Genomic DNA, 113,357 nt, shown 5'->3' with positions numbered 1-113,357 from the left:
AGTTTTAAAGCTGTGCCTTTTTCTGGTCTGAAGACTGCTCCAGCCTGGGGATGCTCTGTTCTGAGACAGGGCAGAGGAGCAATGCTGAGAACATCTCAGAGCCTTCCAGAGATTCACAGAATGGTTGGGGTTGGGAGGGACCTCTGGGGATCACCCAGTCCAGCTCACCTGGAGCAGGGGACAAGGGGATGCATCCAGGTGGGTTTGGAACATCCAGAGAAGGAGACTCCACACACCCTCCCTGAGCAGCTGTTCCAGTGCTCTGCCACCTCCATGGAAAGCTCCATGTTGAGGTGAAAATTCCTGAGTTTTAGTGTATGGCTGTTGCTCCTTCTTGCTGGGCACCATAAAAAGAGTCTGGCACCCCTTGGAGTTTTTATGTGCATTGATGAGATCCCCTCTGAGCCTTCTCCAGACTAACCAGGCCCAGCTGTGTCTCTTCATCAGAGATGCTCCAGGCCCTTCATCATCTCCGTGGCCCCTGCTGGATCCTCTCCAGTAGCTCCTTGTCTTTCTTGCACAGAGGGGAAAACTTGCTGAGGGTTTTTCTCCCCCGTCACCCAGGACAGTCCATTCCTTTGGCCAGGGAACTCCATTTCTTCATCTCTTACCCTTCAGCAGAGGGATTGCATTGCTGAAGAGCTTTGCAGTCACTGCCCTTGACCAGCTGAGCCCTCCAGACAAGCTCTGAAACACTCCAGTGTCCCACCAGTGTCCCAGTGCTTTGGTTTGGGGTGGGTTTGGGTTTGCTGCTGGTTTCTGGTGCACTGGGAATTGCACTGCAGTGGATCTGGGAATCAATCCCTGCTGTTGGTGGCTGGGGCAGGACAGATGGATGCTAATGGGTCCTGGAGATGGGAGAACTGGATGAGCTTTGGGTCCCTCTCAACCCAAACCCTGTTTTGATCCCATGAGACCTTGAAGAAGAGGATCCCCAGCAGTCAGGACTGTTCTGTCATCTGAAAACTTGTTGAATTTACAGGAATGAAAGACTGGGGCAGTTAATTAATTATAAAGAACAGAAAGCGAGAAAACTATTTCAGAAAAATCTGTATTGCTTTAGGTGCTTCTTGGAATTTATGCAAATAATTTATTGGTTGGGGGGACAAAAACCTATCCTGGACACTCCTTGCTGATTTTCAGAAGCAAATGACACATGGCTTACAGATCATGAAGGAAGTAGATACTAACTTTGTGATTGCCCTTGCCTTGCAGTGCTATGACTAGACCTGGAACATTGTAGTGTGTCATTGAACAAACCTTTCCTGCTGGTTTCTTCTCCCGCCAAAAAACTGAGAGGACTCACAAAAGAGATCAAAATCAGCAAAGCAAAATGTTTCATCAGGAAATAGATGAGTCCTGTCTCTGGCTGGCAAAGTGGTTACTGAGGGGGCAAGGGATTTCTTTGATTAACAGAATTTTCTCTGAGTATAACAAGAAACTTTATTTTGCAAGAGTAGTTTCAGAAGGTGGTGCTGCTGGATGGCCTGGAGTGTGAAACGATGCCCTGTATGGAGAAGTGAAGGAAGAGCCATGGCAATAGGATGCTGAATTCCATTTCCATGCTACCTCCTCTGGTCAGAGTCAGTAGTGAGTTGTGTTGCTGCTTTCTGATATCAGGCAGTGACCCATAAACCCATTCTGGTAGGTTTGTTGGACCAACAGAAGAACAGAAAAAGATTAATCAAAGGTCATTGCTCCACCAGACTGTTGGAGTGTGGGGAAGTTGTCTGGGGAAGCCCTTTCTGTCCCATTAATGTGGTGTTTTCCTCTCTAGGAGCATCCATCTGACACATTTTTGTCATTATCCAATTTACAACAAAAATAATTGTTGATGAGGCATCGCAGTGCAGCGAGGAGCTCGGAGTTTCCCGGTGCATTGTGTCCATCCCAGCAGGGCATGGCTGGGACACAGGGACTGCCAGCAGTGCCATTCAGGATGTAACCACCTGCTATTGTTCCATACACCTTGTGGGTTCCGTGTGAAATCCGCAGAAAACTGAAATTGTGTTTCTGTCTGTGGAGGAGGAAACGCTCTGCGGCTCCTGGGTGGTCAAGCCTCAGGCAGAGGGATCCCACTGAAACTCCCCAGCTGGGTGGGCCCAGAGCAGGGCTCTCTATTGGATCCAGTCTAGTGGTTTCACCCAAAAAAAACATCCAGGGACTGTGCCTCAGGGCTGGGGCAGGGCTGGGAGATTAGCTGTTTAATTACTGAGCTGATGCACACTGACAAAGCGAAATCCCGGCAGTCCTTGGCTCAGGGATTATGTCAAAATGAGTTACAAACCGTCAGGATTACTTTGGACAGCTACAGGGGATCCAGATAAACAAGCAGTAAAACAAAAAACCACTTCAGAGCGGCCTGTGTAAATCAACCCATCGCCTGTTCTGTGTAAAGTGCAAATAAACACAGCCCAGACCCTGCTGCTGGATTGTGGCACTGACCCTCCCTTGGCTCCTGTTGGAGTCAGAGGATTTTCTTTAACCAAGGTGGGTAGAAACTGACCCTACTGGAAGGAGCTTTGGATTCTTTTTGACCATTGCGGTTTCCTTCTCTTTCTGGGTGGTGGAGAAGTGGATTTGATTTTCTTGGTGAATCATGTGTTTAGCTCCTGTAGGTCTGAACTTTAAGAGTCTACAGAGTAAAGCCCATGAGATTCTCCATCTGCAGCCCCAGTGGCTGAGAGCTGGGTGAGAGAGGCAGATGCAGAATTGTTCATTCTCTGCAGTGATCTGCAGGAGGAGCTGGCTGCTGGCTCCTGAGGAGAAAAACCTCTATACCCTCTCAGGTCCTCACTGTGGTTCCCTCATCCTTGCAGAGACTTGCATTTGCTTTTTGAGCATTTGCTCTGGTTTTCACTGTTCAGCAATGTCTGTTCAGAAGGAATCTGGCAAGACAGAGCAGGACAAAGTGCAGGAGTCTCATGTCTTGAAGCAGACACTGGAACACATGTTCTGCCAAGGCTGTACCTGCAAGGCTGAATTCAGTTTTCATTTGAATCCTTGGGCTCCAAGACTTGGGGCCCAGTCACCTGTAAGGGATTTAAATGCTGACCTCCTCAGCTGCGGGATGTTGTGCCACAAAAGGTGCCCGTGTTTGGTGTTACAGCGGGAGGTGTCACCCTGGGCACTCCTGGAAGGAGAGGTTTGAAGCTCGGAGCCGGCTTTAGGAATGCAGTGCCCAAGCACGGGCGATCGGGGCTGTTTTGGGGTCGGTGCCCTCGCAGGAGGAGCGGGATGGGGTCTGGTCCCGGAGCCCGGGCAGAGCCGAGCGATGCTTCCCACAGCGCCGGTTTCAGTGCCCGGAACCGGAGCCAGAAGCGGCCCCTCGGGGCTGCCTTTGACGGGGCGAACACCCAGGGGGAGGCAGCTGCTCTTACTGGGAAGTTCTTTGGCGCTTCCAGCCGGGGAACAGAACGTTCACAGGGGAATTTCCCTGCCTTTCCCCTTGCCAGAAAACGAGTTCTCACCAACCCCTGTAAAACTTCAAGAGGTTTGAACAACTGTGCGAATGCCGCTCGCCTCCTTCCTCCACACAGGTACACACGAACTTCATTGCTCTGAAAGCCTCACTTTTAGAGGCAAGTGCAGAAACGAGAGCGAAAGCGGCTCTCGGGTGAGGGAGGGAACCGGGACGCGAAGGCGGAGCCGGTACCGCCGCCGCGGGGAACCGGGAAGGGCTCGGGGCCGGGACGGACCGGGGGGGGAGCGGGATGGAGCGGCGCTGTCACCTCCCCACCCCAAGAGGGGTCTTTCCCAGGGGCCGGTCTATAAAGGCGCTGCGGGCCCGGGGAGCGGCGCGGAGCGGAGGGGCGAGGCGGAGCTGCGGTGAGCGGAGCCGGTCCCCAGGGATGGGATGGGATTAGGGAGGAAAGGGAGCCCTTGGCTGCTTCCCCACCAGCTGTTGCTCCCTCTCGGTGCCGTGGGCTGGGGGTGGTTTCCGTCCCACGTGCCTGGCTCTGCGTGGGTGCGAGGGTGCCCAGAGCCTCTCGCAGCGCTATAAGGCTCTGCCCCGTCCCTGCGCTGGGGAGAGCCGGCATCTCCCTCGGAGGAAGGGCTGACTGGGAAGAGAGCAGGCGAGGAAACCCATTCTTTCCCAACAGCCCTTCCCTATCAGCCTTTACCTACCGGCCCTTCCCCATCTCCCTCTGTTCTTACGCTGGCCGGTCGGATTGAGCCTGCCGCTGCAGAGAGCAGCCCCGCCGCAGGCAGCGGCAGCCTCTGAGAACCCTCTCTGTCCCTCCAGGTTTGTGATCCCGGCGCTCGGAAGCCCTCGGTGCGATGCCATCCTGCCATGTGCCCAGTTTGAGGCATCTGTCCAAGGTAAGGGATCTTCTGCTTGTCAGGCTGGGCACGTGGGCTTTGGAAAGGGAGGGTCAACAAGCTCTGGCATTCCGTTCTATCCTGAGCATCTGCGTTTCCGAAAGGTGTTAAAGGTCCTAGGGAGCATGCTTTGTATCTGCTAGTCTGGAAAACTTCCCTTCTGCTTCTTGGGTTGCAAAGGTATCGCTTCCTGCAGTGATGGGGAACTGACTGGGGTGAAACAGGGAAATGTGCTGGAACTGCTCCAAGTTCTGAGCGAGGGAAACTGGGCTCTGAATGCATCACAAATGGGTTTGGGAAGGATGCTCTGTCACCTGGCATGGCAAAGGAGGGCAGCACCTGGTGCTTGGGCTGGGACCAGCATAGGGAGGGAGATCAATTTCTTGTCTCTACAACAATAACAAGCTCTGTAACTGCAGCAACCGCGTTTGCTGCTCCCGCCTCTGCTCGAGGATGAGCTCAGGGCTCTTTGCGCTGTCTTTGCCGTAGTGGATGCTCCCCCCTCTCCTCCTTTTGCTGGCTGAGCTCGCCTGCGATGCCCAGCCCACGTACCAGTGGAAGGATGCTGCGACGGGCGAGAGGATCACTTGCCAGCAGTGCCCGCCGGGGACCTTCGTGGCTCAGCACTGCTCCAGGGACAGAGCCACTCTGTGCCAGCCCTGCCCGGATTTGCACTACACTCGGTACTGGAACTACCTGGAGAAGTGCCGCTACTGCAACGTGATCTGCGGGGAGAAGCAGGTGGAGGTGCAGCAGTGCAATGCCACGCACAACCGCGCCTGCCAGTGCCAGCAGGGCTACTACTCCAACATGGAGCTGTGCATCCGCCACTCCGAGTGCCCGCCCGGCACCGGGGCTCTGAGGCCGGGTAAGTAACTCGGGCACTGCTCATCCTCACATGGCGCCTGTCACGCCCCGAAATCTCCGCGGGAGATAAAAATCAAGGATAAATACAGCAGCCAAACGCAGCAGCCAAATGCAGCAGCCAGTGCTTGCCCATAGCCTGACCGGCTCCCTTTTAGCTCTGCTGCTGGCACAGTGCCGTCCCTGCCAGCTGTTCCTGCTTCTTTTCCAAGGAGGAATTTGGTTGGGTTTTTCCGCAGCTATCAATTTGAAATCTTTTGAAATCCCCAGCAGCGCACTCCGATGGGATGTGTCAGTCCCAGCTCCCTGCCTCACCTGCCGCAGCAGGCAGAGCCAGGCTGTGACTTGGCCATGACTGGAGCAGCCCCTGGCCCTGTGCCACAGGCAGGTTGGATGGTCCAAGCTGCTCCCGAGCATTCATCAGCTCCCTGCTCCTTGCACAGGCAGCCCAGGAGCTGGGAATGCTGATTATCTGGGCTGAAGAAGGTGGCTGATGATGTAAGGGCAGGGCTGAGGAATGTGTGTAGCTCTGGGGCTGGTTTTGTGGTTTTTCAATGAGCACTTTGGAGAGGCTGTGTTGAAAACACACAGTGGACACACAGCCAGGTCACAAATCCACAAAACCAGCTGTGTTTTGACTCCTGAGTCTGAGACTCCATCTCCTTGTGTGATCTAAGTCCCAAGGTATTTTAGGGGATTTATTCTCCTGTTGTTTCCCCTGTACAGATTTCTCTGGTCCTTTAATGGCTCCAAATGTGTGTAAACTCACCAGTGAGGACCAGGAAATCACAGCAGGGGATCGCAAACCAGGGTGGGCAGCACCAGCAAACCCAGCAGCATCTTGCTGCACATTTTGAAGTAGGGAGGCTTTTGAAGCATGGAGTCTTTTGAAGTCCTTCCATGAGTGGCATGGAAGAGCTCCAGGCTCACCAGCAACAGGGAAAATATCTGTTGCCTTCAGCTGATGTTTATGATTGAGATTTGGGGTTTAATTTTCTATAGAACGTGACAAAATTCAGTAACACAGCAAAGGGGGAAGACCTCCAGGTGGGTTGGCTTTAGGACTGAGGAGCCATGCAAGTGAGTTGGGTATTTGAAGAGAAGCTGGTTTTTTGGAGTTTTTTATTATTATTATTATTATTTATTTTTTGCAAATGGTTTCTTGTGTGGGGAGGATTGCCCCCCAGCCCAGCTGCCTGAACACCACAGCAAGGACTGAGTGTCCAGTGTGGGGGCAGAGCCCTGGCCCAGCCAGTGCTGGTACTGGGTGGGGAAGGTACCCTGGGGGCTGTAGGCAGAGTTTGCTGCTGTTTGGGGTGGATCAGGGCTTTGATCCTTGTGCAATCCCCCTGGGCAACCAAACTTATTTGGGATTTCCCATTTGTAGACAGTGGCTCAGATGTTGGGGGTTATGGCTGGGCCTTTTGGGTGGTCTGGGTTGGAAGGGATCTGAAAGGTGGGAAAGCCTAAAGGCAGTGGCAACAGCACAGAAACTGCTTGTAACTTGATTTGTGAAATTAGTGGGAAATCTCCTGCCCCAGAGCCCTTCCCTCTGCTCCCAGGGAGCAGGAATGCTCTCGGTGCAGCCCTGTCCCTGTGGCACCAGCCCTGTGACACAGTGACACACGGGAGGCGCTGGCCCGGAGCCAGGGCAGCAGCGACAGCGTGGCCAAGGCCAGCTCAGCTTTCACCTCCTCTCAGACTTTTACTTTCACTTGCTCTGGGAGCCAGGGCTGCTCTGGCAGCTCAGCACCAGCCTGGCTGCTGGCTCCTGCCTAGGACGTGGCCCTTTCATAGTGAGATGTCCTCTTGCTGTCCTCTCATGTCTGCGGGCTGCTGACAATTTATCAGCACTGCTGTTTGCCCTGTGTGAGGACACACAGTTCCCAGGGGAAATGCTGGCAGTGATCATTTCCAAAACATCACCCTCATGCTCAGATGGTGTCTGGCATCATCCCCAGCTGCTGCCTCTGCTCCTGTGCCAGCCTGTCACCTGACAGTCCCCTTGTGTCCCCATGCACAGGTACCCCCTTTGAGGACACCCAGTGCCATGACTGCCCCCATGGCTTCTTCTCCTCCAACTCCAGCACCAACCCATGCCAGCCACACCAGAACTGTGAGCAGCAGGGGAAGGTGACCAACGTGAAGGGCAACAGGTACCACGACACCCTGTGCACGTCCTGCAGACCTGGGGGAGGCAACAGCACACAGGGAGCAGGTGAGCCACAGGCACAGTGCCAGGACTGATGCTGCCAGGGTGAGAGCAAACTTCCTCATGACTTTCTCCTAGTTAGATGCAAATGAGGTGAAATGGCTTGTAAAAGCATGGAGTGATCCATAATTAGTAATAATTATGGATGAAATAATCTGTCTTCCTTCATCTCCTTCCAGTGTCAGTCCCATAGAGCAAGGACAGGGTGCTGGGCTTAAGCAACAGTCACTGCACAGTGAGAACAAAGAGCTGACAGTGAAATCCTGCTGGATGTTACCAGGGACAACTGGGAGTGCTGGAACAGGGGATTTTGGCAGCTGAGATACAGCTTGGCACAGCTCCTGCACTCTGTTTTCCTGGCTGCACCTGTTTCCTGGAAACTTTTATGGCAGCCTGGTCTTGTGCAGGTTGAGTGGAGCAGAGCCCAAGGTTTATTGGAGCTGGTGTGGGATGGATTTTAACCTGTCAGGTGTAAAAGTGGAGACGTGGTGTCAGTCACAAAGCCATGGAAGAGCTCAGGTGGGAGGAACTTGGAAAATTTATCTGGTCCAACCTTTAATGGGAAAGTGAGCCTGGATGAGATTATCCATTGCCATGTCCTGAAAATCTGAAAAGCAATGGGGACCTCATCACATCCAGGGGAGGTTTTTCTGGAGTGAAAAATGTCATTCTTTTATCAGGATGAAGGTTGGTAGAAAAGCTTTAATGAAACCCACCCACAGGGTGGTCAGGCACTGGAACAGGCTCCCCAGGGAAGTGGTCATGGCCAAAGCTGTCAGGGGTGTTGTAGGGGTTTTGGGTGGTCTGTGCAGAGGCAGGACTTGGACTCAATGAACCTTGTGGGTCCCTTCCAGCTCAGGACATCCTGTGCCTCTAAAATATTTTCCTGTGTGGTGAGGGAACGTGGAGGCTTCTCCCCGCCCCAGGCAGCTCTCACTTTTCCACACTCTCCTGGCACCACCAGCACGGAGATTTCTCCTTACAAAGCCTGACTCACACCATGAGCTCCCTGCCAGGAGTGTGATCCTGACACAGAGACTGGAAATCTCCGTCAGCAGTGGGATGCAGTCCCGGGGTGGGCATGGCCGGGTCAGAGCAGTGTCAGCAGCACGTGCGTCAGGCACCGGCCCCCGCAGCCGCACCAGCCCTTTGCAGATATTTATAGAGGGAGGAAGCCCCAGCAATGGCAGCTGGAGGCTTTTTTAATTCCAGTTTGTTATGATTGCTTCAGGAGGCACACAGGGATCTTCTCATCATCAAGCCGAGCCTGCCGGGGAGGCAGAGCCAGAGCAGTGGAGCTCAACCCACCCCACTAAAACCAGTGAAACCATTCCCAGTCTGCAGTGGCATGAAACTGGGCTAATCTCTCCCTGACTGAGTAATCCTTTGGCCTTGACCTCTTGAAAATTCTTTCTGTTTTCATTCCTGATGCTGGATGCACTCCAGCAGCTTTCACCAGCCAGGGCTGGATCTGTCCCATCCCAGTGCCCTGATTGGGGCTGTGCTTAGGGCTGGTCCTGTGACAAATCTGTTACAAAGGGTTACAAGTCTGCAGGGGAAAAGAGAAACTCTCAGATAAAAGAATGTGTAAATACTCACGGCAATTGCATCAGATTTGTCTGGGCTTTTCATCTATTCCCTGATGGGGAGGAGCATGGAATAGGTACATTGACTTTCTACAGAATTTGTACACCTTGTTTTCCAACTGCCCCGTGTAGGTTGCATCACTGATAGGAATTCAGCCTTCCACTAGAGCAGGTTGTTCCAACACCCATCCAACCTGGCCTTGAACACTTCCAGGCCTGGGGCACTCACCAGCCCTGTGGGCAGATGTCCCACAGAGAGCCGTGGCAGGGCTGTGCCCTGCTGTCCCGTGTCCCTTTAACCCCGGGCTGCTTTCCCCCACCAGCTGCAGATGATGACGACTGCGACCAGGCCATGATAGACTTTGTGGTGTACCAGAACATCCCCGTCAAGAAGCTGAAGCGCCTGCAGCAGATCCTGGAGCGCTCCCCAAAGAAGCAGGCAGCATGGACCAGGGCAGCCATCCAGGAGAAAATCCGGGCTTTCCTCACCCACAAGAAGGAGGAGGACTCTGAAGTCACCAAGGAGCTGCTGGATGCGCTGCGCATGGTCAAGCTCCACTCCATTGAGGAGAAAGTCCGTGAGCGCTTCCTGCGGCGCTGAGAGCAAGGACTGGACTTTTTGGGTGCTCTTTGTTTTGGTTTTTATCTTCTGAGGCTTCATTAATTTATTCATCTTTCCAAACATAACTTGAAAAGCAGCATGAGAGATGAGTGATGGAGTGGCATCGTGCTGTGGCAGCTGTGTCACTGCTGATGGATGGGATGGGATGGGATGGGATGGGATGGGATGGGATGGGATGGGACGGGATGGGATAGGATGTGTGAGCAGCAGCACCCCCTTGCCAGCTGCTGGGGCAGCTCCTAGGAGCTCACCAGGTGTTGGCCACGGATTGTCCAGCCCTCAGCAAGAGTCAATATTTTATCATGAGAAAAACCTGCATCCAAGGTCATTATTTCTGGGGAAGAACAAGGTTCCCTTTGTAGAAAAGGGTTTGGCTTTGTTTTAAACTGTGTAAGTTTGGGCTTGTTGGGAGTTTTAGTCATTTAACAGTATTTCCCATGGAGGATTTGCTTGTGATTTTTATCATGCTTTTGTTTGAGAAGAGAGTTTGCTGCTGAGGCACAGGAAGGGGGAGGATGCCCCAAACTCAGTGGCACAGCTAGTTTGAAATTTATTTCTCAACTACCTGTTTTTATACCATGTATGAAAGATGTTTTCTAAAGAAAGAAACCAAAGAAGTTATTTTATCATACACCTCTCTGTCACCCAAGTCCTTTCCTAAGTCTCACCTGGAGGTGGTGCTGGGAGACCCAGACCATCATATCTGACCCTGGATATTGTCTGTTTTCCCCACATGTTGGCATCTCTGCCCATGGCAGGGCATTGGAACAAGGTGATCTTGGAGATCCCTTCCAACCTAAACCATTCTGGGATTCTGTGATCACCCAGCCCCAGCCCTGAGCCACGGTGAGGCTGTGTGCCAGCAGGATTCCGACAGTTTGCACTGGGATTTGTGGCCAGGGTGTCTCACAGCCCAGCTGTGTCCCCCTGAGCCCCAGCTCTGTCCCCAAACCTGGCTGTGTGCTCAGTGAGCTGGGCTTGGGACAGTTCTGCTGACTGCAGGAAGTTTTTATAAACAGATGTTGCTTAGGGAAGTCAACAAGACTGACCCTCTCTGGCATTTTCCAGCCTGTAGCAATGATGACGCAGAGCTACATTTTATGCTGTGAATGAGTTTGACTTTTTATAGCTCTTTTCCTGTGGAGCAGATGCCAGGAATAGTTTGTGGTTCAGAAAATGATGTTTTCCCCCAGTTTAAAGCTCTCTGAAGCGAGTGCTACCTGGAAGTGCCCCCACACTTCCTCTGTGCCAGGAAGCTGAGGGGGAAGAAGGGAATTTTACCCTCCCCTCACTGCCCACAGACACATCCCAGGCTCTTCCTGCTGCAGTGACAAGTTAATCCACGGCAGTCTGGATGACAGGGAATGATCTCAAGGGGCAGTGCTTGCCTCTTCACTGCTCCAGAGCTTGGGAGTCCCTGGATGTGTGCTCACACCTGCCTGGCACCACAGGCTTGAACTGAGGATCCCAGGCTTGAACTGGGATCCCAAACTTGCAATGTCTCACCCCATTTTTGGGCTCTGAGGATGAAGCAGCTCAGTGACCCTGGCATTGTCCTGGGTTGGTTCAGCCAGGGAAGAAGAGAAGCAAATGGCTGAAAAGCAGCTGAGGGGAGCCCTCACCCCTCTGTATTGAGCCTGGTCTGACCCTGGGAATCCCCTCAGTCCTGGCAATCTCCTTGAAGCTTCACCAAGCCTGGCCTTGAAATCCTGCCAAGGAGCTTACAGGGGACCAGAACTCCCCTTCCCAATGCTCAGTTTTTACCCCTTCTGATTTCTGCCCTCCCAAGCTGCTTTATCCCAGTGGGATACAGCTCAGTCTCTGAGCATCACTTTCTCTGAGTCCCTTGGCAGGAGCCAAGTGCCTCTGCAGGGTCTGAGAGCAGCGGGGGCAGGACATGAGGAGGGTTTCCACCAGAGCACAGTGAGAACTGGAGCTCAGCTGCAGCACTTTGCTCCAAGGCAGAGTGCAAGGCAGGACAGCCAGTGCTGATGGGTTGAAGGCTGGAGCAGCCGAGCGTTGGCTGCAGCTCCTTGAGGGATTCCCAGCCTGCTGCATTGCAGTTATCCTGACTCAGCACAAAGCATTTGGAGCCCTTGGTCTGAAGGGGAACAGGAATGGAGAGCTCTTAGTGCAGGAACTGCCTCCCACACTGAATGAGGGTCCACCATGTCCAGCCCTCCTTAGGGCACCATGTCTGGCTCCCTTGTGCCTTGGCAGGCTGCAGTGGGGACCACAGAGCTCAGCTCAGTGAAGCAGGAGAGGGGGATTAAATAATGAGATGGGCCAGCCTGTGTGAGAGAGCTCTGCACACACTGCCAGCTTCCCCTGCCACCAGGCACTGCAGCACCAAGGAACAGGCAGGGGATGATGCCCTGTGCCACCAGCTCGGTGCCACGAGCCTATTGCTCTGCCAGGGTATCTCCTGAACACCCACACATTGTTGTCATGTTCTGTTCTGGGGATTTGGAGCCTCTCCTCAGTCTCCTCCCAATCCTGTTCCCCTCATTGCCAAGTTAGCTGGAATTTCTGCACAGGGAATTTTCTTCTCACATGGGCTCGTAGGCAGGGTGACTGAGGAAGATCTTTCTGATAAATATTAACCTTTATAAGTGTGGCCAAACAGCCTGGCATGTGAGTCCTGCTGGGCTTTCAGGAACTAGGCTTTGCTGAAAAACCCAGGATGGGTACTGCACAGAGAGCCCTCTCAAACCACCTGTGGCTTCATCACAAGGTATTTCACCTTTTCAGCTAATTAACATTAAGAGGATGAAAATCCCTTTTGGTTTCCCCTGAAGTTTCCAAAGCACAGAGAGAGAAGAGGAAGAGTTGGCAGCGTGAGCTTTTTCCTGATGGTTTAAGACTCTTTCCTCATAAACTGTGGCAGAGGAGAGCACATAGTAAGATCTAAAAGTAGATGCAGTGATATCCCAGGATGACTCAGATATTTAGTACATAGAAGATAATTTTCCAAATGCTACAAGCACTATATAAAAAGCCAAGCCCGTGCTGCTCTCCACGTCAGGATTCCCCCTGCTGTTAGATGCTTAAACCCAGATAAAATCCCACAAAACCACTGGCTGGTTTAAAGTGCTGAGGTGGGTTAGGTCATTGCCATGGGCTCCTTGGCCACCTGTAACCACAGCCAGGTGTGGCAATGACTCAGGCTGGTGGTGGTGATGCCTCAAACCCTGGAGGATTGGCAGCAGGAGCTGACATGCTCCCAACCTGCTCGGTGCAGGAGCAGTTGGGACATGTCTCTCCTCATCCCAGGAGAGCTGGGCCAGCTGTAAAGCTTGGGATGAGGTCAGGGAATTACTAACGTGAATGGAAGGAGTCAGAGGGAGTTTTTCTGGTGAGTTCACACATAGCTGGCTCATGCCAGGGGTGGAGATCCAGGATTGATAGAGGAAACAAAGCAGGGGAAATTCTGAGGTGTGCAGAGAGCTGTGAGGGGATGAAACCAGGGCAAGTGCACAATTCATCTTGTTGATACAGCCTGCAGCCCTCTTGGCCTGAGGCTGCCAACTTGTCACGCACAAGACAGGTAAATTCAATCTTCTGCCTGCAAATTTTGCCACCCTCCCATGTTGTTCAGTAGCTGACAAAGGGCTGAGACCTCCAGGCTCTGTGGGAGTGTGCTCAGGGACTGCTAATGCACACACAACTTGTTTGCATTCTCCCATCATTATCCAGAGGTGCAAATTTTATCTTATTTTGAAGCACACTTCTGTTTTCCTCCTGATGGTAACATTTTCCTTTCCGGCTGTAAATCTGTGTGATGTGTCCAGGCTGTCCCTGCTGGGACTCATCCCTCACAGCAGTCACTCAACAGAGGGACCAAATTTCCTGGTGCCAGGGCCAGAGGGGGACAGTGCCAGCCCTGTTGGAGAAGCAGAGGTGAGCCTGAGGAAGTCAATCCTGCCCTAGAGCAGAAGCAGAGGGGGCTGAGATGTGCAGGGCAGAGAACAGAGATGTTGGGACATCTTTTCCCACAGGGTCTCACCTGATTCCCTGCCCTCATTTCTACCCCTCCTCAATTTATAATTTTTATTCCTTTCTGTGTTCAAGGAGCTTCCTAAGAATGGAAAGTCTACAAAAGCAAGAGAAGGCACAGCAGGTGACCTGTCCCAGATGGAGCCAGGGGGACACAGGGGAACTGAGGAGCCCCAGGATGAGTTGGTGTCACTTTGGCCAGGTGAGGAGATGGGTCGGGTGCTCTTGGGCTGAGTGGCACTCACACCATGGATCTGCATCCAGAGCTGGGTGAAACTCTGCCTGCTGAGCACATACCATGTATTTTTTAATGGAAAGAGAATTTTTGCCTCACATTGAGCAAAACTAGAATCTGACTGATAAACCCTTCCAATGAAACTATGAAAACCTCCATGAAAAACACCAATAAAAAGAAACAGTTTGGTTTGTCAGTATAGTCCTCTTAAAGAAGCTCAAACATATTTTGGTGGCCTGATGACCTTACAAGTGTTGCTGGAGGGTCACCAGTTTAAAGCTGTGTCTGGCCTTGGGGTGCAGGAGGGGCTGGGGGGTGACTCCCCACCCTCACCTCACTGTCCAGCTGCCTGTGTTGGTCCCCAAAGGGCCTTTTTGTCCCCCTTGCAAAACAGCAGAAGTGGAACTGTGGTTAAGTCCAGATTTATGGTTCTCTCCCTGACTCAGGATCTGTTCCCAGACTCAGGATCCAGTCCCTGACTCTGCTGGTGGTGGAGAAAATCCTGTCAAATCCAGGTAATGGCACCAAACCCCTCTGGGACAGCTGGAAACCAGCACTGGAAATGGGAACGATGGAAATTGTGGCCAGGGAGGGTGGGGAGGGTGATCCTGGGGTGGAAATTCAGTTGCTGTCTGTTTTTAGGAGGAGAACGAGAGTGGGAGATGGTTTGGACTCTGCTGAGGAGAAAGTTGAAATCTCTTAGGTTACAGCAATGCTGGCAAAGCAGTCCCTGGGTGGGGGTTTATATGGAATTAATAGGATTTTGATGATGCTTGCAAAGTTTCTTGAGGCTTAGATGCAAAACCAGATTAAAGATGAACAATTGGCATTGTGAGCGTCACAAACCTGTAATTGAGTATAACTCAAATAAAAGTTACTGTTCAGGCCTAACCTAACAGTCCCTTCCAGCTCAAACTGTTCTGTGTTTCTAAGAAAGGGGATGATTTTCCCAGCTTCCACAATACCAAAGGTGTTGAGATGTCTTTGGAGTAATCACCTTCTAAAAAAAGCAAATTATTGCCACCTGTGCTGAGTAAGCTGAGAACAGATGACAGTACCTTTTATCACCATCTCCCAGAGTAAATTCAATTATTCAAGAATAATTAGTGCTCAACAGGCTAGTTCATACAATACTGTAGTGCTGAATCAACCATTTCAAAGGCAGCTAAAGAAGTACTAACATGTAATTGTCTTTTTTAAGAAAAACTTGGACTTGGTTTCTTGTGGTAGTTACAGGGCACAGTGGTAGTACAGAGGTAGTTACAGAGCACAATGCTGGAGTTTTCACTTCTTCCTAGAGTTTGCTTCCAAGCAAGTGTTGGGACACCACTTGCCCTTCATGGGACAGCTTGGTTTTGCCCTGGGAGGTTTAAAGGGTCACTTACAGGGGCAGCACTGGCCTTTGCTCTCTGGTGACCAGTGACAGGAGCTGAGGGAATGGCTGGAGCTGTGTCAAGGGAGGTTTAGGCTGGATTTTAGGAAAAGATCTTTCTCCCAGAGGGTGGTTGGGCATTAGAACCGGCTCCCCAGGCAGCAGTCACAGCCCAAAGCCTGAACCAGAGCTCAAAGACCATTTGGACAATGCTCTCAGGCACAGGGTGGGGTTTTGGTATGTCCTGTGTGCGGCCAGGAGTTGGACTGATGACCCTTGTGGGTCCCTCCCAACTCAGGATGTTCTGTGATTCTGTTTGGTCAGACATTGCTTGGCTCCCCTGACCTAGCTCACAAGGTACTTGGGCTCTAGTGATCAGGTCTGGGCACTGCCTGCTCTGAGCTCAATAAAATTTGAATTTATTAATAAAGGTGTCCTTTAACTTAAGGGTTTTCTCAGTAACAAAGCCATGGCTACAACTACCATACCCATGCACAACACTCTCCCTGTCTAGAACCAGGAGCCTTTGACGTGTTATTATCTGAGTCAACAGGAGTCTTCCCTCAGCAACTCTTTGTTTACTTGGAAAACAATTATAATTGCACAATGTTTAGGGAAAAAGGGCAGAAAACCCCCTGTGTCCAAGTGACTAAGCAGCATTGGGGATCCCAGACCTCACAGTGCCATGTGGGGGTGGGGAGAACTGAGGTTGGTGTCCTTTGTCATTGTTCATCCAAGCATCATCCTGGGCCACCCAGTGCCCCAGGATCCTGTGGCATGGAAATGAGCTGTCAAAATTTCCATCATGCTGAGGGTGTGGGGACAGCCCTAGGAAAGCTTAATTCTTGCCATGTGGGATTGGTTGGTTTTGGGGTTTGTCCTTTCCAGGAGGCTACAGCTGCCTTTGCCCCCAGTGTTGTCTCTGCTGGTGGTCAGGACTGGGGGTTTCATGTGTAATGCCAATATCTTGGTTAAAAATCAGTCTTGTTTTTGTCAGAGGAGCAAAATCTTTCAATAGGGCAGGATACACCCCAGTATGCCCCAGGTCCTCTGGCAGAAGAGCCCATCTGAAAGCCCTTGGTCACCAAACCCAGCAAAAGCCCAGCATGGAGCTGAACTCGATGATCCCTGTTGGCCTCTCCCAACTCAGGATATTTAATAATTCTCTGAAACACTGAGCTGCCCATACATTCCTCTGCCTGTTACTGTTACAGGCAGTGAGGAGGTGCTGCGCCTTACACCAGCTTCTGGGAACAGCAAATTGCTTATTCCTCCTTATGACTGCCTTATAGAATGCTTTTATTCTTTGTGAGAATCTGACTCAAGAAGGAAAAAAATTCTAATGAAAATCTCTAATGAAATAGTATCAGGTTTTCTGACTTCTGAGAATTGGCAGAGGAGTTCCTGGCTATGAACTGAACTGCAATGCAACAGAAACAACTCCAGAGGTTCCTGTTTCAGGAAAACACTTAAGAATACACTTAATTTTCAAGTCAATTTAGTTTGGCCTCAGAGTAGTGCTGCTGGTATGTGCTGAATACAGATGGCTTAAGGCTGCATAGTTCCTCCAAATGTTTAGCATGAAACGCATTCAGCTGAAGGATATATTCTGCAAATGATGAAGAATCACAAAATCCCAGAATTCCAGCTTGGGACTGACCTCAAGGATCATCCAATCCAACCTTTCTTGGCAAAAGCATAGCCTAGACAAGTGGGCCAAGCACAAAAAGAAGTTACTAGTCATGAATTAGCAGTGTTAGTGAGAATACTACATATTGGTGCAGAAGGGTTTTGTTTCAAGAAAAGGATCCTGTGTGTTCTGAAGTGAATGTATCCACTGCCTCAGCTTCAAAGCTACCTTGGGTAACACGTGGGAAAGGTGGGACTGCACAGAGCCTCAAGAGAGATGTGAGGAATGTGATACTCAAGAGGACTCTCTTAACAACACAGGAATTTTGAAACTTCATTTGGCATCAGCAGCTGGAAGGAAAAGAAGGAATGAGGATTCCTGCCCCCTGATTTTGTGTTTAAAAAAAAAGTCAGGCAGAATTCCAGCACTGTGTAGTTGGAACTACCAATGTTCCTCCTCTCCTTTCTTCCGGCTGACGAGCATCTCATTTATGGAAAACCTTTAGGTAATTTTTTCCCCCAGTGCTAGTGCACACCGTGCTATCCATGTCTTCTGCACCTCATGTGTGTCATTTTCCATGAGGTCTGATTCTTTTTAGTACTAGTTTGTTGCTTTACCAGGAATTTTAGGCATCACTCCCTTCTGATGTAATGGATGAACGCTTGTGATCGGAAGTAATTTGTGCAGATGAAGTGATTTGAGAGCAGACACTGCTGAGAGCTGGGACTAGGTCATCATGAAGGCAGTCTGGGAATAAAAAAAGCTTGAGTGTGTGTAAAGAAATGAATGGAAAGCCCCCAGGAGTTGTCATGGAAGCTGGTTTTACCAGAGGAGCAGAGAAACAACTCCCTTAGGGATTGCAGAAGCACAAAGAACAAAACTCAAGGATAAAGTTTCAGGAAATGCCCAAGGTCAAGTAAACAGTAACGTGTTATCCACCAGGAATGTTTCACATGGGATTTCCAGGTGCTATAAAATTCCAGTGTAAAAAGCACCTGCTCCAGTTTTTTAGCATCCATTGTAAGAACTCAGAGGAGGGGAAAGGCTCTTGGCACCTCACCACTCCCCCTGATCTCTCAGGAGAGAAATTAGAGTAGAAAACTGCCAGGAGGGAATTATGAGAGGTCACCCAGCCTAGAACCTGTCTGCATGGCAGGGGAAATTCAGCTTGTTTTCATTAATTGTTCAAATTGGTCTTGGGAAATCTATAGACAAATAGTCAGGAGTCTGAAAACAGGCCCAAAGGTGAAGGCAAACTGAGCCTGTGGTCCTGCTTTGGGCAAAAGCTGAAGAGCAGCAGCAGAGCTGGACATGGAGGCAGGATTCACTGTCCTTGATGTGTGGACACTGCTGGTTGTGTGCCAGGAATTACCACCCACATTAAGCAGATTTTTTGATTTAAAGGGATATTTGTCAAGTGCACTGACAGCACCACTCAGTCTTTATAAGTTCTCTCCTTGACACCGTTTGCCAGGAGAGACAGATCCCAGGACAGTGTTAAAAATGCAGGGAAATACTAGATCAATTCAGAACCCTCCAAAAGTACTTTAAGGCAGTTTTTAGCTGAGCCTTACATTTCCAGATCTGTACTACCAGCTCAGAGTCAGTTAATCAAGAACACTTCTGGAAATCATGACTAATCCAACAACCTCATATACAGCTAAAACATCACTGCTAGAGACACTCATAAAGATTGTGATCTGTCTTGTATCAGCAGATTCTCTAAAAAAAACTGCTGGATTTGCTGGCTGTGTCAGCAGTACACAAGCAGGATGGTAAGGAAGAAGAGACTAAACATAGCTCAGTTAGCAATAAAACCATCCTACAGCACTGGATATTAAGTCCACTTCATGATGATGGCTTGATTTCAGTTTGTCAGAGTAGGAAGGATGGCCAGGGCCTCTATTTGCTCCATTTTCTGAGAAAGATGTTAGCAGCCAGTGACTGGACTAAGATGCTGGACTTACTCTGAAGCTGGGTCTGATTTGTCTTGGCATTCTCCATGGTTCTGTGGAACAGAATGTTGTGGCAAGAGGGATGAGCTGTGACCTCAGCACCACTGCAACACACATGTCCCTGTGGGACAGGACAGGGTCAGACCAGCCAAAAGCAGTCACTCTGCATCCTTCCAGAACTCCACATGAAGATGGAATTGCCAGCACACAGGCAGCACTGGCACTCAAAGAAATGCTTCAGAAGTGGTTTTTCAGCTCTTGTCTCTTGCTGCTACCAGTTATTGAATGTTAGCATAGGAAATTCCAGATGGGTGAGAGAATTCCAAACGGGTGAGAGAAATGTAATCATCTGTCCATGCTCAAATAAGGCAAGTGGGATCCTCTGCTCAAGTTATTGAACTCTTACCTTTATCTCATGGACAGCATGCCAAAGGGAAGAGGGATTGCAAAGTTGTTCTGGTTTGATATTGGCACAAGGCCAAATGCCCACATGAAAATACACCTTCTCTGGTGTCTGCTGTGAGATTTTGACCAGGAATAAACAAAGCAGGCTCTCACTTGAAAAAAAAGAAAAGTTTATTAACTAAACTACAAAGACCATTACTAAACGACACACAAAAGGAAGAAAAAGGAAAAAAAAAAAAAAAACACAAGGAAAATGAAAACCTCACAAAAACACTCTCCTCCTCCTCCTCCCCCCCAAATTCCCAATACAATACAATCCAAAATCAATTCTGGGTCCAGCACCACCCTTTAGAATGCTCAGCTTCAGTTCCTCAAGAGGAAAGGGAGTCCTGCCATGTGTCGTGGTGGCCTTTTCCGTCCTTGTTCCGGTGCTCTCACCACCGGACCAGAATCAGGGCTGCTTCCAGGGTTGTCCTTTTAAGGAGGCTGTGTCCAGTTCCAGAAAAGCTCAGTCTCTCACCTCTGGGACATCTGTCCCCCCCATATTTTATATACCCCCTGGGGCTGAGGGGTACCCACACTGAATCTTCTTTGGCTCTGGGACATTTCTCCCCCTGGTCTCAGTCTCTGTATTCCAGAGGAACATAGCTCTGTCCATGGCTACACAAAAGAGTCCAGCATAAAATGCCACTCCCTCTTCTCCATCTTTCCAAAATATCGCACTCTCTCTCTCTGGGCCAGACTTTCATCACTCACTCATCTCCTTCGTCCTCCTACACTCTGATCTAGGAAGGGTTAGTGTTCTGTGAAATCTTCATTGTCCAAAGAAAGGCTTAAAAACTCCCCCAAGCGGCTGGACTCCTGGCTGCACCCCCCCCACCATCTCCTCAGCCGGGCTGCCTGCTGCCAGCACGTTTACTGCTTTCAAGGTAACGGCACACAAACACCGGCTGCACTCTCTCTGTCTGTCTCCAAGGTAGGGGGGGGGAACAGGCTGCCCATTGCTTCCCGGCATTTCTTTATTTTCTTCCTTCCACCCTTGGGGGGGGGGCCAGGCCTACCTCTCCCAGGCCGGGCCGCATGGCTTTTCCCCTCCCCCAGCCCAGCCAGCAACTGGGCCGGGGGAGAGACTCAACTCCTTCACCGCCGAAAATCCAAAGAGGAACTGCCAGGGGGAGAGCCCGGCTTTTACCCTGTGTTCTCGGAGGTGGATCCAGTGCCCAGTGGTTAGGCCAGATGGCAATATTCAAATCTGAGCACTCATTGGCCCCATCCACACAGCATCCCAGAAATCCTGTTTCCGGGTCAAACCATGACAAAAGTGCAGATGATCAGTCTGTATTCCTTTGGGAAGATAAAACAGCTCTTCAGGCAATTTCATTGCTGTGAACAGGCATGGGCAAAACAAGTCCAATGCAAACGTATCAAAAATCTGGACAACTGACTAAATGTGAACTTTGAATTCAGAAACATTTTTGCTTTGAGGTCTGGCAGAGGGGTCACTTGAAACAAACAAAAAAAAGCATTTCAAATAAGTCTGTGCTTCCTGTAAGTATAAAATGAGAAAAATCATTACATTTCCAATCAAAATATAAAAAACATCCCATCTGCTGGGATGCTGCTGTGGAAGGTCACTTTGAATTAGAATGAACTTTGGTGGTTTCAGAGAAATCCTCCCTGATTTCTTGTAGCCAGAGCACACTCATGCATACCTATCCCAGCGTGGGCAGGTCTCTAGGAAAATGACTCTCCCACGCCCGAGAACTTGGAATCCTGAGGTCAAAACATTGGCTTTAAGACACTCTGCAGATATGGACCACAAAGCAGTCTGTGTCTAGAAACTGTTTTGTCATTTCTGGTTTCCCAGGGAAAAAAGAGAGCAAGAGATCTGAAAACAGTATGTGGAAATCTTGGAAAATTCTTTGTGTCCTAAAGAATAGACATTTCAAGCTACTTGACTAAAGTGTTTTGACTCTCAGCAAGGTACCTTTGTTCATTAGTTACAGTTTTACATCTTCAGTTTCATTGTCAGTACCAACTCTGCCAACCAAAGCAGCCAGGGCCACAAAGTCACCCTGAAAACACTCAGGCCTTCCTGTTGCGGTGTGTTGCAATGTCCTGTTTTAAACTTCCGGGTCCCTTCCCAGGTGTGCCTATGCCTCTCTCCCTGCCCCCTCGCCCCCTTGCTGAGTGAGTCCTGTCAATCAGGTTTAACATTCCAGCAAGGCGTCGTGTGGTTGGTCCCTCAGGCCTGGGGGACATTGGATAGGTGTCCCTAGTCCCTTGAGACCCTGCCCCTTTCACCTGGTTGGTAGCTCACCTGTCCCCTCCCCTTCCCCTGTCCCGGAGCTTAAAAGGTTAATGAGACCATGCGGCCGCATTCTGTTGGCAGCAGTTGCCCCGGTTCAGACCTCTGTAACCATGGAATAAACATCTGGCAACCCTCCAGCAGAATCCTCTCCTTCATCTCTTCACCATCTCTCCTGAGGTAAACGGAGTTCCTGACAAGCCTGGACTTCCACCAGTGCCCTGCTGCAATCTCCAGCAGCCAAGGTATCTCTGGGGTAAAGCACCACAGAAGCCGCCTTTGGCTCAGCAGCGAGGGTCACACTGACCCAGGCACAATCTAACTGGTTATATTGGGATTCACATTCCAATACCTTCCAAGTGTTTTAAAAGAGCCCAGTGAGAGAGATGCTCCTAATAATCAAAGGCCATTGGTTCTCCAAAACTTTAGTACTCTTGAAAATCTCAGCCCTGCATCACCCAACAAAAGTGCCACTTCCTACAGTGGGTGAGTGATTTCCAAGGGATCCTCCACATTCACAGAACACACAAGAAAAATGATTGACTCCCTAGGTGTGAAGGAGCCTTACTTCTGCTGAGAAGCAAAGATTCTGCTCTTCAGTTTGCATTTTTTTCTGCTGACTTCATGAACTTAATGATACAGCCCAGCTGCCTTTGTGCTTTAACCGAAATGTGAGCAAATGATTGATGTTCTCTCTCAAAAAACATCTGAGAGTTCCGTGGAGGAAATTCAGCAGAAAGTTCTTTGACAGTTGCCAACTAAGAGACTAAACAAATACTATGGACTGGCTCAAGTACAGCTTGAATGATGGCCCCTTCCTTATGTCAGCAAACAGCACAGAACGTTCACCAGTGCCAGGAGTAAATAAAACAGCAGAAGAGCAAAACCCATTGCCAAACCACCATGAAATTCACCTAAAAACTCATATTCAGGGAAAAGATATTGATATATCAGCAGATCTAGCTGAGTAGGTGATGTAAGCACTGAGCACTGTCTTTTGAGTGCTGCCTTTCTGGTTTTTCCTACAATTAAAAAAAACCAAACCTAGGCTAAGTACTGCTATTCCCAAATACCACTGTTTCAGCCAGGGAAGTTCAAATAAGTAGGAAGCTTTATTGCATACTGATTTCTTCCTGTCTAGAGGTTGTTTTCAGCTTAGAAAGATCACAGAGAGGGCCTTGATTCACTCCAGTTACAGAAGATCTCAATTACTCTTAGGATTAAAGAGAGTGCACAAAGAGACTGGCAGTCAGAGCAAGGCAGTGCTTCTGCAATTGGGGTCCTGGTAGGAAAATCCATTTCAGCCAGCACAGCTGGATTTGATGAGGTCTTTTCCAACATTAACAATTCCACAATCCAATGACCACCGTGCAGTTGCTGATTTCCACATCTGCTTTTACCACAGGTCAAAGTTATGAATCAACACCCCGAGTGAAAATCAAGTTCTAATCAATGCTGTCTCTCCCCACTACACAAACAGCAGCATAACAGGGCCAGTAACACCCTGCAGGAACATGGGGCTGGAGCAGCAAGGATCTTGGCAGTTAGGAGGAACAGCCATTCCCCAGGCTGTTCCTCCCCTTCAACATTCACCTCTGCATCTCCTTCAGGAGTTCCTTCATGTCACCAGCCTCCAGCCTGCTAGATTCACAAATCAGGAATCACAAAGTAAGATAGTAGAAAAATTAAGTCTTTTGCATTGGCAACAATGTGTGGGTTGCTACATAGGATGCTCAGAGGCCAGTAACAATACTTAATGTAAGAGATTCCCACCCCCCACCCAGTTGGAATCCTTGGCTCAAGTGTTTTTTAGACACAGAAAGAGAATATTTGTCTCCAAATTTAGGAAAGAATCAGGTGTAATAGGAATCCAGTGGATCACCTTCTTTAAAGGGAACACAAAAGTGTGTGGAAAGAGACTGTCCATTGCTTGGCTGGCTCAGAGCTCTACGTGATGTCCTTCTTCCTTGGGGGGCGGTGGATGTTCCTCACCACACACTTCACCATCCACTCAATCCCTTCGTTCACCCCTTTGCTAAGGAAGGAAAACAGACAAGGTTTTAAAATAAAGCAACAACAAGAACACAAACATGGATCATACAGGCCCTAACTGAGCCCTTACATGAGGAAGGGAAGGGCTCTACACAGTTGTTTGCTGGCATTTCTGTGTTATTTTGCACGTAGGCAAACAATAGGGATCTGATTTCTTTTAGCTCAGCAATATATACCTCCATCCTTTATTTTTCTGGTGTCTGTGCAAGTCTATACTTAGTCACCAACTCTGTGGAAATCTTGGGATGAACAAGCATCAAACCCACCTGGCAGGTGGTTTGAGGTCATTTTGCCACAAACCTCACACTAGTTGTACAAGATCTTGCAATCTTGGTTCCAGCTTTGTGTAATCATCTGTGCTGGGACTGCCAAGCAAGTCAATGCCTTACTGGTCTGCACAGCTCCCCAGCCATGACTTCCATGAGTTATTCTTTTAGTGCAAGCTCAAACTGGAATTTTGAAAGGAAATTCCATAGAGATCAAAATTAGAAATGTTTGCACAAATAAGGTTATTATCTAACACTTCTCTTCCAGTCAGTGCTTGAACACTGTTCTTGTGGTCATCCACCTGCTCAATGGCATGTGATTTGTAGCAATGCAAACAACAGATTTTTTTTCATGGTTCAGGAAGTTTTTGTTATCCTTTGCAGTAGCTTGTATGATAACACAGAAAAAAATTCAAAGCTCTAAATTCAGCCCAGGCAGTAATTCAGCCAGGAGTGTTTCCATCAAATGGAACAAAACTTTTGACTTATGCCAAGTAGCACTTTTCACTTCAAGAACTGAAAGTACCAAGAACAAATGTAGCGCGAGCCTCGATACGCAACGATGATGCTGAGATCCCAAGAATCCAGTGGGCTGGTCACGGTTGTGGTGTGCAGCTGACTAAGCCCAAATTAGGGTCTGTTTTTAGTCATTAAATCTTAAACCACAGGCATCCCCATGTAAGAGGACTCCTGGAAACTGTGATATCATCCCCATCACGAAGCTCATCTGTGTGCCAAAGACTGCCAAAGACTATGAAAGCAGAAACATAATTATGGCAGCAGCAGTGAAGCACCACCCATTTCTCTGGTACAGGCATCAACAATGGCATTTTCAACTGACTTCTAACCTAAAAACCAGCAGCTGCAGCAAAGCAACATCTGCAGGGATTATTGTGTAAGGAGAAGGGACGATACAGGACAACAAATATGCCTCCAAGTCCCACTGCTCTCAGCCAGGAATACACTGTCATTGTGTTCTACAGGCAGGATTTACAGATGAAGTTACTGAGCTGGTGCAAGTCCAAGGAACTCGAACAAGCGTCTGTCAGTGCTGGAAGGAAGCACAGCTCCCTTTCAAGGCTTAATAACTCATGTGGTGCTGCTCTGTGTGTGACACCTCACACCTGCTCAGTCAACAAACTCTCAGTCTATCCCTTCTCATACTCACCCAGTAAGAGCTGAGCAGGCTTGTGTCAGGCAGTCTCTCTTCCCAATTTTGTTAATGCAGTCACTAAATGCTGTTTTGATATCGGGTATTGACAGACAACTCTGCAAAGGGAACCAAAGTAGAGCTTGTTTGTGCCACAAGAAACATGGTGACTTTCTTCCACAATGAATCCTCCCATTATTGCAGTCTTGTATCAGTCAGGATGCAATGCTATCAGAATAAACCCACTCACCCACCACACAGTAAATTCACCTGTTTAGGTTCCAAAGAAATGAGCATATTCTTTTTTCAGCAAAGAGAAGGCTGTTTGCTGACAGCACACACACTGCCTCACCTCCCTGATCCCTAATCTGTACAGTTCTAAGCAAACAGTCCTGAAAATGAGCACAACCTGTATCCTCTAACAATACCCCTTCCAAGCTGCTCAACAGTTTATATTTACCAGGACACTACAAGAGCTTTAATATTTACAAAGCCTTTTGAAACTGTCTGTGCCACAAGCCCAGCTGGCTCTTTGCCAGCATCCTGGGCACTCTCACAAAATTAGCTGTGATTCTTCCTCAGCTCTCAGCACACTCCTTGGCATTACCCATGTCCCACCAGCACTTCTCTGTTTGCACTCAGAGAAAACACTGGCAGCACTGAATGCAGCACATTTTCTGATGCCTGTAACTGTGTTCTTGATCTCCAGCAGGTCCTGAACTTCTGTGAGTCTGCCAGGAGGCTGCTGGGAACAACAACACAAATCAAAACCCCCCAGTAAATCAGTGGATTACCTTCCCCACATAAATCACAGCGTCACCACAAAAATCTTACAGTTACAACAAAAGCAAACCTGCTCAACTAAAGTCTGGACTTGCACCTCCCTGAGCACTCAGTGTTCATTTTTCCCTCAGAAGCCTTGGACAAGCAATTTAAGCACTTCAGCTGGCCACCAGCTCACCTTCCCTCCTCTCTGCAAAGACATTTGGGACCTTCAACAAGTCTCAAATATGTGTTTGGAACCTTCAGTCAGGCCCACATACATGTTTTGGACAAACGTTTACACAAATGCCAAACTGGACCCTCTGTGAGTCCTGAGGATTGGCCAAGTGAACGTGAACTCTGAGAGAACAGAAATATGAAAATTGTTACCAGCCATCCATTTGCAAAACACTGATTCTGGAGAAATTAAATACAGGACATTTTTGTGGACAACAGAGGTAGATTCCATTGGTTATACGTAGGAAGGGATCTTAAGAAATGGCTTGCAAGGAGTTTAAGAACACCCAATTCATCCAGGGCCCATGGCTCCATTAACTGTGCAGCTTTTGATGACTGTACTTTCTTATGACCTGGAAACTGTATCCAAAAACATTACTGACATCATTCTGCAGAACCCTCAACAATTTAGATCAGGATTTTTGACAAGAGAAAAATGTGCAGTTCATACAGATGAGCTGTCAGCCACAGGATACGCAGTTAATTAAAAAAAAAATGAACAACAACAATTACTAACTTTAGAGGGAGTCAGAATTCAAACCAGTAGGTCTGCAAGATGGGCAAGAAATTACAAGCAACCATTCTATACTGGTTTGTAAAAGCCTGGTATGGTGTCCACTTTCCAGTAAGAAAGGCAGGTCCAAATGCTCCTGGTTTAACCCAAAGCCCCAGACACGTCAATTACCCAACAAGTGGGAAGGAGAAGCATGTCAGTAATTTGAGCTATTTTTCACATCTTTGTTTTTTTCAGTCAATGAGACTTGGCAGCTGAAATTGAACAATTGTTTCTTGAAATATACTTGAAGCTTCTCAGAGTTGAATATCATTGTATAATTATATACTTTTGAGTATATGCTTTCTTCTTCTTCTTGAGTCTACCTTTCCTTCTTTTCTGAATGATGATACATTTAAAAATATTTTAAAATAAATCAGACAAAGTGTTCAAGGTACAAAGTAACACTAGAGAGCACAGTCATGCTGTCCTTGATTCAACTTCTACTTGCACAGGTAGCAAAGCAATCAGGCAATGGACTTCCCAACACCACCAGCAGACCAGGACACCTGCACATACCCAGCAGCACAGAGAACCCACATCCTTCACCTTGCCCATCCTTGAAGCCTTTAAGAGTCCACTTTTCCCAGAGCAGCTAACAATTACAGCCTTTTTTACCTCCCAGTATAAATAAACCATTGTTATAACTTCCCTTTCCCACCTTCTGGTAGAGCTGTGGCCTGCCCCACCTTCACAGAGCTGCCCAGTCATGGCTTTCCATGGAAATCTGCATCAGGAGGAGTTTTGCTTCTGAGGAGACTTTGCACCATTCACATTGTCACAGCAGGATGCCACTGCATCACCAATCCTATGTTGAGGAACATCATTTTATCATTTTCCCCTTGGGATGAAGCAGAGACAGGTGACACCAAAGTATCAATGCCTTGTTTTAGTGTTCAGGGAAAGCCATGAACTGGAATCTCATGTGACAGCAGGGGCTGGTTCTCCACCACTTCAGCAAGGGGCATCTGAGCTTCTCATGCTCAGGGGAAAATGTCAGCTGTGGCTTCCAAATTCCCCTTCTCTCCAGGCACATTCCAAAGTATTTGTTTACAGATGTGCTTTGTTTCTCAGCTGCAAACCCATAAGCCAAGGGCAAAGAAGGGGAGCTGGCTCTGTGATCCCATCAGGAGTGCTCCATTACAATAGCACAACCCACAGTGACCTCTCAGGAATGATGGTATCCCTCAGGCAGTTCACAGGAACCTCACACACAACACAGACAAACCAGATTTCCATCTCAGCCTCCCCAAAATAACACACTGGAAAACAGATTTTGATGAAGGCTCCTCCAGGCATAATTTAGCCAGGACTGAACCAAACTCCTCCTGTGAAGGGTTCAGAATAGCATTAACCAAAGTAAGACTCAGCAATGGCACACCTAAAAATCTATCAAGCAGCAGGGCAAGTTTTGGCCAAAAAAAGGTGGCATTGTAGAGCCTTTGCCCATTTTCCAAATCCACTGGAACAAAGACAGTGCTGCTGCCTGCTCTCCTGTCAGGATAAATCCAGAAGCATGCATAAAATCTCAAGTAGAAGCTCTTCAGTCATCTCAAGAGTAATCAACCATCAGAATGGAACTAAAAGAGAAACAAGAGCAAGGTGGATTGCCTAAATAAAATCTTATTTCACAAAAAGTCTGACTCACCTGACCTATGGTCTGGGACTACTTTTATATGAGTTTGTTTTAAATTAAAATTTAAGCTTCATTAAATTTAAAGAAGGAATAGTATAGCCTCAATTGAAACCACCTTATTTAAATGGAAACTAATTTTACAGGGAAGCTGTGGGAGGTCTTCAGTTGGAAACTAGAATGACTTTCATGCAGGTCTGTTCTCTAACAGCTGGGTGGAAGTGAGTACTCTGTTACTCACCATGACTTCTTAGGTTTTCCAGAGGCATGAGGAGGCTTTTCAACATTCTGGAGATTTCAAATTGAATTTTCAAAATTTATCATTAGATGAGGATGGCAAAACTTCCTCCCAGACATGGGTCATCATACAGCATCCAGTAATTTTCAGCTTGTTAAATTTCAGATGCTGTTTTTGACAGGTCATGCTTTTCCAGTATTCTCAATAGTGTTGCATAATGAGACATTCTATCCTCAAATTGTAACAGTTCATTGTAAAGCACAGAAATATATACCTTGTGTGAACCTTTCAACAGCTGCATTCACATCAAAACAGCAATTATCAATTCTTATATTGCTGCTTTTTCTGCAATAAGCCATATTTTCAAAAGTGGCATTCTGAGCTGCAAGGGAGTTCACAGGAATTAGCAGATATTAGATAATTTATTTCTCCTACAAAGCAATAGTTCCTTTAAAAACCTAAACAAATTCCTTCCTCCAACACACATTTAACTCAGTTTTTAAATTATTTATAAAATAATCCAGTTTTGAAGCCCCTGCTGAACACAGAGCATTCTCCTGATACCATAAAATATCACATTCAGTATTATGAGAATTAGAATTGGTGTTTTGTAGCCAATGACCATATTTTATCTCCTGGAATGACCAAACACAACTCATGCCTGGCAGTGCTGAGAGGACACAATGTACCCTGGGGTTCACAGCAGAATTCTTAACACTTTATGCAATTTCAGGTTGCATCAATACTTTTATTATCTTGATAACAGAATGTACACTTTAAAAACAAACTATGTCAGATGTTCTACTTCTGATGAATTTGACCACAAGCTTTCTGCTGGCCTCTATAGATATCATCATCAAGAATTACCCTTAATCTCCAAATACCAGTGAGGTTAAGATACTCCTTATCCTCCTTTATCATGGTTCAGGACAGAGGGATGCTGGTGAGAATCTCCTACAGTTTTATATCTGGAGATCCAGAGCAGAAAAATCTCTATCAATGCTAATTATCAGTTTTATCCCAGAGGTCTTCAGTTCTGCTAAATCAGAAGAAGAGAAACAGGCTACTGAGTTTTCTCAATTTTGTTTAAGAGAACCTCAGTAATTACTGAAAAATAGGCTATAATCCCCTTAATGATTTGTTAATAACATTGAGGGCTCTTTGCTGGCTCCATAACCAAGATCATTCTGTAGGAGTGAACCTCTAAATATCCAGTGTAGGTATTTCTTACAAACAGGCAAACCTCCAGTGGGTTTAGCTTTGCCAATCTCTTCTTGTAGCTCTAAACTGCATGAAGGCACTAAGTCTGTGGGCTGGTCTTGGACCCTCCAGAGGGAGCAAGAAGCCAGATTTTCTTTTGAAAAGCTGTTCCAAATACCTCTTTCTAGCAATTTAAAAAAGCCCACTTGTTCAATTACTTGTCTTTAGTCTGGTCAGAGTGTCAGAAGAGCCAGCATCTGCAGCCTGTAAGAAAATATGTATACACAACCAAAAGAGAAACTGGAACAAATTTCCAGGTCACTGCTTGGATCTTATCCTCAACAGGTCAAGGCAAGAGTGCAGGCTGTTCCCTGCAGAAAAGCCATGGGGTTGTACAGAAATGAGTCAATATTCTGGTTTCCACAGAAAAAAGACAGACAATTTCCCCATATTCCAGAGACTACAGCAAAGTCAGGACCATAAATCAGGAGTTCAGTCCTGATCTCATGCTTTTACATGGAATTCCATTTCTCTTATTTCTAAGACTAGATAATCCAGATAAATTAGATCATCCAAAGACTAATCTGTGTTGCACTCAAGAAACCTTGCTTTAGAGCCAAGTGATTTCTATGGAAGCCTCACGTGTTTCCACAAGTGCAATCGCTCGGACAAGTGGAAAGTGCAGAGGAGGAACCTGAGGAGCATTTGCATCCTTTAGAACAGAGACTGAGCCCAGCTGCCAGGCCAGCTGCTCCAAACCCTACTGCAAACCTCTGGCTCCATCTACAGACCAGTCCCTGGAGCTGCAGTCCTGCAAATCCAGGCTCAATTCCCAGGAGGAAAACATGAAAACCACCACGTCCACCTTGGGCATTCTCTTCTTTTTTTTTCCATGCTGGGGGAGGTAAGGATGGCCCAGGATGTGTCACCTAAACACTGCACCACCCACGAACTGCCAAACCCAAACCAAGAGCTTTACAGCTCTGAATACACTGGAAAGAATTCAAATTATCAGAAAAGAGCATTCCTTGCCATTCAGTGCTGTCACTGATGGAATGCTCTACACCAAACAAATGTTTTATTGAACAGATCTTATCCAATTATGGGGAAAGGATGGTTTGCTTCACATACATCTGTTGTGCTATTCCTGAGCTTTCAAAGAGCAGCATAAACAAAGTGCACTAAACATTTTTTTTTCTGAATAAACAGGAAAAAACAGCATCAATAGAGCCAGTCACGGTACAAGAAAGACCCACCATAGCTATGCAGTTTGTTCTGTTTACATAAAGAATTCAGAACTATGTGCCTGTAGGAAGCTCATTCATGGCACTGAAAAAGGGCTGGAGGAGAGAGGAAAAAAATACAACTAAATTCAAAGTATTTCCAGTGGTGGGAAAGTACCATAGGATCAGCTCAGGACTGTGGAACAAATTTAATATGAATACAGAGTTTACCTTTCCAAGGCTTATTTGCTTATTTATGTAAATCCTCCATATTTTACCTCTACATCCTGCTTGTTGGCCAACACCAGAATGGGAACCCCTTCCAGAGCTTCACTGGTAATCATCTTCTCTACAAAGGACAGAAACAAAACCAGGTTTAGCCAGTTCTGGAAGTTGTACAAAACTTCCAATCTGGCACAGATTCTCTGGACAGAGGGATGAAGCCAGAAACTCCCTCTTGAATTACAGTTTCATTTGATACAACCTTCCAGGTCTATTTTGTTCACACTGTACTTACCAAAAGCTCTTTTGGACTCAGAGAGCCTCTCCTCATCAGTGGAGTCAATAACATAGATCACCCCATGAGATTCAGCATAGTACTGGAAGGAGAACACAGATATTGGTGTCAATGCACTAGGATCACTTGTTCCTCTTCCTGACTTGATTTTGGTACAGTTTTGGTACATGTGGAGATTAACCAGTTAGAGGCAGCTGCATCCACAGTGTGCCTGGACAGAATGGAGGCACACAGCCTGTGCTGCCTGTTCTGTTTGCAGGCCTGATCAACACACCAGGTGGAAAAGTTTTTGTCCCCCCAAAGCTTTTTTCTATGGCACAGCCCCTGATCTGGGTTGGTAATTGCTGTCTGCAAGCAATAATGCAAATATTAAGCACAGAAATAGTGGAATCCCTGAAAAGGTGTTAATGCTCAATACTGGGGTTATCAATAAATTACCAAGTGATTGTGGTGGTTCAGTTCTGAAGGAGACAAAACCACTTCTAAAAGAAATCACAGAATCACAGGATGGTTTGTGTTGGAAAGGGCCAACCATCTCATTCCAACTCATTCCACCTCCCACTAGATCACAGCTCCATCCACCCTGGCTTTGAACACTTCCAGGGATGGGGCAGCCACAGCTTCTCTGGGCAAAAAAAATCAATCAAACATTCATTCAAATAAATATCAAATATTTATAAATCAAACAAAACAAAACCACATCTCTAACCTTGTCCCAAAGTGACTGCAGCTCCTCCTGCCCACCAAGGTCCCAGAACATGAGCCGAGTTTTGCCAACATCAATAGTTCCAACTAGAAGGAAGGAATGAAGAAAGGGAAATCCACTGAAAACTATGGGTGCTGTAAAGCACAGACAGCTGCACACCCCACTCAGAAATCTGGGGTGGGACAGGCTTGTAGGGGAACCAATCACAGGCAGCAGCTGCTTGCAACAACACAGCAAAAGCTGCACTGAGTGATCACAAATATAGAGCAGCATCAGTGCAAATAATTCCAGAATTGGGCCAGGGAATGAACTCCAGGGAAATACAGTTTGAGGACAGCACTGAAATAGATACCTGGAGTTTTTATAGTTTTACTACTTCAAGAGTTTCTCCTCCTAAGCTAAGAAAGTCTATTTTATTCTCTACAAAAAGACCTGGACAGGTGGGAGATACAATCTCTGCACCCAGGAACTATTCAGCCCTTTTGAGTTCTTAAATATTTCAAATACAAAACAGCTATCTGTGTCTATCTGTGCAAGAAAGCTGAAAAAATTCCATGTGGATTTACTTACTGTTTAAGCCTACAGTGGTTGTGATTTTGGACAAACTCATCCCTTTGTAGTTCTTGTTAAATCGGGTTTTAGTTTGTTCAAGGAAGGTCTGAAAAATAAGAAAAGTATTTACTGTCAAACATTTTACTGGCTGGAGTAATCCTACCCCAAACCCTTTTCATTTCTGTACAATCCTGCTGGAGCAGATACTGCCCTACCTAATTTTGGACAAATCACTCTTCTTGCTCTCTATTTTAGCAAGGAAAGAAGGGATCAAATGTGATTATGGGATTACCCAAGCCTCAGCCACATCCCTGAGAGCTTGTACTAAATTTAAGCAATGAGGAAAAGTTGATTGCTTGGTGTGACATCACTAAAGCAACTCAGGTCACAGCTGAAGAGAGATTGACCCTTGTTGGAAGATTTATCCCTGGAGGATGTTTAGGATTGTGTGTGCCCCTCCACGGGGTGATAAACAGCACTTACAGTTTTACCAGCATTGTCCAAACCCAGGATCAGGACACAGTACTCATCCCTCTGGAACATGTATTTATAGAGCCCTGACAGCAGTGTATACATCCTGCTCCTGCAACAAATGCCAGGAAATCAATTAGCAAACAGCTCATTCCCAAAAGCCTCTCATGCCACGACGCCAAACAAATAAATGATGTTACTCTTTTATCAGTAAATCTCATATTTAGGTAATTCCAGGAAAAATCAGAGATCTAAGACAGATCATGAAAAAAGCTCAACATCAAATTTGGCGTTTAAAAGGGAACTGAGGAAGGACTTGAACACCTCTTGCAGCAAATGTAAGATACACAGAAAATGAAGTGAACTTCATACAAATACAGAGATCAGGTATTTTTTGCAAGAATCTGCAGAAGCTCCCAGCTGGATGTGCACACACAGGCCCAGCAGCTTTGCTGGGATGCAGGGAGCTCTGGCACCAAGCGCTGCAGCTGACTCAGAGCCATTGCAGCAACCCTTCTGCTCAAACCCAGATAAAGGGAACCCCAAGGCAGAGCCTTTGAGACGCAGCGCGTGGTTAAAGAACCACTTTGAAGTCAAATACCATTACCTAAAGGGAAATAAAAGCGTTCCAAAGCAGGAATCGGATCGGGGGTTTCACGGGACTTCAACCCCACAGGTACCGGGGCCACCCCTCGCTCCCAGCTGAGACCGGGGCGCTCCTGTTGCCCCCCCGGGACAGGGGGGAGAACCCCGGCCCGCTCCCCCTCGGGACAGCGACTGATCCCGACGCCGGCCTGCTCCTCCCCAAGCCCGGAGATCCTCCCGGACCCGGCAGATCCCTCCAGCCCCACAAGATCCGGGAGATCCGGCCCGGCCCTTCCTGCCCTGCGGCGGCAGTGACGGCTGAAGGCAAACACCGGCCCAGCGCCATTTCCCCCTCATGGCCCCGCGCCACGTCCCGGGCCAGCGACAGGTCCCGACCCAAGCTCCTGAGGGCAGTGGGCGAGGAAAAGACCCCGAGCCCGAGGCCCGCGGCCCCTCACCTGGTGCTGGTGCCGGTGTCAGCGCTGGAGCCAGAGTCGCCTCTCACGACTCCCCAGCGCCACCAGCCGCCGCCATTCCGCTCCCGGGACTCTGGGAAATGTAGTCCTGTCGCCGCTGCGATGGCGGTGAGAAGGGGGCCTGTGGACTACAACTCCCAGAATGCCCCGCTCCTCCCGGGTACTCCGAGTGCGGAGCGGCTGACGCGCTGCCAGCGCAGCCGGACGTGGAGACGCTGATGCCGGAAGTGAGGCTGTCATGGCGGCTGTCATGGAGGCGGCTCGCAGGGACTGAGGCGGCTGAGGGCGCGGTGGCGGCTCAGGGAGGCGCTTCAGCCCTGGGGCTGAGGGAGCGCCCAGGCTGCGGGAGGAGCGGTGCCGTGCGGGAGCCCGGTGGGCGAGAGTGGGGAGAGGGCAGGGCCAGGCCCGGCCTCTCCTCGGACTCTCCCGTCGCCTCCTGCCGCCTGTTTCCAGCAGGAGCATCGCCCTGGTCATTCCCGAGGGAAAGAGCGGGACGGCGGGGTAGATGTCGCTTCTGCGGGCGAGGACTTGTTATCCAGAAGTGCTTGAGTGAACTCTGAATGTGTTTTGAGTTCGCGGAGAGGACGCGGGCAGCAGCGCCTTTCCTGTGCTGAGGATGGATGAAGAGAGTCTGGAAGCGGCGATCCAGACCTACAACGCCCAGCTGGAGCAGGTGGAGCTGGCGCTGGGGGCGGGCCAGGACCCATCGCAGCACTCGGACCTGATCCAGCTGCAGGAGGATTTGAAGCAGCTCATAGAACTGACCGAGTCGAGCCTGGTGGCTGTGAAAAAGAGCAAACTTCTGGCCACTTTGGACACAGATGCCTCCTCCTCCTCCCCAGCAGCTGTCCCAGGGCAGGATCCCCACCTGGAGAGCTCTGCCCAAGATGAGGAATATGCTGCTTTTAAGGAAGCCATTGCTGGGCTTGGAACAGATGAGGAGCCTCCAGCTGATGACAACGGGATCTCCTCAGAGAGAGAGGGAGAAACGGGGGATAAATCCAAATCAAAGTGCAGTGAGGAGGAGGAGGAGTCTGAGAGAGAGGAGGAGGAGGAGGAGTTGAGTGGGATGAAGGTTAAAGCCCCCTACTACAGCTCCTGGGGGACCCTGGAGTACCACAATGCCATGATTGTGGGGACAGAGGAGCTGGAGGATGGCAGTGCAGGGGTCAGGGTGCTCTACCTGTACCCCACCCACAAGTCCCTGAAGCCTTGCCCCTTCTTCCTGGATGACAAGTGCAGATTTAAGGAGAACTGTCGGTAAAGAGAGAGGGGTGGGAGGGTTCAGAGGGACAAACCTCCTCCCCAAGTGCTCTGCGTGCCTTTCTCACCCAGAGAAATTGTGCCTTGGTGTTTTTGAAATGTGCTGTGGGGAGCAGTGGCATCACTTTGGCTGTTCTCCATAGCTGATCACAGGTGAAGTGGAAATTCCTGTGGGAAAGGTGCACAGGTGTTACATAACTGAGTGGCTGAATTAACAACTGATGGAGTGTTTTAAAACAAAACACCCAGGTCTGTGGGTGATGCACACATTCCAGTTGCACTGGGGGGGCTTGGATGTTTCTGGGGATCTATTTGGGGCTCTGTTTTTGGGGATCTTCCCCAGGATGAGCCTCAGTGGTGTGTGAAGGTGCTGGGCTGTGAGGCTCACCTCTGTGAAGGTGCTGGGCTGGAGCCCTGCCTGTCTCTGATCCCATTTATCCCCAAATCCATGAATTTTTTAATTGGATGTGTCACCAACAAGGAAGTTTAATTCTCTGGGGTGAGATGCATTCTTTGTCCCATGACATAAACAACATGTCTAAGGTGCAACATGAACAACTTCAGGGAAGTTTGACCACGTGCTGTTGTAATTATAATTGTGGTGAAGGTTCCTCAGCCCTGACACTCGTGTGCATTTCCTTTGAGGAAGGAAGGAATGGATTTTCATTTGACACCTCCTGTTCCTCCTTCCCTGCAGGTTTTCCCATGGCCAGGTGGTGTCCGTGGAGGAGCTGCAGCCCTTCCAGGAGCCCGACCTGAGCAGTCTGGGGGTGGGCTCAGCCTGCCTGGCCAAGCACACTGATGGCATCTGGTACACGGCCAAAATCACCGGTGAGGGGCCCAGGGGGAAGGGGGAGGCTGAGGTTTGTGTGGATCTAAAACTTGGCTGCTGTGGTTAATGACAGAAAACCAGAAACTGTGTGGCTGCTGCCCTGAACTCAAAGTCTTGGCCTAGCAGAGGAAACAGGCTGAGTTTTGTCAGGCTAAAAGAGAGAATTGACTGGGAAGTAGGAGATAAAGAGCAAGAATGTGGAAAGGAAATGACTGCGGGGTCATTAACTGCTCCAGGGAGGGGCTGCAGGAATTTACATGTCTAGTAGGTGAGAATGGCAATAATCTGGTCTTGTTTAAACAAAAACCTGGGGAGCTGGCCCTGCCCAGCAGCTGCTGATACAGGCTTCCTTCTGTCCTGGGAAGGGGAAGGGTTTATTCCCTCTTTCCATCTTTCTTTTAACTGTTATTAAATCAGAAGGGAACAAGTCTAACTTCTATTAATTCCATTTCTCAGCAGCCCATCTTTCTTGATTTGTAGAGATAAATTTCTGGGTATCAACACAGGCATTGTGGAAATAGCTTTTGGTTGCAGTGGGTGCTTCCCTCTCCCAGACAGAAATAAAAATCACAGATTAAACCCAGGATTTTCTAGAACTGTTCCTTGGGCCTCCCCCCATCCTGTGTTGTTCTGCTGGAGCTGACTCTGGTTTAGCTCCCTGTGTGCTGGAGCTCTGTCCTTGCTGTTCCCTCTGTAGATGTGGACAGTGGCTACTACACGGTGAAATTTGACTCCCTGCTCCTCAAGGAGGCCGTGGTGGAAGGGGACAGTGTCATCCCACCCCTGAGAAGTGAAGATGCTGCTGAATCTGGCGAGTCTGATGAGGACAGTGTGGATGATTCTGGTTATGCCAAAGGTAAGGGAGTGGGGAGAAAGTGAGCAAAAGTGACTTGGGATTTTGTTCTGCTTTTCTCTGGGACTGGCTGGCTGTCCTGGAGCTCTCACTCTGAGTGTCCCACCTCTGATGGAAGACCAGATCTCTTTATGTGTTCCTGAAAGATTGAGAACAGTAACTGGCTGTTCTGCCATAACTGCAAACTAAAATCTTTGTTTTGTGCAAATCCCTGGGCTAATGAAGGCTGGAGGTTTCCATGGGAACTCCCCACACAAGGAAGAAGAGGGTGTGATATTTTGGAATTCCAGGCTCTGAGCCTCATTCTTACATGTCTGGCTGAGCTGAGTTAATAAGTGAATCAGAATTTCTCATCCCTGGGAGCTCCATGACTCAGGAATGTGAGACCCAAGGAAATGTTGGGTCCTTCTGGTGCCTGGATGAGGCTGCAGGAACAGCCTTGCCCTGTTTTACTGCTGAAAGGTGACACAGAGAGCACCCAAGTGACTTCTTGGAAGGTGCACAGGCAGCACTGTCCCTCTGGTGGTGCCACAGCTGCATCACAGGGACAAAGTCGTGTCCTAGAGCTCTTCACATTTAACCTGACAGAGGTTATTGGATCCTAATAACACAAAATTAATGCTGTGGCCTGGAGGAGCCTCATACCAGAGACTGGAGGCACAGGATAAGTGTTAGGTGTCACTGTGTTAAATTCTACTCAGATGTGTACATTGTTCTGTATTACCATCCTGGAAGGAAGGAAAAGAATCATAAAACTCCTGGGTGATTCTGCCTGGATCTGGGAGGTGGTATGTGCATTAAATCAAGTGAAACCTCACATTTCAGCCACTCCTGTGCAGTGTTCATGGAAGGTGACAATCCAATTAGAACTGAGTAAAGCTGGAGCATGACCAAATGCTTTTAGGGTTGGAGAAGTGAATTGCACTGTCCTGTGAGGGATGCTGCACACAGCAGCTTTACTCACAATTCCTGTTTCACTGATTCTCCTCTTGTGTTCCACAGTGATAGACTCAGGGGTTCCAGAGAATGGGGAATGGACCCCAGCCTGCAGCTCCTCTTTTGGTGGCTGGGAGGCCCACACTCGTGGCATTGGCTCCAAGCTGCTTGTTCAGATGGGATATGAGTTTGGAAAAGGTAAGGGGAGAGGGTGCTCCTGGGGCTGGTAAGGAAAACCCAAGATTTTGGTTGAAACCAGAACTTTGCTGTGCTGAAAGGCCACGTGGCTGAGGCTCAGGCAATGTGGTAGATCCCAGCAGGGTTGGAGGGAAGAGGGATGAGTTATTTCATGGAAGTGCAGGCATGTGGGGCACCAACCCTGTATGGAAATGGCAAACAGTGGAGGCACCTGGGAGCACGGTGAGGCTGATGATCAAAGCTGTGAGAACCTTGTGGAATGTTCAAAGGCTGGAGGTGGAGGGGAGCTGATCTGCAAAGCTTCTGATGTCTGTGCTAATGCATCTCCTGGCCTGACACAGACTTCAAAGCCTGCTGAACTCGCTGCTCCCACCCAAATTGCATCGAGCCTTGGGGGCTCTGGGAGGGCCTCTGTGTCTCCGGTCCTCCCAGAGGAACCAAACCAGTTTGAAGCAGAACCTGGCTTGGGTTCTTCCAGAGGAACCAAACCAGTTTGAAGCAGAACCTGGCTTGAGAAGCTGAGGATGTGAGGCTGAACCTGGTTTCACAGAAACCAGCCTGACGGATGGCCTCGGGCTTGGAATCACAAATCTCCTGCTGTGAAAGGCTCCTGGCCTGGCCTTTTCTGGTCCCCTTGGCTCGGACAGAAGTTGTAACTTTTGGTACCTCAAAAGTTTTAAGCTTGTGACAATGTGAGCTTGTGGTGGGAGGTGCCTCAGAGGGAGGATGCTGTAATGACTCGGAGTCTCCCCTCAGGCCTAGGGAAGAATGGCGAGGGCAGAGTGGAGCCAGTGCAGGCTGTGGTGCTCCCTCGAGGGAAGTCTCTGGACCAGTGTGCTGAGGTGCTGCAGAAGAAGAAGCAGGGGAAGCTGGAGCCAGGGAAATCGAGGAAATGCCGGGCAAAGGGAGGCAGCTCTGGGCAGCCGGGCGGCCGCAAGGCCCCGCGCAACGTCTTTGACTTCCTGAACGAGAAACTGTGCGGGAAGAGCGCCGGGGACAGGGCTGGGGGCATGGCCCTGCCCCAGAGGAACAGCAAAGAGATCTACCATGCCAGCAAGAGCACCAAGAAGGCCCTGAGTGTCAGCCTCTTCCAGACCACGGAGAAGATTGAGCAGACGCAGAGGGATATCAGGGGAATCCAGCAGGCCCTGGCGCGCAACATCGGGAGGTAGGAAGATGTTCTTTGGGATGCAGTTTGTGGTGCTTCTGGGGAGGGGTGGGCTTGGAATGAGGTGTGGGAGGAACAAGTGAAATGTGTCTGGATGGGATTTAAGGGGAAGTGGAGGAGAGAGTTCAATGTGTGCTTCAGACCAGTGGACACTGCCAGATGTGTCTGGGGCAGATGTGTCTGAATTCAGGCTGTGGCAAAGAGAGGAGCTCTCTGAGGAAAGGTGCTGGAGTCCTTCTTGTGCCCACTCCTGCAGCATTGCTGTTGAGGGTCCCAGGAGGACATTCTCTAGCCCAGATAGTGCTGAGCATCAGGTTACTCCTGGCTTTCAGCAGATCCCTTGAGCTAATCCTGCAGGAAATGGCAAACTCTCTTGGGATGGAACAAGCCCTTGATCTTACCATGCAGGATGACATTGCCACTGTGCTTTTTGCTTTCAGGCACAGCATTGCTGCAGCTCAGCTGGAGGAGAAGCTGGCTAATGCCCACAAGCAGCTGGGGCAGCTGCAGGCCCAGGAAGCCAGGCTACAGCGGGAGCAGAAGAAAGCAGACACCCACAAGAAGATGACTGAGTTCTAGGTGCTGAGGAAGGTGTTGGACTGCAGGAGTTGTCCTTCTGGTGCTCCTGGCCTCAGAGTCTCAATGAGCTGTCCTGCTCTGCTGGGCCTCAGGCTGCTCAGCCTAAAACTGGGCAAAAAAGCAGCAGTTTCTGGATGCTTCTGAGCTCTTCTGGGAGGGGGAGTAGTGCACATCCGTCCAGCCCTGAAAGCATTCAGTGAGTTGGGCCTTGGATGAGGCCTAGCTACAAGGGATACAATTCTCTGCTCTCTTGCACACTTCTTTCCTTCATTTTCCCTGCAGCAGCAGCTCCATCCAGAGTCTGTGGCTGCTCAGGTGATAACACTGCTGGCTACAAACCAGCTGAGGGGGCTTGGACAGCCCCACATCCTGCCAGTAACTGTGGCTTCTGTCTGTGGCCACCTGCCAAGCACAGGTGCAGGCAGGGTCCCAACCATGGCTGGGTGAAAACATCAAAGGTCAAGTGCTTTAGCTGCTCTCTGCCTTCTGGTTTTTACTGTGGGATTGATCTGAGAACTCCATTTCTGGGGGGAGCAAGTTCTTTGTAGCCCTAGTGTAAGGAAGGGACAGAAAACGGACAGCTCAGAGGTGGAACCAGCAGCCTGGAGCATCAAATTTCAGCAGTTTGACTGTTGGGGTATCCCAGGCCATGCTGTAGCCAAACTCACTGGCTTGGCATGGAAAACTGCCTGGTTCCTCAAGTAGAGTGCCATAGCTGGGGGAATAAGCCAGCAGCATATCAGAATTCCCAAACCTATCCAGGAACAGCTCCACAGGGAACCTTGTGATTTTTGCCACCATCAGTTGGGGTTTTCTGCCCAAGGTGGCTCACTGAGCATGGGTCCTTTTACTAAAGAACCTCAGGACCCAGACCCAGGTTGGACTGGGCCCTAGGTGAGCACAAGGAGCAGGATCTGTATGAGCCCAGTGTGCAGCCCTGCAGTGGCAGAGCTTGGGCTGGGCTGGAAGCAGGCCAGGCAAGCAAATGCTCTTCCCTGCCATGTGGAAAGTGGACAGGAAGGATGTCCTCTCCCCTTGGTTACATTCTGTATTGGTGGTGGCCAGTCCTTGCCTCAGAGATGCTGGTTTCATCATCTGGTGGGATTTCTGCATTGCAAAGGCTTTTTTTTTGAAAACAAAAATAGTTTGCAATTCATGCCAGTATCTTAAGGACACCATTTTTTTTTAACTTAAGGAACCAATTTCCTTTTATTCTGTGAGTAATTTTTCTAATGAAAAGATTCCTTTAGTATTCTCTGTTTTATCTACCCTAAGAACAGATTAAAAACAAGCTGTCAGCCTGGGCAGGGCAGTGCCTGATCTGCAGGGTCAGGCTGCCAAATGAGCAAGAAAATCTGAGACTGAAGAAGATATGATCAGAGCTGTTCAGGTTGTGTGGGATTTCACATTGCTGCAGACACACCTCAGAAACACAGCGACACAGCAAAACCAAACAAGATGAACATCTTCAGGAAACCTGTGGGAGTGAGTCTGTGCTCCTGAAGAGCACCTGGATGGTGCTGTGATCCTGGTGGGTGTGGGATGTGTCATGGGCTGCCTCAGTTCCATCAGTTCCCATTGGAATTGGCTGTTCTGTCCTCATTGTTCTGAATTCGTGTTCTTCACACACCAGGCTCAACTCAAGGGTTTAACAATGGCCCTTCCCTCACAAATGACTGTTTGTTTCTCTCACTTGAGTGCTAAGTGGTGACAAGGATTAATGTGCCCAGCTTAGCATGGATGCTCGCTGAAGTGGCCCGTGACTGGAGAGCTGAGCTGGGCAGAGAAAACTTGGGGGTTTATTTTGTGCTCTGAGACTGTTTAACATCATCATAATCTCTTTAGGAACTGGGTGAATGAGCCCCGTGTCTTTGCTCAGTCCTGTTTTGACCCTTCCTTGGGATCTCCACAGCCTGTCACCTCCCACCCAGCGCAGTTCACATCCCCGATGAATAAAGTTGGTGTTTCTTTTTTCCTCCTCTCTCCTTGTAAGGCGTTGTTCATTTGCAAGGTAATGATGATCTGGTGCTCCCCGTTCTTGCCTTACATCGCCCTGAGCTCCGGGAGGAGCCGGGCGGGGCAGAGGCTGCTCGGTGTGCTGAGCTTCCCGCCCCGGCTGCGAGCACAGACCCAGCCTACCCCGGGCTGCAGCCGCCACCTCCGAGGCCAGGAAGCTGTGGTGGGTGTGCTCGGTGTCTGCTCACAGCCGGCTGCTCCTCAGGGAGAGCTCAGATCGGGATGTTGGAAATGTGCGGGAGGCTCTGACTGGGACTTGCTGTGGGATAAAATATGAAATTCTCCAGGCTGGCCAGCAGGGAAGAGAGCATGATTGGATCCCTGCGCTCCACACTCACCGGATTTTGAGTTTCTGCAAGTAAGTGGTGGTGGCTTTCCTGCCTGGGAAATGAGGAATCTGCAGCTAAACTGAGAGGGAAATATCTTAAACCCCCCAAAGTATAGAGAAGTCACAGCATTGTCAGAGATGCTCTTGGGGCTGGATAGACTGGACAGGCAGGATTCCAGCTCTGCTCTGCTCTGGGAAGCCTCAGCTGGTTCAGCTTTGTGAGCTGGGCTCCAAGCTGTGTCTTTCAATGTTTTGTGCTCTGTAGCTGGGCTTGAGAGGGAAGCAAAGGTGGTGGAGCTTGGCAATACTGCTGGGATTCCATGGCTGGGGTCTGGAGGCTGAGTGGGAGCCAATTATTTTGGGGTGAATGAATTCAGTTCAGAGGCGTGTGGCATTGTGGAAATTTCCAGTTGTTTTGTGGGGAGGGGGACAGGAGTTTTGGTGGTGTGTGCAATGGGAAAGTGCTGAGTGCCTGTCTCTGGGTGAGGAGGCTTGAGAACGGGACCCCTGAAATGCTGTCTTCTGAAAACCTAAGATGATGTAGAAGTAGTGCATGTGTGGCCAAGGAAACCTGGAGAAGACACATCTCCTTCACACAGCCATGCTCTAGTTTGGAATCTGGCTTCCCATAACAGCAACTCTGAGCTCTCTGTTGGTCTGCTGTGGCTGAGCTCTGCAGAAAACCTCTTGAGATTATTCTTGCCTTAAAAAAGCATTTTTCTGCCCAAGTGAGTGTTCAGCAACCAGGGAAGGGCAGGAAGAAAGAAAAGTGCTGAAATGGGGTCAGCCTCGAGCAGAGCCCTGTGGTGTGGGCTGACAGTCATTCACCTGAAACTTTTAAAGTTGTGTTTTCTCAAAAGCCACTCCAGCATGTGAGCAGCGATCAGAACTGCAGCTAGAAGTCTGCATCCAAGTTTTCAGGCATTTGGGTCTGGCATTTAGAAGTATGGGTGGCACTTTCTAAATGAAAAGCCCCCAGAGGTATTTGACCGTGAAATCTCATTACGGAGAATAAGCAAAGTGGGTGAGATCTCATGCCTGCTTTTTTGAAATAATCTTAAAATTCACTAATTGCACCCCATGGTCCAGGGCAGATTCAGTGTTGTGACTGACTGTAAACAGATCTTTCACTTTTTGTAATTGAAGAGAAAAAAAATCTGTCTACTTCTGCTTCTTGGGCCTTTTTTGAAGCACAACTCCCTGGGGTACCTGAGCAGAGTTTGCTGCAGCTGTGTGCACAGTTGCTGATGGAAATCAGCTCAAAATGTTCCTCTTGGTTTTGTGCAAATAGGCTTTGAGTAGCTGTGCAGACTTTTTTCTTGCCACCCTGCACTGAAGACCGTGTGGTTTTATCTGGGGAGATGAATCAGAGGCCAGGCAGAATCATCACCAGCAGCGCTTGGTTTTGCAGTGAATTTAATCTTGCTTTCAGGAAGCCCAGATGAAAAACTTGCACCTTTCATAGGACTCACAAAAAACTCCCACATCCTGGAGTAACAGCCCATCTGCCTTGAGGGTGCCTGTGCTGGGGTGTCACACACGGAGGGGAGAGATCCCTGCTCAGGGCTGTGGGTGCTGTCACACGTACGCAACGGCTGTGACCGCCCTCGCCTTCAAAGCCACCGGGGCTGGGCTGGGCTGGCAGAGCCGGCGCCTTTGAAACGCCTCTGCTGAGCCTCCAGCCCCGGGGAGCAGCCCCAGGGCAGGGAGATCGATAACTTCATCGGCAGGAAACCCAGGTGTTTGCCTTGCAAACCTGCCCAGTCCTACCTGTCGTTAGTCAGGGGTTCTGCTTGCAAATCTGTGGGTTTGGGAGACCCAAGGTGCTGTCCTTAAAAAGTGGCTTCTCCTGGTGGCTGCTGATCCTGAGCACTGAGGAGGATGCACTGCACAGTTTCACTGTTCAGAAATCCTGGAGCAACCATCAACCTGCTCTACAGAAAATAGGCCAGAAGAATTTTTCTGTGCTCATTCCTACTCAAGGAAGTCTCTCCTTCCAATCTTCAAAATTCAGGGATGGAAAATCCCCCTGCTGTGGGATAAGCTGCCCCGTGTGCGCCTGCCTCAGCATGCTGAAAGCTCCCACCTGGATTCCAACATCACACCAGCTCCTGGCCATCAAACCTCGCTAGAACTTTGCTCAACTCCAGAGCCTGCTCAGCTCTGCCCTGCTCCTGCAGCCCATGATCCCATCCCTCTAATGAGCTGAACGAGCCCAGCGAGGAGCTCCAGGCTCTGTCTAACACACCGGCCCTGTTGCAGGTAATCCCAATAATTAAAGTGTGCTCAGACAGAAAAGCTGTGTTGTCTAATTAAAACGTTGGAAAGGGAACAGCCTCCCCTTCCCAGCTCTGATCTAAGCCAGTCTGTCCAGCCTGGTTAGCCCTTAAAACCTCTCTGTCTCACTTTCTACCTTGAAATAATTGCTCTCCAGGGTTCATGCTTCAGTCAGGGCAGTTTCCAAAGGCATGGGAAGTTCTTAGATAAAAGGATGCTCGCAGATAAAAGGGTGCTGCAAATGGGCAGAGACCTTCTGGATATTGGGGTAAAAATGTGCCAGAGATGCTGTGTGACCCAGAGTGCAGGGGAGAGGGGAGCTCCTGTGGGTCTGCAGTAGCTTTTGAGATTTACACAAGGCAGGGTGGCTTCTCACCAGAGCTCATCTGGATGAAGATATGCAAGAGGGTGAGTGAGAGGCGCTCAGCACGTCCCTCTGGATCTCTGGGTTCCCATCTGTGCTGGTGGAAGCTGATCCTGCTCAGCTCTGCCCAGGGACCCTACTGCTGGCCCCTTCTGGATCAGCTACCGTGCCTTCTTGAAGCTGTGTTTTACTCCAGGAACTGCCTCCATCTCCTTTCAGATCAGGCATTTCTCGGGTGCTGGTGAGAGGCCAGGCTGTTTTTGTAGAGCAGGGTGCACAGAGCTGAGCTGTGCAGAGCTGGGAGCCGCAGACACCGGTGAAGGGCTGTCAGCTTTTGCTTTGGGTTTGCAGTGTGCTGGCAGCAGAGCAGGGATGGGGATGGTGGCAGGGAAATGATGGGACAGAGTCACCAAAAGCCTCCTGGGGAAGGAGGTGATCCTGACAGGCTGGGGAGCACCCGTGCTTTGTGTCAGGACACCCTCCTGCACTGCCGCCGTTTGCAGGGGATGATTTTTGCCCTGAGGAAAGCACAGGGACAAGGGCTGGGGTTGGGCAAGGCACAGCTTTAGGCACAGGAAAGGGGTGGAAAATGGGGAGTTTTCTGCTCTGTGTCACTGTAGAGAGTGGCTGCAGAGCTGGGGTTGTGGTGGCACAGGGAATGTGTGAATCCATTGCAGAGGGAGGGTGTCCTGGTGTGTTCTGCTGAGGCCAGGGCATGAGGAGGCAGAGGAAGGAGATGCTGAAGCTCCCCTTGTTTCCAGGAAATTGAGTCATACCGCCTGTCCTTACTGGCCTCCCCTATGCTCAGGAGCGGTGTCACCCCCATCCCACAGCCCAGATTGGTGTCCTGGTGTCCCCTGAAAGCACTCTGTCATTCCTAGGGTGTCTCCAGAGGGTTTTCACGGCTCCTGGACATCTCCTTTTCACCATTTCTGTGAGCTCGAATCCCGCTGGTTTTGTTGGATTGTTTTTTTCAAAAGGAACCAAAATCTAAACTTTTCCCTGGTGGTGACAGAGCACACAGTGCCAAGTGTCCACATGGGGCTGGGCACTGGAGGTGTTACGGTGACTCTGGGGACAGCAATTGCTGGCCAGAAAATGGGACACCCAGTGAAATGTCCCCATCCAGAGCATCCAGAGAGATGCCCTGCAGGGAGATGGTACTGCAGGGGTCCCTGGGGGTAACAGAGCACCATTCCAGCAGCTCCAGGCTGAACCCCAGCTCGTGTTCTCTCTCCTCAGAGCTCAGTGGTGCTGCCAGCGGCTCCCCCATGGCTGCAGCCAGCGGCGAGGGGACAGCAGGGACTCGGCTGCTGCCAGCTGGCACTGCCCTGGCCCTGCTCGGTGGCCTGGTCTACCTGGGCACCCTGTGTGCTGCCTGCAAACGGTACGTGCTGCCCATGGCTCCTCCACTTTCCCTCCTGGGGCTGGGTGGGGCTGGGGACCCCTCGGTGGCATTTGGTGGGGACTCTGTGTGCAGCCATCCTGAGCTGGGATCGTGGGATCTGCTGCTCTGCTCACCCCAAATCCTCACCTGCACCCCAGTGCAGCTCTGCCTGGCTTGATCCTGCATCTCTGTGTGTCACAGCCCCCTGGAACAGCCCCTATGCCCAAAAACCTCAGAGGAGCAGCCCAGAGAGGGCTGAGCTGCGAGCAGCAGGGGCAATGCCAAGGGTGGTGCCCTGCACAGCTCAGTGGGGTGCAGGATGCGATTGTGATGTCCCCAGGCAGCACAGAGCCTGCTGTGGGGCAGGGAAGGAGCAGGATGTGGGTTTGGGAGTGCCACACTGGGACCCCTGCTCCTCACCCCTGGCTCTGCCACCTGCCCTGGGCTCAGCCCCACCTCTCCCTGCAGGAAGGGCAGGAAGAAGGTCGCTCTGGACGGGGTGAAGCTCGTGGAGGAGGTAAGAGCACATCTGGGGGGCAGGATGAGCCCTGGGGGTGCTCTGGGCTCCCAGCCCAGCCTGAGGGTGTCTGTCCCCCCATCAGGCCCTGCTCTGCCAGACACAGCTGCGCTCACTCAGCAAGTCGGACACGAAGCTGCACGAGCTGTACCGGGTGAAGGTCAGGGATGGTGAGTGCCCTGGAGCAGGGGGAGCCCGAGGGGCTGGTGGCCCTTGGCAGCTCCCTGCAGTCCCCAAGCTGCCCATCATGCCCATCACAGACGTGCCACAGCGCTGGCACAGGGCTTGGTGCCTGCTGCATCCCCTCATTTCCTCTTCTCTCCCACAGTCCAGCGTCCGGCCAGCCTGGATCTCCCCGGTGCCGCGGCCCCTGGGGGTGAATCCCTGCACAGCTCTGGCCTCCTGCACCGTGAGCTGCCCCAGATCCCCGTCCCTGAGCCCCCGGCCACCTCCCCAGCCCCTGACCAGACCTACTCCAACCTGCTCTTCACCCCTCTGCGCAAACCGGCGCCAGACGCTGTCTATGAGTGCCTGGCAGTGGGGGACGAGGGCACCCCGGTGCCCCCCAGTGTCACCCCGGTGCCCCCCATGCCAGCTGGCACCCAGCTGTCCCCTCCACGGGCTGGGCACGGCGCAGCTGATTACGCCTGTGTCCATAAAGTGAAGAAGGTGGTGTCGGTGGAGGTGCAGGATGGGGCTGTGGCAGGACCCTCTGGAGCACAGCACGGCTGGGATGGCACAGGCAGTGCCCCTCATGCCAAGGTACACTCTGGGGGACAGCAGGGATGGGGCACATGGTGGGGGGGTTATTTAATTCCATCTCTCCTGGCTGTGCCCATGTGTGGGGCAGGGTATAAGTTAGGATGCACTGCCAGCATCCTCCTGGGGTGCTGTCAGAAGATGGGGGGAACAAAATCATGAGGGTACCCTGCAGTGGGCAGGGATTGGCCCCAAACCTCCACCCAAAAAAAAAATTTCCTTTTGCAGCTGGAGGAGATGTATTCAACAGTGTGCAAAGCCACCAAGAAGAAATCCCAGGTCCCTGCATCAACCCCAAGGGCTGTGAAGGACGGGGGATCTGGGGGGCCACCCCCGTGCCAGCAGGAGGGGGCCCCGGCAGCCCCAGGCCCCCCTGACCCCTGTTATGAGTCCATCAATGACAGAGCATGGACTGCCCAGGCCCGTGGCCCCGAGCCTGACTACGAGGCTGTGGACATTCACTGGAAGAAGGCAGCAAAAGGGGCCAAGCCAGGGAAGGGCTGTGTGCCTGAGAACCTCTATGAGAGTGTGGTGGATGTCTGGGCAGGGGGGTCCCAGAAAGGCTCTGCCCGCACAGCAGCCAACGGGCTGCAGGTTTACATCACCAACCTATAGCCCCCAGGAGCAGGGGCAGTGCCACAGGGGAGCCCACCTGGCTGGGCACCACTGGGTGCCAAAGTGACAGGTGCCAGCACCCCTGTGCCCACCCTGTGCCCTGCACTCACTCTCTGTACATATTTCCTGTTACTTTTCTATGAGTGTCTTTGTCCCATTCCAGCCCAGCTGGTGCCAGCAGTGGTGGGATGTCCCAGCATGGGCAGTTTGGGGGTGCTGGGTGGGACCCCAGTGAGAGAGGGCTGGCACTGGCACCAAGATGGGAACAGGGTGGGGACCAGTCACGTTTTGGGGCAGGGGGGTGACGGGGCTGCAGCCAGCCCCCTGCCTTGGGCTGCAGGATCAGATCCCCATCAGGAGGTTTCTGCCATGCCTGAGGGTCTCTGTGCTCCTCACACTGCCTGGGGGAGAGCAGGGCCTCCTCCAGCCCCCAGGAAACCCTGAGAAGCTTTGCCCCAAATCACAGAATATCCCTTGTTATGGGGAGATGGGGTCAGCCCTGTGCCTCCATGGAATCATAGGATATCCAGAGCTGGAAAGGACCCACAAGGGATCGAGTCCATCTTCTCACCCTGCACAGGACTACACAGAAATGTCACTGGTGTGGGCTGTGGGCTCTGCTCCATCCTCCATCCCCACCCTCTCAGACCCGTGCAAGGGTGTATCCATGGGTCACCATTAAAAGGCTGAGAGAAAGTTTACACTCCTAAACCGAGTCTAAATCCCTGATTCTGAGGGCTCTTTCTGCTGCTGGTGCAGCTGGTGCTGAGGGAGCAGCTTTGAGCACAACGTGTCAGTGAGTGCACCAGCCCTGCATGGGTGGTTTGGCACCTCTGAAATGGGGACACACAGCCATCAAGAGCTGCTCTTTGGGAGGATCTGTGCCACAGCAGAGCCTTGCACAGGGCTGTGGTACAAACCAGGCTCAGCATTTGCTTCCTTGCTCACCTCCCCATCACTGCTGTGGGTCCTGCAGCCTCCGTGTGCCAAAAAATCCTGGGTGAGCTGCATGTGTACCAGAGCTAAACCTCCCCTCCTCTCCTCCCCGGTGGAGCTGCATATCCGTGCCCCAAGGGACGCGGTGGCAATGACGGTGTGACAATGACGGTGTCGCTGTCACACGGCCAGCGGCTGCCTGGCCTCGTGGCACGACGGCCTGGTGTGGCTGGGGCGGGGTGGAGCCCCCGTGCCGTGCCGGGCCGTGCCGTGCCAGGCTGTGCGGCAGGAAGCGCCGCGCCTCCCCTCAGCATCTTTGCCCGTGCACCGCGGCGGGTGAAGAGATTAACACCGAAAACGCAGCGCTCAGCAAACCCCGCTGGAGGTGTCAGAGCCGGAGGCACCCCAGGCGCCGTGAGCCAAACCACAGCGGGCCCCGAGAGCTTCTCCCATCCCCCTGCGAGATGGGGGCGCCGATAGAGCGCGGCTGTGCCGCTGCTGCCGCGCTCCGCCTGCTGCCAGGCTGCCACAAGCACGCGTGGGCTCCCCCGCGCTGCCCCGGCCGCATCCTGCCCCTGTTCCCCTTCTCCATCACCCCAGCACTCACGGCTGGGGCCCGCCTGCACCTCCTGAACCCCCGGGAGCTGTTCTGGGCTCTGCTGCCAGGCACGGGAGCTTCATTTCCATGCGGAATCAGTGGGGCTTCGCTCCGGTCCCCGCGTTGCCCATGTGGGTGGGTGGCACAAGTGTGCGAGAGAGTGAGCGGGAGTGCATGAGTGTGAGGGGGTGTGCATGATGTGAGCGGGTGTGCAAGAGTGTGAGTGGTGCCGTTCCCACAAGAGGGAGCGAGCAGGAGCTCACAGAGCACCCGGAGAGGCTGAACGGGGCCGCACGTCCTGTAATCCTCACCCTGTGGGATGTAGCGAGGGGCAGCACACACTGCACGGTGTGACACCCGCACGGTGTGACTGACACCTGCACTGTGTGACACCTACACTGTGTGACACCAGCACTGTGACACCTGCATGGCGTGACACCTACACTGTGATACCTACACTGTGTGACACCCGCACTGTGTGACACCTACACTGTGTGACACCCGCACTGTGTGACACCCGCACGGTGTGACACCCGCACGGTGTGACACCTACACTGTGTGACACCAGCACTGTGACACCTGCATGGCGTGACACCTACACTGTGATACCTACACTGTGTGACACCCGTACTGTGTGACACCTACACTGTGATACCTACACTGTGTGACACCCGCACTGTGTGACACCTGCACTGTGTGACACCTGCACGGTGTGACACCCGCACTGTGTGACACCCGCACACTGTGACACCCGCACGGCGCTGTAGGGCACCCTGTGCCATCAGGACCCGCACCCCCATGTCCCTGCACCCCGCAGCCCGCGCAGCTCTGTGCCTGTCCGGCAGCACAGGGCTCTCCATCCCCCCAAACCTGCCCCACAGCCGAGCAGCTCCGCACCCCGCCAAGCCCCCCATCCCTGGAGCTGACCCTCGTGTGGCACCGTGCCCTGGCAGCCCCGCAGCCCCGGCGGGCAGCCAGGGGGACACGGGCAGCGCGGGCACGGCCGCGATCACTCTGCACGACCCCCTGGGCGAGGGGCATCAGCGCAGTCCGCAGCCAAACCCTGGCAAGGGCACCCGGGTACCACGGGGGTATCTCCCAGGGATGGTGATTTCTGGGGGCGTCCTGTGCAGGGCCAAGAGCAGGACTAAATGATCCTTGCACGGCCTTCCCAACTCAGAAGGTGCCATGACCACGTTTTAAATTTGGGATGTCCCCGTGCCGAGCCCCCCTGCCCGGGCCGGGGTCACCGTGTGCGAGGGTGGGCGATGCCCGTGGAGTTGCACAACACCAGCGGAGCTGCCGGAGCCTCCAGCTCTGCGCTTGGGCCGCCGTTAACCATTAAACCGGAGCGGGGGCGGCCGCGGAGCCTCCCCCGGGCCGCACGGGCTCCTGTGCCAACGGGGGCTGCGGGCTTGGACACCCCAGGCACGGGGCTGATGGGGAATAAACGCTGCTGCGGCTGTGCTCCCCCTGCCGTGCTGGTTTTGGGGCGCCAGGGGTGTCCTGGTTCCCGGTTAATTCCCGTTCCCGTGGCAGGGACACCCCGCGGGCGGCCGTGCCGGGGTGGCACCGGGCGCTTGGCCGGGCTCGGGGGGGTTTTCCCGGTTTGCTGCTTTTTTCGCTCCTAGGAAAACACCCGGGCTTGGCGCAGGGTGGAAGCGGCACCTCCAGCCCCACCTCCAGCAGAGCGGAGAGCGGGGGGTGGCCGAGCCCCCCAGGAGCCGGGCTAGGAACGTCCCCCCTCCCCAGGCAGGGGATCCTGGGGTGCCGCCTCTGCAACCCCAGAGCCCCCGAGCGGCGGGGATCGGCCGTGGGGACAGGCAGGGGGGGGACAGGCGGGGGCCACCATCCGGGGCAGCCGCACGGACTCTGTCCCGGCCTGCAGGGCTGCTCAATCCAGCAGCAGCAGGAGCTGCGGCCCCTCGGAGCCGCCCCGCGGGTTTTGGGGCAGTGAGGGGCAGAACGCGGGTGGGCGAGCCCCCCAAACACCCCGTGCACCCCAAAACCCCCCGCACGCCATGTGTCACGTGGATCCCACAGACCCCCTGCCCTACAGGTCCCTCCTGCCAGCCCAGGCACCCAGGGCACCCCATGCACCCCAGAACCCCCTGCGCCCCACGCACCCCAGGCATTCCATGTACCCATGACATTCCATGCATCCCACACTCACCATGGAGCCCACGCTCCCCATGGAGCCCGCGTACCCTGCGTGCCCCCCACGCCCCTCAGCACCCCAAGAACTTCCTGCATCCCCCGCAGCCCACCCACGCCCAGCCCCGCCATTCTGGGGGGGTTTTGGCACTGATTCCTCGTGGTGGGCAGGACTGACGGGGGAATCAGGGACTTCTTTCCTACTGGGAACGGCGCACACACCCCAAAAGTCCAGACCACACCCCCTTTTCAACAGAAGGTGACTGTAACTTTTGGGGAAGCCCTAGAGCTGATGGGGGAGCCCTACAGGCGAGTTATAGGGGATTTAAAACTTCGCAGAAAACTTTGGGGGGAACCTACAAGTTTTGGGGAGTATAACTTAGTGAGGAGCTCTGCAACGTTTGAAGAACCCCTCTAGCTTATTGGCAGCCCTATAATTTGGCGGGGATCATCGCTTTTGCGCGAATCCCCCAAATTTTAACGCTGCGTGTTTCACCCCGGTAAGTCCGCAGGAGCCGTCGGGAGTTTTGCGGGATGCTCCGCGGTGACGGCATCCCCGCGTTTATTCGAGCAGCACCCAGAATCCCGAGCCGTAACAACAAAACCGCAACTTTCGGGGGTCCTCTGCGACTTTTGGGGAGCCCCGCGAGTTTGGCGGGAAAAGGCGGGGGTGACTTCGCGGCGGGCCCGGGGGTGCCGGCGGAGACTCGGTGGTGAGCGGGGGGTGAGCGGGGCGGGCTGGCGGAGGAGGGGTGGGGTTGTTTTTGGGGGGTGTTTTGTTTTTTGGGGGGTCCCGCGGGCAGCGCGCGCGGCGGGAGGGCGGGGCGCGCGAAGATGGCCGCTGCCGGCGGGGGCGTGGCGCGGCGGGGCCGGGGGGGCGTGGCCGGTTCGCGAGGGCGGGGGCGTGGCCGCCGCTAGCGAAGTGGCAGCGGGCCTCGGCCAATCAGCGGCGCGGAAAGCGGCGGCCGCGTTCCAGCCCGCGCGCTCCGGCCAATGGCGCGGCGCTCGGGGGGCGTGGCCCGACCGGCGCCGACACCGGGGCCGCGCGCGGCGGAGCGCGCTCCCCCCGCCGGGCCGCGGCCGCTCCGCGCATGGACCCCCCGCGCCCGCCCGCGGTCCTAATGCCCGCCCGCCGCCGCCGCCGCCCGCCGCCGCCCACCGCGCCGCCCGCCGCCCGCGCCGACCCCGCCAAGGTACCGGGGGGGCGGCGGCGGAGAGCGGGGTGGGATCCGGGGGAGGCGGCGGGGGGGCGGTGACAGCTGACAGCGGCCCGCCCGAAACTTTCCCCGCCGGTAAAATGGCGCCGCGATGGGATAAACTTTGGGGGGCGGGAAGGGGGGGGGTTGTGGCGGCGGGGCGCGGAGGGAGGGGGTGGGTCACAGCGGCCGCGCCCCCGGCGGGATCGTCTCGCCTGGATCGCGGCGCTTTGGGATCTTGCCGGGATCTCCCGCCGCCGGGATCCGCCCGGCCCCGCCCCGGCGAGAGCGGCCGGGATCCGCTTGGAGCGGGATCCGCTTGGAGCGAGATCCGCTTGGTGCTGGATCCCGTGGGATCTCCCCGGAGCGGGATCCGCTCGGTGCCGAGCCCGGGCAGCGGGTGCCGGTGTCGGGCTGGCCTGGCGGGCACAAGTGCGCTCCCAGCGCTGGGATAGCCGCTGGATCCCGGCTGATCCGCTCAGAGCGGGAAAAACTTGGGGTGTGGATCCACAAGGTGTGGATCTACACCGGGGTGTGGGATGTGGATGCTGCCACCTGAGGGCTGCGTTGCCAGGAGGGTGTCAGATCCTGGCTCTGTGGAGATCCCTGCTGGATCCCCGCTGATGCTGAGCCAGTGGGTGATGGTGCTGGCAGCAGCATCAGAGGGGCATCTGGAGAGTGCTCAGGAACGCCTGGCTGGATCCCACTGCGACCTGGCGGGATCCAATTGGGATTTACCCCAGGGGGAGTGGCTGGCAGGGTCCCACCGCAGCCCTGCCTGGAGGCGCTCATCCAGCTGCCCAAACCCGGCTCCCCATCCCACCGAGGCCGTGGGGATCCCTGCGGAATCCACTGCTGGGGATCCCTATGGAATTCTCTGCTGCGGATCCCTGCGGACCACACTGCTTGGGGATCCATCCCTGTGGAATCCAGTGCTGGGGATCCCTATGGAATTCACTGCTGGGGATCCCCGCTGCCCGCTGCCGTGTCTCCCGCAGGCTCCGCTGGGACCCGAGGGCTGGCTGGGGGAGCCTCCATCGCGCCAGGACGAGGCCGTGCTGCGAGCGCTGGACGCGGGGCTGGAGCGCTGCCTGGCGCTGCACTCGGCCGTGCAGTGCATCCCGGTGCCCCGGCACAGGTAGGGACCCCGTGCAGTGCATCCCGGTGCCCCGGCACAGGTAGGGACACCGGCACGGCCCCCACCGGCACCGGCCTGGCTGCGGCAGCCGGGATTCTTTCTGCAGGAGGACTTTGGCCGCTGGTGGCCGTGCTGGGATCCCCGGTGGTGAGAGGCTGTCCCGCTGTGGCAGCTCTGGGGACTCCCAGCTGGAAGCATCACCAGGTTCTCCGTTTCCAAAACGTTTTTGGGTGCTCTTGACCTCTTGCTTATTTTTTAGCCTAAATTTTTAATATTTTTTTCCCACCTCAGGGAATTGTTTGGCCTTAGGGAAGCCATCCCTGTGTCTCTGGAGGATGCAGCTGCCTGTACCCTCTGGCACAGTGCTGCCTACGCTCATGGAGGGTTGCCCCTGCATGGCACAGGCAGTGGCATTTTGGCAGCTTGCCTGCTCTGGGAGTGCCTTGCCTAGGGGAGTTCCAGCCAGCTGCTGGGATGATCCCTGCAGGGATCAGCAGCAGCTCGGGATGCTGCAGAGTGTGGGGCACCTGTGGGTGCCTTTCCACCTGGTGATGCCACCAACATGGTGGGGCCCCTGAGACCTTGTGCCAGCCCTGTACCCCCACACAAACCACCCTGGGGTGGGTGCAGGTCACCGTGGGTGGGAGGTCTTGGCGCCTCAGTGGGGGAGGGAAAGCAGTAGAGGGTCCCATGGGGCCTGTCCATCCTGACGCAGCCCCTCTGCTCTCGCTGGCAGGAAGCTCTCGGGCAAGGCGGGCATTGATGAGGTGATGGCAGCTGCGGTGCTCACCAGCCTCTCCGCCAGCCCCCTGGTGCTCGGGCACCCACCGGCCACTCATGCCACAGGTAAGAGCCTGTCCCTGTCCCCCCATCCCTGGATGTCTGTCCCAGTGCAGGACCTGACCTTCCTCTTCCTCCTCCTCACCAGAGCCTGGCAGCGAGGTCTGGAAGGAGGCTCCTGCCATGTCCTCCAGCTGCAGCAGCAGCAGCAACGCCAGCGGGGACTGGAGCTGGGACCCCTCCAGCGACCGATCCACCCCCTCCACCCCCTCACCCCCCCTCTCCAGCCACGTCCCCAGCACCTTCCTGCCTGGCCCGCTCCCTGATGAGGGCCCTGATGAGCCCGACGGCACCCACTTCGTCTTTGGAGAGCCCACCCCACGGAAGAGGAAGGTGGGATGAGGCTGGGGATGAAGATGGGGGTGAAGTTGGGTTTTGGGAATAGTAAGGATTAGGAGAATGAGGTTAAGGATGGGGATGACAGTTGGGATGAGTTTGGGAATGGGGATAGTGAGGATGGAGATGAGGAGGAGGATGACATTTGGGGTGGGAATGAAGAGGATGAGGTTGGAGATAGGGGTGAGAGCTGAGATGAGTTTGGGGGTATGGGTGACCATGGGGGTAAAGTTTGGGATGACAACAAGGATGATATTTGGGGTGGGATGACAGTGGGACTGGGCATGAGGATGAGGATGAAGATGGGGCTGCCAGCCTGACACCTCTCTCCTGCAGAACTCCACCAAGGTGATGTTCAAGTGCTTGTGGAAGAGCTGCGGCAAAGTCCTCAGCAGCTCCTCAGGGATGCAGAAGCACATCCGAACCATGCACCTTGGGTAAGCACGTGGGGTACCCCTGGATACCCCCAGACCCCCTGGCACCCCCTGCAGGGCCCTGCAGTGCTGGAGCACAGTGTCCCAGCCAGCCTCTGCTCTCCCCACAGCCGGAAAGCCGACCTGGAGCAGAGCGATGGCGAGGAGGATTTCTACTACACGGAGCTGGACGTGGACATGGAGGCGCTGACGGACGGGCTCTCCAGCCTCACCCCCGTGTCTCCCACCTCCTCGGTGCCCCCCACCTTCCCTGGCCCCGAGGCTCCTCTGCCACCAGCCCTGCCCATCCTGGAGCTGGCCCTGGCATCCCCCTGCAGCCCCCCGGGGCCCCCTGGCCGCTGCCACGTCCACACCGACCACGCATACCAGGTGGGGGACAGGGGGACAGGGATGGAGAGGGAGAGGGAGTGGGTGACAGGGATAGAAGGGGACAGGGATAGAAGGGGACAGGGATGGAATGGGGACAGGGATGGAGGTGCGGACAGTGATGGAGGGGCACAGGGATGGAGTGGCACAGAGATGGGGGACAGATGGAGTGTGGACAGGGATGGATGGGGACAGGGATGGAGGGGTGACAGGGATTGGGGACAGGGATGGAGGGGGACAGGGATAGAGTAGGAACAGGGATGGAGGTAGGGACAGCAGTGGAGTGGGCACAGCAATGAAGTGGGTGCAGGGATGGAGTGGAACAGGGATGGATTGGGGCAGAGATGGAGTGGGCACAGGGATGGAGGTAGGAACAGCAATGAAGTGAGCAAAGAGATAGAAATAGGGACGGGGATGGAGAGGGCACAGCAATGAAGTGGGCACAGGGATGGAGGGGTGACAGGGATGGAATAGGGACAGGAATGGAGGGGCACAGGGATGGATTGGGCACAGGGATGGAGGTGGGCTGCTGCACTCCCTCATCACCCTGTCTTATGAGAGTTGTGCCCTCTCCCTCCAGGGCTGCCGGACCCCCCCACGGCCACCCGTGTCCCCCACTGTCCCCACCCCGCCACCACCCAAGCCACCAGCCGTGCCCAGGTGAGCCATTGCCATCATGCCCCACCCTGTCCCCTCTCCCCCGCGCGTGTCCCCGGTTGTGACTGTCCCTGTGCCCGCAGGCGGCCGCGGGGCGAGGCCAAGAAGTGCCGCAAGGTGTACGGCATGGAGCACCGGGAGATGTGGTGCACGGCGTGCCGCTGGAAGAAGGCGTGCCAGCGCTTCCTCGACTGACGGAGCCCCGCCGCTCCCTCCTTCTTGCACATTTTGCACTCGAGGTGCCTTCGCGCCCCCCCGGCCGCCCCCCGGACTCAGGGAACGGCCCCCCGAAAGCTTTATGCACACACACAGCCCCCCCTGCCACGGAGCTTGTCCCCCCCCGCCTTGTTTTCCCTTTGAAAATAAGCTAAATCCATCGGTCCCACCCCGCTCCTTGCCGGGGGGGGCTGGCAGGGGGTGTCTGGCTGCTCCCGGCCCCCTCCCCACTCCGGTTTGGGGACCCCCCCATGGCTGGGTAAGCTGTGCCTGTGGCCGGCAGGGGCTGGGAAAAGGGGGTGTCTGTTCCTGCCCCCCGCCTGCTCCCGGGGGGCAGCCCCAGTGCCCAGGGCAGAGGTGGGCGCCTGCCCCCCCCTCGCCCCCCCCAGGGGGGTTTTTACTCTTTGTAATGTCATTTCTCTCTCTCGTTTTGGGGAGCCCCCGCCGGGGCCATGCCCCGGGAAGTGCCTGCAGGAATGCGCCCATTTGCACTAAGCCAAACTGCACAAAGAGGGGTCTTTTTTGTTTTCCTTTACTTTTTTTTTTCCTTCGTGTGGTTTTTATTTTTTAAATAAAATATATGAAAATTCGTATTTTTTACCTACTCCCTCGCACAGCACGAGAGCGCGCGGGCCGCGGGGTGCCTCCAGCCCTGGGCGGGTTTCAAGGGGTTTAATTCACTTTAAACTCCCTTTTTACCCAAAAAACCCCCCATTTTCCCCTCAAAACCCCTCCTCCCCTCTTGTCCTGTCACTCTCCAGCCCAGGCAGCAGCTCGGTTTGGCCAGGCCATGCCACCCTGCTCCTCTCCCCATGCAGGGAGGGGACAGGGGGGTGGTGGCCCTGCCACCCTCCTGCCCTGTGGGAAGGTTCCCTTTGCATCAGGGACCCCCCCATTGCAGGGTCCCCCCTTGCAGGGTCAGACACTGCTTGGGCCCCATGGGTCAGGCTGGTGCTGTGCCCCCACCTGTCCCCTCCAGGGATGTGATGTGTCAGATCCAAAAGAAAAAAAAATAAATACTTGGATTTTTTTAATGATTCCTGTTCTTTAGTTACTGTTTAGACAGGCAGGGTGGGCACCCTGGGCCCCTTGGCACCCCCAGACCCACTGCTGTCACCCCCCTCCTGCATCCCACATCCCCCAGGGATGGCATCGCCCTGTGCATCCTCCTGGGAGTTACTTTAATTTCAGATAATGCCCCAAAAATCAGGAAATTGCCACCAACAGGCAGCAGGGAGGAAGGGAATGAGCCACAGGTGCCTGTTTGGGATGGGGATGGGGAAGGTGGAGGGGTGAGCAGGGCTCCCTGCTGGCCCCCACATTGCCCCATCCTTCCACACAGGGCAAGGAGGAAAATAATAATAATTACATATTAAAAAAAAAAAAAGAAAAGAAAAAGCAGACAAAATTGTAGCAGCAATTTCCCAATTTATTGAACTGATTGATTTTTGCAGGTATGTCTAAGCTAAATCCCATCACAAAGGTTCTATCCGAGGGGGCAGCCCCCGGGCAGGTGAGGAACTGGGCAGCAACTAGAAAATAAAATCAGATTTACCTGAAACTACATTGACAGAAAATCAGTACAACACAGCATGTTCTCCCACTGACTTCTGGTTACGAAATCTCCTCAACCTCCCCAAAATATTAAACACATCTTCAATACAAACACAGGTTTATAATAATTAATATAAAGTCAGTATAATATAGAATATTCCCAGCAAAAAAAAAAATCAACAATCTTCAAACACCATCCTTTTTGTGTTTGTTCAGCTTTATTTTTGTAGACAGGTTTAAAGCACGTTGAAAAATAAATATATATGAAAGCATACACACAGCACTCTGACTAGGGGGACTAAAAAAAAAAAGTTGAAATTCAAAACACGACTCAGGATCTACAAAATCAAAGGAACCATTAATTATGGCTTTTGTAGGAGTCACACGTGTCACAGAATGAGCAAAAATTAGATTATCTTTCAGAATATTGCAAAAAATTCCAGTTTTTGCATTGTTTTCATGGAGTTTCTTTCCTCAAGGGTGATGTGCAAAAGGGGGAGCTTTGAGGGGAGGTGCTCAGGGTCAGCCCCAAAACGCAGCAACCACCCCAAAGCCACAGCTTTGCTTGGGGGAAATGGAGTGTTCAAAGGCAGGAGTGGGGAGAGGAAACAAAAGGGGAAGTAATGCTGGAGTGGGTTTCCTTCCGGACAAAAATTACTCATTTTTCTGTCCAAAAAACTGAATTTTGATTAAGGGAAAAAAAAAAAAAAAAAAAAAGAAAAGGGAAAGGACAATCACATTGCAAACCTTCATTAGGGAATTAGGGAAGTCCCCTCTGCTTCCCCACAAAGCCGCTCCGCAGCTCTGAGGTTTGGAGTAACCTTAAAAACCACAAAACTGGGGAAATTCATGATTTCAAGAATATTTTCTGGAAATCCCAAATCAACACAAGGACCTTGTTTGTCTCCATCCTTTAAGATGCTCTCCAAGTCCATGGATCCCTGGGATGTTCTCCAGAGGGCTCAGACAGGACGATGCCCTCTGGCCCATTCTCTACTCCTGGCACTCAGATTTAAAATAAAAAATGAGGGTAATCAAGGAATTCAAGGAGGAACATTTACATGTACAAATGCTTTAAAAAAATGAATTGCAAGTTCTCAAGACGGAGTATATCCATGTTTTACCTCTAAGGGAGTTATTGTTGTGGAACTAAGTCTGTATATATATACACACACATATATATATATATATATTTAGAAAAAATTAAAAAAAGGGAACCTCAGTGAAATATACAAAGCCCTGAAGGGAAATACAAAGACGAGATGCAGAACAGGCAGAATTAGTGGGGTTTTGTTTAAATCTCCAAGAGCAGAAGTTTGCATAGGCAGTATATCCGAGAGACCCCGGAGAGAAGCTGGAGGGATGCGATCACCTGGAGTGACTGATGAAGTTTATAAAGTTTCAGCATAAAAAAACACGCCCAAATTCCTGTTTTTCAAACCCAAGTTGGAGCATGGAAGGCTAAAGATGAATCCCTGTGTTTCCAACTCTGCACAGCTCCATCAGAACAAAGCACTTCAGTAGACATCAGGTGTTAGAAGGGTTTTATTTGGTACACGGGGTGTGTTAGTGGGACAGAAGCATATGTGAGGTTATGACATGGGGAAAGTTAGTTTTTATGTGGATTTTCCATTTTTCTCTCCCTTTTTTTTTTTCTTTTGCTTTATTTTTTGCATCCTCAGTTCAAAGAGCCTCAAAGTGACACAGTTTGGAAACACTCCTGAGCGCTACCTGGCTCTCTGCCCACCTTTAATAAAAATAAGAAAAGAATAAAATATTTCTAAGGGGATTGTGAAGAAAGCTCAGCACTCTATAATTCTGATGGCAAAATTGAGTCACCCAAGGGCAGGGAGGAAGAGGAGGGCTTGGCCCACACCTGCTCCTCCTCAGAAGGTGGATGCACACACCAGCATTGGAGGGGATGGGCCATCGGAATGTGACACAAACCCAGGGGTTTGAAGTGTTTGGGCTTTAAAATTCTCTTTAAAATAGATTTTTACATATAAAAAGCAAGGCTAAAGATAAATCTTTAAGTACTGTATGTATTTGTCTACATGCAACAGGTGAGGCTGCACATTCAGGACTTCAGGCACCCCCTAACCCCTCCCTATTTACAGGGTAAATGACAATAAATACAGAGCCCACATCTGGGGGGGCCAAAATCAGGATAAGGGAACAGCCTCCTCACTCTCTGGGAGCCCCCAAAACCATTGGAAAAGGGTATATAAAGGTCCAATTGTGACATACTGGGTGGGTTTTTACAGCTTTTTAAATAGGGGAAGAGAAAGAAAAGAAGCTAAAAGGCAAAATGAGATTTTTACAAGTCAAGAAAAATGTTCTTACATGACCTGCTCTGCTCTTCCCATATTTAAAGAGGGTTATCCATGCTCACTGCCTAAAGCAACAAGTGCCACAACTCCTCCAGTCCCAGGGGCAGCAGCAGCAGTGCTGGCGGGGCCCCACTGAGCCACACTGGGATTTCAGGAAAGATCCGTGTTCCCACAGCACTGAGCACCCCCAAATCCATGGAGAGGAGCCTGGAGGCTCCCAATGGAAGCAATGGTGAACTGGATGTAGAGAGAAGGTGCTGAATGTCTGCAAGGAACTGAGGAGCAGAGAAAGGGATGAAATGCCACAAACCCAGGATGCAGCTGGAAGGAGGGAAGGGAGAGAGATCCCAGCTCCTGCAGGTGCCAGGATCAAGGCTCCCACCATGCTCCACGAAATCCTGGCACCAAGTGGCTTAAATCCTTTCAGGTTATTTGCTTTATGGGGGTTTAATGTACAATATCCTTTTAATTCCTTTGCTGGGTGGAACCACACTTTTCCTCATGGACCACCAGGCCTGCAGGAAGGAAAATAGCACCTTGAGTCATTTGGCTTCTGGCAATGGGGTGTCTTTCGTGGCAGGTTTCAAGGTACCACAGTCACAGACATCATAAAAAATTGCTTGATGGCAAGGATGGAGTGAGGTCTTCAGCTTTTTTTAAAAATTTATTTTAAAAAGCACCAGAAGCAAAGAGGTGAAGGTAGAACAAGCTGTTTCTCAGGAATAAGACAACTCCAACACATGCTGTTGCTGTTGTTATTTAGGTGTAGCTGAAAGAAGGCAACAGTGGCCAATATGAACAGGGAGAATCCAACTGTCTGGAACAGCCCCACAGAGTCTGAGGAGATGCTGGGAGAGAAACCTGGTTCTTATTTAAGGAAAAAATGGTTTATTGGAAAATTTACATGGAACCAGTGCAACTAAAGCTGAAGGTTTTTGTCATGAATTAAGTAGGTGTTAGACCTACCCATAATCAACAAGAATGTTGAGATTGGCAAGGAAGAACAAGGTAGCCAGGTGAAACCCTGGCCCCACACAAGTCCATGGGATGGGAGCAGCAGGATTCCACCCTGCTGGGATCTCCTCACCTCGGCTTTTCGCCTTCCCCAGCTCATCCTGCACCTGGCTGAGTGCCTTGGTTTTGCTACAGTTTGCATATATTTGTGAAAAAGGCAGCTGAGCAAAGGGAGAAAAGTGAAGATCTTTGTGGAGAAGAATGACAGGTACAGAATTGTGTCCTCTAGAGCAAAAGGTGCTCCCAGAAGCACAAATGTGTTTCAGTGCCTGTGGATGACCAAGGCTGGAAGACAGGACGTGGGTAAGATGCCAGTAGGTCCAAGAAAAGTCACAATCTGTTTTTGATGATGATTCTTTTGGAAGCTAAGAATCCAAGAGAAGTATTCGTAAGGCTGTAGTCTGACTTGCCTTTTGATCTATTTGGCTCCATAAAAAATAATTAAAACTCTTTAAATAACTTTGCAAAAGGCCTGTATCATCAGGGGAAGCCCTCCAACACATCCATCCATCTGCTTTCACAACCTCAGCTCGAAATTCCACTGCTGCTGGGATTTTAGCACAGACAAGGTGTAAAAAAACCCCAACCAACCAACCAACAAACCTGCTTTGGACACAAAGACCTCCCTGGTGCTCGGTTTGGAGTGGGAAGGGGAGGAGGATTCATGCTTCACCAGCCTCCCCACACCTGCAGAGACTCCACCTCCCTCCTGGGCAGCCTGGCTGGCTTGGCTGAAGGGGTGGCCATGGGCAGGGGGGCACAGGGGGAAAAGGGAAAGGGAAAAGGGGGAAGGCGAAGTCAGTCGTGCCGCTGGAAGCGACCCTGCTAAGACAGTGTCTGAGTGGAACAGAGAAGGACTTGTTTAGAAAACACAAGAGTTATTTTGCACACATGGACGACAACAAGGCTACTTAGTTTTTCCAACATACTCCTTCCTCCCCACCCTCCCTCCCCCTACAAACAACAGAGAGAAACAAAAAAAAAAAAACCAAACAAAAAACAATCCCTAAGAAATCCAGGTAAAATCCTTGTCGTTCTCCCCAGAGTTGTCCTGCTCCTGTGGGGAGTCGACATCTTTGTCATCATCTAAAATCACATCATCCTGTGACATCCCCACGTCATCCTTCCACTTGATGTCGTCGTCGTCTGCCATCTCCTCGTCTCCTTCCACCTTGATGTCCTCGGGATCCTCCATGTAGGGCCCCTCGCCGGGGTAGCACTCCTCGGGGGAGCCCTCGGCCCCGTTGTGGTCCAGGTGCGCGGCCATGCCGCGGCCGGAGCAGTCGGCGCAGACGCCGTGCCGGCGCGAGCCGTGCTTGATCCCCACGCTGGCTGCTGACATGAACACCCGGTTGCAAACCTTGCAGACGTATTTCTTATCTTTGCTGTGGACCTGGAGAGGAAGAAAGACCGCAGAGGTGAGTGCCAACAGAGATGGGATGGGACCTGCTCCTGTTCTTGCAAACCCACAATTTCTACCGGAGATCCCAACTGGCCTCCACCATGAGCTCGAACCCACCACGATTAATTCAACCCTGCAGTGATGACACACAATGGAAAATCCTTTGGGACTGCCTGCTCATCATCACACTCATAAGTCTGAGACAAACTTTTATCATAATTTTTTTTCTTCCTTTTTCCTTCTGTTCTTCTGGGGTGCAATAGTTGTGTCACACCCACCATCTATGCTCTCCCCTGCCCTGAGCCAGTCCCTGTTACATTCTTCTACTGCATCAAGCAAAGGCATTACATTTTATTACTTTTTTTTTAAAGCAGCTGGACAGGGCTGCTCAGAGTCATCCAGCAGGGTCTATAGGCATCACTCACTTTCAACTTGTACAAGAGGAAAATGTTAAAAAGAAATAAAGAAACAATCCACAAGCACCAGTTCTGTTCAGAGAAGAACAACCCTGATCAAACCAGTGTTAATGTCATGGTGATTATGTGGTCTCCCTCCTGATCCCGCTGCTGTCCAGAACCAAAGAGCAGAAGCACTTGGAATTTCTCCTGTATCTCCCAAAAATGCATCTGAATGCTCTGAAACATTATTTCTGACTACTTTGGTTTGACAAAAGCGTTTCTCTTCCATAAGTCATGCTGCAAGAATCCTGGACAAATGAAGCTATCACAGAATACATGGCCAGTAAAGGAAGAAGGGAAAATGTTCTGCAGGATAAAAGAATTCACTTCCAGAGTCAAATTGCACTATTCAATGAGCAAAATTGCATACTTTGAGAAGCACAAAACACCTGTTTAAAGGTGAGATCTGTCCCTGGCCAGATTTGTCCCTTTTGCCCTGCATGGAAGGCAAGGAGCTTGTCAAGCCATCCACCTGCTCCTCTGCCAAATAAACCAGGGCAGTGAATTTCCAAACTTCACCACAAGGAGCCTCATTGGGTACTTTCACTTATATATCTACATGTAAAATACATATTGGTTTTATCAATATGTAGAAAAGTTTAGTAGGAAGGGACCCATGACAATCTTACTCCAACTGCCTGACTGCTTCAGGGCTGCCCAGCATGTATTATAAATATGTCTTTTTCTTTTCTATATTTTTTCTTTATTCTTTTATAGATTAACACCACACGGGGACAGCACAGGCACTCGATGCACCGATCCTCAGGAGAGACTTTAGGAAGTGGTGTAGGAGCACACAAGGATCCAGTGCCAGTGGTTTGGGGTTGTTCTCAGCAGCCCAGCAGCCACCAGAGCCTCGGGTACCTATCACCAGCCCCTAGCCCTTTTTAACTCATTTCTTCCTTTCATGCTCACAAAAGCCTGTGGGAAAGATTTTGCTGATTAAAGTCCTTCCTTTTATTTTAAAGCAGCTGCCTGGATGCCTGCTCCCTGCTCCTGCCTCAGCAGGGGCTCAGCAGCTCTCAGCACCTGACTCTGCACTCTGGAATACTCAGCTGAGCTGCAGCTCTTTGGGAAGAGGACAAATTGACCCACTGCAGCCCCTCAGCCCTCACTCCTGCAGGACACTGGCTCAGGCTCTGTGTTGCACCAGTCCCAGCCGTGTTCAAAGCCTGTGAGTGCCTCTGATATGCTCTGGCTGCAGGTTCCCCTGCCCTGAGCCAGTCCCCAGGACATTCTTCTACTGCATCAAGCAAAGGCATTAAATTTTATTTCTTTTTTTAAAGCAGTTGGACAGGGCTGCTCAGAGTCATCCAGCAGGATCTATAGGAATCACTCACTTTCAACTTGCACAAGAATGATTTTCAGGCATCAAAAGCTGAATAGGAGAACAGAAGGTGGTCAGGGGTGCAGAATAAGGGCTAAAAGAGCCATATAAAAAAGAAATTATAAAACGGGTACTAAACCAATTTGTAATTATCACAGAATGGTTTGGGTTGGAAGGGGCCTTAAAGTTGATCTAGTTCTGACCCCCTGCCATGGGCAGGAACATCTTCCACTACAGCAGGCTGCATTTCTGCTAAAAAACTCTAAAAATCCAAAATCACCTCTCTCCCTCTTTTCCAGTGCTGACAGTACAATCAGCAGATTCAAAGTGAGCCATATTCCTGGATGCAACTGAACAGAAATTAATCTCATTCTCTTTACAGCCAAATTAGTATTAAACACAGAAACAGGATTTGGCCCTGTGTATTGGACAGTGCCATTAGAAAGATGATAGTCTAACTGATTAAATGCCAACATTTCAAGGTAGAGAAGGGGAAATATGCTGACAACATCCTAAACTTATGAAAAAAAATGTAAAAAGGGAAAGTTCTCAGAAATAAAATGCTGGAGGCAACCAGCTGGCATGACAAGGTGTTCCCTGCTGCAAACCAGTACCAGATCTCAAAATCTGAGCTCACACTGGGATCTGCTCCCAAACTCCAGCACCCCAAGGGAAGAAGGAAGGGACATGTCAGGGAGCAGGCAGTGCCCAGTCAGAGGGCTGGGCACTCATCCAAACAGACATGGGAGCAGCAAAGGAGGGAAGGAGATGATGGGGCACCATGGAAAATTGTCACACAGGGCTCCGGGATCCCAGTGTGGGCCCTGGGGCATCACCTGAGGTGAGCCAGATCTGCTGCTGGAATTACTGCCTAGAAAGTACCTGCTCTGCCACAACACCACCTCTACACCAAGCTTTGAGAACCTCTTTAGGATGGCCAATCATTTCTACCCTGAAAAGAAAAATAATCAAAGTTCAGCTTAAAATTCTGTTTCTGAAGAAGCTGTGAAGAGCCAGACACCAGCACCAGCCTCACAGCCTCTTTAACAAGGTCTAACAGCATTTTTGATAATTAAGCATGGCCAGAACAGAGTAGCTTTGCCTCAAGTTCTTGCTGAGCAATGTGTTTTAAAGCTTTCTCCACCAAGTCATAGAATTACAGAATTGTTAAGATTGGGAAAGGCTTCTAAGATCAAGTCCAATTGTTCCCCCAGCACTGCCAAGTCCGCCACTAAATCATGTCCCCAGAAGCCACATTTACATGTTTGTTAAACCCTTCCAGGGATGGTGACTCCCCTAATGTCCTGGGCAGCCTGTGCCAGGGCTGAACAACCCTTTTAGTGAAGAATTTTTTCTAATATCCACCCAAAACCTTGGAAAGCTTCTAGCTGAGCTTGGAGAACGAGAGGAGGATGAACAGGCAGCCAGCCACAAGGCCTTGGAAAGGCAGGGGGAAAAGACACAGGAGAAGCCTTCAGATGAGCCCTGAGTGGCAAACAAAACCCAGACTAAAAGGGGTGAGCTCCTGCTCTCTTTGCCCTGAAGGGCTGATGGCCACTGCCCTTACCAAGGTGTGGCGCTTCATGTGCTCGCGGCGGGTGAACTTCTTGCCACAGATCTCGCAGGGATAGGGCCTCTCCCCCGTGTGGGACCTCATGTGTCTCTTCAGGATGCACTGGTGCATGGCAGAAAAGCTGCAGTATGGGCACTTGAACTTCTTCCTGATGACTGTGAACTCGTTGACTGCAAGAGAGAAAGCAGAACACACAGATTAATCTCAGAACGTCTCAAAACAATCTTCTCGTTGACTATTTCACTATTAAATGAGTTCACTGTGAAATCACACTCTTACCCCTTAACCATCTGCACATTTTTAATCCTTATACTGTATTAGAACCCATATATTATTAAATGCACAGGCCAAGGAAAATACTACTAAGAAATTGAGTCCCTCCATCAAAGCAGCTTTTGAACAAGTTGACACACAAACATTTAGCAACAGCCTGTTACACACATTGCTTGCTAAAGGGAAAATGAAGAGGGCTGCCAACCTGCTAGAGTTCTGATTTATTATGAAGGGTTATCCTGAATATCAAGATCTAAAATGCTAACAGTATTACTTATGGAAGAAGCAGAGGAACAGAAGTCCACAAAGGTGGCACCCAAACAGTGCCAGTGTTATTCATGGGGTGATGCCAGAACATCATCACACACCCCAGGAGCACTTTGGTGAAGGAGAAGAACTGAGGATGGCTCAGAGGAAACAGGACAGTACCAATCACCATTCTCTGCATTATCCAGTGATGGTGCCACACACAAAATACAGCAGGTGAAAAAACGGAGTATTTGCTGCTCCCTGAGGGCACCACCTACCCACTACAAGTTTGGAAGTGACTGACCACTAGGAGATGATTTCTTCTGTTTCTCCTTCATTCTATTGCTTCCTGTTAGTGTGTTAATTTTCACCCACTTTTCTCCTAATTATTGCTATTTCTCAAAGCAATATATTTACATAGCAAGGAGGGGGAAAAAAAGAAAGCAAGGTCTGGTTAATCACTGTAATTTATGTATTTGTAAATGGCTCCTGGTAAAGGAAACAGTCTATGGAGAAGACTTTCTTACATTTTTTTTAACAACTAGAATATGAAAATTCTTTGTCTTTTATTACAGGAAATTTATTTTTTTAAAATTTTCTCCTAGGGTCTGACACTCCCTCATCTATGCACTCAGAGGCAAGGAGCCCACGTTTTCCTACAGCAGGCAGCAATTTTATCACACAAAGCTATTTATTATAAATTCATTTCCAGTCCGATTTTGTAACCACTTGATTTTGGTGACAGGCCACGCACACACTTGAAACAACCTTGTCACTATGGAGAGTAGACAAGGTGAGCAAGCTGTAAACTGAGCACGGAGAGGCAAGAGGGGACACAAACCCTCCTTCCTCCAGTCCTGCTCCACACCACATACACTGCAGAGCCACTGGGAAACACTGACTGGACATTCTGACAGCAACCAGACCCTGGGAGCATGAAGAGAAAGGAGAGAAATCCAGGAATCCCCCATTCCTACATCACTGGGTTGTAGCTGATCCTGCTGTTCCCTCAGTGCCTGTTCCTGTTTCCTGCTCACCTCTCCCTTCCCTTCAGGGCTGAGCTGCTGCAGAGCTGAAAAAGCAGCACCCCAGGCTGGGAGCATGAGCTGCACCCCAGCAGGCTCCTCCCCAGCCACCTGCTTCCAACACATCCACGGATTCCCAACAGCCAATGCCTGACTCTGTCCAAGATCCCTCACGCCTGCATTCGGCTTAAAGCACTCAAAACCAACATTTTCAGCTTCTGTATTTAAAAATACTCACAGAACACTGTTTGCTGCTATAGCTTTATTGAAAACTATTTTTGCACCAAATATTTTGCCACATATTTAGTTCTGGTATCTACAGAAGGAAACACCTCAAAGACAGCAGCATGGTTAGAAAAAGAATTGCATATTGCAGTGTTAACATTTCCACAGTCCTGTAAAATATATGCCCCCACAGTAAATCTATTTAATGCACAAATACCAGCTTTGGTATGAGAATCATCCTTTGTCTAAATAATAATATTTTATAGCAGCATTAAGTGTAGCAGCATTAAGGTCCTAAGAAATCATCTTTAACATGATCATCAAGGTGATGAACAGCAGCACCACAGGTAAAGAGCTCCTGGACACAGCACCAAGAAATGGAGAAGGAAACAGAAACAGTGACACAGTAAAAATCTGTGTCCTTAATGCCACTAAAATATTTATGGAAATGTGTGTTTTTAAACCCAACACAATAATGCTTGGGAAAAAATCTTTGGTATTGTCATCTCAAGTAACTTATTTCACTGAGGCTGTTAAAGGACACAGGCTCCTATATCCCTGAGAGTAAAGGAAATGCACTAGTGATGCCTGATGGGGCTCCTCTGGAGTAACTCTGTAAACTGTCATCTAATAAATAATCACTGAAATACTCCATTCTTTGGGTTATATGAAAGAATTCCCAAACTTCAGGAGAATTCTTGTCCGCTAAATCCCCTTTATATATAAGGTTATAAATAGGAAGGTGCAATTTAACTGTCAGACTCACACCTCCCATCACTTCCCATGCCATTTCCTAACAGTAAAATCCCGCTTCTAGCACCTGTCCCACAAAAACCCAATAAAGCTCTGCCCTGTTATACCCTTCAGTTCTAACAGTTTAAAAAACCTAGTCCTGATCCTGAAGGGAAGCACTGGAAATTCCCACTGCTGAAGTCAGGAAGCACTCTGATGCACAGGCCAAGGAAAATACTAAAAACTCTATTACAGACAGCAGAAAAAGAATTCTCTGTTGAATTAAATTCTAAAATACAAGAAAAATCAGCAAACATGAAACCTCATTAACTATTATTATGTAATGAAAGTTTTTTAAGTTTGCTGAAATGGCTTTTGTTGGTATCTTCCTTTCCCAAGTCAGACAAATCCTTCCCTGCTGCTCCCAAATTTCCAGATAAGATTCATCAGGTTACAACTTTGTTTTCTGGCTCAGCTTTCTCCTTTCTCACTAGCTGATTATTTAAGAGCAAAATAAATCATGAGGCAATTACTCTGACATCTGTCACAAGGGAAGCTGACACTAAAAGCTGCAAACACTCCCAGCCAGCCGAGATCTCCCATGCCAAAGATGTCAACGGGAACGAGAGCGGAAAAAATGAACCTGACTTTGCAAAAAGCATAACATCTAAACCCAAATGATTAAAGTGTACTACAGTGGTTACATGGGAACTTATCCTCAGTTCTGAGTGCAGAGTGATCAAGTGAAGGGTAAGAGTTAAGCCAAGCAGGGAAACTCCAGCTTCCCAGCCCTGGTGTGGCATGGAACTGTGTCCCTGAAGCTCCAGCTCCCAGCAGGATCAGGTGGAGCAGAGCTCCTGTTCCTCCTCCACAAGCCCAAGGGAGAAGGTGGAGCAGAGCTCCTGTTCCTCCTCCACAAGCCCAAAGGCAGCAGGTCCTGGTGGACTCTCATTCACCTTTCCACAGGAAAAGGCTGGAGAAGAAGCTCCTCACTAAGTCCACATTGTGCACAACTATTTCTCAATTTTGTCTCCCTGAGATGCAACAGTATAATGAGAAAGAACTTCCCTGAAGAACTCCAGAGAACATTTGTGGAAGTTGGGTTTTTTTCTCCTCAGCTGTCTCTCACACCGAGGAAAGAAACCCCACATGCTGACAAGCTGTGCTGCACACAGAGCAGCTGGGAAGCACTGCTCTTAATTATGCTACTTTCATTTCACAGTTACCATAATCTGGTTTTGTATGTAAATATATAGCAATAGACACAGAAGTATTTAATTTAAAAAAAAAAATAAGTGAATTTCATAGAACGCAACAGGAATTACAGATTTCTACCCACCAGGAGCAGACATTACTGATTCTGTGTGCACACCCCAAGTTACAATTAAATTTATGTAAAGCCTCCTTCCTCTGTTTCAACACCACTACACTCAGCCTGGCTAACTTAATTACAGTGTATAGACCAAAAGAGTCACAAAAATGTACAGAATCCTTGCAAACCACAGCCAAACTCCACCATGTTATTCAGAAAAAGCCCTGAAAGTCCTGAAATACAGTATCAATAAAAGATGCAAGCCTTGCAACAACTTTCAAGCCCAAGTAACATACCCTACTGGACATATGAACAAGAAGTATATTTTGCTCCTTTGAAAGATATAGAAAACCACTTTACAAACAGCAACCCTGTGCTTGCACAGCTCCTAAGTTCACAGTGAAAACCCCTGGAATGCCCAAATGGTCTAATGGACAGAGCACTAGAGCAGAACTCAGAATTGAATTCTATTATTAATTCTATTGCTAGCACTTTCAACAACCTGAGGGATGTTATTTTCCAGAGGAATTGGAGGAAAACATCCCCATTTCTTTTATAAAGCACTTTGAGATCAACTGATAAGGCAGTTCAAGGCAGTATCAGAACACAGAATGAGCACTCCAACAAAACAGCCGAAGTGCCCGTTTTATGAACCTCAAAAAAGTTATCTTTGCACAAAAATTGCCACAAGGCTGCAATGACACAGCATCTGGAACCAGCACAGCACCAACTGATCAGCTTTGGGGAGTCACTCTATGAAATTACACCTGTGGAACATTTATTTGCAGCACAAGAACCACGGCACAATTTGATTTTCCTAGTTCAAGGAAGCGTCTTGTATACAACAACAACAACAGCAGCAGCAGCTATGCATCCTCAGGATCCTGGCTTGGCCCTACACTGTCCAAAAGCTCCAGCCCAGCCAGGTGGGCAGAGCCCAGGGAACACATTTTCAGGTGGCCACTGAGGCTCTTCTGGGTGCCGAAGCCCTTCCCACAGCAGAGACAGAGCAAGGCGCGCTCGCTCGAGTGCACGGACAGAAGGTGCCGCTTCAAGTCTGTCTTGTCCCGAAACAGCTTGGCACAGTGAGGACACTGCATCTTCTTACAGTGGCAGTGGATGGTCTTCTCGTGGCGCTCCATGTTGGATTTCAGGGTGAAGCTGGCGGGGCACTTGGAGCACTGGAAGCGGCCGGGCTGGGAGCAGTTGAGCAGCGTGGAGAAGGCGTGCTCGTGGATGTGCTCCTGCAGCTCCTCAGCACGCTGGAACACCCTCCTGCAGAAGCCACAGGTCAGCCTCTTGGCCAGGGCTGAGTCCAGGAAGGTCCCATCAGAGGTGATATCTGTCTCTTCAGATCTTGGGAAACTGGAATCTGAAACAGGACCACGGGTACACACGCACGGATCAGCCTCTTCTGGTATAAAATAACAACAGTTTAAAGGTGCATTTTTCTCTCTGCTTACCTGAGTCAGAGTTATCAAACTGCCAAAGTGCCAGCCATCTGTCAAAGGCAGCCTGGAAAGGAAAAGCACAGAGAAGTTAGGGCAGGCATTGACAAGAAGCTGTCCCATAGGCAGAGCTCTGACTCCCATCACTGCCTTCATCCCGTCTCCAAGGGAGGCTCAGTCGTTTGACCTGACAACTCAAAGTGCCTGTACAAAGCTTTCACTGCCAGAGCAGTGAACTGGGCTTTTATCTTGCCTCAAAACACCCTATCATTTGGTGTTTTGAAGACAGTAATCAACATCCTTGTTTAAGTCTTGGATAACTACTCAATTTCCAGTCTCACTAAGCACCCGTAGCTCCCACTCAGACCAGTGGGAAATGCTGGACAGGATATTTTTAGTTGATACAACAGAACTGGAAAATTCTCCCTTAGCCCTACACAGGTACTTTTTCTTTCCACACAGAAGAGCCTGTAGAACACAAACATCTTCTGCATAGCTCCCCTTCTGCAATGCCCTCTGGCACTGCTGATCCAAATTCTAAATAAAAGCTGATTTTATCTTCTTTTCCTTATAAATCCTTTGCGATATGCCAGCGTGTGGCAGATGGCAGCCCTGTGTGAGGCAGAGGCGTGCTGCAGCCCCGGCAGGTCTGTGCAGACCAGCTCACTTTGCTCTACGGGGATGGCAAAGCAAAATCTGTTTTCCACCCATTTGTTTAATTGAGTATCATTCAAAAATATTAAGAACAAGAAATTCTGCAGAAAGCTATGGATTTTAGATAAAACTTCTGTAATAGAGAGAGCCAGCCCAGTTCTGTCTGAATTTAGACAGTTACAAGAAACCCAAATGCCCAACACCAGAAGTGAGCTGAGGTCTCATGGCATTATTACATGCTAGTGTGCAATGTTGTGCAAATGAAGGGATTTACAATAAAAAGGTCATTCAAATTTTAAAAAATCCCAGAGGTTTTTGAACAGAAGTTCTGTTGAGGTAAGACAAAAAGACTAAAACTGGGGCAGCACCAGTCCTGACCCTCAACAGACTTCTAGTTTTAAAACAACCTGTATTTTTTCAAAAAAAGCTCACAGATTAAAGTATAAGGTATTAGATCCTTCAAAATACTCCTAACTGGGGAGGATTTGATCAAACAGACACTTCTGCATTTCAAATTCTTTGTATTTCCCCCCCCTCAATCTTACCTGGGTTGAGGAAGGCACCTCTCCTTTTATCCCAGTTTCTGGTGACATTTCACCAGAAGAGCAGATCCTGGTGGGGCTCTGAGAGGCAAGGTGTGCTGAAGGCAGCGGGGGAGATGGTGCTTCCACTTTGCCATCACTTTCACCCCTTGAGGGATTCGAGCTGGTGCCAGGCCCTGGGGAACACAGGAAACGAATCTCACCCACGAGAACGAGCACCAGCTGGTGGCTTTACAAACGGCCTCGCAAAGGCAGCGCCCCAGCACTCGCAGCTCATCTTCTGTCAGTGGCAGGGAATGCAGCAGGACAGGGATGCCAGCCTTTTGGTCTTTCTGCTTGATGGGTTGGTTTGGTTTTTTTTTTTTAAACCAGCCTCCCCACCCAAATGTCTGTGTGTACTGGAGTGACGTCGCAGGGCTCGGTCACTACAGAGTCCGTCGGGAGAAAGGAGCACAGTGCAGCACAAATATCCACATTTCTCTTGGAGAAGCCTCATTCTGAGCACATACACTTCCACCTTTGAGGAAATATCAAGCTTCATTCCACTAACTTTCTTGAAAGTTTATGTCACAGGTTCAGATCTCAAGATCTGTCCGTGGTGGTTTATTTAATATCGGGCTGTCAGTACTTGATCTCAAAGTGCTTTACAAAAGATGGAAAAAAGGATTTCTATCACTCTCTATTTAGCAAGGATGGAGGCTCAAATATTTGTACAAAACTGTTCGATTATACCTGACAGTCATTACAGTCTAAAAATCTCCCATAATTCAAAAGGAAAACTTGCTGTGTCTGCCCTCACCTACACTGTAGCAGCAGCCAAATGGAAAACAATATTCCAGAAATTACCCTGAGGATCAATGGCAAAGCTAAATAAAAATAAAGACTGTGTCATCAATATCACTGTACATTATAAATTATTGTACAAACTTTAGCACATGCCTTGACTGAATATTGGAATGACATACTGAGCAGGTTGTTCTTTTCGAAATGCAAGGCGGCAAAACCAGAAGCAAATATGGCATAAAATAAACAAATTCATATTGAAAGCACTCTATGCCCTAAAGGCTTTTTCATTTCCAGCAAAAAAGAGTCTGATGGAAGCCTTCAGGGATATAAAAACCCCACTTTTTAATGCAGCTACAAACAACAAGTCACAGTTTACACTGTGTCCGAATACAATGCACTGTGATCTGGGTGACAACAAAGCACTCGAGTGAAACCACACCAAGTTTCAAAATGTGAACAATCCCAAACCTTACTTTTTTATCAGCTATCAAAGGAAATTCTGCTCCTGTGCCACAAGCTGGATGTTTGATTTGCTTTCCTCTGCTTTGATGGCAGATCAATATCTTTCCCAGCTGAGTTAATGCTGCTCAGCTGGGATAACAATGCTCCAAGGTTTCCTTCAGGTGCTGCTCATCTGCTGCTGTTGTCATTTTAATGTAGGACAACAAAATGCCAAAAATTCAAGATAGGAAAAAATTCAGGGGGAAAAAGGAATTTATCAGTATTTCCTGTTAGAAACTATTACCAGGAATCCAGCTCTACAGGTCCATAGCAGAATTCCTGCCTACAAAGACACAGCATCTTTTTCCTTTACCCCTGAACATCCCAAACCAACTCAAACTGCCCCAAGGGCATCTCTGGGTTACAATTCTTTGAACTAATGTTATTTTAGCACACAGTAAAGATAAACCAGTGGGGCCTGGCTTGATGAATTCTTTATTAGCACCTTCCCAGAGTTTCACAGGTTCCAAAAAAACCTCTGCATTAAAGCAAAAGCTAAGGCTAATGAACAAGCAATGAAATAAAGCACACAGAAGCAATAAACTATCATCCAAGGTATACAAACACACAAAGATGTACAACACAACAAAGGTGAGTTTTCAAACAATAATCAGCATTTATTTGGTTTCAACAACTGCAAGTAACACAAGAAGAGAGAAACCCACATCAATGACCCACACTTTGTACACAAGAACATAGATTTATGTCAGTTCTGACTTGTAGTGTAAGAAACCTTTTTCCCTCCTAAACTTGTAATAAAATGAAATTTAAGCAAAAGTATTTTGACTTCTACATCAGGAATCAAAACCACTTTCCTTCAGTCAGCTCTGCACACAGGAAATGAAGCAAGGGTTTAGCAATATTTGTGTGAATACAGAATTCTTGTGACAGCTGGACAGTAAAATATTGTGGAAAAGAGAAAGGCAAAGTTATTATATCTCATTTTAAATTGCATCCATTCTCCCCTTAATCTTCTTTTACCATGTATGAAAATTCCACACCGAACTGAATGCCTTTAACTTCTTCCCGGGAAAGTTGACCACTGAGTAAAATGTATTTCTTAACACTCAGTGCAAGGATAAATTATTGGCTCCAATGAACCACTAACTAAAAATAACCTATTAGCTGGTTTGCCCAAAAGAAAAGGGCTCTGTGCACCACGTAATCACTTGGACTGGAAGCTTCATAGGAATTGCTTCTATAAACAGTTTCAGATGCCACAGGGTAAACAGGAAAAGCCAAACTTAGACATATAAAAAAGCCTTCAAATGTGCTATTCTGAAATGTGGAAGTCACCCTTTAAGGGAGTTGTCCCCTTACAACAATCTGAAAAATTTCTTTTTTTTTTTTAAATGAGAAAACAAGGATGCAAGATAACCACCTAATTTTCTGATGAAAATTAAAATTCTCCTTCTCTTGATTATACTTGGCAAAACCATTTCAAAACATTTGACTGAAGCCTTTGAGACTTCTGGCTGTGTGATGTAACCATGTGGAACAATGCTACCAAAGTTCAGGCTCATAAATGAAATAAGACACGATATTAAACCCAGGAGCTCTGCAGAGCAGAGTGGAAATCACACAACAACCACCTGCTTTTGGAGACAAACCAGGAAAACATGGCAAGACCAGGGAAATTCTCATGGTGTCTTATCTGAAAGGCATCCCCAGCAACAACTGGGCAGGTTCAGTAACCACGAGCTCCCCAGACAGCCTCAGTGTTACCCATGAGTAACTCACACATTTTTTTCTGCAAAATCTGCGTGTTCCAGGTTTCTGAGCAGCATATGAACAACGTCAATCTTGATCACACATCATGAACATCAAACTCTCAGAAACCTGCAGCTGAAGGGCATCTGGCAACTGTGCTACCCAAATGGCAAGGTATTTAAATTTTCCCTTCTGATTTTAAATGAGTTTGAACTGGTTAGCTTCAGAAATTCACCATAGTGATACAACACCCCCACACACACATTCTGGGCTTCATTTTCCACCAGCAGAATGTCAAGTTCATATCTCATATGATCAGATAATGAATTAGTTAAAAAGAACACGTAGTAAAACGAAAACCTTGGGATATCCTCTAATTTCTAAAACAGGAAGAATTATGTGGAAGAACAAGTGAAAACTTTTAATGTGTGCAGTAACTTGGAGAATAATATCCCCTTAAGAAATGGCTCATCCAAATTTTAAACATGTTTAACACCCTCTTTGCATCTGCCCACCTCCATTAAGTCTTTTATCCTTCAGGAAAAAAAAAATCAAAACAAAACCTGAATACTGCTCCTTCAGGCAGTTATGTACTGCAGTGCTTTCTAAGAGAAGATAATCCAGTGATAGCAGCCAAGATTAAAAAACACTTCACTTCTTTACAGTCAGAGAGACTGATCATTTATAATCCCTGAAATTAGTGCATTTCTTTTCAAACCAAGACAGATGAAAACTGCTGGGTTTGGTTGTCTTGTTAAATTCAGGCTTTTTCACTGTGCTCCTACCTACTCACTCCTCCTTTTTTTTTTTTTTTAAATATAACACAGGACTTAAAATGACTCAACATCCTCAAATTGTTTTTGAAGAAAAATGTCAAAAACACCTACAAAGCCAGCACCAACCTAGACTGTGCTTTTACATCTCCACAATCTTCCTACCACTTGCTTCACTGTCATTTTACACACTGAAAATTCTCATCAAACTTGATGTTCTGTTGTATTCAGTAATGACCACTTAAAAGGGAATCTTATATCACAAGATCTTTTTCAAGTGATTAAAATAAATTGATACCTGTGAATCTGAATAAGATGAAAGAAAAATATGTCTCTTAACTCCTGGCTTCTATAAAAATCCTCTTACCAGGCCACAGCCACATCCCTGACTGCTGTGAGAGCTACAGACCAAGCAGGGAGTGTTCCTTTTGACTTGGGCATTTCACTTTGCTTCCATAAAGATAATTGAAGCTCAGCTGAATGAAATTCAAGTAATAGCGAGAAGACTGGAAAATAAGGACCTTAAACACAGACTGGACAGGACCTCTGGGCCATGGCATCCCTTAGTGGGATATCAACTACCCCCTTTTCTAAATGTATCAAGCTTTATTTTAAACCTAGCTGTCCCCTGCGTGCACCATGCCCATCCCCAAGCTCTGCTTCCCAGGTGGTTGGGCAATCTCTAATTTTTAACCTGGATTTATGACTGCTTCATACACATTTATCTTTATGTCAAGTGGTGCTTCAGTTCTTAAGTATAACCTAAAATCCTCCAACAAGGAGAAGGATGATGGATAGAGGGCAGCCCCGTCATTATTCCAATTTATCAAGACAGAAGATGAAATTGCTGATTTCACCTGTCAGGAGCCACAGACCCGAAGCCGTGGTGCATCCATCACCCACGGTCACACACTGACCCAGGCTCCCACCCCTCCCTGTGCCAGCTCAGGGCACCCTGCCACTGAACTGAGCCACATCTGTGCTGCTCCACTGCAACTGAGGGATTTTCAACCCTGGAGCTCAGTCTGAACCCTCTAAATCTGATTTAACTGGAGATCCTTTGGGAAGTGAGTTACTGTGAAAGAAACCAGAGCTCTGCACCAGCCATTCCCCATAAACATTTAAGCTACAGAATAAGGTACAGAAACTTCAAGGTTTTTGGATTTTTAAAAAAACAATCCCATTGTTCAGACATGAGAAGTGAAAAGAGACACCAAGTCTGACAGTGCATTATGCAATTATTTCCCTTTGTCACATAACTCCAGGGGTCAGTTTGGCACTTGGATGGGGCTGGGAGCACCCTGGTCTTGTGGAAAGTGTCCCTGCCCATGGCACGGGGCTGGAAAAAGATGATCTTCAAAGTCCCTTATAACCCAAAGCATTCTGCAATTCTGTGATTCATTCTCTAATTCTATGACCATTGAAGTAATCTATCTTTTCCCATTGAGGAAACGAAAAGAAAATAGAATAATAGGTACCCTAAGTGACCTTTCATTCTATTTACTTGGTCAGTTTTCTCAGCATAGATAAAGATAAACCTTTTCTTCTGGAAATTAACATGTAGTACTCAGAAAACTGTTGCTTGCTCTATTCTATTTCACAAATGATGTATCTTCTCAGAGCATTACTAAAATAGAGCACTAATAATTTCTTTCTTTATGCACTAGAGAATCAGGCTGCAATGAAGAAAACACAAAAATATGCTGAAAAATCAGCTGTCCACACTTAATGGTTCCCATCAGCTGTCTCCAAGAGATCACCAGTAGGAAAACATTCATTTCCAGGTGCAAGTATAACAAAATCAATAGCTGCTCACTACTTGCAGGTCTAAAATTAAACTGCAAGAAGTAAAGATCATGCAGTCAACAACATCCCAATTGTTCCCACAGACACAGGAGCAACCTTCAAGCTGTTCAACATCAATCAAATTTGGATTCAAAACCTTTCCCATAACGACTCAAATACTTTATATTTCGTTTGTAAGTACCATTGTGCAAACGAGCAAAACAGAAATCTGAGGGCAAGCACTACAGGCTGAATATTTTCTTCTATGACTTCAGCAGTTAACAACAAAGTTGGATGAATATCAGACTAAAGTTTCCATATTTTACGGAAAGTGGGATTAAGCAGGACTTAAACCAGCAGCAACAAACGAGGCGGTGACTTCTATTTTCTTCTCGCTAAAGATTTCCCTTAAAGCAACACTAAAAAAATTTAAAATATAGAAAAAAAAAAATAGAAGAACTTACGGGAGAGCGAGTGGGTGCCTTTGGGGAGGTACTCGAAGAGCAGCGAGCTGTCCTCGCTCAGCATGTCGGCTTTCAGCGACAGCAAGCTGTTCTTGCTCATCAGAGCCGCGCGCAGGTTGGCGACAGTGGCGGCCTGCAGCGCGTCCTCCTTGTCCGGAGTCAGGGGCTGCGGGATGTAGCTGGGCTCCCCCGCCAGCAGCGCCTCCTCCACGCTGCCGTAGGGCTCCGGCCGCTCCACCCGGCTGTCCGAGCTGCTGGGCTCCGTCCCGGCCGCATCGGCGCCTGCAGCGGGGGAGAGGCGGTCAGAGACACGGGGGGACTGCGGGAGCGGGACCGGGGCAGGAGCGCAGCCAGGAACGCAGCGAGATGCTGCTGGCTTTGCTGCTCACGGGGAGCGCTGCCCTCACCCCCTTTTCCTGCCCGCATCCCCCTTTTCCTGCCCTCATCCCCCTTTTCCTGCCCACATCCCCCTTTTCCTGCCCTCATCCCCCTTTTCCTGCCCTCATCCCCCTTTTCCTCCTCTCACCCCCCTTCTCCTGCCCTCATCCCACTTTTCCTGCCCGCATCCCCCTTTTCCTGCCCTCAGCCCCCTTTTCCTGCCCTCATCCCCCTTTTCCTGCCCTCATCCCCCTTTTCCTGCCCTCAGCCCCTTTTCCTGCCTGCATCCCACTTTCCTGCCTTCATCCCACTTTTCCTGCTCTCAGCCCCCTTTTCCTGCTCTCACCCCCCTTCTCCTGCCCTCATCCCACTTTTCCTGCCCTCAGCTCCCTTTCCCTTTGGTTCCCAGCATATATCACAGGATGGGTTTTATACAGAAATGTTACAGTTAAAAAAAAACCCAAACTGATCAGCCACTTTACAACATGTAACTATAAAGAAATTGCATAAAAATATAACACATTAGTAACATATCAATTACTGAACCCTTTTCCTGCCCTCATCCCATTTTCCCTTTGGTTCCCAGCATATATCACAGGATGGGTTTTATACAAAAATGCTACAGTTAAAAAAAACCCAAACTGATCAGACACTACAACATGTAACAAACTATATAACCATAAAGAAACTGTATAAAAATATAACACATCAGTAAAAATATATCAATTACTGAACCCTTTTCCTGCCCTCATCCACCTTTTCCATTGGTTCTCAGCATATATCACATGATGGCTGTTAAACAGAAATGTTACAGTTAAGAAAACCCAAACTGATCAGGCACTTTTCAACAAGTAACTATAAAGAAACTGCATAAAAATATAACACATTAGCAACAAATATATCAATTACTGAATCCTTTTCCTGCTCCACGCCTGGGGTTCTGTTTTTCCAGCCCCTTCCCTCCTGCCTCACCTCCTGGGCTTCAGTTCTGCACCACACACTATGAAGACAGGGCAGAGGATGTGTATTTTACCCACAATCTGGATAAGACTACTTATTAATATTAAACTAAGATTTCAGGATAGTTTGACAGTACTGAAATTACATTCAAAGTTTTAAGTTGTGTTTTCTCCCTAAGTTTACACCCCACTTAGCCCAAATTTTCACTCTCTGTTTCTACCCCATGATGAGGGTTTTGAGAAGCACAGTAATAAACAGCCTCTAATAGTGGGGTGATGGGTATAAACCCCTTGGGGTCACTTTCTGAAAAATACACAGCAACCATTGGTTCCCATCATATATCACAGGATGGGTTTTATACAGAAGTGTAACAGTTCAAAAAAAATATGTATCAGCCACTTTACAACATGTAACTACAAAGAAACTGTATAAAAATATAACATATTAGTAACAAATACATCAATTACTGAACCCAAACAAAACAAAAAAAGCTACGATAAAGTAAACTCCTTTCTGCATAAACACAGTTTATTTTTGTGTTTTTGGGAGGTCTAATTGAAGAGCCTCCATTGTTTGAACTTTGACTCTCTTATCAGCTTAAATAATTTATGTATTTTTGTGTAAAGGAAAATGACTCTCAGACTCCTCTCTATTCTTCACATGAAACAACAAAAAATTACACACAAAAAGGGCTGTTAGCCCATTTAAAAGTGCATAAAACAAATTGCAATTACCTACTCCACAATCTGCAGCAGCAAACACAGCTGACACACTCAAAGCCCAGCTGAGCACCTGGCAAACGGAGCTGAAGCTTCCCAACAAACTTATGCCTTTGTGAATTTCTCCTATCAGGGAGAAGGAAAAACATCCATATCCAAAGAGAAGGCACAGATAATGAGCTATCAGGTGGAGAAAGAAGCTGTTTTGCAGATCCTGAATATTTTATTGCCTCCTAGTTTAAAAGAGATTTAAATCTACTTAATGCAAGAGGGAACTATTAGAGCTCAAACCAGTGGTAGGACACTTACAAAATTAATACCTGCTGCTTCCATAAATTCACTTTGCACTCTTCAGGGCAAGGAATTCAGGAGTTGTCCACACACAGCACTGCAATAAACTCACTCCTGCATAGAAGCTCAGGAGAAGGGAGGAGGCAGATGGGGACAAACCAGCCCTTGGTTTCCACAACTTCAAACCAGGGCAAGGCATTAATCTGCAGAGCCTTATTAAAAAATGCTAATGAGGACATTGGTACCGTGCCCACCTCCTGTAACCTGGAAAACAGCTGAAGGAAGATCATTATTTTTATCTCCATTTCACAGGTGGTGGCTGCCAGAGGAAGATGTGGGGACTGGCTCAAGGTGCCCAGGCTGCAGAGCCAGGAGCAGCCAGCAAATTTCCCAGTCCCAGCTCAGGGCATATCAGATTCCACAACATGTTCAGATTGGTTTTACTAAGCTGCACTGTTCTGCCAGTACATCCTACTGCTAAAGTTGTTCCTTTAAAAAACAAACAGCCTCAAAGCAAACAAGAAGGAAAAAGCAATCATAGGCAGAGTGCTCCCACACCCCGGAGAGGCAGGGAATGCCCAAGGCTGGGGGCTACAAACACCATAGGAAGTTCATAAATGTGAACTACCAGAGATGCTCTCTGTTTAAAACAAGCCATTTTCCCTCCTCCATCTGTGTTTTGCTTGTATAATTTCATATTATCAGTTTTATTAAATCTTAGCCAAGCAGAAGAATTGAAATGCTTTGAATTTTTATGTATTTTGTCATCCCACCGTTAGGGGATCACAGGATATCCACTTTTCTAGATGATAATGAAGGTTTTTTGAAAACAAGCCAGCATGCCTACATAAAGGAAAACTACAAGACAGTAAAAACCAGAAGCTGTTACAAAAAGTGGTGAAGGAAGCAAATGAAACTTTAGCCCATTAAACTGGTAAGGTAACAGAGCTTCACCACATCAAAGCCACAATAACATCACTGTCCCACTGCCTGCATGGGGAATCACAGCACATAACTCAGGCCAGAAAAGGGTGTCTGCCCACAAAACTGCATTCCCAAATAACCAGGCAGGCAGGGAATCACCTTGTGCTTTGTGCATTCCTTTTCAGAGCCTGTACAGCTGCTGATTGACAGTTGCCAGAATTGGCTGCACATAAACACTAATTGCTAAAACACACGCAGATTAATTGTAACCACAACAAGACATTAAATGTTCCTCAAAAGCCAAGATTAGAGACAGACAGCGAAATAGATGCTTCAGAGCTTCCAGTATTTATAGCTGATGTAATCTAATCAAACACACATTATGGCAAAATAAATATCCACTTAGTCACATAAGTACTAAAATACTCTCAGCACACCAAAACCCAAAAAAATGCACCAAGTTCCTCTCCCCAGTGCGTCCAAAACCACTTCTCCTTTCTCTAGAATGCAGCTCCTTTTAACAAGATGTAGCCAAAGAATTATATGAATCAAAAGCATCCGTCACTTCCCAGTAATCCAAACTGTTTACTACAGAGCCTCAGCCCCATGTAAACCAGGCTTTAGTCAATGAGCTTCTATTCTGCAATTATTCACTGCCACGGGCCCAGAGCTCCATCCCAGCCCTCCAGAGCTCGTTTTTCACCCTGCTGGGACAGCCCAGTGACTGCAGGGCTGCACACGCAGGAAATCCCGAGCTAAACACGGGATTAATGCTGCTCGAAAACTGAGCTCATTAGTCTCTTTAGCAAATCATTATTTTGCAGTTATTCCTGCTTTCCAAAACACAGAAGCTTTAGAAAAGCTTTCTTAAATTTGTTGACTTGGGTGAATATTTTATTGTTAGCTTTTATTGTCAAATAAAACACAGAGTTTATTTTTTGACAATTTTGGCCACAGTGCTTCTATACAATTCTGAAAACAACAGTAAAGTTTTTAACTACACATGAAGCACCATCTAATAGGTATACAAGGACTGCAAGAACCTTCTCACAGAGGTTGCACATCCCAACTGAACTCAAAACACACTTCATTCCCAGCCACACAGGCCAGGCAGGCTTTAGCAGATCCATGAAGAGGAATAAACCTCACACCAAGACAACAGGAGCAGTAAAATATTCCCAACACACCCAGGGTGGCCACTGTGTGAGCTCTGGAAGTCCTATAAACCGAGCTCCTGTCACAAACCAAAGAATGGGAAAAGCAAGTTGCACCAGTCACAAAAAATCAAGCACTACAGACATCTGTCAGCCCCTTGGAAAGGGCTATGGCACAAATCAAAGTAATGCAATGTACTAAAAGTATCCAAATGTTAATGTGATAATTTATTTTCAAAGATCTAGGAAGAAGCTGACAGTAAAAAGCATTAAACCTAGTCCAACAGCTGAACAAAACACACATGCCATCCCAGAAACAGCAAGGAAAGGCTCCATTTTAAAGACTCCATTTACTTCCTTAATTAATTACTTTAATACACAAACCAGTTTTTTCTCTTGTATTTCTTCTCCCTGCTTTTGTCATTTTTTCTCATTACAGCTTAAACTCAGCTGTTACCAAAGTACCTCCTCAGCGTCTGCTTCTCTCACACCACTTATTTCTTGTTTGTTCTGTGTTTTAACCTTCTCACTAAACCCCCAGTGGGGTTTCCCAGACTCCCAATGCTATTATTCTCTTTCATAGTTCTTTTTTTTTTAATTATTTTTTCCCCTTTTCATCCTTTATTCCTGCTCTCTCATGTAGACAGTTGAACACCTAGAAATCAGGAGCTGGAGAACTAAACCCATGAGAAAGGAGTGAATAAAAGCCATACAAGGTTGCATCTGCTGCTGGAAAACTCAAAGTAGAAACAAGCTTTATTCCCAAGAACTAAAGGCAGAGTTTTGCAAGGTGTCTTTTTCTCAATATTGTTCTTTTCATTACAGTCTGGCGGTAAGAGGGGATCAGAAATCTGTCATCTCCTCCTCACAGCCCCGTTCAGGGTGGCAGGAGCACAAAGCAGGGACGTGGTGGCCCCAGTCTCTGGGGCTGTGTGACAGAGGTGACCCCCAGCAGTGAGGGGGAGCCAGCCACAGGCACAGGAATCCTTCAAAGGAGGAGAACAGCGCCTCACCTACCATTTACAGAGCTTTGAAGCAGCTCCTGCGTGTTTCTCCGCCTGCCTGGCAAATTTCAGGAATCTTTGAGGAGCCCTCCCAAGCTGCACTGGAGTGCAGGGGTGGTTCATGAGCACACCTTCCTCAGCACCTGGAATAAACTCCCTGCAAGCCCCACAGCCCCCAGACACTGGCACTTCAAGGCACCTCCACAAAAACCTCCTGAGCCTTTTCTGTAGCTGACCCCACCTGCAGGACCCAATTTGGCAGAATTAGGTGGAAAGGTGAACTGGAGGGCAGACACCTCTGGGGACAGGATTCCTGCTGTCAGCAAGGCAAGAACCCAGGAAAATCCAGTCGGGAGAGAGGAGCAGCTGGACCTAATCTGAAGCAGCATCACCATCAGACAGGGGAGTGAGAAGCCATCCTAACCTAGGGCAGCATCACTGCTCTGTCACCTGGAGTCATCTTTAAGAACTGGAGAATAAATTAGGTCGAAAGTGACTTCAGAGCTATTTTAGAGTAAGATTCCAGTGGCTTGTACAGCCCAGTTGTAAATATCAGCAGATAAGACAGAGTACAACTTCCCCAGGTCCTTCCTCCACCTTCTGACCACTTTGTGAAGAATCTCCTCCTTCCACCCTGTGAGAATCTCCCTTCCTGTAACTCATCCATTACCTCTCACCCTTTCTCAACCCACATCTGAGAAGGGTCTGGCCCTGGATAATCCACCCACCCCCTTCTCTTCTCCAAGATTTTAAACCAAGCTGTCTCAGGCTCTCCTCACACACATCATCTTGATGGCCTCAGCTGCTCCTGCTCAAGCTTGTCACAGTCTTTCTTGGCTTGGAGATGCCCAAAGTGGATCCTGTGCTCCAAATGCTGTTCCTAAGGCAGGCAGCCAGCCTTCCCTGGCTGTGAGGGCACACAGGCTCCTCCTCAGCTCCTTACTCACCAGGAGACATTTTCTGCAAAGCTGCTTTTCCTCTCCTTGGCTGCCAACCCAGACTGCTGCACAGGGTTATCCTGTGCCACATGCAGGACTTCACACTTGTCTTGGTGGAATTGCTGCTGTGCCTGGCACTGCTGCCTTCCAGCCAATCATCCCTCCCAGCCTGGTGCCACCCAACATCCCAATCACCACACTGCTGTTAATGAACAAAGGCAACAGCATCAGGCCTGGAAGCAGCCTAGGATGGATGTGGGGCAGATGTTTTGGATCTCCTGCACACAGCTGGATCATTTTTAATGTGATGGAAAACATATTTTTATTTTTCTGTTTACAAGCAGAAAGGGAAGAGATCCCAGCATCAGCAACTTCTCCCATGCCAAATTCCTGCACCCTCCCCTCAGTGGCACCAAGACTACACATATAGTTGTGATTGAACTTGAGACAGGAACTAATATGTTAAAAATAAATTGATTTATTTAAAAAAAGTTATATTTAAATGCAGATCAGTTCCCCTGTGTGGTTCTCTACATGGTCACACAGAGATTTTCACCGGAACAACTGCAGGAGAGCGTGGGGGTGCAATTCAGCACCAAAGGAAAGTGGGAGCCACTGAAGCCACTTAAACTCAGCTTTTGTTTCAGGTGCACTGACAAAATGTGACCCAAAAAAACTTAGGTGAAATAAAAGACTTAATTTTCTGAGGTTCTTCAACCTATCTGGGTCAAGTATCTGCCTGACAGTTGATTTTATCTAGAATTCCAGGGATGATGTTTCTTGTGTAAGTTTAGGAAGGTTTGGCTTGATCTCCTTCTGTACAAAAGGCAATTAATTTTTAAACTCTCAGGGAAAAAAAAAAAAAAGAAAAAATAGCTTTCATTTCATAGTGTGGTTTTTGATTGGGAATTAAAAAAAAAAAAGAGCACACAAGCTGGCAGAAAAATGACAATCTTTTACCAGCTGCTAAAAATATCCTTGAAGTTTGTATTTCAGTTCCCTCCTCCTTTCTAACAGAAATCTTCCAAAAGTGTTTCACAACTCACTATTTGTTAAGCAAACCCCAGCATTCTCACCCACTGCAATATTTACATGGGGAAGTGATGCCATGAGCTATATTGGGTTTGATTTGCACTATTTTACAACCATAACAGCAGACATGTGGATACAATAAATGTGCACAGCATTCAGAATCAGCTCCAATTTCCTCAAGCAGGAAACAATCAAGCAAACATAGATATTTAACCACAACACATATGATCATTAAAAACTCTCTTTATGTCAAAGGCTGTGAGATATCTTAAGTGAATCCTTATGGAATCTTGGTATCCTTCAGGCTGTGCTTTCCCAACCCTCTTCTTTCAGGTTTGAGCCCTACCACAGCTTCTCCACCACCACTCAAAGCAGGGTGACCTGGGACTGTCAGGATTTGAGTTCTGTAAATCATTGCCCTGCAGGAAAATGCCAATTTCCACTGCTGCTCCTGTTTCTGGAGGGCTCAGAAGGAGCCCATGCCAGCTCCAATATAATTTTCCAGCCTACAGCCATAGGATGTTCACTCTCTGTGTTTTACCAACAGAAACATTCTCCTCACCAGCTCTAGAACACTCCTGCTAAAATAAACCAGCCTTGTTCTACACAAATATGACCTGGTTTTATGTTGCTATTCCTGCAGCATGTTGCAAGCACAAGTGTATCCCCATCTTTGTCTTCCTCAAAACAGTAATCAGCATACAAATAACTGGAAAATTCCCTCCACTCCTCCAGGTACCTGGAAAAAAAATAATCAATTTTCATCCCTTTCCCGTAATATTTGTTTTTCTACCATTGAATCAAGTTCTGTAGACTCTTTCCTGTGGTCAGCAAAAGGAGCTCCTGGCCCAAACCCTGCTGCTTTTTGCTGCTTCCCCACCTCCTATCAGTGACCTCAAGTCAGCTGTTCCTTGGGCTACAGAGCAAACCTGGCAGCTGCTGATCTTCCTAAAAAAGATAGAACTGAACAAATCCAAAAAAGAGAGTAATGGTTTAACCAGGTGAGTTAATTGTTTTAGAAACAATTCTAAAGTGGGATAATAAAGTATCCTTGGAGCAAGGAATGACTGGGCAGTACAGAAATACCTTAAGCCACTCTTCCTTCTCCAAAATATGCAGAGAATTGTAGAGTAACTTGAGACTATCACTTTAACAGTACTGCAAGCTTAACCTCTTTTTCCAAGTCTCCTAATTCAGGCAATAAAAGGAGTGACACTGTTCCCTGCTGCTCCTCAGGACAGAGGCAGACACAAACACGAAGGGACAGAAATAAAACATTCAAGTACCACATTAAATATGAATATTAGCACTCGTGATATGACAGAATGCTGAGTTATAAACTCTGAAAATCCTCAGAACAAATATTTACCCTTAGAAACAAGTGCCTTGGAAAAAAAAAAAAAAAGAGAGAATAAAAAATTAATCAGAGACCAGTACTGAAAAGCTTGGGTTTGATTCCCAGGCACTGCATCTTAAGAATTCATTCCTACTACATTTTAATGCAAAAGCAGCACTGCAAATAAGGAAATTAAAGTCTTGAACAGGGCTGATTGCAAAGTAGGAATAGAATTTATGTTAAAATGTTAAAAGATTCTTGATTTCTCACTCATAATTTCAAAATAAAGAGCCGAAAAAGGGGTAAAAGGTTTTTGAGAAGTTGAGATCTCCCTAAAGAAGAGCACAAGGAATAAATAAAATAGTGAGAAGAGAGAGGGGAAATGCCTCTGATCTCTGGAGTTCAAGCAGATTAACAGAATCAGAACTGCTACCGGGGGGGGAGGAAGAGGAGGAGGAGGGCTTGGGAGCCTGGGGAAAATGGAATGCAGGGTGGGGAAAGGAAACAGACACTGAGCATTGAGCTAAAGCTGGTTTAGGGTGGAACCATTTTAAAGCCAGGGTGTAGCCAGGGAGTAAGTGTGTCTGGGTTTAAAGCAATGATTTTAGTTTCCAAACTTGAAAATAACCTGACCTAACCCTTCAATAACAGAAACTCCAAAGTTACTCCTGCAAAGATTGTATCCTAATAGCTCCATTAGCCTGTAGCTCTGGTGATACAGAGACCCTGAATTATTCACTGAGCACCCTCTGCTAAATTCCCAATATGGGCACAGATCAGTGGTCTTGGGGGTCAGGGATTTGTTTTTTTCCTTTGGTTTTGCATTTTGAGGCAACTTTCAGCCACCTCCACACAGCTTCAGGCACACCAAGAGTTCCAGAGAGGGTCCAGGAACCTGGGCAGCTCCTAAGCCCAAGGAATGCAGGCTAAGCCGATTTTGGGCTAAGAAAGAATTCAGGGGGTGGCACAAGAGCACAGAGCTGTAACCCCTCCATGCCTGGCTGCATCACTGGTCACCAGGCCATCAAAACATCTCCTCCTCAATTGTAGCAAAGATTTTAACACCTTGCACCATAACCGCAATGTCATGGCTGTAAAAGAAGGTGGGGAAATGCAGTAATTAACTTAATTTTCCAAGTAGCAGGCAATTTGTAGTTTACTATTACCTACCCTCAAAAATACTCCACCACCTTTCCAATAAACTGTTTTAATCCAAAACATCTATCCTGCTTAAGAAGTGATCTTTCCAAAATGAGGCACAAAAAAGGTCTAAGCAACAAACTAAAAGTAGGAAATTATTAAAATTGGAGCCTGTGTTGGTTTTTAGGACATCAGACATTTATCTGACAACTGAAGTTTTAGCCAGCCCAGTTTTCAGTCATGGCTATAAAAAACCATTAACACTGGAAGTTTTCCCATTGCAGCCAGGACTCAGACCATGGCAGGTAGACTCAAGACTCCCTCTCTTCAAAGCAAAATCCATTTAAAGGAAGAATAACTGACTGTATTCTGTCCCAGTGACTTTTCTGGCTGGATAATTTCAACTCTGCCCACTTCCAACACTTCTCTTAGCACCTCCTTCAATACATTCACTTTTTTCTTGTAGAACAAAACAAAAATCTTTAGGAGTTCCTTAAACACCTGAATCCTGAGTACCAACATCACTCATCTTTCCCCCCCTTTCTCATTTTGCAAAATCTGGATTCCTCTGTTGGACCAATATGTTTGCCAAATACCACAACAGGAACAGGGGAATTTTCAGGGGAATTACTTATTTAATAATGACTTGCAAATATGAATCAGGGGAAGATCTGAAGATTTGCTGATAAAGGGACAGAGTCACAGGAAGCCCAGCAGCTTGCTGAGAAAAAACCAACTTTGTTTCAAGAATAAAATCATCCTGTACTGAGGCAATCCACACATGAACCTGCCTGTACTCAGGTCCAGAGACCTCACCTGCAGAAACTTAATTGAGTTCATCTGGAACAAGCTCTTCCTTGCCTGCCTTTGAAACCTTTTGCAATGTAAGCTCCCAATGTGATCCAACTGCTCGGCATCTGTGCTTCCCAACAGCTCCTGTAATCATAATTTGCTCTCTGGAAACCAGGACAGAAGAAGGGATGGGGAATGTTGAGGAGAGCAGCTGTCTCCAGGCTTCCTGGGGAGCAGAGCTCCTGCAGCAGCACTGCAGCCACACGTGTGGCTTTGGAAAGGCAGCAACTGCAACAGCTCCTCACCAGGAGGGAGGAAACTTGTGCATAATTAAAGATTTTGATGGGGAAAACGTTAAAGGAACTGTGAGCTCTGCAAAGTCAGGAGGATACAGCAAAGCCCTGCTTGTCCTTCCCATGGAGGTCACCACTCTGGGCTTACTCAAGTCCTGAAGCTCTTAACAGAGCACAGCAATTCCAATGCATGTGTTAAAGGAAAGAAAAGAGTTCCCAAACTGTGGTGCCTTTAGAAAGGGCTGCTCTGTTTTTAAAATAATTAGCTTCATTTCACAGTCAATTGGCACACAGAAATTCACTTGCAGCTTTTGGGTGCAAACACTCAGAAGATGTGTGGGAGTATTTCCTTGGAAATAAATTCCTGAATCATAACTACCATGCTTGAACTAACACATTAATAAAGCCGTCAATAAATTCTTCAGAAGACACCCTTCAAGTGACAGTTTTCCATTACATGAAGAGGCAAAACCAACCAACACTTTGCTGGTTTAACAGTGAAGATATCCAGTCTCTTTTCCAAACACCACCTGATCCCATAGTCCTCAAGATGTGTAATCCTGGAAAACTTTTATCCAGCAAGGTTAAAGGAACAGGAACCAAAGGCAAATAAAGATGTTCAAGGCACAAGACTACTTCTGAATTTCATAAGCATCTTTGATATGAAAAATAACAAAAACTAAAAAACATGTTTCTGTAGAAAACCTCTAAAATTGGAGAAAAAGGCATAAAATAAAAGGCAGATCTGTTCTTCTGGGAAGTCCATGGAGGAAATTCTTCTTGGCTCAATTATGAAGAAAGTTATTATTTATAAAAGCCCATCCTTCAGTTTACTTTGGAGAACTGCTGCTTCAAGTTAATGTGTCTTGATGAGGAAAACATATATATGAATGTTTCCTACGAGGAATGACAGACTGACATCCTGAACAACCCAAACAGGATGAGAAATGTGTTTGATGCTAAACAGACAGTCCAAATTAATAAATAGAGACTAGCATGAAAAGATGGTGCTCATCAAGCTTTGTGCTTGACTGACACTGCCTGAGAAACTGAGAGCTGAATCACAGCCCCAATCCTGCACCTCAGTTTTGCATTTGCATTCTTCTGCAAATCCCATTTGATCACTCTTTCTTGGAAGAAAAAGACAATCTTCATGGCAGACATTAACAATCTCTTGCTATTTCCATTATGTTAGATTAACATTAATAAGATTACTCCAGACACTCCTTTTTATTTTAATCTCCAATGTTGTCAGATTCCAAAACTCTCAACAGCACCCCACCAGCATATGGGAAATCAATGGATTCACAAGGAATTTTCTTACCCTTTCAATTTAAATAAAATCTCTGTCTTTTTTTGAGATATCATTGATTTGTATTTAAATAGTCTACTTAAATATTTGTGATGCTTTAATACACCTGCCTGTACTGATAAGAATGTTTTTTTCCCACTGATAACAGCACCACTGCTGAGTGTGAATGAGCTGAGTTGTTTCAAAAGCCAAGTTTCAATAACTGCAATGTACTTCTTTGCAATGTAACAGGAATTAAATAATCCTATATATAATAGAGGAGTAGGAAGTATATTTTCAATTTGTGAATATCTGTCCCAAATAATCACTGTATTTAAAGGGTGATGCAATGGTTACTTGCAAGTTTCCTCTTCCAAAATGCTGCTGAAATGCAATGCTGTTTGCAACCAAGATCAAAAGAGTACCTTACACAATTTCAGGAGGAAGACTGAGCTTTGAAGAAGAATTCTCCTTAATCAGCTTTTGCATTTCCAGAATGCAATGTCTGTGTCAGCCCAGCAGTAGAGAGGCATTTGTGAACCACCCCAGTGAACCCAGCAAGAACTTTCAGCCTTAGCAAGCAGCACCTTAAAATAACTGATAGGATCAGAAAAGTGAACAAGCCTCAAAGAACAGAGAGTTCTAGGTAACTTTCTTTCCTCCCAGTGACTTCTGAAAGAACATTCAACACCCATTTCCTCAGTGAGTGAGTAGCTTTCCATCTTAGCTGTGTACATTGCTGATAGGGATACTTCTAAATAAATGAGGTAAAAGAGAGCGCCAGACTATGAAGTCTGTTTTCAAAAATGAAACCTGACATGACTAAATCAAAGACAACTTCAAGCTGAAATTTAAGCACAGCCCAAATACTTGTTATAAGCATCTGCACTGTGTCATTACCCATTTGCACACAAGAAAATCAATTATTCTTCACACTTAGGAGTCAAGTCTGCAACAGCCCTACAGCACTGCTGAATTCCAATAGGAGAGGGAAGAATCTGGGGTACCAAAATCCAGCCTAAGCACTACCCTGTAGCTCAGGATATGAAGTTTGCTGGGAAAAATCTCCCATCTGCTGGATATGGGAAATACCCATGCAAGAGCAGAAGACCCACTGCTTGCAGTGCCCCAGACAGGGATGTTTTTGGGGTAGCAGGGTTGCTTTTACTTCACAGTGAAAGATCAGCAGCCTCACCTGAGTGCCCATTTGATTTTCCCCAAACCACAGGTTTATCACAACCCAAGAGAGAGAGGCTGCCTGTAGACAAGGTGTCCAAGGTTAACCAAAACTGAACATGTATGGATCTCAAAGCCTTTGAAATCATACTGAAAAAATCCCCAATGACACCACAACCTGCCCTACCACACAGGCAGGGACAATCCCTGCTGCTAAGCCCACATGCACCCATTCCACAATTTCAGGCCCCACAATGCAGAGGAACCTCCCAGTCCAGCAGGGCAGAAATGAGAATTTCACCTGCATTCACCTCTCCAGATGGCCAATCTGGGGAGCCCAGGAGCAGCTCAGTCTCCACAGCCCCACCTTGTTCCTCATGGACACACTGCTCTCTGCCAATTGCCACTGCCAGCACAGGCAGCCCCCAAACCTGTTCATTTTTCATTTTGGACAGCAAGAAGTCTTGCTGCTCATTTTTTTCTTTTCTTTTACCAGCACTATTGCTGGAATATTGAAACTCTTCCCCCAACCATCACCATTCAGTTGCCCTTTTCCCACCACTGAAACCACCTCCTTTATTGGAAACTGCATTTAAGGCAAGATTTGGAACAAATAATTTGATGTGCCTGCTGACATGCTGTCTCAGCACTGTGCTGAGTCAACCCCCCGAGCCATCTTCCTCTCATCTGAGAGCAGCCACTGCAATTTAATTCCTTAACAATTAGGAATTAAATAATCTAAGTTTCATTCAGCTTCCAGTAATCTCTGCTGTTGTGCACTGTATTCCATAAAGATACTCAGTCTGCACCCAGCTTTCCAAGAGGATCAGAGCTGCAGCTCTGTTTCTGCAGCCACTCCAAAATGTGTTCCACTGCAGGTACCTGTCCAAACCCACATCCCTCAGACAGCACAAGTGATGGAGCTGTTTCTATGGGATGCCATGGAAAATGAAAAATAGTTGCATGAGAACAGAGACCAAGCAATCCATGCTGAGTCTTCACTCAAAACAAGGATAAAATACATGCATTGCAAAAATTGAGATTCTTCATAAATCACTGTTGCCTGAAATTATCTTGCATTTTTCTTTTAAATGACGTTGTTTAGATTTTATCATCAGCTAATTAGAATAATTACATGCAATTATCTTGCTGCAGCAGATAACCATAAAACATAATAAATCTCAAGACATTTGCAGAATTACTGTTCAATGAAAACCACATTTAAACTCCAATATGTGAGCAACTTCAACCTCCTTTTTCAACCCATAAAGACTTTTAAGACTTTCAGTACACTTTGTATTGCTTTTTTAATCCAAATTTGGCAACAGAAAAGTCTATAATCTCACACACCCTTCTCCTGGCTGACATGGTATGCAATGAAACACAGGCTAACTCACAGCACAAAGTTCTTGAAGTCAGCTTGAGAGAGTTTACTAACACTCCCATAAGTCCTTAGAAAAAAAACACCAAACTCCTAATCCAGAAGCATTCCTGAATCTATTTACTGTCACAGATTAGTGAATCAAACGGGCCAGTTATCTTGAGACAAAAAAAAAAAAAACTACCGAAGATTCAAAGGAAGTCAAGAAAACAATTTTCTTGCTGGCTACACACTTTAAACGCAGCCACTCGTCTCAGACCACAAGCAGTCACACATCAAAATGCACTTGAAGCCATAGTGATGCCTCAGAAAAACATGTTGTTCTTGAGAGTTACCAAACACTTATCCTGCCATTACCAGCAAGAAGCTATGGTGGTTTTCTTACCCAAGAGAAAGTGACACCTGAATATCAGGAAATTCTGAAGATGCTATCGGTAAGACTAAATTACACCTGCGTGTGTGGTGTAATTACCTCATCAATATACAGTGAAAGGAAAATTCTTCAACCTTGACATCAATGTCCACACCTGCTAAAATAAATTCTTTTAACCTTTTCTCTCATTAATTCCAACACTTAGTGGTGGTTTTGGGGTGATTCATGTCGTTCAAAGCCAAAACAAAACCACCACTTTTACAGGAGGACCAACCTCCACTGAGGCTCCTGACTGAACCACACAGTGCTTGGTGCTTCTCTTTTGCTGGCAATACAAGTTTCTACATTTTTGTATTTCTGGCAAGCTCCTATTCCAGAGGCTGATAAGATCATCCCATAAACAGATCTAATTAACTCAACATTTTCATCCCCAAAAACTGGAAGAATGACTTACTTGGGTCTCGACTGCTGTACGGCCATCCTGAGGCAGGCAAAAGGGGCAGCACAGGAGAATTTGCCCTGCTGTCATCCTCCACTTGCTGTGTTATATGTCTGACAGTTTCTTTGTTTTTCCTGTTCTTCCTGCGGCCCGTGGGCTGCCAGCCATCCCCTCCTTGCTCTGAGAACCCACTCTGTATTGCACTATCCTTGGCAGAGTGCAGCTCACCCCCTCCGTAGTGGGACGGGGACACCTGCTCCTCTTTGATACGCATAGACCCATAGCCCATGTCACTAGCCCAGAGAGACTGGGATGAAATGTCTTCGTGGCTGTCTGCTTTTGGCTCTTGATCCTCTTTGCCATAACTGCTCCCTCCCTCGTGGCAGCTGGCAATGGCTGAGTCCCCAGAGGAGTTTGCTGGGCTGGTTCTCCGAGCCAGCCACGGGGATATACTCCTGCCAGCCACCACTGCCGAGATCAGAGCGTCCGTGCTGCTGCTGGAAGGGGCTCCCAGCTCATAATCAACGAGGTCCTCCGAGGCATCAGACTTGATGCTTATGTCCAGAGCTGCTTTGATGAAGTTGTGACAGGCCTGCACGATGTCTGTCATCTGCAGGTAGCTGGCGGCCGACATCACCTCGATGACGTTCCTGCTGGTCAGCGCCAGGTGCGCCGAGTACATGAAGTCAATGATTGCCTTGAAGCCCTGGGCGGTGACAATGTCCAGGTGGGTCACTGTGGCCTGGTCTGAGGTTTTCTGCACCTGGCAGTAGAGGGTTTTGAAGTAGCGGCTGCTGCCCAGGAGGACGTTTTTGTGAGCCTTGAAGATCTTGCCCTCCACGATGATGCAGACGTCGCACAGGATGCCGTGCTGCCGCTGCTCGTTCAGCTCCCGCAGCAGGTGACGGTAGTGGGAAGCAATTTCCATATCTTCCTTTCGGTTATTCATCTGGAGATCTTTATGTTTCCTCTTCCACAAGTCCTGCAGGGGGAAGGAAATGATAGGATTACAAAATCCAAGACAAACCTCGGGTTGTACCAAAAGAAGCAACGGGTTCATCTGGGAAGAGTGCCACAAACACAGCTCCTGCCTGCAATGCCTCCACATTCATTACAAAATGCACCTTACTTTGGCCAGACTTCAAATAATTTACATTAAAAAAGACTAGATTTAAAGCCAATCCTCCAGCGGCTCGTAACATCCCAGAGCAAATGTTTCTTTAAATTACTACAAACTTGTAAAAAAAAATCCATCTGAAGTAAGCAGAGAAGAACAGCTGTCAGTTTTTACTGTGAATTTGTTGAAATCTGGTTTTGAAAGAGATACTGCACTTGAAACCATGCTCAGATGCCCACAGCCTACTGAGGGGCACACTGTAACACATTTTCCTCGAGGGAACAAGCATTGTGTGCAGCACACAGAGGAGCTGAAATCCTCAAACAGCAAGAGCCAATTGAACCAAGCACTTCCCTTGTTATACTCCCATGGAGGGGCTATAAAAATAGTTTAAAAGTCACAAGAGCAACAAGCAAATCCAAGAAAAGTTGTAAGTCCCCACCCAAACTAAACTGGCAATAGATCACAACAATGAAATTAACGTTATTTGAAGCTGAACTACTTACAAGCAATACTTTGCAATAAACCTGTTATTTCCTTGCTTTACATCTCCAAGTTTACCCTGCAGCCACCCCCAGATACTGAGTAGAGAACTTCTCATGATCACCTAAAGAAAGAATCCTTATGACCAACATGAAGCTGAGAAAAATTCACAGGGCACTTGATCACCTTTCATAAAATTTGGCAGTATTATCCAAAACAAAAGGCTAGCTAGTGCCAGCAACATATCTTCAAAGTTATGCTCCAGATTATCCTCCTCTTACACCCCTAAACAGAAAAAAGGTCCTAAATGTTGACAGCAATCAGCAGTGTGAGGATTTTCAGATCGAATTTTTTCCAGTTACAATCTTGGCAACTCCATACTTGCCTTTAATTCCACAGCTTTACAAACCCTCTGGCATTCAATTCTGCCATTTTCTCTAACTTACACCACTTTTTTTGTAACTTACTATCCAGATTTATCTACCACAGAACAGTGGTTTAATAGTCCAACTATTTAAGAACACCAAGGTGAAGGATATCTTACTCCTTTCTCTCAGAAGCTTAAAATTTGTTCCAATACAAAAAGTCCCAACTGTAGAACTGATATGAGTGTCCACATGTCAACACACATAAACTGGACCCAGTTCCAAATGTTATTATTATGTGCAGGCACACTCATCAGAAGCCTGGGTTTAGCTACTTGTTGTTACTTATAAAAACAAGACCTCTGAGGTCGTACAGCCTTAAAGCACACATGGTTCAGGGTTAGCACGGGCTTTAAGGAGGAGTTTCCAGCCTGGAGCACCTTTCCAACATGCACAGAGCTCACACACAAGCTCAGCTCCATCTGCTCCCACTGGCTCGCAGCAGTGGGCAGCACAGCCGAGATTCAGGAAGTTTCCTTGGCACATTCAAGTGTGTTTCCTGGGCTGTGGAACACAGATCCACAAGTACCCTGCCCCCTTCCCCTGCCCTGTGCTATTATTATCATTGGCAGGAGCAAAATAGCTGCAGTTGAGTCACCGTGGGCTGGAAAAGCACCTCCCAGCCCACAGAACATCCGTGAGGAGGGATCTTCTAGAGAGACACCTGAGGATTCAAAAGTTCAAGCTATGCAAGACTGCTCCAAGCTTCTCCAGTTCTGCAAGGATGGAGCTGCCTCTCTGCAGCCCCAAAAATCCTAATTTGCAAGGCCAGCTGGTCCCTGGTCATTGAGAAATGTCTGCTTCCCTCTAGAGAGGAAAGACATTCTTCCTACAACACAGGTAGGGTGAACTGTGTTCATCCCCTTCAAACCATGCAGCTTTTCTGCAGAATTAAGCACAGAATGCACAGAGAAGCCAATATTTTCTTCTTTTTTTATTGAACTGAAAGAGGTCAATACCAGTGCAGCTGCACACACCTATTTACCACAGAAATCTGCCCAGAGACCTCAAACCAAATCCTCACCCAGACACCACCTCTGTCTCAAATAAACAAAATAAATCAATGAAAATCAAACCAAGAATCAAGGCTGGGGAGTATGGAAAGAAAAATAAATTAATTTTCAGGTGTTTGGCCTGAAAAGGTTGTGATGGCACCAGTCAGCACAGCATCTCTCTAAGCCAGGCTCTGGAGGTGGCTGCCAGCACTTCCCAACATCTCCATGTTGGAAAGAACCACCTCCTAAGGCAGAGTGACAGCTCAGTTTTGTCTTTATTCCAGAAACCACTACTGCATCTACTTTTAGGAGTTGAAGAGTCAGCTTAGTCCCCTCAGGAAATATGAATTGCCACATAGGATAAAGTGAGCTGTCCATCACCAGTCGTGTCTCCAACAGCTGCCATATCCACACAATTCAGGGGAAGATGGAAGAAAACCTCAGAGCCCACAGTGAGGAAAGAGTCAGAATGTTCTGGATATGGCATTTCCTTTCACTGTTCCTTCATGGATATTAAAATCCATATTCCAAGACACCAGCTCCTTGGAACTGTGGGGAGGAGGGACAGGAAATCTCCTGCAAGGGTAATTTTCTCTTCCTCAACTTCATACAGATTAGCATCACAGTATTTGTCAATGTCTCCACTTGCTCTTGTGAATTTATTGCACATTTTTCCTTCTTGAACTGGAAATAGTCTTGAACTGGAAATGGTATCAATTCCTTGAGATTTTATTTCTTTGCTATCTCATACATTTATTCAGTTTAGTTCATTGGGTCAGGTCTCCCCCCCACTGATAACATTCACTTCAGATACATCTTGTCCTTTTTTAAGCTGCCTGTGGCAGAAATACAGAATTTCAAATATGTCTCTTGCTACTTTTGGTTTACACTGGAGCACTTTGAGGTTCAGGCATTGACATGGATGGATGGATGGATGGATGGATGGATGGATGGATGGAGCTCTTGCCCATCTCTTAGGAAATAGAAGATAGAGAAAAGACACCAGGGAATTTTTACTAAACACAGGGACACAAAAATCTCTGCAAGACTCCTTTCTGACCACTGAGGTGGGCACATTACAGCTCCTTCAAGCAAGCAGTGAGGTGGATACTCCTGTGTTCAGTGTAATCAATAAAATGTAACAGTTTCCAAATCAAGAATTATTACTGTAGATGTCTTGATCTTCCTCTGTCACAAGGTCTGCTCCCTCACACCCATCACTCCACATCCAACATCTGTCACAGCATTGCACCTTTTAAACAAGAGGTCTTTAGGGGAGAAAATTAAATATGCCTCAAATTCAGAGGAATTAATTAGTTTTCTGTCTACCCATGTCAAACCAGAACATCCGTTTAATGTCAAGGATCACCAGGGAATTAATCCAAGTGAAATTTAAGGCAATTTGCTAGTAGTTAAAAATTCAGGAAGCTTTAAAACCCTGTTCTTGTGTTCCAATTTCACATGCTGTTTTGTGGCTTGTTGATGGTTTGTTTTTCTTTTTTTTTTTTTTTTCCCTTTCCCTGGTAAGGATATTTATTTCCACTTAAAAAATGTTGTGGAAAGATTTCTTCAGAAAAGCTGTACCCTTCAAACTTCTGCAGAAGCACAGTGAAGATGGAATAAACTGGAGATTTCTTAGAAACAGACCTCAAAGATTAATGATGTCTTCTTTGGTTTATCTCAGGTCTTTTTAGTACATGAAGGCTTTAAAAGTTGAGCATCTACCAGAATTCTTTAGGCCACATGGCCACAACAAAACTTTCCAGGAAGCCAATGAACCAGGAAAGCTCAGCTCAAGATTTTCCACAAAATAAAATTGTAGCAGATCAGGCTTTCTTCATAAGCCAGTTTGCAGGCAGTACAGTAACTCAAGTCTATTACTCCTCCAAAAAGAACTAAAAAAAATGTCCCAAACCAAACCATTGCACCTAACAGCAAGAAGAACACAAAGTGAGCAGATTTAAGAGTCACTTTCATGCAAACTTCTATAAAATACAGGCTTGCTTTTATTTCTCATATCAGAAAATCCTCATTTGAAGTAAGTATAAATAATTTATACAATCTTTAACCCTAGCTAGAGTGAACCTATGGAAGTGGTTTATTTTGCACTGCCAATACAGTTATTTAAACATGAAAATAGCACATGATGGCCCAGTAGGATTCTAAATCACACTTCACTTCCCATTGGAAAGGTTTTAAGAAGAGTAAATATTTATTTATTGGCAAATTTCTCAGCCCAGGAATGAGTCTCCTAACCAAAATCTTAACATCACTAAAATTAGGGGGGAACAAATTTGTTGCAGCTAAATCTTAGTGCATTACTTACATTTTGACAAAAAGTCACAGATGACAAATGAATTGCACACAAAATCCTCTACAGAGCAGTCCCCTGGGAAATAGTGGGGACAAAAATAAACTTCCTTCCCTCAGAAAGAAAACAGGGGAAAAAAGGCCTGGAGGTTTGTTTTTTTGGTTGTTTTTTTTTTGGTTTTTTTTTTTTTTGATGGGGGGGATTGCTGTTGTTAGGATTTGTTGGTTAGTTACTTTTTCTTTTCTGAGAATGTAAGAGAACTGAAGATTTAAACTGCATGGCATTTCATCTGTATCAACTTTCTCAGCATGTTTCTCCACTTAAAACCAAAGACCAAAGGTGAAGAGCACCAAAATGCTCACTAGTGCACTCCTCCACCACTCTGCTCCCTAGAGAAAACATGCCAACTGGAATTTAACCAAAAATGTGTTGTTTCCTCCCCCCTCTCCCTTCAGAGAAAAGTAAAAACAGATTAAGGAAGAACTCCAATTCACTCCAATGCTTTATTACACAAAAACCCAACAAACACACCCCACTTCTCTGCTTCCCCTGTGTCCTGTCCATGTTTCCACTCCCAAGACATTCCAACATTTTTAAAATTCCTCTGCAAAGGAGCTCTGTAAGGTGAGATTGGGTTTGAAATGCTTCCTTGCACAACAAGACACTGTGTGCATGCAAGTTTCACTCTTATCCAGTTAAAGACAACAGAAACGCACAGGATTCCTACTCCCCATCTGCCCTGTGCTGAAAAGAATGGAGAACAAAACCCCTTAGGAACTGAAAAAAACAGTAAAGGAGAGAAAAAGGAGACTCAGAATTTTCATGGAGGGTAACTCTGTGCAAAGACACTGCTCAGGATTTCCACAATTTCCACAACAGCAGTGTTTTCCCACACCTGTGTTTGAGGAACGGCAGCACACAATTCTGAGAGAGTTTCAATTTCTTGATACTATATAACACCAAACTATATTCACATGATCATCTTTGTCCAAAATAGATATAAGTAACAGTTCCAAAAAGGAACAGTTGCCAAAAAATAAACTCCTTTACCCCATTCTGATTCCTGAAACCAATCATCCCGTGTTTTAAGTTGGTCATCCCAACCACAGCTCTGAACTGGAGGAGAAAGAGGCAGATGTTTGTAAATAGCTCAAACCAGAGCCTCGGGCCAGAGGGGTCACTCGGGGCTCAGGGTTTCATGCAAACAAGGAGCAGCATTTCTCCCTGACGAGCAGGGATGGGAATGTTTAACTGCAGCCCAACAGTGCAGGGGCTCATGGGCTGGGACTCACAGGAAGAAAATAAAAGTTTCACCATTCACCTATAGAAGTACAGAAAGGGCAGGGATTTGGGAGGCACGTGATTTTCAGTAAACTTAAAGAAAAATACTAATTCCATTTTCATTACCAAACTTGATAGCCCCACTGAATTGTCAGTGATTGCAGGGCAAAAAGAGCCCCAAATCCCTACACAAATTTATTAACATTGGTCTGCTCAGGATTCACTAAAATTTCTCCAACTTCAAGCCAACACTGCCCCATCATAGAGAACATTAAAACAACATCTCTGTTTAGAATCTGTAGCAGACACAATCCAGAAAGTCCATGAGTGAAGTTAAAACAGCAGAGTAGAACACTGCACACTTCCAGCATTTCACCATCCATTAAAGTTTTGTTTCCACAGTACAAACAAGAACAAGGAAAATCTAACTCCAGCAGCACAACTTAAAATAGCAGGGAGTCATCATTAAACATTTTACTCTTGTCCAAAACTTTAAACCAGAGACTTGGCTGTGGCCTTTCACTTGTCAAACTATCCACCTGAAGTTATGGGTCAGCCAATGTGCAGGAGCTGGGCAGCAAAAAAGGGCAATCAAAACACAGGATTTCAGAGAAAAATCCATTTATTAACCTTCATTAGCTCTGACAGCACATTAAGAATTTCAAGAGAAAACCAGGACTGAAAATGAGAGGTAAGTGAAAACTGCTGTCCTCCACATCTCAGGACGAGGGTAATTAGAATTCAAAATTAAGAAACTGTAAAGTTAAAAATTTTAGAGGGAATAAAAGACCAGATATGCATATTTTGCTATATTGTTATTAAAAGCAGCAAGTGATTTTTGCAGATTTAGTTAATGAAAACATGTAAACTACAATGTTGAATAAATAAACAAATGAAATCCAAGACAATTATTTCTTACCAGTAACAAACTGGGTTCCAGGTCTAGTGTTTCTCCTACAACAGCTGAGGACATCAACAGCCCCAGGGCAGCACAGGTAGTGCCCTGTTTGTGACCTTCTGACAGCACTGGTGGGAACTCTTGTAGGAGAAAGACAGAACTATGACAAAAAACAAAACCAGAACAAATGATTAGCAATAAACTAACAGTGAAATGTTTTGAAGTCCTTTCCCTCCAAACTCACAGTTATGGCATCCTTACTTGTGACTTAATGAATTCCAAAAAAGTCAACTCCAAGCACATCAATACATTGAAATGAATTAAAGCCTGGTTACCACTTTGCAATAATGTAAACAAGAGTTACTTCTTAAAGGTATGGGAACAAAAAGGTCTAATTTTAGCTACTAAAACTTCAATCAGACCCTTGAACAACAGGGTTTCCTGTTTGGGAGCTTTTCAAAACATTCTCACTTTAATGACTCTTTAAAGAGACTCACCTTATCTGACCTATAAAATACTGAGCTTTAAAAGCTACCAGAACAGCTCCTGAAAGAAATTTGCAGTGGAATACTCAGGAGAATTTGCTCTCCAAATGTTCAGCTGCCAATTTCTAGTGGCTGACACCAACCACTGGAAAGAGACCAAACAATCTCAAGATCTGTAAAGTTTTGTGTAAAATACAAATATTTAGGTATAGTAAGCCACATCTACAGACAGGCTTCTCAGAGAAAACCTGAGTATTTATGGTTACAAGGCACAAGGAGTAGGAATAGTTCAACTACACCAAGGCTTCTGTCTGTGAGGACATATTCACTAAAACTATCATCTTAGACACCTATTTTTCTTGTATAAAACAGACTCTTTTCTTCAGAGTAGCATATACACCACACTGGCAACATTTAAAATCTAACACTTCTGAGTCTACTTTATTCAAAACTTCATATTGTTAGCCATAATAAAGTCCTTTTTGATCTCTGCATTTCAAATATCTTCAATACACAGATTAGCTCTCTTAATGAAAATAAGCTATAAATCAATACTGGTGATTTCAAGACTGACCTTCTGTAGTAACAGATTGTGAAAAGAAACATCAGAAGATAAAAGTTAAGGAAGCTTTTCCAACACAAATTAATGTCATTATAGAAGGTGAAATAAAATATCAAATAAACAAACAAAGTAATTAGGAAAATCCAAGCATTCTTATGGCAAACAGCAGAACTGAAAATCTTGAAAACAAATATGACCCAATTGAAGCAAACACCAGTGACTTTGTTCTCTGTTTCTATTCTGGACTGCCAAGTCTTGCCTTTCTCTATTTCTGATTGCTTCTCCATAGCAATTGTTTTGGCGAGCTCCTTTTAGTGCTGTTATTTGGACAGTTAAGAAAAAATAAAGGAGTGAAGTGAGGGAGCCAGAGCAACCCAGACACATGGGAAACTACTTTGTTAGCAAAGTGTAACAAGGTGTATGTATTTCTACTGTTAAAACTCTCACTTACACCTGTCCCAGAGCACAAAAAGAGCCAGAACAGATTGGTAAAAATGGCAAAGCTGAGCCCTGCACTTTTTCTTCTTTGCTTGGAGCTGTGCACCTGTTTCCCTGTTGTGATCAAACAGATGAGAACCAAGGGACTGTGATGGATGGAGGCACCTCTGCCACAAGGAAGGAGCAGAACAACCACAGGTATTTCTCCAGTTCTTGCAGATGACCAAGATTTCTAAATGAGCCTTTGTTATAATTGTTAAGTCAAGTTTTATGAGGAAGTTTCAGCTCTCATAACAACGTTCTCTCCAGGTCCCCTTTCTCTTTCCTGCACCACATGACAAAAATATCTTTGAAATGCTGAGAGCTTACCGATACTTGAAAGTGTTTCCTGTCAGCAAAAATAAACCTTGCAATGTTTCACAGCTGGACAGTGCATGTTTCAATGAAGAGAGGAGAATGGTCTCTGCTGAGAAGCTCCAGAAGGTTCATCAGATGTCCTGTGTTTGAGAATGGAAAGAATAGAAGGCAAAAATTAAAATCCAAATTTTAACTCAATGCAAAGCCCTTCAAGTTTCACATAATTACAAGCAATGTTTAAAATAACTGCGCATTTACAACACTGTTTGCCAATTTAACAAGAAACATTCTGATATATTCCTATAATTAATCACAGGAAATATTATTTAGCCCTTGTGTTAATGTAAAGAAGGAGTTTAACATACCAGTATTAAGACTGTTAACAACTCCTGACTATGCTTCCAGAAGTGCTTTGAAAATGTCACTCTAAAAAACCAGCAGTTTATAAAAGGATTTAAAGAAAATTTAACAACATTGTTTCAGTTGACATGTAAGTTTCAGTTAATGTTTCTGTGCCCTCTGCCACCCACACGCTTTAAATGGGGTTGGAATTAATCTCACCTCATGGTTATAGTGATTCCACTCCAAACCAAAATATTTGCCTAAGGTTACAGAAAAATCATGTGTCCATGTTGTGTGAAAAGAACAGATTTGAATTTTATTCCCATCCAGCTCAACTGAATCACAGCCTTCAAAAGCCAGCAATGACCCCCAGATTTTAACCACAAAGGTACTGAGGAAAGCACTTTGCTTCTCTTGCAAACATTAAAAAATACTTAAAAAAACAAAAAACAAAAACAAAGAAACAACCCAAACACAAAAATGAAGAGGTAAATAACTAACAGAAGCTTTACTTTCCATGCCTGTAAAAGCTATGCACCTGAAATGCAATATTCCAGTGGGTAACAAGTTGCTGATCCCACAGGATGCACCTTTGCACCAGGGCACAGGTGTGCGCACCCAGTTCCAGCTGCTCGCCCGCAGAAATATTTCCACTGCACTTGCATTTCCTCTGCATTTCCCTTATTCATTTCCCCAGAACTTCCAGCCCTGTCCATCTGCCTGTCTCCCATCCTGGTACAATAACAGTTGCTCAAATCATTCCCCCGTTTTTGATCTCTGCTCTCTCTCTCATCTGGGTGCACCAGGAGAAAAACAGACCCAACACTACTCATGTCATGGACCCTGTAGAACACAGCAAGGACTTGGCAGAACTGGCACAGGGTACCAGGCTTGAGAAGTCTGGTGACATCAAAAAAATATAAGAATTTAGCTCCAGATATATCTGCTAATGTAGCAGCAAAGATTAAAAAACAACCTGAAAAATTCAAATGCCTGTGGTTCATGTGACACTTACCTGTCCAAGTGCCATTAGATCTCCTTAAGATCTCCTACAAAATCTTAAGCTTTTACTTTAAAAAGACACAGAGGAAATCTAAGCAAAAAACCTCTGCCCTTGTGCATCTATTAGTCAAAAAAAACAACATAAAAAGTACCTTAAAAAAAAAGAGGATTAGAGAACTGTAAACTTTTCACACTGGGAATTGCCCTGAAGAATGGTTTCCCCCAAACTTTCTCATTGGCTTTTGGCTTTTTAATTAGGGGATCTTTGCCAAAGTTCCCAAACTCAATATGTAAAAAGGGAGGGAGCCAAAGGAGGAAGAATCATGAGGTGATTTTTAAAAAGAAGAAAATCAGGGGTAAAAACCAACAGAAAGGTCACCTAAAAGACACACAAGGAGTCGTGAATAATCTAAGAGTAAAGGAATCAACCAGTGCAAAACTAAAGATAACACATGAAGGGCTCTGAGAACAACCTAATTCTGTTTGTGTAATTCATGGGACAAGCCCTCCCTGCCCTAGGTAAGGATCCTGGTTTACTTTTTAGCACAAATCTCATAATCCAGATTTGATCAACTACTACTAAAAAAAAAAAAAAAAAAAGCGTGGGGTGGGAGTGAAGCCAAGAAGGAGACATTGGTAACAAGAAGGAAGTCAAAACGCTCATTTTATATTTAGCCACCACCTCATTCTCCAGCCTTATAGTAGCAGGACTGTTAAGAGCAACTGGGCCCTGACTACTTCATTTATTGGCACTTAAATTAGTTGGGTTTGGATATTTTAAGCACCTAATGTCCAATACAGACCATTGATTCTTCTGTTTCATGGCATGATCTGAGCACTAGTCAGGAAGGCATTTCCTCAGATGCTGTATCAGTGCAAAAGGTGCAAATTTTGTTTAACCCTTTCCTCTAAGGGAGTGAGCCAAAGCCCTGAAATACTGAAATATCAGCTTTCTGCAGAGCCCTTCTGCATGGGGTGAGAAATACCAGGAAGCAAACTCACTTGGATGGAATAAGCAGTTTGTTCAATACATGGCAAGGAAATAATTAGGAAAGATAACTAGGTATTTCAATATACAGAGGTATAAATATATCCTTTAATATACAAAACCCTGCTCATTTTCTAAGCAGGATTCTTGGGCAGGTGAGGTCCTGGTACACACTGACATTCTCCTTAACAAGTGTATTTTAGTCCACACACAAGCTCATAGATGTGTTTGTAGAGTTCTTTTGACACCTTGGTGCCTCTTTCCAGTACAGGAGATGCCAACTCAGAGTCACTATAAAGCAAACACAGGACAACTTCCAACATTTGCAGGGTGTTTTTCTTCCCAAGGGCACACATGAGTCAAATGAGCAGCAGGACAAGATCATCACTGTCTGGGCTGGGATAAAAGCCAGCCACATCCCCAAAAATCAAGGCAAAAAGGTGAAATTCAGCTCTAATTCAGTATCTACCTGTCATATTTCAGCAAAGCCACCTCTGCCCTCCTGTGCCAGGGACATCCTTACCTATGCACAACTGAACTCTGCCAAGTGGGAACACATTTCCATCTCATTGGAATGGCTGTCAAGGATCTCACCCTGTGCTCAGGAGCTATTCCAAACCAGCAGCTCAGCAGCAGCATGATGTTTCTTAAATACAGGGGTATGAAAGAAAGTTAAAGCAACTGTTCAGAAAATAACTGCACCACAGCTGACTTGGTAAGGGACAGCAAACCCCACCCACAGCCTCTGGACTCTACCACATCCCAGAGGGAATTCACCCAGGACTTCACACTGGTTTGCCTTTATGAAGAATAAGCACTTTTAGTACAATTTTTCATCAGTATAACTGAAAATGTTTGGGAGAGCTGAGTAAACCCCTGTTTCAGAGAAGGGGAGATGGGTAACAAGAAGTTACACACCAGCACATTCAATCAAAGCTGGAGGATGGGGACTGAGTCCCAAAGAGCAGCTTTGAGGATGGGAACTGAGTCCCAAAGAGCAGCTTTCCCTCTAAATTGGACACCCTTGTGCATCCAAGGCAGCACAAACCAGAAATCTATTGATCTGTTTAGGGAAGTTGAGATTCTTCCCTCTTGCAGCTCAAGGAAAGAAGCCCCACATGAAGTGATACAGGCTTTTATTTCTCATCCTGCCTAAAGGAGTGCAGATCCAGAGGAACTGAGAAACCCAACAGAAGGATGTGTTTAAGGGGGCTGCAAACACAAACATACAAAAAGTCCTCGGGAAGGGAATAAAGTGAAGTTTTGAAGCAACAAATTTTAACACTGGAGCCCTGACTGTTTGTGTGCTTGCCCAAATATCACCAAAACTCCCACGGAGATGCTTTGGGGATGCAGTAGGATGGCAGGATTTCCTACAGACCAAATTCCTGCCTCTGCCTCACAGCCAGGTCCCAACATGACCCCTGCTCTGTGCACACAACCTGCTCGCTTTCACTATGAACACACTCCCAGTTTCAAATATCACACACAGAAAACACAGGTGAGCTCCACACTTCAAAACATTCCAGCCTAATGCAAGCCAGGAGCGAAATATAAAAATGGAATTAATCTCTGTGTGTAAAGTGTCTGAATTTTCCAGGGTAGTGCTGCCAGCCAGGAGTGGACACAAATTGCTGCCTCCTGGGAATTGTAACAGACATGTGGGATAACCATTACAACTGCAGGTAGGTCTTCAAAGACTTCAACTAAACCCTCTCTCCCTGCCCTTCTGTTTGCCCATTAAAATAGGAGCATGGAAAACCCCTGTGAATGTTTTTTACCAATTTAGGGGGAGTCTGGAAAGCGTTACAGAGCGCTCTGGAGCAGCCAGAAAAACCAGCAACACGAAGGGAAAAATGTCCTGGGAAAGGTTGAGCTGTTTATGAAATAATTCTGCCCTGAAAGCAGGCAGTGGCAGTTTGGATTGGGTGTCAGCCTGCTGCTGCTGGGAGGAGAGGAAACTTTGCTTAGAAACTTCAAAAACACGGATCTAAAAAAAAAATTAAAAAAAAGAAAATCCACCCAAGTGGATAGCAAAGACAAAAAGAATATGCTGAACCTCACAGAAACACAGCACATCACCAGAGGAAAAGCAGGCAATTAAGAGATCTTCCAAACATGAGGCATTTTTCCTTTTGACAGAGGGCTGCTGGGGAGGGGGGAGCTGCTAAACTGGTTTTCCTCAAAGCACTTCCAGATATTAAAAAAAGAAAAAAAAATCCTCTTGCAAGGAACCTATCCACTGTTGTACAACTGTCCCAGAAAACAAAGACCACGGGGAGAAAGTGGCCCATTTTCTCCAGCCTCCAAGAACCCCAAGTACAGGTCATGTTTTCAAAGGCTCAGTCCTACACACCCCAGATCAGAGCAGCATTTCAAGCACAGAAATAAACACCTAAGGTGAGAGTTACTAGAATGCCCCGTTTTTGGTACCAGCCTGAAATTGACTCTGAAATTGCACCCAGGCGAACACACAGCCTCTGAAAACAACCGCGAGTGAAGTTTCACTGTGAGTGAGTTTCCCCCTCCTGGACACGCTGCATCAAAACCAAAAGATTCGTTTTCTATTTCAGTTATCCCATGAACGCACCAAACCACGGGATATTTTTCAGCAATTTGGGAGCCCCCTGAATCCTGTCCTGCAGCTCATTCTGCTCTGCCTGCTCCCTGTCAGCTCCCAAGAAACACCTCAAAGCTGTAATTCCTCACCACATGTTGAAAATATTGTGACTAATAATACACTCCACCCATTTTTTTTCCATCACTAAGGATTTCAAAATATAAAACTTGACAAACAGTGAGAGAGTTTAGAAGGGGAAAGTCAAATTTTATTTCCAATTAAAAGAGGCTATAAAAGCATAAAAGTGAGGTATTGATTAAAGTGAAAGAGCTATCCAGTCACAGAAAGCTTCTTCTTCAAAAATTATGTTTTTCTCACTATTCTTAGGTATCACTGCCTTTTCTTATAATCCCCACAGGGAAATAAAAAGAGAAAAAATACTCCCTGTCTTTTTTGAGAAAACATATTTAAGGCATTAGTAGCAGGGCTGATCTGTGCATACAGAGAACCCACACTCAATAAATACTTGATTGAGTCCACAAACTGAGACCTACATCTCAATGACAGCAACTAAATGCTAAAAATGATACCAGTGATGCAATTAAAACGCATGCACGAACTTTGGTACAGGTGTCTACAACGCCACTGTTTGCTAAACACATCTCCTAATTAGCATGGCTTTAAACAATGCTGATAATAATCCCGTTCTGAAAAGCTTGCCAAATGAATCATTGGGATTGCAAAATAAAAAGCATGAGGAATTCATTAAAGAGCTGTTAAACTCTCCTTTGTTTATCTTTCCTCGGTCAGGTGTAAAGATAAATAAATATGGGTTTATGTCTCCGGATTCCGTCCGAATGCTCCGCTCCACAATAACGTGCCGGGGAAGAACCTCCTCAGGAGGTACCAACATCTTTTTTTCTCCTCTCCGTTTCAAAAGAGAAATCCTCCCACTATTACAGTCCTGAAAATCTGCTCCATTCTCTATTTGTCATCTGGGATTGAGTTATCAGACACTACTTGTATTACTTTGGGAACTGACATGTCTATTTACAGAGACACAAAGGCAATCCAGCAGCACAACCCCTGCTTTTCCCAGCACCTCTCCTTCTCCCCTCCGCCAAATTCTACCAGCACTTTTTTCTGGGGAGGGGGGAGGACACCTCACTAGTTTCCCAGCATGACAGAGAACATTTCCAGCCACTTTTGCACTTGTTACAGCCTTATGAAAAATCACCTATATCCCCCCCAAAGGAACAGCATTATTCTTTCAAGGCTTTTTTTGTTTGTTTGCTTGTTGGGGTTTTTTGTATTTCTTTTTTTAAAAGAGGGTCACTTCCCCCATTTCAGCCTGCAATTAAAATGGAGGCAAGGCCAGGCGATCTATGTCTGGCTTTAGGGGGAGACAATAACCCAAAACAGGCCTGGCTTTAAAAAAAAAAAAAAAAAAAAGAAAAAAAAAAAAGAGGAGAGAGGAGAGGGAGAAAGAGAAAGAGAGACACGCAGAAAGAGAGAAATACAACATGCTTCACCAGTATTATTACCTCATCCCTTTTTCCAAGCAGTTTTGAACCACACTCCTGACAAACTCTTGGTCCAACTTGCACGGATGCTGGTTTTTAGGGGGCGGAAAGGGTTTTAATGCTGGAGCCGGGATTGAGGCTGGCTATCCGCAAGTGGAGCTGCTGTTAAAATGCCCCCTTGTCTCTTCTCCTCTCCCTTGAGCTGGGTGTTGACGCAGCAGAAATTACCAGCTGGAAAATTCCCCTTTTGGAGGTTACGGGGAGGAGGGGGGGGCGGGCGGAGGAGCGAGGGGAGGGGAGGGCCGGGGGAGGGGGGTTAAACCCGGCACTTACCAAGTTAAGCCATCCACCCACACCAAATAGGACATCGCGTCCCAAAGAAGGCTCCGTGCCCCCCTCGGCGGGCAGGGCGCGACCGGCCGCGCTCCCCCCGCGGCGGGCGGCCAGTGGGGGGAATAGCGGGGATAAAAACGGGGATAAAAGCGGGCATAGGGAGCAAAACGGGCATAATAAGGGCGGTAATAACGGGGATAACACCGGGGCGGCGGTGCGGGAGAGGCGGGGGGGGGCTCCCCGCCGCCCCTCGAGGGGTGGAGGGGCGGCCATGGCGACCCCCGCTCGCCCCGGGGGGCGGGGGGCGGCGCGCTTACCTGTGCCCCATGGAGGAGAGCGGGGTGTCGGAGCGGCCGGAGCGGTGGCTCCGTCGGTCACTCCGTGCCTCTCCTCCCGGGTGGGGAGGGGAAGGGGAAGGGGGGGCGGAGGGCGGAGGAGGGGGGGGAGAACCCGGCGGAGGGGGGGAAGGGGGGGGCGCCCGGGCGCGCTCCCGACGCTCCCTCGGGCGCGCGGGGCGCGAGCCCGCGGCGGGCGGGGGGGGCGCGGGGGGGGCGGGACCGCGCGGCGCGTGCCGGCACTGTCCCCGCCCACTCTCCCCCAGCGGCGGGCGGTGATTGGGCGGCGGCCTCTCAGTCGGCCACGCCCCCTCGCCACGCCCCCCTCCCCTTGCGCCGGGGGAGCGGGGGCGCCGCCGGCGGCGCTGCCACTGCCGGACACCGGAAGTGAGGGAGGGCGGGGGCGCGCGGCGCGCGGGGCACGCCGGGACAGCGCGGGGGCTGCGCTGATGCGGGGGCGGCTGCGGGAGCTCGGGAGCGCTCCCGGTGCTGATGCCGGTCCTGATCCCGATCCGAACCCCGCTCCCGCTCCGGACCTCCCCGGGTGTCTCCTGTCCCCGGCAGGTGCGCCTGGCACCGGGAGGGGTGGCTGTGCGCCCTCCGCGGGGCGCGTCCCCTGAGCCCCGCCGCGAGGTGCTGGAGCTGAGCAGCGCCGCAGCCTCCTCCGGACCTCGCAGAGAGAGACAAAAATCACTTTCCCCCTGTTGTACGCACTGAAGTGTATTTCACACAATGCCCTGAAACTGAATGATGTGAAATAAACGCAGTTCGGAGCCCCCTGACCCGTAATGGCCAGAGAGCGAGGCCGGTGGTCGGGGAGGGATGGAGATCAGAGCGATGGAGATCAGAGCCAGCTCCGCAATGGAAAAGCTCCCGCTGCAACAAAGGGCAGGGCTTTGCCCTTTTGACTGTCGCGCTGAAGGATCTGACAGAAAGTGCCCTATATTTCAAAGGACGGAGCTTAACAGGGCAGGATAGGTCTGGAGCGTGGGGGAATCGGCGCGATGGCTGCGGCGAGCGGGGACCGCTCTCGGGGCTGTGTGCGGTGCCTGGGTTGTGAAAGCAGGAGCTGCTCCGGCAGATAAAGCGCTTGCAAACTGTTTAATCAACATCTGCGTGCTGTGATTGCGCCCGAAATTGGGGAAATACATGTGTGACCGACGGGCTTGGCCGTTTGCGCAGTTAACTGACTTAGGTGTGTAATCACAGTAATTGCCTGGCTAATCGCGTGCCGAAGGTTTAAAAATTTCCTCCGTGGTTTCCTTTCCTTCATCCTATGTATTTCCTTCATCTCTGGCTTTCAAGTAGGCAGACCTGCTGTCGAAATCTTAGATTTGACTTTTATGCCTGCTCTTCATTCAAATCCATTTCTATAAGGTGCTTTTAATCCGTAGGATGTCCCGCTACAAAAAATGTATTTTCCACTTTTTATCCTGTAATTTAAATAAACGGATGTTCCATCGTGTGTTTTCCTCCCCCCCGTTTCCTCCCACATACCCTAAATACCTTTAATTTAAAAAAGACTCTGAATAAACCTGATTAATGAAAACAAAATGCCTTTTCACTCCAGCATGTTTTTAATTACCTCTTCATTTTATATTGCAACAGAGTCCAAGCACCACCTTCCTAGAAAGAGTTCCATTAAAATGCAAATTAAGACTTTGCAGAAGTTGTTAATGTGACCAAGGACACAATTTCTTAGACTTGAGCAACACAGAATCGGTGCTGAGCAGGGGTTCCTGCTGCCACCTGCTCTTTCTGCACACACGATCCTGTGTAGAACATTTTCCAGCCTCTGTCACCTGTGGGTGAGAAGCACCAGAGCTAAACAAGCAAAATCCCTTTTCCACCCTAAATGTTGCACTGGTTTTCACATGTATCTGTCCCCCCCATATCTGCAGGTATTAAATCCTTCTGTGCTTTGAGTCTGTGCTTATTTTAGGCTGAAACACGAAGGTTCAAGGGGCTGTTGAAAGTGGAGCTTTATGCCATTATGCCTTGTTTTGCATGACATCTGCATCATACCTGGTTGTGTCTGTAACCATTCCTGCCTTTCCTCACTCCTCTGTTCG

At 48.0% G+C, this 113,357-nt stretch overlaps 6 protein-coding genes and 1 long non-coding RNA gene across 20 annotated transcripts; 5 read left to right on the top strand and 2 right to left on the bottom strand.

Moving 5' to 3' along the window:
• Positions 1 to 3,777: 3,777 nt before the first annotated feature.
• TNFRSF6B (TNF receptor superfamily member 6b) lies at positions 3,778 to 9,729 on the top strand. Of its 2 annotated transcripts, XM_064730036.1 has the most exons (5): positions 3,778 to 3,828; positions 4,247 to 4,323; positions 4,813 to 5,191; positions 7,211 to 7,405; positions 9,309 to 9,729. In XM_064730036.1, the coding sequence occupies exons 2-5, from the start codon at positions 4,282 to 4,284 to the stop codon at positions 9,584 to 9,586; spliced, it is 894 nt and encodes a 297-aa protein (XP_064586106.1). In that variant the 5' UTR covers positions 3,778 to 3,828; positions 4,247 to 4,281; the 3' UTR covers positions 9,587 to 9,729. The 2 variants fall into 2 exon arrangements, with proteins under 2 accessions (XP_064586106.1, XP_064586105.1); XM_064730035.1 differs by lacking the exon at positions 3,778 to 3,828 and having other exon boundaries at positions 3,997 to 4,323.
• Positions 9,730 to 12,177: 2,448 nt separating this feature from the next.
• On the top strand, positions 12,178 to 26,720 carry LOC135456445 (uncharacterized). Its single transcript, XR_010442549.1, has 3 exons — positions 12,178 to 13,805; positions 14,285 to 14,353; positions 25,689 to 26,720. It is a non-coding gene; the product is annotated as an uncharacterized LOC135456445 (long non-coding RNA).
• ARFRP1 (ADP ribosylation factor related protein 1) lies at positions 19,439 to 34,347 on the bottom strand. 3 transcript variants are annotated; one of them, XM_064730296.1, is made up of 8 exons: positions 33,676 to 33,939; positions 33,081 to 33,180; positions 32,616 to 32,703; positions 32,049 to 32,131; positions 31,340 to 31,421; positions 31,101 to 31,171; positions 24,995 to 25,095; positions 19,439 to 23,543 (listed from the first exon to the last, which is right to left on the bottom strand). In XM_064730296.1, the coding sequence occupies exons 2-8, from the start codon at positions 33,171 to 33,173 to the stop codon at positions 23,456 to 23,458; spliced, it is 606 nt and encodes a 201-aa protein (XP_064586366.1). In that variant the 5' UTR covers positions 33,174 to 33,180; positions 33,676 to 33,939; the 3' UTR covers positions 19,439 to 23,455. The 3 variants fall into 3 exon arrangements, with proteins under 3 accessions (XP_064586366.1, XP_064586365.1, XP_064586367.1); XM_064730295.1 differs by lacking the exon at positions 33,676 to 33,939 and adding an exon at positions 34,112 to 34,347 and having other exon boundaries at positions 19,440 to 23,543; XM_064730297.1 differs by lacking the exons at positions 19,439 to 23,543; positions 33,676 to 33,939 and adding an exon at positions 34,112 to 34,263 and having other exon boundaries at positions 24,991 to 25,095.
• A 46-nt stretch (positions 34,348 to 34,393) lies between these two features.
• Positions 34,394 to 41,933, top strand: ZGPAT (zinc finger CCCH-type and G-patch domain containing). Its single transcript, XM_064730294.1, has 6 exons — positions 34,394 to 35,389; positions 36,090 to 36,223; positions 36,922 to 37,080; positions 38,080 to 38,211; positions 38,968 to 39,379; positions 39,820 to 41,933. The coding sequence occupies exons 1-6, from the start codon at positions 34,746 to 34,748 to the stop codon at positions 39,956 to 39,958; spliced, it is 1,620 nt and encodes a 539-aa protein (XP_064586364.1). The 5' UTR covers positions 34,394 to 34,745; the 3' UTR covers positions 39,959 to 41,933.
• Positions 41,934 to 42,025: 92 nt separating this feature from the next.
• LIME1 (Lck interacting transmembrane adaptor 1) lies at positions 42,026 to 50,091 on the top strand. 4 transcript variants are annotated; one of them, XM_064729998.1, is made up of 8 exons: positions 42,037 to 42,137; positions 42,262 to 42,332; positions 44,317 to 44,564; positions 46,186 to 46,330; positions 46,799 to 46,847; positions 46,933 to 47,017; positions 47,176 to 47,609; positions 47,835 to 50,091. In XM_064729998.1, the coding sequence occupies exons 4-8, from the start codon at positions 46,215 to 46,217 to the stop codon at positions 48,219 to 48,221; spliced, it is 1,071 nt and encodes a 356-aa protein (XP_064586068.1). In that variant the 5' UTR covers positions 42,037 to 42,137; positions 42,262 to 42,332; positions 44,317 to 44,564; positions 46,186 to 46,214; the 3' UTR covers positions 48,222 to 50,091. The 4 variants fall into 4 exon arrangements, with proteins under 4 accessions (XP_064586067.1, XP_064586069.1, XP_064586068.1 ...); XM_064729997.1 differs by having other exon boundaries at positions 42,026 to 42,332; XM_064730000.1 differs by lacking the exon at positions 44,317 to 44,564.
• A 2,910-nt stretch (positions 50,092 to 53,001) lies between these two features.
• On the top strand, positions 53,002 to 57,211 carry SLC2A4RG (SLC2A4 regulator). Of its 2 annotated transcripts, XM_064729931.1 has the most exons (8): positions 53,002 to 53,102; positions 54,104 to 54,243; positions 54,980 to 55,089; positions 55,172 to 55,416; positions 55,756 to 55,856; positions 55,964 to 56,222; positions 56,800 to 56,879; positions 56,960 to 57,211. In XM_064729931.1, exons 1-8 carry the CDS (start codon positions 53,031 to 53,033, stop codon positions 57,069 to 57,071), a joined length of 1,119 nt encoding a protein of 372 aa, XP_064586001.1. In that variant the 5' UTR covers positions 53,002 to 53,030; the 3' UTR covers positions 57,072 to 57,211. The 2 variants fall into 2 exon arrangements, with proteins under 2 accessions (XP_064586001.1, XP_064586000.1); XM_064729930.1 differs by lacking the exon at positions 53,002 to 53,102 and having other exon boundaries at positions 53,465 to 54,243.
• Positions 57,212 to 62,965: 5,754 nt separating this feature from the next.
• ZBTB46 (zinc finger and BTB domain containing 46) lies at positions 62,966 to 111,366 on the bottom strand. Of its 7 annotated transcripts, none has more exons than XM_064729831.1 (11): positions 111,268 to 111,366; positions 110,639 to 110,819; positions 104,215 to 104,342; positions 102,382 to 102,520; positions 94,866 to 95,832; positions 79,230 to 79,511; positions 73,214 to 73,386; positions 72,030 to 72,081; positions 71,675 to 71,938; positions 66,745 to 66,920; positions 62,969 to 63,383 (listed from the first exon to the last, which is right to left on the bottom strand). In XM_064729831.1, the coding sequence occupies exons 4-11, from the start codon at positions 102,433 to 102,435 to the stop codon at positions 62,997 to 62,999; spliced, it is 2,355 nt and encodes a 784-aa protein (XP_064585901.1). In that variant the 5' UTR covers positions 102,436 to 102,520; positions 104,215 to 104,342; positions 110,639 to 110,819; positions 111,268 to 111,366; the 3' UTR covers positions 62,969 to 62,996. The 7 variants fall into 7 exon arrangements, with proteins under 7 accessions (XP_064585906.1, XP_064585901.1, XP_064585904.1 ...); XM_064729834.1 differs by having other exon boundaries at positions 110,639 to 110,848; positions 111,268 to 111,358; XM_064729832.1 differs by lacking the exon at positions 111,268 to 111,366 and adding an exon at positions 110,951 to 111,253 and having other exon boundaries at positions 110,639 to 110,848.
• Positions 111,367 to 113,357: the final 1,991 nt, after the last annotated feature.

Source organism: Zonotrichia leucophrys, chromosome 20 (genome assembly GCF_028769735.1).
Source record: "Zonotrichia leucophrys gambelii isolate GWCS_2022_RI chromosome 20, RI_Zleu_2.0, whole genome shotgun sequence".
NCBI classification, from domain to species: Eukaryota; Metazoa; Chordata; class Aves; order Passeriformes; family Passerellidae; genus Zonotrichia; species Zonotrichia leucophrys.
The sequence above is the reverse complement of the archived record's forward strand: the minus strand, read 5'-3'. Positions and strand labels throughout refer to the sequence as shown.

Excerpts from the sequence above, each read along its gene's own strand:
- TNFRSF6B (XM_064730036.1), top strand. The coding sequence starts at position 4,282 with ATGCCATCCTGCCATGTGCCCAGTTTGAGGCATCTGTCCAAG. Across the intron at positions 5,192-7,210 it reads CACCGGGGCTCTGAGGCCGG|GTACCCCCTTTGAGGACACC; the intron begins GTAAGTAACTCG and ends CCCCATGCACAG. Across the intron at positions 7,406-9,308 it reads CAACAGCACACAGGGAGCAG|CTGCAGATGATGACGACTGC; the intron begins GTGAGCCACAGG and ends TTCCCCCACCAG.
- ARFRP1 (XM_064730295.1), bottom strand. The coding sequence starts at position 33,173 with ATGTATACACTGCTGTCAGGGCTCTATAAATACATGTTCCAGAGGGAT. Across the intron at positions 32,132-32,615 it reads AACCACTGTAGGCTTAAACA|TTGGAACTATTGATGTTGGC; the intron begins GTAAGTAAATCC and ends CCTTCCTTCTAG. Across the intron at positions 31,172-31,339 it reads TGAGTCCAAAAGAGCTTTTG|AGAAGATGATTACCAGTGAA; the intron begins GTAAGTACAGTG and ends TGTCCTTTGTAG.
- ZGPAT (XM_064730294.1), top strand. The coding sequence starts at position 34,746 with ATGGATGAAGAGAGTCTGGAAGCGGCGATCCAGACCTACAACGCCCAG. Across the intron at positions 36,224-36,921 it reads GTACACGGCCAAAATCACCG|ATGTGGACAGTGGCTACTAC; the intron begins GTGAGGGGCCCA and ends TTCCCTCTGTAG. Across the intron at positions 39,380-39,819 it reads CTGGCGCGCAACATCGGGAG|GCACAGCATTGCTGCAGCTC; the intron begins GTAGGAAGATGT and ends TTTTGCTTTCAG.
- LIME1 (XM_064729999.1), top strand. The coding sequence starts at position 46,215 with ATGGCTGCAGCCAGCGGCGAGGGGACAGCAGGGACTCGGCTGCTGCCA. Across the intron at positions 46,331-46,798 it reads CTGTGTGCTGCCTGCAAACG|GAAGGGCAGGAAGAAGGTCG; the intron begins GTACGTGCTGCC and ends CTCTCCCTGCAG. Across the intron at positions 46,848-46,932 it reads GGGTGAAGCTCGTGGAGGAG|GCCCTGCTCTGCCAGACACA; the intron begins GTAAGAGCACAT and ends TCCCCCCATCAG.
- SLC2A4RG (XM_064729930.1), top strand. The coding sequence starts at position 53,645 with ATGTGGATGCTGCCACCTGAGGGCTGCGTTGCCAGGAGGGTGTCAGAT. Across the intron at positions 55,090-55,171 it reads ACCGGCCACTCATGCCACAG|AGCCTGGCAGCGAGGTCTGG; the intron begins GTAAGAGCCTGT and ends CCTCCTCACCAG. Across the intron at positions 56,880-56,959 it reads AAGCCACCAGCCGTGCCCAG|GCGGCCGCGGGGCGAGGCCA; the intron begins GTGAGCCATTGC and ends CTGTGCCCGCAG.
- ZBTB46 (XM_064729831.1), bottom strand. The coding sequence starts at position 102,435 with ATGTCCTCAGCTGTTGTAGGAGAAACACTAGACCTGGAACCCAGTTTG. Across the intron at positions 71,939-72,029 it reads GTTTGATAACTCTGACTCAG|ATTCCAGTTTCCCAAGATCT; the intron begins GTAAGCAGAGAG and ends GTCCTGTTTCAG. Across the intron at positions 66,921-71,674 it reads GAAGACCATCCACTGCCACT|TCAACGAGTTCACAGTCATC; the intron begins GTAAGAAGATGC and ends TCTCTCTTGCAG.